This window comes from Drosophila grimshawi, unplaced genomic scaffold (genome assembly GCF_018153295.1).
Source record: "Drosophila grimshawi isolate 15287-2541.00 unplaced genomic scaffold, ASM1815329v1 contig_848, whole genome shotgun sequence".
Taxonomy (NCBI): Eukaryota; Metazoa; Arthropoda; class Insecta; order Diptera; family Drosophilidae; genus Drosophila; species Drosophila grimshawi.
Window position 1 is genome coordinate 10,630,009 of NW_025063692.1, and position 140,597 is coordinate 10,770,605.

The following is a 140,597-nucleotide window of genomic DNA, read 5'->3' on the forward strand; positions in this document are numbered from 1 at the left end:
GCATACTACAATTGAATACAACAAAAGAAGGCACAAATCCGGGCATTATTTAAGTATTACTTAGATATGTAAAGTATTACAGCAGAAATGTAAGCCATTAACAGCTTATAAAAATGTCTCTGAAGCGATGGCAACACAAACCAAGTCAGTCTTAAGCCGCAGTTGAAATAATGAATTAAAGGAATAAGCCATCCCGAGAATATTGTAATTGATATATGTATGTATGTACATAGGTAGGTGTGTATATATGTACTTACATTAAGTTTTCAACATTGGTCGGTACGTCATTGAGCTGGCGGCGAAATGATTAATTTTAAATGTAGCGCACGGTTTTAATGAGTCGCCAAGGAGATTGAAGCGTTACACCCCTTACGGCTTACCATTTTCCTTTGGGGTTTTTCTTTTTCCATGTTCAGCTCACATTACATACATATATATTCTGCGGCGTGCAACAGCTACACACACACACACACACACAGACAGTCAAATGTATGTAGAAGTGCACTCAGAAAAAAATCAACATAAATTTCGAAAGAATATTTCTAAAAAGCAGTTTTCTTTTCTTAATTTACATACATTTTAATATAATACTCCAAAAATTCTGTGTAACTTCCAACTAACAACTAAAAACTGCATTCGCTTTTTGTATGCTTACATTTATGATATTATTATTTAAAGATTTCACATATAAAAACATTTTAAATAACTTGTAAAGTTATATATTTTCCCACTGATTTTTTTCTCCGAGTGTGTGATTAAATAACTAAACATGAAAAGCAAAAATAATTTAATTTAAGTTAACTCAATCTGAGTTGAACTCTTCTACTAAGCTCAGCGTTTTCTCTCTCTCTTGCTGCGGCATTTCACAGAGTTGGCCGGAATAATGCAGTGGACGATGCCATTGGACCGGCAAATGCACGTCATAAAATTGTGGTTATGGGCGCGGCCAAAGTGGGCAAAACCTCAATAATCACACAATTTCTATACAACACATTTACCACCAAATATAAACGGACCATCGAGGAAATGCATCAAGGGAACTTTTCCATTGCGGGCGTGAGCCTAACGCTTGATATACTCGATACAGCCGGTTCCTATGAGGTAAGTTGCCACCCAAAAACCTACCCGACCTGCTCAAACTACCCACCTCAAATCTCACAGTCCGTTGGCTAAGTGAGTTCATTAACTGAATCAAGTTGTTGTGTATGTGTGTGTGTGTGTGTGTAAGGACCATGAGACCCATATCTTTATGTATGTATACCTGGCTCTAATCGGTTTTAGCATAGAGTGCCACAAGCATTTAGTTAGTTTTTAACGTATCCGAGCGACGCTGTGACAACGTCCAGTAAACATAATTTTACCATCTTGCTTCATTCTCCATGCTCCATTTGCCTCCGTCTCCACATCCACATTCACATCCACATCCACATCCTCGTCCTCATTCATCTACAGCAGTCTCGCTTGGCTTTGTGCGCAGCGGAAATTACAGCCTGCGATTCAATTTCGCTGCCACTTCCGCTAAGCGCGAATTGAAATGCTTGTTCATAAAACTGAATGGCAAGTAACAAACGGCAACAGCAGGTGGCAAATGAAAAGAAATATGAATGGGACCACACACACACACACACACATATATATATATAAATATACTCACACACACACAGAGAGACAGGCAGGCATTGAATGCAAAGCAAGTCAACTGTGACTGCGCCAAAAGGATGCTCAACAGCTGGATTTGTCCTTGATACAGCAACTGCCGTAACATGTGTCATCATCAGTTGACGTTATTTCACAGTATTCACATCACTCCAATATCAATAATTTGGCTGTTGCCCGAAGTCATCAATTTGATTTCGCTAAGATAAATTCCATAATAATGCTCGGTTGTCACTTAGTTTGATGCCATCAAGCAAATTAACGCAATGGGTACAGGTCAAGTCTCGTTCAGACACTGATAACCTTATTTATATTATATATTAAAATATATATCAACTCTAATATCAATCATTGGCCGTTGCATGAAATTACAATCTTGATTTCGCTAAGATAAATCCCAAAATAATGCTGGTATTGAATGAGCTGACCAAATCTCCCTCAGACACCGATAACCTTGCACTATTTATACGAGAAAATTCATTTGAATAAAAGTAATCGCTTACTGGTCAGCGGCGTACAATGCAAAGCCATCGTAATGGCTTTGACATTGTGAATAAATATAAAGAAAAATTGGCATTTGTTAAAGCATCTCCGCTTAATGCATACAAATATAGAATAGAAGCCCCCCAACAACATGCAAGTATTTAGATTTCGATTGGGAAACTGTCTTGTTGGCTTACGAGCCAGCACGGTCGCAATTTCCGTGCCGAACAGGCTAACAGCGGGCGGTCGATGCCAAAAGAATATTGCAACTTTCAAAGAAACATGTACTCAGTTGCTTGTTGCTTGTTGCATGTGTGACTTGTATGTGTAACTTGAGTGAGTCGACTTACTGTTGCCAGCGGCAGACGACAGACGCCAGACGTCAGACGATTTTTTCTTGCTCTCACATTTGGGTCGACATCGATGTTGTCTGATGTGTCTACCATATATTGTGCTGCTTCCATTTGGGTAAATCAAACTTAATTTTCAGTAATCATCGTATAAATAAATAACAAGTAAGACAACTCCATCAGAGACAGCTAGCCTAGCAGATACCCTTTCAAGTATATATATTTATCAAAATAGCATTTGATGCTGAATCAGAAAATAAAAAATACCTTATTGGGTCGAAGATGGCTGTTACATAGACTTGCACAAGTTCATAATACCCTCTTTAATCAATGGGTTCAGGCTATAAAAAAAAAAAGTATCCAAGCTTTTTGTATATGCGTTTCAAGAATTCAGTTAACGGAAAAGAAATCAACGCATGATTGAAAATAAAGCATCATTTGATTCGTATGGCACAGATAACAATTTAATGCCACAACAAAATATCGGCTTATAACATGTTGGAATAGCAAAAAGTCAAATCGTTGATCTCTGTTCACCCACATATTGATATGCATGTCTGTATGTGTATGAGTATATATATTTATATCTCTTTCGATGTGTACGTCAGTATCTGTTTAACAAGTTAAGCCCACATGCTCATTTACTTGTCAAACTTTGTGCATGCTGACAACAAAATTACTTTGAATGGATCAATTTTAAAATTGAAATTAACCTGTCATTTACAATTTGACTTCTTTTTTTATAATGTTGTGCGATTTAAATATTTATTACCTTTAGTTTCCTATCAAGCAAAGTGGCAGATGAAAATATCTGTAATTGAACAACAAAGTTGGATCAGTTGCCAAATAAATCGAATTTTAGTAATTATGCCCTGAGCCATGAAAATGTTAACTGACAGAAACTGAAAATGTTTTTTTTTTCGTTCATTTTGGCCTCAAACTATTTTCTCACCGACGCGTCCGTGCATGGATAACACACATTATAGAAACTTCAACGAGCGGCGATTTTCCAGCTCAGGCGAATATGTGGAATATTTGCATCGGACAGTTACTAAACGAAATTAATTTCAAAATTAAAAATCCAAATATTTTATTAAATTCCAAATGCAAAAGCAACAAAACATAATAATAAAAGAAAAGAAATTTAAGCAGTGTCTATCCAATCTATCTGTGAGATAGTCCTGAACGGAACTAAAACTTCGTTTGGATTGGAGCATTTACTAAATCAGAAATTGGAAACTTAAACGAATTCGGTAATTTCATAATAACTAACAATGGCCAATTAATTGCGCAGACTAAAACGATGTGACACATGGCATTTAATTTAGCTCAGCAATGCAAGTAATTTAAATTGAATCGCTTCGGCTTAAATTACCAAATAATTGCAAATTGTTATATACAACAAATGACAAATTTACTGTGCCACAAATCCGAATGCGTAACACTCTGATGCCAGGGCAATTCCAGTTGACGGAGACAACACATAATATCTATACATATATATATATATATATATATATATATATATAAATAAATATATATATATAGTGTTATCTTATAGGTTAACAATCATGCGGTAGCTGAATAGAGCAAAGTTCAATGCATTTACTCATTTCTACGCTCATAAATTCGTATATTTATAGTGTTTGTGTTTTTTTGCGGCCACCAGTACGTATGCGCAATCATTTCCAGTCAAGTAGCCGCAATAAAGTGCATTGTACGGTGGCATATAGTAAACACAATCAAGCGCCAGCACGTACACAAACACACACACACACATACTTACACTCACACTCACACATACACACTCACACACACACTCACACACACACTACACACACACACACACACACACACACACACATTGTTACTCATGCAGCTCATGTTATCAATTGCAGCAATTGAATATGCGCTTATCGTCACGGAAGCTGTGTGTGTGTGTGTGTGTGTGTATGTGTGTGTGTGTATGTGTGTGTGTGTGTATGTGTTTTGTGTGTGTGTGTGTGTGTGTGTGTGTTGTAGGAGGAGGTTGGTGGTTATATATTCCATTGGCTAAGCACAAATGCCACCAACTGTCCAAACAGCGCACATAGATACCGTCGCCACATAGTTTTTGTGCCAGTGCACGTGCTCTATGATTTTATTGTTTTGCTATTAATTGTTTTAGACACAAAAGCGCCGTTAAAGCATAATATTATTATTGTTATTATTATTTTTATTGATATGTACATGAGTTTAAAGTATCTACTAGTCGAAATCACACAATAAATGTTCGAGTACTTAGCACTTTTTCAATTACATACACTCAAAAAAAAATTGATGCAAATTTTAAATAAGTATAACATTTATATTCAAGGCTTTGTAAAAACTTAAATATTATGTGTGTATATAGAATAATTCTTATAATAGCTTTTGAGTTACTTAGATAACTATTCAAGATTAGAATTCATAGACTTAGTTGCTTAGACTTTGTTTATAAAATATATAAAATTCATATTGACAGAATGATTTCACTATTTTTTTGAGATTCGATTCTCGATTTGGGGCAAAAAGATTTTTGTTTTTCTAATATTTTTTTTTTTGTTAGCCTCTCTTTTCTGAGTGTACTAAAAGTGATTGTAAAATGATAATTATTATATTGCTGGCATTATACACACATCATACAATTAATATCATAAATGAAAGAGATACGCTTTATTTACTAGACATTACCGATGACCATTAATTTAATTCGGTTGTTTGCACTGTTAATTACACGCTCTCATTTTGTTATTCATTAAACAAACTACCTTGTTACGAGTTGCTTGTAATATTAACAGTTTTATGGAATGCATAAATGTTGAATATAAAACAACAAACAAAGCTCCTTAAATTCATACTATTGCTTGGTGCATATTTTGATAGTTATAAAACCAAAATGCATACACAATTAAAATAACATTTCTTACGTTGGCAAAGCATACATTTATTGTACATTTTAACGAGGACATGATTTCATTTTAGAAAGTACAAATGCACACACACACTCAGTTTGGGATCTGAATATGACATTAGAAAATTTCTTAGAATCATAACTGAAAGTTCAGTGGTTCACTTGACCCAGATCTATATATAGCATTGCTAGTAGCTACGTGCTATTTTGTGTGTGCGCAGTGTGCAGTTTTGGTTGCGTTTGAATTCGATTGGAATGAATAAAGTACAAGTTTTGAGGGGCCATAAGCCAATTAAACCAATTGCCAACTTATAAACAATAGCATCTAGCAACAGCTGCAGACATGACTTCGATTGCAACATATGTGGTTGTTATTTTTCTTGTCCATAATCCAATTGAATGGCTGTATGCCAAATAAAAAAACACAGGCTGCCAAAAAATAAACCCCCAAAAAAACAAAACAAAAAAAAAAAGAATGAAAAATACACAGCACGACAAGTGGCAATAATTTCGAATCCATTGAGAAATCAAGTGGCAAAACATATGAGTGAAAGTATCAGCTGAACAGCAAGAACCTTGGCAGCGAGAGCAGGACGAGAGTCCTTCGATGCTGCCAAGCTGTCAGTGAATGTGTAACGAACTGAAACCACAGTCATCGTCAACAGAACTGGATATAGCACGGAGTGCCTTCTAGTAGGAGCTTGCCACCTGCCAACTGTCTGTCTTTCTGTCTGTATGCCAATCATACTGGTCTCGGAGTGTGCATAAAAATGGTTCATTCATAGACAGGTTGGCCAAGCGCGTGCCCATAAGTCGTTTAAGCCGCACAGCTCGCCACCCCTCGCTCCTCCTCCCTTCCGATACAATAATATGTAATGATAACAGAGGCAGCTGCCGCACCAGCAAAAATAACAATATTTTTTTTGAAATATGCTCTGCAAGTATTAAATGTATATATATTATATAAATATAAATTCTTACCCAGCATAACTACTCCAGTCGTCCATCTGTCCATCTCAATGCCATTCACTTTTAAAGGTATCCTGAAGAAACTTGAAATATATATTGTAATAAGTAAAATGTTTGAAAATGAATTTAATTGCCTGCCACAAACTTTCAAAGGGAGAAATGTGCGTTTAATTATTTTCATGAAATACAAAAGAAAGATAAGACAGCCCCCTATAGAAATATGACTTGCAAAGTATTCGAATATTAAAAGTTAGCTTTCGGACATATTTGAAATACATCTTCAATGAAATTTCACACGCATCTTTCTTCAGTCTAAATTTCAGTTTTCGATTTGATCAAACATCAAACAGTTACTCAGTTACTCTCCGACTGTCAGTCCGTCAGTCAGTTAATCAATCACTCTTTAATCTGTTTAATTTAAGTATTAAAATTGATTAGCTGAACAAGCTGAAACTTGCTTCGAGGCTAATGACGTTGGCAGGCTTCGACTTCTGAGCTAAAGGCGCTTGTATTCGCTTAAGAGCTTATAATTTTAATATAAATTATGACAATAGCATCAATATATTGAATTGTAAGCCTAAAACTCTATTATCCACCTGATTTGATTAGCTAGTCAACTGATGGATGATTCTTAAGGATTTAGTTGCCTTTCACAAAATTGAAATCTATGAAATACCCACACGGACTGAGAGCTTTGTATTTGACTGGATTCGACTGCATGGTCAGAGGGGTATTATGTTGCATCGTTACCTCGTTGCCATTGTGCAGCATATGGGTCATCTGAACCGTGCCACACGCAGCTCACACACATGCTGAACTGAGCTGTGTGTCTGGCTGTGGCCAGATTTGACCGGCAATGTTATTTGCCATTGTTGGATCCTTTATTCTTTTCATTTGGATTTTCATTTTCAATTTTCAGTGCCGTTCACATTTCGATGGCTGCCTTTTGATTTGCTCGCAGCCACTGCAACATAACACAACCATACAGTATGGAATTAAGCTGCCAACCGTATTGAATAGCTGGCCCAATGCAGATGCTGAGCCTCAGCTCACAGAAGGGAAACTTTACCGAGAACTAGACACACGGTTCTGTTCTTCGAAAAACTGAGGGTTTTATTTCATATTTATAAAAACTTATAGACCACAAATGTTTCCATCCTTCAAAAGGGGGACATATTGTAGGATTACTAAGAACGTCCTCAAAAATTGTATTCAACCACGCAAAAGCCTATATCTACTGCAAGTTTAAAGTTCAACTTGGAGTGTAAATTATTAGCAACCTTAAAAAATCAGTATTTTTTGGCTACATTCACCCTCTTATCAGATGGTATTACTTATTGGTGCCAGAGTATTTCGCAATCGGTTACGCTCGACTGCAACTCTCTCACCTGTTGGCTTTAATAAATGTGTTTCATAAAAGTCGAGAATATTAAAAAAAAAAACACAACTTATTTCTGCTCTTCTGGATGCGGTTGTGGATATGGCTGTGAGCTGTGACTGTGACTGTGCCTGCACCTGGACGAGCACACATTCAATTTCTAAAAACATCTGCAAAGCTTATGACTTTGACAGTCATTATTAGTGGTATATGAAGACCAGAAGCACCAAAAGCCAAATATTGTTGCGGTTGTGGCTCCGAGACAGTCGAAACATCTCCTGTTTCACAGAAGAGGTCCAGCAATGTGGCAGACAGACACCAACCATCATCCAACAGACCCTGCCACAACCACAGAGATTCAGCCCATTGATTTAGCTTTAAAAGTATTATATTTTTAACTCGTTTCATTTGCGGTATTAAAGGTTTTCGAATGTGTCCCATGCAATTATTCACCAGCTTTCACAGATGAAAACAGATTTATTTTAAAGAATTTAAGCATAAATTACTTGTTCTAGCTTATTTTGACTATTTGCCGGATTTTATCTTATTCTTCTCCGTTCATAATCCATGACACTCGCATCAAATCAGAAAGTATGTGTAAATTATTACCATTTTACCGATCTTTTAAAAAATATTGGATTATCTTACATATATGTAAATTACTTTTTTTAAGTACCAAATGATATACATACATAGCTGCTAAAGGAAAAATCAAATATAAAAGCAGATTTTAACCAGATTTTTTTTAAGTTATCTATCAAAGTTTTTACATTTTTGTAGTCCATGCTTAAAAAATAAAATTTTAAATCATAAAAATAAATCATAAATAGACCATAAACAAGGCATATTTTACGGCGTTATTCGAGTTCATTCCGTGTTCATAATGTATGCAGTATTTGTCCGCTTAAAAATGTAAAGCATAAATCACAATTTCATATGTCTAACGAGGCGACATGTGGAGGATTTGGAATTATGGAATTCGTAATTAGGTCATGTGTGTCATCTTCACTCATACAATGAGAACAGCGCTGGTTGATCCTTGCAATCCTGGGCAAGCGACGTGGATTTTAATTATATTATATATAGAATACCAATTATGCATTTAAAATGCAGAATTCATTTCATAAGCATTAACTGATGTAAAACTAAACTTCATAATTCTGGTATAATTATTTATCGTTGGATATTGATTTTTTGATAATTAGCTAATGTTATTTAAATCGAATTGTAACTTGCCTGATATTTGTGAAAGGTAAAACGAACTCGTAAAATTAATGGACTAAACTAAAATTGATAGGTTGGTTATAATTATTAAGACAATTTGCTCTTCCATCAACCTGATTGCCGCACAAATGTGAAAATCTTTGACGGGTTAACAGTTTCTGTGTCTTTCGAGATTAAATCAGGTTTCTCTAGAATACCATATCTTTTCCGGGCTAAGACGACACAATCTCTTCTGATGTGATCTCTTTGTCACAAGCTAGGCTAAGTTCGCTGTTGACCCAGTTTAACTAGGGTCAATGGACTGTCCAGAGACCGAAAAGTATCTAAGTCGGTACCGCTCCAAGGCTCTTACCTGCTCAAATCGTTATTGTCCTGAGACCTGCCTGTTATTCTGTGTCTTCCCTATGCCTTATATAGTACTCATAATCATAGCAAAAAAAGAAAATGAAATGGACAAAAATGAAGTGGGTGAGTGGAAAGTCAACGAGTTGCTGCAAAAGCCCCCCTTTTTTTTTGCGAAATATATATTAATAATTATCTGTCATTATAGAAGGATGTGCATGCATGTGTGTGTGTGTGTGTGTGTGTGTGTGCATATGCAAATACATCAAATAATATGCAAATTTAAATCGGCATTTCATTTTGTAATTTCACTTTTACACTTTGAATCTCCCTCGCACTCCGTCTGTCAGTCGCTCGGTCTGGCAGTCGTTGTCGTTGGTTCGGTCTCTTTACATCTGTTTATTGTAATTTGGTTTGGTAAAATTGTAATGCCCGCATATGTATTTGGCTCTTCACAGTTTCCAGCAATGCGAGCTCTATCCATATCATCGGCAGATGCGTTCATTCTGGTCTACGATGTGACCGATGCGGCGACGTTCGAGGAAGTGCGCGCTATACGAGATCAGATACATGAGACGAAGGCAACCACAGCGGTGCCAATTGTGGTTGTTGGCAATAAAACAGATCTGCTCGCCGAGGATGGTGAACTGCGTGAGGTGAGTAACGCAGTGGCGGAGTTTTTTTTTTTTTCATTACCCGCTCCACAGCCACCAACTCCGCTCCCCCTACTCAAGGTCATTGCGTAATTTTTATTATTTGATTATTTCTGTGCGTGTGTGTTGTGCGTGTGTGTGTGTGTTGTGTGTGTGTGTTGTGTGTGTGTGTGTGTGTGTGTGTGTGTGTGTGTGTGTGTTGTGTGTGTGTGTGTGTGTTTGTTAACATTTAATTTGAAGCTGCGCCTTGTGGCTCAAATGACAACAACGACAACCTCAATTTAACTGATTTAATTGTTGTTGGCAAAAGCACTCAAAGGAGTGTTTATACAATAAGTAAAGCACACACACACAGTCACACACACACACACAGTCACACACACACACACACACTCAGACAAACACCACGTAGAGTAACTCATAACCCGTTTATAAGCTATGCAAATTGCTTTTGTTTCGTCCCAAGCAATTATGTAAAGTTTGTCAAGCGTGACCAGCTGCAACGAGACCGACGGGAACAATGTCGATGAGGATACCAACTCCAGCCTGGTGGCCTAGTCCAAATGCCTGCTCAGCTTTGGCTCGGTGTCTGTGTCTGTGTTTGTGTCTGCCAAATTGCTGCGAAAGTAAAATTATTTTTGCTTAACAAATCGCCAAAAGCAATGGTTGTTTTCTTCTTTTTTTTCTTTTTTTTTTTTTGTCTTCCTCCGACGCACGCAAAGTCAGTTAAACAATTTTCCATCATTCCATTAGGCGGCAGATTTGCTGGTATTTATATTTCACTCAGAGTGAATTCCACTAACTTCTTCCCTGTTATTATTTTAATGAATCACAGTGCCTACGCGAAAGTATGTAACAAATGTCAGAAAGAAGAATTCGACGGAAAAGTTGACTAAGCCGATTCAGGCGAGAGAAATCGAATACAAGCCATAAAAGCCATCCTTTAATCAAACACGGCTGGCGATAAATATTTTATACGATTTTTGAGAGTAGTTTAAAAGTTTTTAAAGTTAAAACCTGATCCTTTTTTTAAATAATATTAATCATTGATTTTTTGTGATTTACGGCTGTGATTTAATACGCCTTTCAAATTTAGCTCGAACATTTTGCTCGGTTTGAAAGTGATGTTTGATTGCTTATAGATAGATATGTAAATGGACAAATAGATATGTTAGCCAGTGTCACATTTAAAATAAGTACTAAAATGTGCTGTCAGATAAATATCATCCAGATAGATGCTTTGGCATTTCAAATGACGTGCAAACTAATAGCGAAAGTCACGCGAAAAGAATTCCATTCAAATATGGAAAACATTTGTGAGCGTGTCGGCATATTTATTTAGCATATTAAGTGGAACTTTCAAAAGTACAGCAAAAGCTTATACATACATATATATATATATATATATATATAGTACATACAAATATATACTTGAAATACATATGTAGTTATGTACTTATTTGCGTTTGTCGCATTTTGTTTTATTTGAGAGGAATGCCAGGAGCGACGCCATAATAAGTGAATTTATATATGCATGTTCAGCACATATATACGAGTATTCACTAATAATACACGGGATTAAAGCGAGGTTCCACAAACGACTTGGGTGTGCTATATCTTAAATGATTATCGTTCGGGTAAATGCCCAAATGGAATTTTGTATTAGTTTATGCAAATTTTTATTTTTGGGGGCGGGCAAGCTGCGCTGTTATGTTAGCCTGCGGCCAGTTTAGATTTTAAACTCAATTTGAAGTACTCAAAGTATACGTTCAACATGATGTGGGGGCCAGTGAGTTTAAGTGACAGACTGACAGATATCCTGTACACCGATCTAAACGTATTCAGACAGAGACGATGTTAGATTAGACAAGATATTAGATCTTTCTCTATAACATATTATTACTAACATATATACGTGATAGATATGCATTCATATCATTTTTTTTTAATGAAAGTTTTAAAGTAATACACACTTCAACCAACTTTCTCTGTGATGCGTTTATAGACTCAACTCCTCCTTCTCTTCAAGATCAGTTGAGATAATTGCCAATTTCAATGAATAAATAGGAATGTCCTCAGTTTTTCTATACATGTCTCGTCTCTTTGGGTGTCTCTGACTCACTTCCCTTCCAAATGCATAATAAACGAAAAATAAATAGATTACACAATCTTAAATAAAATAAAATACTTTTAAATTTTCTCGTGGAGATGCTTTCTCCCATTTATACACCTGTTTTACACTACAGGTTATTGCAAAACATAATTCGTCCAAAACTGAAAGTGAAACGACTTTCGATACAGTTTTCCTTGTTTCGATTGAAATAGTTGCGTTTTTAGTTTCGTTTCAATGAAAAAAGTTTAAAGAAAAAAGTTAAAATTCAAAGAACTTCCTCACTTTGAACTTTCCAATCATATGCATGTGTATAAAAAAAAAAATATATATATATATATTTATGTATATTATACATTGTTTTATATTTCAATAACACAAACAATTTTAAGCATTTGGCTCAAGGAGAAATGAACTCTTTTAGTATTTGTACGAATAAAATAGATAAAATAAAAGTAGATAAATAAATAAAATAAAACATTTGAAATAGAATTTATTAACTAGCTGGCCAAAATCGAAAATATAAAGTCAGGCAAAAATAAATCACTCCCAACTGTCAAATTAAATACAATATCATTTAAAATTACTTGTAAATATAATCGTACAAGACTTGTTTAAGCACAGCCAACCCTTTTTTTAGTTTTCTTTTTGCCCTTTTTTTTGTTTTTTGCTAACCGTCTTAGAAATTTCAATTTTAATTTATCTTCGGCTTTTGTGCGAAGTTGTTGCGTTATTGCTGTTGTTGTTGTTGTTGTTGTTTGGCACCACCAGCGTTTGGACCACTTGATGTATACTTGATATTTCATTATGTGCCCCTTTTTTGTAGCGTGCCTTTTTTTTACCGCACACACACACAAAAAGTGGGTGAATGGATGATTGGGTTGGTGGGTGGGTGGTTGTATGGGACAACTGTGCAAATCCAGCAGTTTATTGTCAATTTCAATAGTCGAGACAATGCTCGCTGGCAAAAGTGTCGTCTTTTGGGTGTATTGACTTTAACCGAGTTCTAATATAATAAAAATGCAAATTGCGCACCGCCAGCAGCGGCGAACTGTCGCGTTTTTTTTTTGTTCTCTCTCTTTTTTTTTACCACCCATCGTCATTGCTCTCTCTCTCGCTCCCTCTCTCTCTCTCTCGCTCCCGCGCTATCTTCAGCGTGTTTCTGTTTTTATTTTTTGTTTAACGAAGTGAACTTAACTTTTTGTTGGCGCTTTAGGTTTTTACTATGTATTTAGGTTATGCCAGGACATACTGAGTTTGTTGGCCATTTTAAAGCCAATGTTTGCCATGTTGGCCAGGCCCAACAAAAATATATAGCTTACCAGCTGGGAAACTGGCCAGATGGGCCGAATTCAACAAATGGTAGGTGCCACGCACGTTTTTGCCTTTTTTTTTGTTTTTTTGTTTTTTTTTTTGTTTTTTTGTCTTCATTTTTGTGATGCTGCTCTTTGGGTTTGTTCATTTGGAAGAATTGGGCTCGAGTTTAGTTCAGTTCTGTTCTGTTCAGTTTAGTTTAGTTTAACTCACATTCTTGTTCTCGTTCGGTCCCCCGTAAGAAATTACAGTCAGCAGTTTCCTTTTCCATTTTGCCTTTACATACACATATATATATATCTATATATATATTTATATACATATATGTATGTATTTCTATGTGCCCTTCTATTGACTATTATTTATTTTCACTTCATTTTTTTCTTCTTCATTTTTTTCATTACCGCCGCAATTTAGACGTCTATGTGCGTTTCGATGCCGATAAGAAATAATATCCAAAAACACATAATGGACTCCGCACAATGTTCAATCACTTTGGGTATGCTTTGGATTGGTTTTACATTTACATTCTATTGAGGTCTTTTTCACGTTTTGCTCAAACCTAATCGATTTAAATAAAAATTGCTCCAAATTTCTGCGCATGCAACAATTTTTTTAATCTCGATATACAAGTCTAGGGCGAAAGATATTTATTGAAGTTGATAAAAAAAAAAATAGTTTGGTATTCGACATATTGTAAAAAGTTATTTATAGCTCGAAATGATGCTGAAGTTTTTTGAGCAAGGCTTTTAATTTTTGGAATATTTCTCAGGTCTGTCATTGATGAAGGTGTTGTATTTTTTATTGTATTGGATCTATGTTCTTCTGGATAATATTCTTCTTCTTTTTGTTTAATATGTGTACATATTTTGATGTATATTTCAAGTTCACCTTCTTCCCCAACTGATTCTAGATTTATATTTTGTTCTTACCAGCATTGTTGCTCTTCTTTTTAATCCAAGTTGAACGGGAATTGCCAGCCAGTGTTATTAAAATGGCCCTGATTATTGTTGATGTTGATTGGAATTGTTGTCAATATCAGGATTATTGTTAAAATTGTTGTAATTTTGCGACTGCAGTAAGTTGTTACGATTGACAGCCATCTCACTTGCCCACGCAGAAAGGGTCATCCGCCTTTGATGGGCTATGTCCCATGCCAAATGCCGATTGCTGACGGAATGCGACAATGCAGGATGCAGCGAATGTGTATAGTCTACGAGTGGTGGTGGTGGTGGTTGCAGTGGTGCTTGCGGTGCTGTTTGTGCCATTTCCTGTTGCTGCTGTTGCTGTTGTTGCTGTGTCTGTTGCAGCTGTTGCTGTTGCTGTTGCAGCTGTTGCTGTTGCTGTTGCTGTTGCTGTTGCAGCTGTTGCTGTGTCTGTTGCTGTTGCTGCTGTTGCTGCTGTTGCTGTTGATGCGGCATAGTGTGGGGATGACATGGCTGTAACCATTGCTGGCCACGATGCGACCATAATTGCTGTGATTGTGTGTAAGCTGTAACTGCTGCTTGTGGTGCTTGTGGCGTGGCTGATGCAGCTAGTTCGATTCCCTGCAATGGCATTGGATGATTTCGTATTGGGGGTGGCAGCTGATGCTTCAATAGCAGGTACAGCTGGCGCAACTGCGTCAGCGACACCTCGAACTGCTGACGATTGGGCAATGCCGGCAGCATCTGTTCGATGTACTGCAGCAGCTTGCGGGACATGTGTTTGGCCGTCATCAACTGCATGGTGAGCTTGTGATTGTCTATGGCTGGCAACTGTGCCGGCGTCTTCTGTTTGTCATTCGTCTGTTCGTCGTGGTTAAGTCGCCACACCTCCGAAGATTGCTGTTGGCGCTCCGCCTCGAATTGGAGCAGACGCTTCCAGTGCAGCCAGGCATTGAATTCGGGACTGATTGCATTCACTTGTCGCTGCCGCTGCGGTTGCTTTGAGAAAAAGAGTGTCCAGTTTTCGCCATGGTCAACGCACTTACCATTTGTGGCTTGTTCGGACTGTTTATGGCAGCCAGCCGTTCGGCTCGCTCCGAGCCAATTGGCGCCAGTTTATAATTTTGATTCATACTTTACACAATTGTAATTTCATAAAATGTTCAGCTTCATTCACAACATTAATTTTAATCTACGGCCTACTCTATTCTGTACTTTACTCACAGCATCAACAATGAGTGAATGGGTTTTCCTTCAAATCTCGAAACAGTTTCCGATTAAGTGCGCCCTTTTCTACACACATACATATATAAATATATATATATATATATGTTTGAATGGATATGGTTTTTCAATTATCCATTATTCCACTATGTGTTTTAACAGTAACAAAAAGTTTCTGTTTAAAATTAAAGAAAACACGGATTAAGTTCTTATTACAAATGGATTAAGAAAATTTCATTTCATTACTCGAATTGCATCAGATTTGTTTTAGTTGTTGTTCAAGCTGATGAATCATAATTTAAATGCTCTTCTCTTTGACAGGTGGAATATGCCACAACCGAGTCGGTGGTAACTGTCGATTGGGAAAATGGCTTTGTGGAGGCATCGGCGGCGAACAACGATAACATTACCCAGGTAAGTACTTCTAAGTGATGCATTAATTAAGTGACAACCACTGATAATTGCCTTCTCTCCCTCTCTCTCTCTCACTCTCCCTTTCTCTTGGTCTATGCTAGGTTTTTAAGGAGCTGCTGGCCCAGGCAAAAATTACGTACAATCTGAGCCCGGCGCTGCGGCGTCGTCGTCAGTCGCTGCCGCAGCAAATTGGCAATAATGGACCGGGCACACCGGTGCACCATCCGCATCACCACCACCATCATCAGCCGCATCAGACGCATGGACAGGGTGCGGCGCATGGCTCCAGTGCCGGCTCGGCCTCAACATCGGCTGGTGCCGCTGGCGGTGGGCACGGCTCAGCCACACCAACGCCGGCACAGCTGCAACATCTGCAGCGCATCCAGGAGCGCAGCCTGGGCTCCAAGCGCAACTCTTGCACAATTTCCTAAGCGAGGCGAAGCCGATGAAAAACATAAAGAAAAACAAAACAAAACAAACAACAAACAACCTATGCAACTGAACAACTGAACAACTAAACAAACGGTCTCCTACAAATGGTTTTCAATGTTTCACAAATAAAACGATTTACACTGATGTATCTACGATCGATTCTATTATAGTCGCGACTCAATTGTACCTTTCACTCATCACTTTAGTACCTATCTCGGGCAACTTTTCGCTCTCTCTTTGTCTCACAATGTCGCTCTCTCTCTCTCTCTCTCCCTATATCTGTCTCTTTCTCTTTCTCTCCCCTCTCTCTCTCTCTGTTTCTCTACCTGTCTCAGCAAGTCTAGTTTTTTTGGAATCCAAGAACATATTGCATGCATAATCTGTAGCTAAAATTCCCATACCAAAATAAATGTTAGATATTTCTACAGATAGACTACACTACTATGTATGTAAAAGATCTACAGATGTGTTAACCATCTATATAAGAATTGAAGCGGCAATCCTAACAAACTCTGCACACACAAATCTGTAAATACGTGACAATATCTGAAGTGAAGCGTTTTCATCGAACGCCAAACTTAAAAACTTGACCAAAACACAAAAGAAACTTACGAAACTTTATTACATTTTACGATTACCTAAAATTATATCGTACTCCTTCAATATTCAAATCGCGATATAAGCATATACAACAGTTACTATCCCATTCTATATAAAAATACTTTACTCAAGAAAAACTGCAAATACAACGCCCAATCGAAGGCAGCTGGTGGATCGCTTCTGTGTCTAATTACAAAACATTTTTGCTGTTTTTTGTTTTTATTTTTTTTTTTACTTGACCGTAATATACACACTTAAGCGGATTATATTAGTATTTTTAGAAATGGCAACTATATCTAAAAACAAAAAAAAAGAAATTAATAAACTGGTTTCAGTCCCGGCTGACAGGTGAAGGACTACGCTAGTTTTGAGCTTTTCCCCGACAGCTTTTGAAAGCTGAACAACAGAAATCGACTAGGAAATACCCTGTACAGTCTTAACCATGAAACCTTTTCATACCACGATAAACTGATTTTCTCATAATTAATATGATATAAGAAGAAAACACCACATTTCCTTCACTTCGTCAGATAATCCACCTAAACAGGTCATATTCATAATACATATAACTTATTCCCATATTCTCCCAATAAATTCTTAGCATTTCTTCTCATTCAAGATGTGGATCAATGTGTAGTTCTTAGATTGCACTATGCAACAATTTATACAAAAAAAAAAAAAACAGAAAAAAAAAATTGAATTCCGAACATGTGACAGTTCATAAGTTAAATCAGATTCTGAATCCAAATAATGAACTTATGCCACACCTCCTAAATAAACCGATAAACGAGGAAAGCCAAAATATAGTTCACAGTTTAGGAGGATTGGCTGCAAAGTCATCGGCATAAGTCTGACCAAATATGTAAACATCTTTAAAATCATCAAATACAATTGCAAGATATTATTCTAGAACAATGCTATTTCAACACATCGGAAAAAATGAACCGGCGAAAAAATGTTCAAGTTCGGAATACACTTTACTATTGTTGCATAGTTTTATGGAGAATATAAACATTTTTTTCTGTTGAAAATCTGAAAATAGTCTTGATTGTGTATGGTCTGTTGAAAATTGAAGCAAATGCGTAGTGAATAAAATTGTTTAGGTAATTTTTATATATATATATTTTTTTTTTTTACATATTATTCAATGTTAGTACGTATCGTATTGTAGTTGGTTAGGTATGTATGTATGTAGGTGTACTAGGCAAGCATAATAAGAAGATAATTTTTGTAACGAAGAAAGTGAAGATGATGAATAAATAAAATGATGATGAAGATGAAGAGGAAGAAGTTTAAGATTGAATATGCAATGAAAACACCAAACAAAATGAAATTAAGGACAACCAAAGTAACAAAAAGCAACTAAACAAGAATGGAAACTGAATGTCGTACTTATATACACTGGTACAATAAACGACTATTATTATATTATGATGATATATGTATTGTATGCAATGGTCTGAGCCGGAGCATCTTAAAGTTATCAAAATATATATATATATATATATATATATATATATATATATATATATGTACTTAGTAAATATACAAGTTCTATTTGGTGTGTCTGTGTTAAATACTTACAATTACTAATAAATCTAACTCTAACGAGCATCATATAAAGAACGTTCAATGGGCATAATTATCATGTGCGCTGTAGCTCTCGTATCAAATCTAATCAATTTATTTTTAAATTGTTCAAAATAAACAACACAAAGAGACAAACACAAAATACAAAAAAAAGAAAAACTCACACAATATTCAATAGTATTAGACCAAAAAAAAAAAAAAACGGAAAAAAAAGAATGATTGAATGGCTATAACTAATCCTTATATGTATACTATATTGAAACTGAGGAATAAAAGTAATATCTGAAAGATAATTGAAATCAATACATTAATATCATTGCAAATATGTTGTCAAAAGACAAGCAAGGCTTAAGTGTTTATTATTTCCAAACAAAATGTTATATTTATTGAGATGAATATAAAAATATTGAAGCCCAAGTAAAACCTTTATTAATAAGTATTAATATCGATATGATAAACGAAAACAAAAAAAAACGTGAATTTATGTAATTACTGAAACCAGCTCGTCAAATACTAATCTAAAGTTATAGATACAGTTCATGTGAAATTTTTTGTGTGTATTTACAATAACAACAATGCAAGTCAGCTCAAACTTCTCCAAGTCGTATTTTTTGCAGGGCCAACCCGATGTTAAAAGACAAAATTCTATACAATTTCATCTTCATAAGTTGAATTTCTATACTCATCGAACATAAATTTGTATTCCATATGCATTATTATTTAACTGGAATGTAGGCATTTCCCATTTTAATATTTATCAAATTTATTGCATTTAAAATTAAGTTTTTCGTACATTTTTTAAAGTTTATTTAGTTTTTCGTTTTTTTTTACAATTTTGCTCTTATTCAATGTGTTTATAAGTCTAATTTTGTTGAGGCAGATATTTGATATAGCTAGAGAAGTTTCACTGAACTTACATACATTATATAAGTACATATATGAATCAATTTAAAACAAAAGACAAATACACAAAAAAAAAAAAACAACTTAACGAAGCCAATGTTCTGTGTATTCAATGTAATTAGTAATGTGCGACTTAATTAAATTATTAATATGATACATAAAACCCAAAATCCAGAAAAAAATACAATTTTATTTTTGTGATTCATGTAGTTATAGATGATTTCCTCTGACTAATGGCTAATTTAAATCAAAATTAGCTATAAGCTTGATCTCATTTCATAAAATACTAAGGAGCAGCCAATGCGCTATATTTTTCGTTCCACCAGATCGTGGCAAGTCAGTTTAATGTGTGACTGAAAACAAAAAATGGGATGGAATTTGTTAAAAAAAAAACCCATTTTGGAAATTTAAGGAAGTTGACATATATTGGCGGCAAAAGAAGGGCATGTTTGAAATTCAATTTTTTCTATTGATCCTTTAGTTACTTGCAATATTGTACTATCAATCTGTTGGTTCTCTAATTACTTGCAACATTGTACTCGATGATACACACATACACTTATATATAGAAAAACATATATATATATTCTTGTGCATATACATCTATATGCGTGGATATACATATGAATACCGAAATTTGTAGTTTAATCTGGAGCTTAAGGTTGTGTTCGTTGTATACGCCGCTGCAATACCAAAATTACATTTTATTGATGTGAATTTAAGAAACAGGTAAAAACCAAAAATACCAACAACAAAAATATATATATATATCTTATCAGACAAGTCATGTTGGAACATACATACTAATCGTTTAGCCTATCCCTTTCTCATCTGCGGTTTCTCCATTTCCCTTAGATCCAAAGTTAACAATTTTTATATATGTATGTATGTGTGTGCGAGTAGTTACCATATGATGTGGCTGAGCCCAGTAAAAATGAAAAATAAAAAACTAAGAATGCAGATGGAAAAATATCTTAAATAATTATATATTATAAATACATATGTATACATACATATACATAAATAAATAACTACGGCAAATGCATACACAAATATATATTAATAAATACATGTATATTTATAAATGTAATACATAAAAGGAAAAAAAATCATGCAAAAAAATTAATAAATGAAAAGAAAAATTGGAAAGTTTTGTGCTTGTGTAGATTTTAATAACAAACTAAATGAGTTTTTTAATTATTAAAATTCATTCAAATTGTTAATCTACAGTTATTCAGACCGCCATGTTTGCGCCAGTGCGTGGCTGAAAGCTGAATGCCACAGGTCTCGAATGAAGCGTCGCTTGACACAGGCTAATTGATATTATTGTGCGCCTACATTCAAATTCTTTTGTTCTGTGACTTAAAGTACAGACATGTATCTGTATATGTGGATAAATACAAATTACCGGCGTATCACCATTTAAGCGTATTTCATAAGCTAACTCCCATGATGATAAATTAAAATATTCCCTACAGTTCATTTGATGAATCGTGAGACGATAACAAAGTGCCTGCGGACGAGCTGTGCGCATGCTTTGAGATGCTGTATCATCTGTTATATTAATGCAATTGAATCCAAATACAGTCCAACATCTATAATGAGAACCCCAATATGATGACACAAGCAAATAGCACATATATATGCATATAGACTTCGAATTATATTTTTAACAATCCCAACGATTAACGACACTTATTAACGTGAAATTGTTAATAAAAAAGCAAAACTCAATCAATAATGGTTTCCGGAAAATGTACTGGTCAATCAAAACTAAAAACAATACCAACATTTTTAAGAATTTCAGCTGAAATTTTCTTTTGCAGATAATGTTGTAAGGAATTGTATCTATTGATCTATTGAATTTCGTTCACGCTAATTAAGTTTGACTGTATTCGCATCAGATTAATTGTTCAACGCAGTTCCTGCACAGCTGACTTGCACGTGCCTAAAGCTGAATGCCACACAAACTGGGCATCTGATGAAAGCTGCCTGTTACAAAACTCCGCTATATTTCATATTTTACTTCATCTTGAGCTCAAACTGAGTTGTTGTGAGTTGTATATAAATATATGTACATATATGAAAATATACTTTGTATGCAACACTATCAACAACTATCTTGCTTCGACTGCTAACCAAAAAGGGGTGTGGCAAACCAAAATAAAATCAATAGTGTCACAATAACAGTAAAGGGGTTATGCAGGGATATGCATCTGTGTGGACGTGTGTGTGTGTGTGTGTGTGTGTGTGTGTTGTGTGTATTTGAGTAGCAGCGACCATAACAAACATCTGCACAAGGCCAAACAAATAAGCGTAAAGTGTGCAGTTGGACCTAACTCAAGGTTACAGCAGATGACGCATGGGCATAGGCGAAATTGCAATATCCTCCAATTACAGCAGTGTTGCCAAATACGTGAAAATAGAAAATAATAAAAGAATATATGATTTTATGCTTCTTGATCATATTCAACAATAGACACCATGTTAGTCTGTCTGCTTGTGTGATAAACTTCTTTCAGGGAGCTCAAATTTAGAATATATGTTCTCGTATACCAAGCTTGAACACGACTATAACAATATTTCGCAATGATGTTTTGGTCCTTTTCGGTACACATAATATCATAATAAAGAATTTCAATCGGTAGACTGTACTAAATTAGAAATTATTATACACTTTCCATCTTTCTTGCTTTGCCCCATCTTTTTAAGCCCTTTCATATGTCCCAGGGGTAATACATGCGACCCATAAATATAGACATATAAGTACATACATAATCTAACCATATTGTTAATTATAACATTATAATGTTCATGGTTTCCTTTTGTCAAGGCAGATGCATGATAAGACTTATGCTGCATACTAAATACACAAATGTTGTTTGTTATACATGTATAAATATCTATATATATATATATATATATATACATATATGTTATACATAATGCGAGTCTTGCAAATGAATACGCCATAGTTTTTAGTGAGTACAGCCAGCAAGTCAGGCAGGACTACGCTTTTCAAAATAGACGCAGGCGCAGATCGGCCCACGTTGCGTATAAGCCATATAAGTTGTGTGTGTATGTGTGTGTGTGTGTGTGTGTGTGGTAGTAGTAGTAGTAGTAGTAGTAGCGATAGTACTCACGTTTAAGCATTCGCGCTACAACTGGTTAACACACACATACAGCAATGCGGTGTTTCGGTTATTGGGTCGCTGGGTCGCTCGACTGCCCGACTAACATGTGAGTCACGTGTGTGTGTGTGTGTGTGTGTGTGTGTGTATGTGCTGGTGTGTGTCGTCGTGGGGCCATGGCCATTTGTCAGGAACCGAATTCGAAACCGATATCCCAAAGTTGTAAGCAGATTCACGGCGCCCGGCTGCCTGACCGTCATTCTAAACTCTGACCAGCAAGCGGCTCGCTGCTCGACGCTCATCGCTCATCGCTCGTAGTTCTGTTATTGTTTGTTTTTGTTTTTGTTTCTATTCGAATTGAATAAAAAGTGATATACTATAAAGGATGCTGCCCGCCACGCCCACTTAAAGCAATGCAACGCATAAATGGCGCGTCATTATCGAAATTCGCAATGCAAATCAAACCGGCCGGTTTTCACATGTGTATATTGTGATTGTGTTTGTTGTTCTTTTGTTTTCTGATTATGTCCACAAGGAGTGTGTGCCGCATGCCACATGCCACATGGTCTTACGCTGCAAGTTGAAAATCATTCGGGACTGAAACGTGAATCTCTTGATGGCTTTTAAAGCACAGGTGTCTTTCTGGCATTCGGTAACCATTCCTCCACAACCAACCACCCATCCACTAGGTAATCCCCCACTGAGTTAAACCCCACTGGGGGGTACCTTAGAGTGTTTGTGTCTGACTTAACAGGTAACCATGTCTGCACAACCACAGGCGACCTGGCAAATGGGTAAACAGCCAGCAGACGTAGTTCAACTTATCAATTTATTATTTATTTAGGCACATCATATATTTTATTCTTTTACGATTTCTGTGTGGCATATCGAATTTGTTATTAGTTGGATTTAATAATATATTGAATACATAATATTTGTTTAGTTTGTCCGAAACAAATAACACACAAATGCAATAAATTATAAAATATAAATGTGCATAAATTAAATATGCATTAGTTGGAAAGTATAGAAGAGAGACTGAAACTGTGACGATAAAAGCTTGCAATGTATATATAAATATATATAATTACTCCTAACCTTTTCCAAAGATCGGGTCAACCCAAAAAAAAGGTTCGCCTGTTAATACTGTAGTTTGAATCAGCGACCAATGTGATAGTTCAGGAAATCGTCGCATCTCCGATCCCATGAAGTATATATATTCTCGATCAGTATCGATAGCCGACTCGATACAGCCATGCACGACTGTGTGTCAGTTTATGTGCAAACTGGTCCCTCAGTTTTGGAGCTATCTATTCATATTTTGCTACAGGCAGTACATATGTCTGAACACGATCGGATCACTATAACTTTACGGATCACACTAACTTTATTTCCACACATTCAAATGTTGAATGTATATCAATCGCTGTTTTATTTTCTTTGCTTTTTGATAGCACACTGCATTGCTAAATATATTTATTTTTATTATTATTATTATTATTTATGTCAAATGTGTAAGTCGAGATTAGTTTCCGTTAAAAGATAAATTATAGAATTAAATAAAACATTGATAAAATATGTTTTGATTTGTAGATATTTTGGAATATAAATCGTTGTTTTTGAATTGTGTTAAGTATTACTAATATATAAAAATAATAATAATACCAATAATATATATATATATTTACAAGGGCCTGGGAAGGCAAGCATTTCACCTTTACAAAGACGCAACGTACTTTAGATTTATTCCTTATCTATGACATTTCCGAAGCGATCTTCAACGTTAACATGCATCTACATATAAATAAATAAATAAATACAATCTAAGAATAAAAAAAAAAGATATATTAAAATGCGAGTGCCTCATCAGAAGCCGGAAACATAAAATCATATTCATCGTGTGGAGTTTTTCCATAAATATGTTCATGTATAAATCGTGTTGCTAATTGTGATATCAGTGTGAATATCTTGACATTTTACAGTGCAGAAATACATATATATGTGTGTATGTATGTATGTATGTATGTATGTACCAACATAAGCATGTTGCTTTTGTGGTCGAGTTTGCGGCTATTGCTTGTGCTAAATATATGCATTATAGGGGACCATCTTGTGGAACCCCTATGAGCCGTCGACATGCAAGCAACATGAAATACATATTTTATAACGGTCGCACACACACACACACATGTGATGTCGATAAGCATGATGGAAGCACGAGAAGGAAGCTGTGACGTCTGTGACGCCAGACCCTGATAACAGTAACAGTGACCAGAGAGATGCAAAGATGTTAGCTGCTAACAATGCCTACATCCACACACATACACACATACATACATACATGCAAATGTGCTTGAAATCAAAAGTGCAAAATGATAAATGCAACGGATAACGCAAATTCAACAGCCGGCACTAGCACCAGAACCGTTAGCCTATGTTGAATTTATCCATCTATATGTATGTATATACATATGTATGTGGCTATTGTCATTAACTATGGAATAAATATTTTTTGTGCCAATTTTCAATCAGCAGCAATAATTCCCACACACACATGCATGCAAACATAAAAGAAACAGCCTTGGCAGTGAAATGTTAATTAAACAAAAGTAACACTGTTAAGTTAACAGATATTGCATTTAAGGCAAAAGATTCGCTTGCGAAAAATAATATTTTTTGATTTGATTTTTTTTCGAAAATTCTAATAGTCGTTTAATTTCAGAAAGCATTTTTTTGTAGAAAACCAAGAGCCAAATCGTACTTTATCTTAAGCTAATAAGTTGTGCCACATCAAGTGCCTAATATCCCACAATGGATTGGTGACGCTGGCAACCTTGTTGTGTGTGGGTGACTTCTAAGCGATAAGCAATATATATATATTTAAATGCTCATATTCATATATATATATAATATAATATAAATTTATGTACACTTTTTTCTGCGGGCTGCGGTCCAGCGACACGCTGGGATTCCGTAGAAACCCTCGGCTGGGTCGACTTGCGTTGCGTTTTGCGTTTATCAGCCTGTATCCTAATCGTTATATAAAAATATATGAAAATATACCACATAACGGGGCAAGTCGCCGCTTGCCTGCGCCGATTTTATAAGGCCACCGTCTGCCTCAGCCGGCATCAGTTAGCATCGGATTGTCGCCACAGTCACTGGACGGGGGAAATCAGGCGACAACTTTAAATTTGTCATTTTTTTTAAATTCTTGTTATAGTGTTTTTTTTTATTTAATTCTGATTATGAGAGCGCATTACATGTGAGTCCCTCATTTGGCGGACTTAGCTGCTTTTCAATTTGATATTGCTAGCTGCCTTGTGAAGGGCTTACGTGTGATTGTAAATCAACTGAGGAAAAATAAAATAAGTGTACAAATCACTGGATGGATATCTGGAGTGCATAAGGAAATCATGGAAAGCGTTTTTTTTTTCTTTTTTTTTTTTTACTTTTGTGAAGCGAAACTTTTGTAATTGCGCGCCAAGCGCATTGTTAGTTCTAACGCTGTTATGTAACAGAGAAATGCTCCTTGTTTCAACAGAATTACTCCACATTTAACATAATTGCTCCGCAATGCTCAGAACTATCTGACATTTTATAACAGAATCATCGATAATTGCGGCAGTATGGCATCGATAGTTGTGCAGCACTGGCTCCTACAGCTAGAACTAACAAAAAAAAAACTAATAGCAAAAAAAAATCAAAAGAATACGAAAAAACGAAGCAACAGTAGTGCGCAAATGTAAAATGCGGCTGTGATAATAAAACTGGACGACGCAGCGGCAGCTGCCCATAAGCAAAATCAGCAACAACGTTGGCGGCGGCGTCGACAACGCGACTCCCAACGCGCGTGTGTGTATTATTTTGTTGTCAGTTGCCAATCTCTGAATGTATGTGAGTGGCAGTGAGTGTGTGTGTGTTTAGAAATATAATACATATGTACGTATGTAAATGTGTGCGTTATCAATAGAAAAACTCAGCGTTTGATGTTGCGGAACAGCAGCGAATTAAGAACATTTACACCATTTGCACATTTACACGCAGGTGCGTATCAGCTTTGCACATTTCCAATATTTGTTTGTATGTGTGTGCGCGACGCAGACGTGAAGAATTTTCGATTTTCCATTGCAATTTTGCACTGGGCCTGCTCCGCGCCAGCCAAATGCATACATACACGCAACACTGTAATTGTATGTGTTTGCATGTATATGTGTATGTGTGTGTGTGCACGCGCAGGGCATCAAGAAAAGTTGTTGAAAACAGACAGCCGCAGTAAGCAAAAAGTTGTTCACGCAAAATCCAATTGATGCAAAATGCCACAATAATTTTGCATGCGCTTCAAGTTAATTTCTACATTTTTTTATTCATATCCACAAAATTAAATTTTTACTGGGACCAAAATGGCGTCTATATATAAATGCATGCATGTGTGTGTGTGTGTGTGTGTATGTGCATACATTCTTGTTAGATAATCCGTTAGAGCCTTTGCGTTGCCTAACGGTACTAGCGTATGTATGCATACACACATTTGTATATACATATGTACACAAATATATACAGACAGACAGACATATGTGTTAGTATGTGGCTGCTGTTGTTGTTGCCTTTGGGTACCATTGGCAGCGGCGCTTTAGCCATCAACATCAACATGAACATCATCTACTGCGAGTGTCCGCAATTCAAACATGCGCCGTTCCCTGCGCAACGTTTTTTTCTTTTTGTCTATTTCTGGTACGTTTTTATATAAATTCGTGAAAATGCACATTAAAAGTGGGAGGGTGAGGTAAAGGGTAAGCAAAAACATGGCGTATGCGTAATGTCTGCCAATCTTTTTTCTGTTTTCATCTGCTGCTCTTATTTCTGTTTGTTTTTTTTTCTTCTCTTTTCTATTCCAATTCCAAGAACGAATTCCAATTCGAATTTTTCCTGTGCTGGGCCTGCAAGTGCACATATATGTATATGTATGTGTGTGTGTGAGTGCGTATGCATGGGGGTTGCTGAGCACAGCCCACCCTTGAATTAAGGGCAGCAGATACACACAGCAGCCGTGAGAACAGAGCAGAGAAATCCATGCCGTACACTCTGAACGGGACACCACTGTTTTCAGCTGTGTACAAATTTGTTTATTTGTCTGATAGGGGTGTGGAGGAAGGTGGTGCGGTATATTCTTAGCAGAACAAGTCAGAGCAAGTACAGTTCCAATTGGAAGTGCGTTGATGTGTGTGTTTCTATTATTATGCGGTTTTTTTTTTTGTATTTACGTTCTCTGTTCTACAACAACAAGCAAGAAGAAAAAAAATTAAACAGGGCATGCGTTGGCCATTTCATATTCTCATTGCTTGTTGGGTTTTTTGTAGGTGTTAGTGTTTGCGCCGTCGCCGTTGCCACTGCCACTGCCACGACCGCCGCATGCGTAGCTTTTTTTCCGTTCGTTCTTTACTTTGTTTTTTTGTTGTCATTTTTCATTTTTGTCATCTACTTTATCGCCTATTGTAGACGTTGCGTCAAGTACATATATGTGTCTGTGTGTGTAAACTACGAGGGAGAGAGCGGAAAAGAGAGAGCGAGCGGCAGAAACTCGCTTGTGAGAGCACATGAAAAACAATAGCTATCGATTATTTATAATGTGTAGCGCACATAAGCATGTATGTATGTAAATGTATATGTATGTGTATGTGTCTGTGTAAATGTGTCTATGTATGTAATCATTTTTGTTGGCGATGAGCGCGCTGACGCAGTGGGAGATATGCATACACTCACACAGACACTCACGCATACATATGAATACTTATGTACGTATTTAGAATAATAGGCGGCGAGCGCATGCACTTACACACGTACACACTCAAGCAAAAAAGCAGCGCAACTCACTGGAAATCAGCAACAGAAACAAATGCTTTTTTTGTGTATAAATAATGAAAATAAAATTCAGTCTATTTCTCATACACTTCATGCATGTATTTCGATATGTATATATTTATATTGGGCGAGTGGCGATTCATTCGAAAATACCAAAAGTGTGACCATAGCGCAGGCGCCAGGTGTGACCCTTCTAGTAACGGTTGTGTTGTTTTTTTTTTCTTTGCGCGTTGGTTTTCTGCTTCCAATTATAAGAAAGAAGAAAATATTACACACAACAAATAAATATTTCTAATTATGTGTGTTTGCCACACGTATTGATATCTTGGCGCTGGCGCATAATCCGGTTGCCTTCACGCACTACTAGTCACATATACATACACACACGCATACATATTCGTGTGCGTGTATTTTTAACGTTTTTCAAACGTTGTAGCATGCTTATCAGCGCACCTAACCAAACTTTGCGCACACGCGCCCACCTACGTATGTATATATGTGTGGGTGTTTATGTACATGCTTACAAATCGGTAAAAAAAAAAGCGAAGAATAATGTAAAGCCATGTGAACATTGCGCACGCACCAACCAACAACAGTAAAATCAAACGAACATACAGTGGCGGCTATAAAAATATGTGCAGCTATAATAATTGAGAACATTCTATTAAACTATCTACGCATAGCATAAACACGAGAAACTTTAAATAAATTGAATTAAATTTTCTTTTTGCATAAGTATGTTCTTTTTTCTTAGTGAATTTATCATCAAAGCTGTTATTATTTTGTTGTTGATTGAGCAATCTGTGGACTATTTTTCTGTGTGGCACACTTTCAATGCCCAGCAGTGTTAAAGAAGCGTGTGGCAAACTGTCTGCTGCCTGCTGCCTGGCCACGCGCAAGTGAAACGAGCTTACAACATCAACAACCCCCTGGTAGGGGTGCTTCTAAGGTTGGTGGTGGTGGTTCTGCTGGCGCTGATGGTGCTGTTGCTGATGGTGATGATGGCGGTGGTGGTGGTGGGTGGTGCGAGCAGTGCATGCGTAACCATATGGCAAAGGAAAGGTACCGCTACAATATGCACAATATTGCCCAGGCGCAATGCGTTTGCGTGCACTAGAATTAATATTGTTGTTTTCGTTGTTGTTGCTGATTTAGCTGCTGCTGCTGCTGACAGTGCTTGGGGGATGTTTCTGATTCGCTTTTGGGGGTAGCTGCGCAGCCCTTTTTGCTAACTTCTCAAAGCACACACACACATAGACGTGCACACATATAGCTGTCTCTGTTTAATTGAGAGCAAGTGTGGGTGGCTTGGCACGCATGCAAGTGACAGCTTGCTCTGCAAAGCTTTTCAATGCGCAGCCCAACAACAAAAATAAGGAGAAGAATAATAATACACAACGGCAAAACACAACACAACAGAACTGAGCAGAACGTAACACATACACACACACACACAGACACAGACTTGCATTTGGAAGCAGCGCTCACAGCAGCAACAGTATGACCATCTCAGTCGCACTTGCTCTCTCTCTCCCTGACTGTGCTGTGCTGTGCTGGCTGTCGACTCACACGCGTCGCGCAAAGCGACAACGTCGACGCATGGGCGCAGTATTGATTTTTAACTGCGTCGACGCCGCCGTTTGCGTCGACGCTGCCGCCGTCACCGTCACCGAAAATGAAAATGAAAATGCATGCACACGGCGGCGTCGTCAATCCGTGGGGTGGTTTGGCGCAGTGTGGTCGCTCATTGCTCATAGCTCGAATCGCTCATCGCTCATAGCTCGAATCGCTCATCGCTCGTCGCTCGTATCGCATTTGCTTTGCTCTTCTTTTTGCTGTTTCTGCTTTTACATACATTGTATTGTTGTTATTATTGTCAGTGTGTCGTCGTCGTTGTCGTCGCCGTTAACTGAGCAATCGCAAATAGAACTTCAGCCGGACAGGCGGAAAAGACAACGCAGAGCACGAGTAACGGCAACATTGACAGCAGCAACAACCGCGGCAGCAGCAGCGGCGCAGCAGCAGCAGCACCAGTCCAACTGCAAACAACAACAATAAACTTGAACTGCAATCATATTCTTTTAACACGTTGTGCGGTGCGTTTACCATTTCTTCCCCAAATCGGTTTCGATTTCAATTTCAATTTCGCTTTCAATTATATGACAATCTGTTACAAACACAAATCAGCAACAATTAAAAAACAAAACAAAAACCCGAAAAAGTTAAGAAAATAAAAACGGTGTTCCTATTTTTTTAATCGAATTTTTTCTTCTATATTGTGAAGTGTGTTAAAAACGAAAATCAGCAAAAGGCAAGCATTAAGTATTTGATATATTATATATATATATATATAATATATATGTAAATTATTATTATTTGCAAAAAAGTGCAAACTGTGTCAAAAGTATAAGCAATATTCAATGCGCACGTGCAGCGGTCGCCGAAAATATTGAATTAATGTTGGTCGAAAGGGGAAGGGAGAATTGCAATTGGAATTGGAATTGGAATGGGTTGCATTTAACTGTATAACGAAGTGTGTATGAGAAACCAGTTGGGAATTGGAATAGAACCATGCTGAGTATGCGCATTGTGGCAACTTACATAAATTGATTCCTTATCACAGTTTTTCAGTGCATTCTATTATTATTTCTCTCAAATCTGTCGATCCCCAGACAAAATTTTTATATTAGCTTGCCGATCTTTCATTTTAATATAATATATGAAACTTGAAAAATAAAAGAATTTGCAATAATTTTCCATTTTTTCTATACACCTTTGAGTTCACTCAAAAATAAACAAAAATATACCGAAATTTTAGAAAGTCGAACTAAAAACTATATAATTTTCTTTGCTTTTAAAAGTTATTTTCTAACTATACGAAAAAAATGAAAATGAACTTGAAATTATGAAAGTTTTTTGTCTACACACATTTAAAATCACCCTGAAAATTATGCATAATTTTTTTTAAATTTTATAAAATTGTTCCCTAGATTTAAGAGAAGAAAAACCCTTTAGTGAAACACAATAATTCGTTTTAGAAATATACTTTCTGAATATGTTGAATTATCCCTATATATATATATATTTTTTTTTTTTGTTACTCAAATCAGTAAGCAGATCGGAGCACTTTATCATATAGCTGCCATCGGTAACAAGCGATTAAGTTCCAAGGTATCGAAATAGGCGTCAAAATCCATGGCACCATTTCTGGTGGAAAAAAAAGTGGAATATTCAGTTGACAGCTAGTCGTGAAACAGGAAGCATATATTAAACAAATCAAATTTAAAATAAGCATATACATATTTTAAACTCTGGACTATAATATTTCAATGTCGGCCGATAAACTCTCCAGTCCTCCAGTCGATAAGTGTAGTTAATTTTGTTCCGTTTTTGATTGATAATCAAATATAGAAATACACATGTTCCATGTTTCGTTTCGTATATATTGCCCAGATCATTGACAGATTACTCGTACTTATATAGTAAATATATAGTACACAATGATGTTGGCGTCGCTAATCAGTTGAGCGCTGTTCAAATTAGTTACTGTGCCACAGCACACACACACGCACAGAAACTATGACAGTTTGTACTAATTCATTATACATGCACACATGTATATGTCTGACTATGTACATACATTTATAGAGTGTATATATATATATATAGATCATTGTGTTCTTGTTCTTGTTCCTGTTTTTGTTGTTGTTTGGCTTACAATGTTGCGCATGCGCGCTTTTGACCTGATTCATTCATTGCTTATCAGTAAATGGTTATTTCTCTATTTTTTTTTTTAGTTCTGTTTTTGTTTTTGTTTTTTGTCGTCGCTGTCGTCATGTATACTTGCACAGCACTCGTCATTAGGTTAGAAACGGGGTCATCAATTTGCATATCTTAGGAATGAATGCAGCAAAACGAATTCCATTGCGGCCTTCCATCGCACACACTAAAACTAAAATCAAATTCTTAGCATTTATTCTTGAGTACACTCGGAAAAACAAAATCGCCCTTTGACAAATATTGATTACAAGTTTCAAATTCTAGCAAATTGCTAAGCGCAACACAACTTCTTAATCAAAAAGTATATTCCCAAAAAAAAAGGGGGAAACATTTAGATAGTTTAGTGCCAACATTTTAGATACTTTATTCCAACAAATAATTTAATTTGAAAGAACCCACAGTTTTATGGGAATTCTCAGTGGGAATCATTCGTTTGCGATTTGAGCGACTTCCAAATGAGCTTCAAACGATTATTATTATATTCTTAGTTTCAGAAAGTATTTGTTTTCCTTTTAGAAACATTAAGAAATATATTTCTGAAAAATAGAAAAGAAGCTTTTCTAAATTTAAACAAATTTTATATTATATATCTAAAAACAGCAAAAAGTGATTTGGGTTCCATTGTTCCATACAAATATATGCTGATCAACATTGTTTATATGTAGCCGTATAAGCCCTATATAGTTTATTTCTTAGTCCATAGTTATGGCAATTAGTTGGATATGTAGCTAGTAAAAGTGGTTGGATGAAAGACTTTCCAGTATTGCAGCAGCTAAGGGGTGTTTCGTGGCATCATCTGTATCAAATGCTCTTCTCAATCAATCCAAAAACATCTATCACAGTTTTAGACTAACTCTCGCTCTCCTCTCACCCGCAGATCTCTCACATTGCGCATGAGATTGAAGTCACCAGGCAGCGTAGGAGCCGGGGCCACAGTGTGAGTCCGAGTTGGACAAGAGGAGCAGCAACAGCAACTGCAACAGCCCGTTAATAAACCGAACCCGACCGACTAATAGTAACAGCAGCAGCAGGCAGGCACCAAGCTGGCCACCACAAGCTATCGGGTGGTTATGGCGGCGGCTGGCAGCCAAAGAAGCGGTGGCAATGTTGTCCTCACCAATGCAACGATTAGCGCTGGCGGCGGCAGCAACAGCTCCGGCAGCGGTGGCGGCGGCATCAATGTAACGACAATAACAACGACCAGCAGTGGCTCGCAGGCGCAATCGTCGGGTGGTCAGAGCAATGGCACCACCTACAAGATCGAGATGCTCGACGATGATATGCAGAGTCTGGGCACCGATGACGAGGACGATGATTTGATTAGTAGCGAGGGCAGTCTGTACGATGGTGATCTTGCCACCATTGTTAACGATGATGTTGCCCATCAGCTGGCTGCCGCTGGGCCAGTGGGCGTGGCAGCCGCAGCTGCCATTGCCAGCTCAAAGAAACGCAAGCGTCCGCATTGCTTCGAAACGAATCCATCGGTCCGCAAACGTCAACAGAATCGTTTGCTGCGCAAATTGCGTGGCATCATCTACGAGTTCACCGGCCGTGTTGGCAAACAGGCTGTGGTGCTGGTGGCGACGCCGGGCAAACCGAATACCAGCTATAAGGTGTTTGGCGCTAAGCCGCTGGAGGATGTGCTGCGCAATCTGAAGAACATTGTGATGGATGAGCTGGACAATGCGCTGGCGCAACAGGCGCCGCCGCCGCCCCAGGAGGATCCATCGCTGTTCGAGCTGCCCGGCCTGGTCATCGATGGCATACCGACGCCCGTCGAGAAGATGACACAGGCCCAGCTGCGCGCCTTCATACCGCTCATGCTGAAGTATTCGACGGGTCGGGGCAAGCCCGGCTGGGGCAGGGAGTCGACACGTCCGCCGTGGTGGCCCAAAGAGTTGCCGTGGGCAAATGTGCGCATGGATGCCCGCTCCGAGGATGACAAGCAGAAGGTGGGTGGGGTGGGTGTTCAACAGCCGCCCTAAAGCATCGAATCGTGTCTTATTAATCGCCACCCTTTCTTCTTCCTTCCCAACAACCATCAACCAACTAAAAACACAACCAAACAGATCAGCTGGACGCATGCGCTGCGCAAGATCGTGATCAATTGCTACAAATATCATGGACGCGAGGATCTGTTGCCCACATTCGCTGACGATGAGGACAAGGTGAATGCGCTGATCTCACAGTCGGGCGACGAGGACGAGGACATGGAGCAGCTATCGAATACGCCCACCATACAAACGGTGCAAACAGTCGCACCGGCAGTAACCACAACCACCAGCCAAGTAAGTACACACCAATCCCCAGCAGCATTGACGCAAACAAACTCCTCCGTTAGACTATCGACTTTGTATTTGAACTGGTCTCACACACCGCCCATCCATCCATCCATCCTGTCACATTCCCATTTCATGCTCAACTTTTACTAATAAAAAAAAAATAAATAAAAAACAATACATTAATTAACACAATCAACAACCAACCAACTGCAAACAATTGGAACTGCCACAGCCACAGCAGGTGAACGTGGTGAAGATTAACAGTGCCGGCACGGTGATCACAACGCACACGGCTCAATCGAATACGCCGGCGCCAACGATTATCCAGAGCACAAACAATCAGCATGTGACAACAACGGCCACGCTGCCAGCATCCACTAAGATTGAGATATGCCAGGCACCGGCGCCACAACAACAACACCAGCAGCAGCAGCAGCATCAACAGCAGCAGCAGCAGCAGCACCATCACCACCACCAACAACAACAGCAGCAGCAGCAGCAACAACAGCAGCAGCAGCAACACCACCAACATCAGCAGCAACAGCAGCATCATCATCATCATCATCATACAACAAGTGGCAATAATACGGTGCACATTCAAGCGATAGGCCAAGCACAGCCGCAGACCATACAGCTGACAACGGCGAGCGGCACGGCAACGGCAACCGCAGTGCCAACAACAGCGGCAGCTGTAAGTGCATCATCAGCAGCAGCGGCGGCGGCCGCTCAACAAGCGGCACAGCAATCAAATGCTGCACAAACCGTCACCGCCCAACAGATTGCCAATGCCCAAGTTTGCATCGAGCCCATAACGCTGAGCGACGTTGATGTTCGTACTAATCTGTCTGAACTTGTAACTAAACTAGTGAAACTCTTCACTCTTCCTACTCTGCTCCTCTGAATATTATGCACACTTCGATCTCCTCATTGGATGAGTGTTTTTTGTTTTGTTTTGTTTTGTTTTTCTGTTGTCTTAAAACGATATGATTTTCCTTAAAATTAAATGTTTCACTTGCCATGGTTCGAAAACAATTCGATCTGCTTAATGAATGGATTTATGTCCTAAAATTGATTTATCTAATTAACACTCAAGTTTAATTTATTCATGAAACATAATGTTTATCAAATCATCAAGTTTAATTCAGTTTAAATATAAAAAACACCTTTAGAATTTGATTGATGTGGTGCATAATATTCAAATCCTGCTGATTGCGCTTATGTATTTCTTTCCTATTAATTTGAATTTGAATTTGTTACTCTTTCGATTGATATTGTTATTTATTATGATATTTCATCTGCATTTTATTTATATTTATTATATGAATTAATAATTTTTACTTTAATTTTTGATGTATTTGTTTTTCTTATATACTATTTGTTTTTATGCCCTGGCAGAGGGATTTTTAATTTTGTCGTAAAGCTTGTAACACATTGAAGGAGACTATATATATATATAGTGATGTCCGTCTGTCTGCCCGCTTTAAAAGTTATCTTGTTGAAACTTGGAAAATCTTCGTCCTTTTTTGTATTAACTAAGCATATGTTTGGAGTCGGTATATATATATATATATATATCTTGCTTTGCTTCTTACATTTCTTCAACAAATTATCCATATCGCACAACTATATCAGATAGCTTCCATTAACCGTTTCGATAAATTTTGTTTTTTTTGTTAGCAGCTGGACTCCATTCTGCAAGGGTATTTAATCTTCGGCATGCCTAAGATTTGTTTATCATTTTTTCTCCACCTTATCTCGTTTTATTTTCTCGTTTACAGCAGCTTTTAAATGTGGTTTTCATTTCAAGCGCCCACAACAAAATCCAAACTAAGCACACTCACATGTAAATAAACCGCATTCGTTAACTCAACACACACACACTAACAGCAACAACAACAAACACACACATACACACACATCGACTGTTTTATTGACAAAGAAAAACAAAAACAAAAAAACAAACCAATTTTTTCCATTTATTTTGCATTGCATTTGTTTTTATTGTTTAACCTTTTGTTTGAAAGGTTTTATTTTTTGAAAATATATATATATATTTTTATTGTTTGTTCTTCTCGTTGTTTTCTGTTGTGCTGCAGCATATACACTGAACGAAACGCAGAAGATATATAACTAAAATGCGCTTCACATTTTATCCAACAGTACACGACACAAACGGTGTTGTCGCAGAATGCCGATGGTACCGTCTCTCTCATCCAGGTGGATCCCAACAATCCGATCATAACGCTGCCCGATGGCACAACGGCCCAGGTGCAGGGTGTGGCAACGGTAAGCAGCGGTTGCAACAACCAAACATCAAACAATCAATGAACAAATGTTGAACTTTATTGTGCGTTTTATTTTGCAGCTGCATCAGGGCGAGGGTGGCGCCACCATACAAACGGTACAAAGCTTAACCGATGTGAATGGTCATGAGAACATGACCGTGGATCTAACCGAGGCGCAGGATGGTCAAATCTTTATCACCACCGAGGATGGCCAAGGTAAATGCGGCGAATGTGAAATCTTGATCGATAACGATAATGTGTCAACATCTTTAATAAACCACCCACACAGGCTATCCGGTGTCCGTGAGCAATGTCATATCGGTGCCCGTCTCCATGTACCAGTCGGTGATGGCCAACATACAGCAGCTGCAGACGAACAGCGATGGCACCGTCTGCTTGGCCCCCATGCAGGTAGATAACAGCAATAGCCCCAACTCTTCCAATAGTGCCACGCGCACCACCAACAACAGCAACAACAACAACAACAACACCAACAACAATAATAATAATAGTAGTAGTAGTGGCTCAGCTGCTGCGCCAACTTCGCTGCTTGGCATCTCGGTGATCAACACTGGCTGCGCTGCCAAGCTGGGCCGGCGCAGCGCAGCTGGCTTAGTCACAGCAACAGCTGGAGCTGGTGCTGCAGTGCCAAATGCCGGACAACAGCCGGCGGCGCTCACATTGCAAGCGCCGCCAGGCACTCGCTTGTATTGGGCAGCGACGGGTCCGACATGCGGTGGCAGCGCCAGCAGCAGCGGCAATAGCAGCAATTTAAATGCTGGCTTTAATCTTGCCAACAACAATAACAATAACAACATGCTAACTAACAACAATAACAACAGCAGCAACAATAATAATATCAATAACAATAACAATACAATTACAATGTCGCTGCCCATTGTTTTGACAGCGCCAGCAAACCGCAGCAGCGGCGGCGTCGTCGTCGTCGTCGTCGTCGTCGCAGCGACGCCACGAAACGCACGCATCGTGACGCTCAATAACAGGGCAAAAGCGACGCAAGCTGAACCACGGCAATAACAGTAGCAGCAGCAGCAGCAACAACAGCAGCAGTAACAGCAAGCAAAATGTTAGCAAAGGTGTTAGAAATGCTACTGCTGCTGCTGCAGCTGCTGCGAGGACGGCGGCTGCACCGAGCAGCGCTGCTGCTGCGGAAATACGCTGTGTGAACAGCGCCAGACTGACAAATTTGGGCAGTGCGCAGCTGCAGCTGCCCGCAAAAACCATTAAATTAGAGGATTTGGAATAGGCTTCCTCAAGCAGCTACTGTAGCCACCATACCCCTCCCCCTCGCACCCATGCACAAACTTGCCAGCATCCCCCCTCCCCCCTCCCCGCCTTGAGGTAGCTACCAATTGCCAATATCTAATCTAGTCAAAGCGGCGCTGCAAACACAAACACACACACACACGCATAGAATATTAGCACAGAAACTTGCCATTTTTACTTACATAACTACATACATAGCTGTATATACACACAGACACACATACATATATACAAACAAACAAACAAACGCAAACAATTGTGAATGCCGACAAAGAATACCAAAAACTAAACAAAGCAAAAAAGCGAAAAGCAAATAAGGAAAGAAAAAAGAACGTGAACAATTAACAGCATAAAGAGAATGCAATGAATTGCCCAAGTAATCGATACCATACATAGCATAATCTATAAATAATATTTAAATTAAATACCATACTAACAACTCCCCCGCCCCCTCACACATACACACACACACATTGAATTTAACGTGAGCTAAAAACGAACACGCAAAGCAAATTTGTTGATAATTGAAACACTGAAACCAAAAAGATAATGAAAACCACAAATCATATAAAATCAAATTTGTCAAGTTCCTAAAACAAAACAAATAATAATGGAATTTTTTTTTTCATATAGAAATTTTCTTATTATTTTGTTTGTTTTTGTATTTTATAGTTGAGTTCGTGCATGATTCCGAATTGTATCATATTGTAATCGAAACACAAGCCAAATATTAACATATTTAGTTCAACAATTATTTTATATTATTATTGTTCTTATTTTATTTAATTTTTTTTTTTTGTTCAATATATGGAAAATGTTATGCAAATATTTGTTTAAGCTTTAAGTTGTAAGTAGTTGGTTTAGCATACAGGGAATATGAATGCTATTGATTTTGTTATAGAAATTGTGTGACGCAATCAAAAGAAACAAAAAATATATTAAATTAAAGAAAAAAAAAAGAAGAAAGGATTAAAACATACACCAAAAACATCATAGTCATATTGTTAAACTCGTCCAACGTAGCCAATTTGCATTCAAAATGTAGCATTAGCTAAGCATAAAGAAAATCTACTAATTGAACCGCCCACATGCCATTTCTGAGCTAGTTACAAAAAAGAAAAACAAAAAAAGGAAAACATACCATTAAACAAAGAATAAAAAAGATATATGAATTGTGGATGGAGGAATCATGTGGCCAGGAATTTAAGCGCATATTAATATTTTATGTTTATTACAATTATTATTATTATTATTATTGTGTTTAATATCTTTATTACTGATTATGTTTATTATTACAGTTGTTTTAGTGCAAATTTTAATTATATGTAAACAATGCAAAGCAAAAAAAAAAAAAGAAAAAAAAGTGGAATAAATCTTTTGTTGTTGTGATTTTATAATTTTTTGATTTATTTCTTTGAACTTATCTATTTAATTTGTTAACTATTTCTTTTCTTTTTTAGCAGCTCATCTATTTCCTTAAAGGTCTTCTAATTTCTTTCATAATTTTCTTATGTATGCCTAAGTAAGTATGCTTTTATCATTTATCGCATTATCAATTCCATACGATGCAGGAAATCATCTAGTTATTTGTAGAATCAAATTTGTTTAAATATTGTGATTTATCTCTGATATTTATACACATATATCTCATGTGGATTTCGATATTTTCTGTTTGGCAGGTGGAAAATGGGGATCAACTGGAAACCATTACAATGTCACCTGGAATGCATCAAATGATGATCCAGGGCGGACCCGGCCAGGAACCGCAGCTTGTCCAAGTGGTCAGTCTAAAGGATGCTACCCTGCTTACCAAGGCAATGGAGGCCATTAACTCCGGCAATGTCAAGGCCGAGGACACAATCATAATGGAGCAATAGACACCAGACAGCAGCAGGAATTATAATTGAAATCGAACCGAACCGAACCGATACTGTAACATGATCTCCATTACCATAACAAAACTACAATATTATCGGTCGATCACGCATGTAAATGCTTGATAACACGCTCATTGAATTAATGCATTTTATTATATGATTCTATTATATGGTTACCCAAATGATTACACATATATATAGTACATTATCCACGACGCATTATCGAAAATATTTTATAAGTACCTGAAAGGTGTTGCTAAAACAAAAACAATGCAAAAAAAAAAAAACCAAATAAATAAAAAGTCTATTTTCATTTGATTATTTGTTACATTCCTTCAAGTTATTTGTATCGATCTAGTCTATACAAAAAAATAATCAACTCTAGTCGACAAATATCCAGTCGTATATAGTCAACATACAAATATGTATATTTTTTTTTTCTGTTTTTACTTATGTACAAACAATTAAAATGGAGTCTTCGCATAGTATAATAATAAGATAGAGAAGATAGAAAAACAAAGCGTTAATTTTTGTGTACCATTTTTCTTTTGTTTCTTTTTTTGTTTACATTTTTAAATTGATAAATCAAATTTTGTCAGCTTTACAAATAGTTAAATTAATATTAACGGTAAACTCTTAATTCAAATAACAGTTTCTGGGTACCGTACTTAACGTTTCGGAACATACTAATATATACTTTTAAAAATAACTCATCACTTGCATATATATATACATATATAGATATATACAAATATAATAATTATGCAACTACTTGTATGCATGTTTTGAGCATTACCACATAAAACACACTCACTACAATAACGTTTGCTTATAGTCATAAAGTTAAATTATATATATATATATAAATCAATAAATAATTCATCTTAGGCCAAAAAAAAAGAAAGCAAACAAAATAAATAAATAAATAAAACAACAAGAAACAAATACAAAACAAAAAACAAAACCAATGCAATGTAAACAAAAACATCACTTTAAATTTAACTATTAAAATTAATAAATAAATAAACTGTAAACCAAATTTACTTTTGACAATGAGAATGATTTAAAGCCGCAAAAGGTTCTGATGGCCTCGATCCTAATTTAGATACATGTAGCAAGTAAAAACGATGAGGCCAAGAACTCATGACTGCTAGATACTCTGTCCATATTGTAATATCAGATTGAATACAACAAAGCATTCCCATCGGTAAAATCGCTATATATCCGAACGAATAATAGAGTTCAGGCTGACTGGCAAAGAAAGTTAAAATATTCACACAAATATTGGAAAACATTGGGCTCTCCTGTCACGATAGGAAATGCCTTTTATAAGTATATAAAAGCTCAGGGAAAGGTCGCATGGACTGAGTCCTTAAAGCAAAGTGAATATCTCTATAACAAGTGGGAGAATAGCAAAAGCCATTCAAAATTGTCATTATCTGAAACCGGAACATATTTCCGATATCTTACATAGCATATTTCACACACTTAGTCGGACATTTTGCCAATTTTACAAACTTTAATATTTCATAAATAATATATATAAAGAATAGTAATAGAATATACTTATGTAGACATATATTCTTTTCACATACTTACATAGATGTTTGGGGTTGATTGATCAATATTAAAACAAAATTGAGACGGGTTTTTAAACAGAGGATTTCTTCTTTTTTAATTGTTTCTTAATTGAAAAACAAATATGCGGTTGTTTACTTTATTCACGTTATTATTATTGTTTATTTATCAATAGATTACTGGCTAAATTTTTAATTGCTAACATTTGTAACGCATTATTATCGTTATTATTGGTTTTTATAAATTAAATTTTACAAAAAATCTACACAACAGCGCAAGAAGCACACATATATATATATATATATATGTATGTATATATATATATATATATATATATATAGATATTACCACTAAGCAGACAAAACATAGAGGCGTCAAATCGATGGCAGGCAACATTGCTAGCGGATCGCCCAGACCCTTGGCTGTGTGTGAAGATAGCAGCAAACACTCTCTCTCTCTCGCTCTCACTCTCTCTCTGTCCTTGTCTTGCGTGTGCAAGCTGACAGCTCGATTTTGCCATCTTTTTAGTTTCTGGATAAAGATACATCATCTTTTTGCAGAGGCAGATTAGTTCAACTTTTGATCAGTTCTTGTAACTTCTTAGTAACACTTTTCTTTTTTTTAGGAATTAATGGGCAGCAATCTAATTTCAAATTTGTTTGGCTAAAATTGGCATTATTACTGAAATAAGTTCTCCAGAAACGAGATTGTGTAATGCAATTTTAGGAAAGGTATCATTGTCTAGCCTCTTAGTGGGTTGCCTGCTTAGTGATAATACACATTTTAGATGTGCATGTATTAGTATATGTACATATATCAATTTATTATGTATGTAAGTATTTGTAGCATATGCATGTATAAACCAAAAGTGTTTTAAGAGCACAACTCGTTAAATAAAATATATAAAAATCAAACAAAATATTACAAATGTGCTTAAATTAATTATTAAAATTATATTACACACTAGACAATCGGAACGGGCAAAAAGGAAATGCAAAACAAGAGTTACGCTACATACACATACAAACAAACAAAAAAAAAAAAAAAGAAGAGTCAGAAATCTATCAAATAAAATAATAATAATATTTGTCGTTAATAATAGCTACACAAAAAATTTTGCTATTAAACAAAAGGTGCTAACTGATAAGGCAAACGGAAACATGGACATGACCGTATCGAGTCGAGCACAAAACAATTTTCGCCCGAGCAACTGTGCTGTGGGTGCCTGGGAAGGGGTGGAGAGGGAAGGGGACGGCGGATGACGGATGGAGGGAGGGTGGGCTGGGGAAGGACAGCTCAAGCTTAAAGCCAAAAATTAAACCAGATTGAACAAACATGGTGGAGATATAAAATAAAGGCAATGATTTCCACAAAAAAAATATAAAAAAAAAATACATCTAAAAAAATCAAACATATATCTCAATATATAGAGATAAAAAGTTAACTGTTTATCCTATAGCTCAGTGCTCAGCAAAACAAACACTCTAGTTCCTCCTGGCTGGGATGGTGGATGGTGGGAGTTGTTTTTTTGTTTTTTTGGGAGGTTAAGTTCATTTACTGATATTCTGTATTAGATAATTGAGTATTAAATGTGTGGCATAATCATTGCATTATCGCTACAACAGATCCGGCTATTGATTATTGTTCAGTCGAGCGTTTTATAAGTTTTGACAAGTTTTCCAGGGTTGTACAACAGTGTTGCAGAACGACGCATACAGCTGTGTGTGTGTGTGTGTGTTGTATTATAATACATTAAAGTTAAGGATCTCTCTTCTCTCTCTATCTCTCTATTTCCGTTTTCAGTTTCGTTGTTGCTCTATCATTTCTATCGTTTCGCAGTAATTTTGCAAAATGTTAAAACCTGTTAAAATTTAATGAGTAGATTTACTTAAAACAATATATGATTTTGTACTCTGATCGCACTGGGTCTTACGGTGTTTTCAACTTTGTTTTTCTTTCTGTTTTTTTTTTTTTTTTGAGGGGGGGAGGGTGGTGTTATTGGTGATGGGGGAGCCAAAGCTTCAGCCGTGCACTGAATACTGAGCTATTTAGACTAAATAAATAAACATTGCAGCTAATTCGACTTCTAAGCTAATGTTGACTTCATTCGCGCATTTTACAACACGAGCATTGAATGCCCACTATTTACTGCTGCTTCTGCTGCTGCTACTGGTGCTGCTGCTACTGTTGCTGCTGCTGCAGTTGCTGCTGCTGCTGTTCGTGATGCTGGTGCTCCTCTCACTGGATGTTTTCGTCTGTTTGGTTATCACTGAAACCGTCTGATGTGGTACTGGCATTTCCGTTCTCGTTCTCTTTACCGTTACCGTTTCCGTTTCAATTTCCGTTGCTGCGGCCGCATCGTACTCGCTCTTAATGTTGACCAACAGCTGCTTCTGCATTTTATGCTCCAACATTATGGCATCCATTTGCCGCCCAAACTTGGGCAACAGTGCGTTGCGCTGCTGTTGCTGCTGCTCGTACAGCGTCTGCGCCTCCTCGCCCATTGTCACCAGCTGGGTGCCCAGGCTGCGCAGCGTATTCGACAGTGCTGCCTGCAGCTGGGTCGGTGGCTCAACTGTGTCCGCTTTTGCTGATGCTGCTGCTGCCGCAGCTGCTGATGCTGCTGCTGCTGCCGCTGCTCGTGATGCTGCTACCTTTCGCGGCGTCGATGTCATTAGCCTCTGAAGAACACTGGTACGTGATATTGCCGGCGCAGGCGCAAGCGCTGCCGGTGGCGGTGATGTATTGCTATTGGCATCGTCCGGCAGCTCCGAGCTGCTCGCACTCGCCGGCGACAATGTGGAGCTCTCGCTTAGACAGCAACTCAACTGGCGTATAACGCCACCATTGGGCACGTTCCCGCTGCGTTCGCGCTGCTCCAGCTCTCGCTGCTTCTGCTGTTGCTGCTGCTGTTGTTGCTGCTGTTGCTGCTGGTATTGAAGATTACGCGCTGAGGTCACATTTACCACATTGACCGACTTGGATATTGAGTGCTTGACGTGACCTGGTGCCGGTGGCACCAGTGCCAACGGGGCGGGCGATGGCGCCTGCTCGTCCAGTGTCGGTGTGTTGCTGCTCGATGCCGGCGAACTGCAGCAGGCATCATCAATAGCTTCCATGTTGGCATCGCCACCATTTGTCGCAGCATCCCCGCCGCCGCCGCCGCCACCGCCGTTGCCGTTTGCCCTCTTTTGCAGATTTTCAATCAGATAGAGCACAATGCGCTCCAGCTGCTGTGGCGCCCTGGATGCGGGCAGATCGGGACTGGTATGCGTGGGTATGTCGGCCTTGATTATTGTGGAGAACTTGTTCTTCATCTCCTGCACCTTGCGCTTGCCAGCCTGCTCGTCCAGCAGCGTATTGACGCACAGAAACGAGTGCACCTTGTTGCTGCTCTTGTCAATCTCCAGAAATCCCTTCGATTGCAGGTATATAAAGTGGCCATTGCGCGATAGCAAACGATAGCAGCTCTCGCCATAGTCACTGTTGCAGTCATACATCTGCCTCAGGGCGACAATTACCCAGCGCACATCATCCAAATGCATAAAACTGAACGGACTCAAGTTGCGCACCTATAAAGGAAACACACAGATCAATATATATGTCTATATATATATGGTATATCTGAATATTAGGAGCTTAATCGTTACAGCTAAAACTATAATTAAGACTATGACTACAACTATTTCGATACTGGAAACTCTCCTATCTTAACTGCTTGCATCAATATCTAATTGATCCAACCAAAAAATATTTAATTGGTTTAAAATCTTAATCGTTTTGCAAAGTATTGATAAACATGTTATCGTTATTCCATAAAATGAACTCTTTATATAATAAATAAACTGTTAAACATCGATTAGCGTTATTAAACAATAAAAGTCAATGCAAAAGTTGTGACTGGTCCGAGTATTTTGTTCCACAGTTGAGAATGATATCAATTTTGCAAGATTGCTTTTTATTACAATTACTAGATGAGCTCGTTTCAGATTGCAATGTCAACTTTAGAGTTATCTATCACAAGGTTCCTTTCTATTAAAAGCTTGCTAATTGTCTTACTCCGTAATAGTTTATTTAATTTATTTTTTATTTCAATTTATTTAATTTATTTGACTGCTCACAACCCAAAGCTAATTCTCTCAAGCGCCTTTGTTTATGTTTAAATAAAGTTTGTTTATTATGCATTATATTTTTTGTATATTTTTCTATCTTTTCTGTCTAGACTGTAACTGAGGATTCAACTCTGGGGGGTTAGAACCCACTCACCTCATCCTTCATGTAGCCGGCGACGATGCCGATGCGCTGATCACAGTCAATGATGCTGCCGTCGATGAGATGCCGCGTTTGGTATTCCAGTTGATACGGCTCCGGTTGGCGGCACATTAGGCTCAGGCAGGTGGAATCTTCGCGGATGATGCGTGCCATTGCCACGAGGACGATATCATTGCCACTGATGCCATGCAGTGCCGCCTGTGCGATCGCATCGTGTTGCGGTATGCAGGCAGGCGATGTTAATGTTGTTGTTGTTGTTGCTGTTGTTTCTGTCGTTGCTGTTGCTGTTGCTGCGGCAGCTGCTGCAGCTGCTGCGGCAGCGAACATGTTGTTGTTGCGCGATCGCCTTATCAGCTGGGATACGATTGGAAAATTGGCGGCCGCACCACCCGTCACCGACGAGTCACTGCGCCGAAAGCATCCATCAATTTTGACCATCTCAAAGTGACGGGTTGCCTCGGCACGCGTTGAGGCACGCGCCAAGCGCACAGTGAAACAGCGTCGATCGCTGCGTAGACGCTCATCGATGTCCGCCAAATGGGCGATCGTACGCGGACTGGGCGTGCGTATGCGCGCCCGTTCCACATCCTCATCATCGTGATCTTGATCGTGCTCATGATCCTGAATCTGATCCTGTTCCGGTTCCTGTTCCGGTTCGAGCATATCCGATTCATCGTCATCATCCTCGCTGGCCGACGTTGAATGCGATTTCGAATGCGAATGCGAGTGGGAGTGGGAATGCGAGTGTTGTTGTTGGCGTCGCTGATGATAGAAGAGCGTCTCGATGTCACGTGGTATTAGCTGTTGGCGCAATAGCGCCTGATCATCGGGATGGGTTATCTGGAGCAGATTCTGTCCATACAAGTCCGATTGGCAGTGGCCCAGTAGCTGTTCGACGCTGCCCGAGATGAGCACTATCTGCCCATTGCAGGTGAGCGTGATGAAGAAGCTGTCGAGTAACTGCATCAACGTTTCCGTCAATTGCGGCGTATCGCCAGCGATGCCACCGTTGTTGTTGTTATTATTATTATTATTATGACTACCAACACCATCAGCGATGCTGGGGCCAATGGCAACGTTGCCAGCGCTGCCACCGCCAACGGTTTTCACATTCAGCCTGCGGCGATGTCGCGTCGCCGACTTGCCAAAGACGTACTGCAGCCGCAGGCCGTGCGTTGCAAAGCGTAGCACGGCTGTTTTGTCCAATCGTCGCGTTGACTCCGCCGCATGCGGCACCATTGTGGCCAGCTCCTGTATGCTGGCATTCAGCTTGTCCCGTCGCTGCTTCTCGGCAAGATTGCGCGCCTCGCGTCCGTTCGATGCGCAGCTGGCGTCTCCGTTCTCCGCATCGACTGCTGTCATAATTGCGACGCAGCCGTTGCCGCTGCCGCCGTTTGCTTTTGCCGCAACTACCGCTGCCATTGTGCTGCTGCTTGTGTATGTGTATGTGTGTGTGTGTCTCAGTGTGTGTGTGTGTCTGTGTGCGTGAAGGGTGGGGTGGGGTGCTGGACGGGTTTCCGGCGGCACTGCTGATGTTATTGTTGGTTATTGGTATAAAGCGTTAGCTTTTGTTTTGGTTCTTATTCTTACGTTTACTTGTTTTCACAACTTCCGAGTTCTCCTTTCTCCATGCATTTGTTTTTGTTATTATTTCTTTTTTTTTTTCGTATTTTTTGGTTTTTGGTTTATTAATATTATTATTAATTGGCGCGCTGCGGGAAATTGTCACTCTCCATAACTTGGCGGCCGATGTGGTTGCCTGCCTCTCTGCGCTCAGCTCTGTTTGCGTTTTTTGTTAATATTTTTTCGAGCTTTTTTGTTGCTATTTCTTTAAAGTTCTCAAGGTCTCGATAGTCGTGTTATTGTTGTTGTTGTTGCTGCTGCGTTGTTGTTGCTGTTGTTGTTTTCTGCTGCTGCTGCTGTTAACCACCTTTGGGCTATGCGCGCGGCCCCCTTCCCTTGACAAGTCCCTCTCTTTCACGCAGCGTATGTTATTTTCCGTTGTATGGAATTTTTTTTTTTGATTGCGTTGCGAATCTCAATCTCCTTGGGGTTGTGGCTCTAGCTTTGTTGTTAATATTGTTTTCGTTGTTGTTTTTGTTTGTCTGTTTGTCTTCTTCCCGTGAAGCGGACAACGGTTGTAAATGAATCAATGTACGGTATTTGATATTACTTCGAATATCACACGCACTATTTGCACTACTTTGTTTATATTAGTGATTAATTGTTTATTAAACAATTATGTAGCTCGGCGACATTTATGGCAAAAAAAAATAAAAAAATGTATCGATACATCGATAAGCTTGAGCTCTTATCGGACGGCATGGCTATGATTCTGCCTGATTTCAGCAGGCTACACGTAATTGATGAAAAATTAACAAATAACATTTAAGTTGTGTGTCGGTGTACATAATTCTAAATCTATATCTATTCAATTTAAGCGAAAGAGTCTCAAGGCTCAGATCGATTTCATCTGTGAACTAGCTCCAAGCGATGACATCACGATTCCGATAGTAATTTCATTACACACATACACACACACGCACGCACAAAGACTGGTCACACTCACACATAGCCAAACATCATTTGTGATTCTTCTTCTTCCTCTAGCTAGCTCCACACTTGGCACATTTGCCAGCTGTGCACGTGAAAGCCGTCGACGACAACACAAACGTAAGCTTTCCACAAACTTCGCCAGCGAATTATTTTGTATTTTGGTTTTGATTGTTTGATTGTCAACAGCAGTCACATCGACATCGAAATCGACATGTCCAAGGTTAAGGGTAAGAATAAGGAGCGCTTCGATGACGATAAGGAGCAGCCAGAGAAAGTGATTGTCAACGAGAAGAAGCATGCGAACAAGAAGGGCAAAAAGGGAAAGCGTGCTGCCGGCGGCGGTGGCGATTCCAGTGATAATGAATCCGTAGGCAACATCAAATTGAACAACAACGCTGACGGCGATGATCTTGAAAGCGTAAAGTCCACGCAAAGCAAGCAGCAGCAGCAGAAGAAGGCAGCGAAGAAGGGTAAAAAGGGCAAGCGAAACGATGATTGGAGTGATGATGAGCAGCCGGCAAAGCCGACATCAAAAGTCACAAGCGATGGTTCCGATGAGGAGACAGCAGCCGTCGCCAAATCACAGTCACCTGCCAAGAAACAGCAGCAGGCAAAGAAAAGTAAGAAGAACAACAAGAAGAAAGCGAATGCTGGCTTTAGCGATGATGACGACGATGATGTGATGGATGTGAATCTGAATGATGACGATGTTGTGCATGATGACTATGATGAGGACGATGAGGAAGTGGTTGCCATTGCCAAGCCTGCAGCCAAGAAATCTAAAAAGAAGCAACAGTATATATCTAATAAATTTGCCTTGAGTGACGATGATGATGTGAGTGTGGACGTGGACGAAGATGATGATGATGAGGATCATGATGAGGAGCCGGAGCTCGAAGAAGTTGTGCCGGTCAAGCCAGCAGCGAAACAATCTAAGAAGAAGCAGCAGCAAGAACAAAAGGATCAATCAAGCGATAATAATGATGAAAATGTGAAAGAGCTAATTAAAGAGGAGGTGCCGCCAGCGCCAATAGAGGAATCTTTAAGCGCAAAAGTTGCCACCGTAACGCTAAACGAAGTCGAACCAGTACCTGAGCCAACGGCAGTGGAAGAGTTGGCGACCACGCCCATATCCGAAGAGTCATCGGAAGCGTTTGCCGAGTCCAAGGAAAAGAAAATGTCGCATAAGGAGAAGAAGAAGCAAAAGAAAGAACAGGAATACGAACGACAAATAGAGCTAATGACGAAAAAGGGCGGCACTGGTCAATCAGATCTCGACAACAATTTCACCATGTCCCAGGTGCAGAAGAGCGCTGGCCAACAGGCGGCCCTCGAGCATGCTGTTGACATCAAAATTGAGAATTTCACGATATCGGCCAAAGGTGGGTTCATTCATCTTCTCAAATATTTAATTAGTTGGATAATAATTGAAAGTTCTTTGTTTTTCCTAAACCCCAATTTTGACAGGCAATGATTTGTTTGTGAATGCCAATCTGCTGATTGCCAATGGTCGTCGCTATGGTTTGGTGGGTCCGAACGGTCACGGCAAGACGACGCTGCTCCGTCATATAGCCACGCACGCATTCGCCATACCGCCCAACATTGATGTGCTGCTCTGCGAACAGGAGGTGGTTGCCACAGACAAGACGTCCATTGAGTCCATACTGGAGGCAGATGTGAAGCGTACCCAGATGCTGAAGAAGAGCGAGGAGCTGGAAAAGCAATTCGCCAATGGCGATATGAGTGTTCAGGAGGAGCTCAACGATACATTTGCTGAGCTAAAAGCGATTGGTGCATATTCGGCGGAGGCGCGAGCCCGTCGCATTCTGGCCGGTCTTGGCTTTAGCAAGGAGATGCAGGATCGACCAACAAACAAATTTTCTGGCGGTTGGCGGATGCGTGTCTCGCTCGCCCGCGCCCTTTATTTGGAGCCAACGTTGCTCATGCTGGACGAACCGACAAATCATTTGGATCTGAATGCAGTCATTTGGCTAGATAACTATTTACAGGGCTGGAAGAAAACACTATTAATTGTCTCTCACGACCAAAGCTTTTTGGATAATGTATGCAACGAGATTATACATCTGGATCAGAAGAAATTGCACTACTACAAGGGCAACTACTCGATGTTCAAGAAGATGTACGTGCAGAAGCGACGCGAGATGATCAAGGAGTATGAGAAGCAGGAGAAGCGAATCCGTGAACTTAAGGCCCACGGCCAGTCGAAGAAGGCAGCTGAGAAGAAGCAGAAGGAAACGCTGACACGCAAGCAGGAGAAGAATAAATCGAAACAGCAGAAACAGGACGAGGACGATGGCCCCCAAGAGCTGCTCGCCCGTCCAAAGGAGTACATTGTGAAATTCCGATTTCCCGAGCCCTCCCAGCTGCAACCCCCCATTCTGGGTGTGCACAATGTCACGTTTGCCTTTGATGGCCAGAAGCCACTGTTTATCAAGACCGATTTTGGCATTGATCTGACTAGTCGCGTTGCTATTGTGGGTCCCAACGGTGTCGGCAAATCAACGTTCCTCAAGTTGCTGCTCGGTGAATTGCAGCCGCAGCAGGGCGAGCAGCGTAAAAATCATCGACTGCATGTGGGACGCTTCGATCAGCATTCGGGCGAGCATTTGACTGCCGAAGAGTCGGCGGCTGAATATCTCCAACGTCTATTTAACTTGCCGCACGAGAAGGCACGCAAAGCGCTGGGCTCCTTTGGGCTGGTCAGCCATGCGCATACCATTAAAATGAAGGATCTGTCTGGTGGCCAGAAGGCGCGCGTTGCTCTTGCCGAGCTGTGCCTCAGCGCACCAGATGTGCTCATTCTCGATGAGCCGACCAATAATCTGGACATTGAATCAATCGATGCATTGGCCGAGGCCATCAACGAGTATGAGGGCGGTGTCATTATAGTCTCTCACGATGAACGCCTGATACGCGAAACTGGTTGTATGCTTTACGTTATCGAGGACCAAACAATCAACGAGATTGATGGTGAATTCGATGATTACCGCAAGGAGGTGCTCGACTCTCTCGGTGAGGTGGTCAACAATCCCAGCGTTGTAGCCAATGCAGCTGTGCTGCAATAGCCCGCCATTGAATTTCTCTCCTGTTTTTTTTCAACTGTTGAATAGTCCTTCACCAGATAGCCTTTCAATATATGGGCACCAAATCCCAATAAAACAAATACATATGTTGAATTAATTGAAATATTAATTAAATAACTTGCGTGTTTATTACGATTACAATACAGAGCAAAAAAATATGAGTGCATGCCAACAATAAGTTGGCCATGGTACAGGACTGCAGCAAGGGCTGCCTTTCACTTAGCCATATTGATAGAACTGCTTCACGTTGGTCAGCAACTGGGTCATTGTGTTGTAGCCATCTGTGTCGAAATCAATGTTCTCGCCACCAAATTCGATGACCTGCGAATAAATTGCAGATTAGCGTCAATTTCGTCACGGCATGTAAATAATGAACTTACCTCTTTGGCACGTATGGCATCAGCGGAATTTGGATTACCAATCACCTCCACCCAGGCGCCTTCAGCCGCTCCTAGCTCACTGGGCAGACTGATGCGCAACTTGTGGTTATCCGTGCTGTTGGCCAACAGCGTTGTGCCCGCAACACTTTCCACTCGCACCATGATGCTGACGGTTTGGCCGGCAAACTGCTTCAGCATGCCGCCATTGATAAGGGTCCGGGGCTCAAAATGTGTATTCATTTCCCTCAACTCAGTTTCACTCTGGCGAAATGTTGAATTTTGCAAATTATTTGTACCAAGCGAGATTGCAGTAAACACAAACAAAAAAAAACGCGCGTATGCAAAACTATAGTTGCTTTGACATATATCGATAATATTTCGATAACTAATAGCGTACGATCTAAATTGGACACAAAATTCCAGAAATTTCACCAATTACAGCGATCAATATTTGAAACTTCAATTATTCAAATAAGAATTGCAGTTTAAAAACTCACTATAAAAGTTGTAATTATTTATTATCCATGACCAAGTTAAAAAAAAGTCTAAAATGTTATTAATGTTAATACATTTAATTAAGTTTATATCTATTTTTTAATATTATATCAATTATTTTATGTTAAGTGTTAATATGCAAAATGGACGAAATCCCAAGTGATTTAAATATTTACTGCTTTTTATTTATACTGCTACGTACTATATAGTTTGAGGATAGTCACAAAAAAAAAACATAATACTCCTAAAATCTTAGCTAAGGCCGCCTTCCAATGATTTCATCTAAAACGCTTTTTTAGTTTGTGGTAGGACGGAGGAGCGAGCAGCCGGTTCAATGGACTTCTCAAATGAATCGTAGGTGGCATCGGACTCATCGCTAGCCGAGGTCTGTACCCGAAATCCGTGCACTGGCAGCCTTGCTCGCACCTTCTTGGAAGGTGCGCCATGACTGCGCCTGCCCAGCCCTGAGCTGCGACGAAGTGTGTTTTCCAGCAGATGCACCTTCTTAATTTGAGGCTTGATCACCTTCTGTTGAATGACTACTGGACTCCGGTATGACTTTCGCAATTCTTGTGACGCCTTAAAAGTTTTCATCAGACTTCGCTTTGCGTTTGGTGTAAGCGCCTTAGCGCTACTACTTGAATCCGGAAACTTCCTCTTATGCAGATTGCCAGTGGTTTTGGCCGCCGAGCCTGTCAAAGAAGCCAGCTTCCAATTGGAAGGAGTTTTGCGCAACGACATTGTCGATGAAGACATTGTGGACATCTTCTTCAGCGACATGGGCGTCCGTGCAGTCGTCGATCCTGGTGCAGCTGGTGGCAGCATTTTTCCGCGGGTTGATGGAGTCGTAACTGTGTTTTTGCGGGCAGAACTCTGCTCCTTCACCAGTCGAAGGCGCTCCCAATCGTTGGCCATGCGCTCCAATATGTCCTCACCATGAACCAGAAAGGGTGTCTGAGTGCGCAACTCATAGGCTTTCACCAATTCGGTAATCTGCTGTTCTATTTTTGGCAGCTTGCTGCTTATAGCCTTGCGCTCCCGCTCCTCCTTCAGCAGCTGCCCGCCGCGATTGTTATAACGATTGGGATCGTTGGTCTTGGCCTCCAGAGCCTCCATACGTGCCCAAATCTCGGCGCGACTAGAAAAGAGCTCAAAAATCTCTCTGTTACTATTGTAGAAGCTCTTCAGATCATCGAGCTCGAGCTCATGCAGCTCCAACAAATCCTCGTTGTAACAATCGTTGTAAAAGTTGGCAAAGCGTTTTCGCTCCTGATGTGATTTCAGAGTCAGCTCCCACCACTTCTGGATTTCCTCACGCAACTGATCAATTAAACATTTCATGTTCTTACGGCGTAGCTCCTGGCAGCGATGTAGCTCCTCACGCAGCACATCATAGGTCCGTTGCGTATACTCTTTGGCCTCGCACACTCTGCGCATGGCAAACTCGTCCGATTCCGGCAGTCGCTCCCACAACACGTGGATCTTTTCACGCGTATTGTCAATGGCTTCGCGTAGCTCCGCCATCTGCTCAGCAAATAGTTTTTGCATGGAACGCAGCTTCGCGAAGACATCTGGCGTCAGGCTCTGGTTTGCCTGGCTGAGCAAATGCTCCTCGGCTGCTGTGTGCACCCGTATCTCAAGCAGCTTCATGTCTTCCTTGATCTTACTGCGCAGCTGGAACAGCTCCTCCATGCGGCGTGTCCGCAAAGCACGCAGATGATCGAGGTGCTTACAAAATGCAGCCTTTTCCTCCGGCTTGGGCAGTGGATCGGCCAATAATGGCAGTGGCAGCTCACCCAACTCCTCGCATAGCATTTCTTGTTGCAAAAGCAGCTCGCAGATTTCAGCGCGATGCACACGCAGCTCTTCACGCAGATGCTCAATGCTGTGGTCCAACTTTTGGTCCCAAACCACTAGCGGCATTCCCATAGGCATTTCACCAATATCCACATTCTTGTGTAACAGTCGCATCAAGTCTGAGGCCTCAGCCTGCAGTGCACTGATATCATCTTTGATAACCTGCTCTTTCTCTTTCGATTCAGTCAGCAGGTCGACGTAGAAGGACTGGACGCGTTCCTCCAATTTACTCATTAGCTCGTGGCAATAGTCCTTATCGAACATGTGAGACCAATGGTGTAATAACAAATCGACATGTTCACTTGTGATGACCAGAATGGCTGATTTAGTTTGTTCCTCCATGTTTATGTATTCATTAAATATTACTATTTAGAACGTCAAATCTGTTGTCAAAAAAGGACGCCAAACAGCTACGAATTTATCCAGTAAGTTTGAAACTGAAATAAATGTTGCCACCTTTTCGAAATATTCTGTAATGAGCAGTTGTGAAAATAACATGAGCGCCACCTATTGTAATAAAATAATTCTTAATAAATTTGCATTTATCTATTATTTTTTTTTAAATGAAAGGAAATTGTACTGAAGGTATTGAACATCAAGCTGAGTTAAATAAAATTGAAGCAAATAAAATAACTTAGCTACCATATGAAAATAATTTGAGGAACATTCAAACAATAATTACCATTCTCAATTAAGTATTTACCAGTTATGGTTTTATATTAGTATATTTGACAATTTATTTGCCGTCAATACGTAATTTTAGAATTTTTGAACTTTTTTATATTACTTTCCATCAATGTGAATAAAGCCACCCAAGAATCAAAATAAGTTCATTTCAGGGTTGAAAAATCTGAGTATCGCTTCCAAGCAGCATTTTTAAAAGGTGGCAACGGTAAAAAGAGCGCCTAAATTATACAAAAGCATCCTGTTCTGATTTTAGTTTTTGGGAAAATAGTTAAAATTTGAAAAAATGGAAAAAGAAACAAAATTAAAACTTTTAAATATTACCAGCGAACATGTCGATTTGCTATTACACCATTGGTCTCACATGTTCGATAAGGACTATTGCCACAAGCTAATGAGTAAATTGGAGGAACGCGTTCAGTCCTTCTACGTCGACCTGCTGACTGAATCAAAAGAGAAAGAACAGGCTATCAAAGATGGTATCAGTGCACTGCAGGCTGAGGCCTCAGACTTGATGCGACTGTTACACAAGAATGTGGATATTGTTGAAATGCCTATGGGAATGCCGCTAGTGGTTTGGGACCAAAAGTTGGACCACAGCATTGAGCATCTGCGTGAAGAGCTGCGTGTGCATCGTGCTGAAATCTGCGAGCTGCTTTTGCAACAAGAAATGCTATGCGAGGAGTTGGGTGAGCTGCCACTGCCATTATTGGCCGATCCACTGCCCAAGCCGGAGGAAAGGGCTGCATTTTGTAAGCACCTCGATCATCTGCGTGCTTTGCGGACACGCCGCATGGAGGAGCTGTTCCAGCTGCGCAGTACGATCAAGGAAGACATGAAGCTGCTTGAGATACGGGTGCACACAGCAGCCGAGGAGCATTTGCTCAGCCAGGCAAACCAGAGCCTGACGCCAGATGTCTTCGCGAAGCTGCGTTCCATGCAAAAACTATTTGCTGAGCAGATGGCGGAGCTACGCGAAGCCATTGACAATACGCGTGAAAAGATCCACGTGTTGTGGGAGCGTCTGCCGGAATCGGACGAGTTTGCCACGCGCAGAGTGTGCGAGGCCAAAGAGTATACGCAACGGACCTATGATGTGCTGCGTGAGGAGCTACATCGCTGCCAGGAGCTACGCCGTAAGAACATGAAATGTTTAATTGATCAGTTGCGTGAGGAAATCCAGAAGTGGTGGGAGCTGACTCTGAAATCACATCAGGAGCGAAAACGCTTTGCCAACTTTTACAACGATTGTTACAACGAGGATTTGTTGGAGCTGCATGAGCTCGAGCTCGATGATCTGAAGAGCTTCTACAATAGTAACAGAGAGATTTTTGAGCTCTTTTCTAGTCGCGCCGAGATTTGGGCACGTATGGAGGCTCTGGAGGCCAAGACCAACGATCCCAATCGTTATAACAATCGCGGCGGGCAGCTGCTGAAGGAGGAGCGGGAGCGCAAGGCCATAAGCAGCAAGCTGCCAAAAATAGAACAGCAGATTACCGAATTGGTGAAAGCCTATGAGTTGCGCACTCAGTCACCCTTTCTGGTTCATGGTGAGGACATATTGGAGCGCATGGCCAACGATTGGGAGCGCCTTCGACAGGTGAAGGAGCAGCAGAGCTCTACCCGCAAAAACACAGTTACGACTTCATCAATCCACAGAAAAATGCTCCCGCCAGCTGCACCAGGATCGACGGTTTCCCGGACGCCGCTGAAGGATATGTCAGCAATGTCTTCATCGACAATGTCGTTGCGCACAACTCCTTCCAATTGGAAGCTGGCTTCCATGAAAGGCCCGACGGCCAAGACCACTGGCAACCTGCACAAGCGGAAAATATCGAATTCCGATAATTTCGATAGGGAAGAGACGGCAAATGCGAAGCGAAGTCTAATTAGAACGTTGAATTCTGTGAAGGCGTCACCGAAATTGCGAAAACCCATCCAACGCCTAGCGGTTGGTCAACAGACAGCAAGGTCACAAAAGAAGGTGCACATTCTAGAGAACACAATGCGTCGTAGCGCCGGCGTAGGCCGGCGCAGTCTGTCCAGCAAACATCGGCGCCATAAGTTGGTACCGCCGGTTATCCAAGTGCAGGAGGCAAGCTCCAGCGAGGACGAAGATGAGGTGCAGAAGTACAAACATTTCGAGCCTCCGGCACGATCATCCGAGTTGCCCAAGGAGTTGAGCGTTCGTCACAAAAACAAATTCAAGGAGCCTGTGCAGATTTATTCGAGCGACGAAATAAACCCAGATCTGCTCAAGAAATGACATTATTTAATAATGGATTTTTTTATTTTTTATTATTATTTTGATCAACCAATGCACCTTTGTCCCTTGCCAGTGCTATTGTGTTAACGTTGATGTGTCTTTGATTTGCTTTAACTATTATTAAGTTATATGTAAGCATCTAATCTTAAAGTTAATCTGTTCAAAAATAAGAACCCCAAGCAATCAGATGCGCAAGCAAGGAAAACCTAAACGTGTACTTTCGAAAAGAACCAATCCTTAAAAATTATACATACATTTAAACATATTAATTAATAATACGACCTTATACATAGTCTTGTCGACTTAGTTTACATTTGTGTCTAGAATATAAAAAGCACGACTTGTAGTATTCATGTACTTGTAAGATAGCTCTTAACCAGACTATTTTAGCCCTCAAAACAAATCTCAACCGTCAAAATATGTATTAATTTGTAATTCTTATAAAACAAGAACAAAACAAACATCAAATTATATTAATTAAGTTTCCAAACAAGAGAAACACAACTGAAATTGACTATTAATATTAGAAACCGAGAGTAGACGAAGAAGTCTTCCATCGACCGATAGTTTGCGATCAATCGCACATATAAAAATATATCTTTATATAAATATCGGTTTTCGTGGGTGAATAAAGCAACTATTCCAAATCACAAACGTTGCTCGTCCACCTGGGAATCCTGCATCGACCCGCGGGGTTCCGGGATCAGAAGATGGGCAACTGAGGTCGACACCGATATGGATTCATTTGCAAAGCCAGCGATGTAAATTTATATATTATAAATGGATTATCTTTAACCCAAACAAAGTGATGTCTCTTGCATAAATATCACTGTTGATCCCCATCAATCCCCAATATATATTAAGTAGACAATCTTGTACATTTTTGAAGTCTCTATTTATTAGATTTCTTGAAAATAGCATTTTGGGTTTTGCAAAAAAAAAAAACTTTAGGATATCTGTATTAAATAATAACTTATAATTTAAGAAAAATTTTCGTATGTGTTTGCATCAATTTGATTAAAGTCAAAAATGCGGCTAGTTGTATATTTTAGGCATATTTTGGTAAAAGTTATTAATCATTTATTTTGGGGTTTTTCTTTTATGTTTTTTGTTTTCAATTATTTATAAGCTTAAGAAATGTTTGTAGGACTTGTGTTCTTGATTTTTGCCTTGCCTTAAAATTGATTTTATTGTTTCATTATTTAGATTAGATTAGTTGCAACTTCGGTTTTTTTTTAATTTTATTTCATATATTTTTTGAATGCTAAATGCATTTACAAAAATTTTGTTGAATATCTATTTAAATTAATTGTTTTCACATATTGTTTGTAAACTGCGTTTAGCTTAATAAGTACCGCACTTAAAATTAATTAATCATTGAAAACAGAAAAAAAAAGAATTTGGCTTATTAAAATTGGAAACGGTCTATTTTAATCAAAACTATACCGTGAGATGTGCTAAACTGAAGAAACCTTAAAAGAAAATACACTACAATTGAAAGTCAAAGATAATTGAATTGATCAAATTTGTTGTTTTTTTTTTACGGTTGTTGTTTGGAGCCGATGCTGCTGTTGTTGCAATGTAATATTATTGGGGGAAGAGAAAAGTGTTAGTCAGCGCCATATTTGTATCGATCATGTGCATTTAATTTAAGATTTGTGTTTTATTGTAACGAATGGATAATATATATAGGATAATGCAATGTGATTACAATCGAAATGTCGTAAAGCCGTGTGTTCTTGCGTCTCATCATCAAAGTGTTTAAAGTGTTTGTGTTGGCAATTGTTGTTAGATTTGCCCGCCAAATGAGTTGTTCGGTAATTGGCTTGTAACTTGCTACTCGCTATTCGCTACTCGTTACTCTTTGCTCGTCACTCGCTTCTCGTAACTGATTGCTTCTTAATCGTTAGTTGTAACTTGTTGCTTACGCTCGTCGCTTGTAACTCGCTACTCGCCACTTGTCACTTGATACTGCCTTTTGCTATTCAAACCATTAGCTTTTATAATTTTGGTTAACCATATCCACAAAATGAAAAGAAAAAAAAACTATGATGCCGATGTTCTGTTGTTAATTAGATCTCGTCAATGTCGATCTCATCGCCATCCTCATCATCGTGGGCGTTCTTCTTGTTAACAGCAGCAACGGCAGCGCTGACTGCGACCACCTTCAACGGTTCGACGCGAGCACGATCATCGTATTCGATTTCGACATCCGAATCACCGCCAGCATCATCATCGTCTTCGGATGAGGAATCCTCCTCCTCGGCATTTTTGAGCCATTTGACAAACGGTTCGACCTTCTCGTGTATTTCGGTAGCAATCTTCTTGGATACATGGCGCTTGCTCACCTTCTGGGCCCACTCGAGTATCTCCTTCTCATCGAGTATGTCCAAATCGTAGAAGATCTTAAAGATGCCAGCAACCTTGCTCATTAGCGAATTCGCATGCAGCTCGACGGTCTGCTCGATGCCACCAATCAGATAGCGTTGACCCTTCGGATTGTTGTGGGTGAAGCGCAGCAATAGGATGCGATTCTTGCGCACATCGTTAATGATGTTCTCGGTGAAGAGCAGCTCGGCCAGCACAAGCGGCGCCTTGTTGACAATATCCAGACGCTCGGCCTCAATCATTAGCTCCTTGTGCGTGGGCACATCATTCAGCTGCTTATTGTCACGCTTGCTCTTCACCAGCTCGTAAAAGATGTCAATGCGCTCCTTTTCTGTCTTATCGTAATCATCCGAAATGGTCATACCCTTGGCTCCATCAGTCAAATCCTGCAAACGCGCTCTTATTGCCTCCTGCAAAATATAAATTAAATATAACACATACATACATATATAAATATCTATCCATTTAGAATTCATAAAGGGATTGTGCTTTTACTACTGTCACATTATTATGCAGAGTATTTAGCTAACCTTGGAAACATCGACACTCCAGCCGCCATCGTCGTCATCCTCGTTAATGTTCTTCTCCGGTATGGCGGCACTGATTTCGGCTTCGGTTTGGCTGGCATGATTGGTGCCATTGCCGCCATCGGATTCGCCGCCCGAATTATTAGCCATGGAGTTGTTGGAAATGGAACCATCAGAGTTCTCATGCTTTTGCTTCTGCGTACGCTTCGAGCGCTTGCCCTCGGTTAGTGAGGGTGCCTTGTCGGCCGGATTCAACGATGGTGGATTCTTCACAATGTACGTGTTGACCTTGTGGTTCACCTTGAGCAGGCCATGGAAACCGCATGCCTTGCACGACTGCGAGATCGTTTGATTCTTGGCCGAGACGCTCAGATTCGTTTCCGGATTATCGCATTCGGGGCATAGTACGAATTTGCGTATGAAGCCATCCAGCAGATCCTGCAGCTTGTTCACATCATGCGATCCATTCACAATGAAACGCTCGTTCTGTGGATAATTCAGTTGAAATATATCGGGTATATATATATATATATATAAAGAGAATTCCTACCTTATGATCAAATTGCGTCTGGGCGCCCAGTTCGCAGCCAAAGTACTTGGTCGGATACGTTGCGGGACGTCCGATGGCGCGTGCCACTTCGGCCATGTTAACCAACACGGTCTTGATGCCATTGCCCTTGCCCTCGACTTTGGCTTGGAGGCGTGGCATCTTGTAGCGATAGAAGATGTCCGTCACACTGCGATTCACATTAACGGTCGCCATTTTGCAGCTGTTCTTTTTATTTGACTCCTCTCTTTGTTGTTTATAGCTTAGCTTGTTGCAAGTTGTTGGGGTTTATTGTATCTAGAATCTTGGGTTGACGGTTGACGTTTGTTGATGTTGTTGTTGATGTTGAGATATTGATGTTGGATGCTGGCGGCAATTTGGGGTTTAGTAGAGCGGTGATCAGCGATCGAGGATCGACTAATTTCAATTGTCTATGGAGTTTTGTGCGGCTGGCAGCGCCAATGTTTTGACTTTAGCGGCTATTTTACAGTTGCTTTGCGCTTCGTTCCCGTTCATTAAATTTGCTTTTGACTGAACGACTTTGATTTTGATGGTCTGCTCTAGATCTTATTAATTGGGATGAATTCCGACTGCGATTCGGACTCCGACTTCGATTTCGATTTCGACTCCGACACCAAAACCGACACCGACACCGACGACTTTGATTCACTGCGCATCGACAACGACTCGTGCATTAAAAATGTGGCTAACAAATTTGATTGGATTTTGAATTTGGTTATAGTTTATATCCGCCTTCTTCTTCTTCTTCTCCGTCTTCTCTCGCGGATTGGGTCCTGTTGTGTTGTGTGTGTGGCTCTCTTTCTCTCTATCGGGTGCTTCCTTTTATCTTTTTCTATTCGCATGTAGTGCGTGGGTAAATATTATTTTATATGTATGCCTTTTCTATATCCGGCATAGTCTTATCTATTGGTGTTTTTTTTTTTTTTTAGTTTTTTGGTTTTTAATTTTTTTTTTTTATTTTTGTATTTTTTTTTATTTTATTTTTTTTATATGTTGTAAAAATCTATTGGAACGGTACAAGGGTTGGCTCACGTGTACCTGAACGGCTGTAACTTCCGATGTCTGTTACTTGAAGTCCTGTAGTGAAGAGAGAAAAACAATCATAAAATAATTCAAGTTCAACAGCAATTATTGTTTATAACTAGTGAAAAGCTTGACTATCAACACATATGCAAAAATAGATGGACAACATCCATCAACTGTAAAGTTAGCAAATAACAAGCAAGTTTTGTCATTTAATATAAATAGAAAAAGTATCTGCTTGATTTAGTCCATTACTAAACATTTAATGCAACACACACACACACACACACACACATGCAAGCAATAAATAATCGATAGCAGCTGTGCTCCTGTGTATCCGTGTGACCCAATTCAGGCGAAACTCTACCCTCAGGCAGCTGGCGGCATGTAGATATTTGTGTATGTATATGTGTATATGCGTATGCGTGTTGCAACCTGGTATTTACATATAGTATATGTTATGCATATATAATGCTCACCGATGACTTATAGTTCGCCTCTTTGAATTCATGCACAGTTCGAAGCTTTTACTCCGTTTTTGTGGAATTGGAGGTGCGCCTTTTTTTGCTGGTGTTTCTGCAATAGAAAAATATACAAAAACAATCAGAATTTTATGCGAAAATGGCATTTATCTGGAAAATAATATTATTAATAGGTGTACATGTAGTTTGTGATGCATATATACGTAGATGGGAGTAATGAACACATCCCTAAATTTCAATATAACAGAAATTCTTCTTTCTTATCTTTACTTTAACAATTTTGATTTTGGAGCTATGGAGAATTCTTCGGAATTGGGTGCCTGAAAACAATAACTTTAAAATATGGTTATTAATTCGTAAATGTATAATGGAAGGTGTTTTCTTTATCTAATATCGAGATTGTTTATGTAAAAGTATGTAATAAACACATGTTAACAAAAAAAAAAACAGAAAAACCATATAAAATCCATAATTCGCTCGAAACTTAGAAATTGATATTTACTAAAATACTGCATACGAATTGGTATTTCTCTAATAACTACGATTTTCTAATGTCGATCAGCTTCCACTGTTTTGCTTTACAATTGCAATTCGAATTTGTCTTTCAATTGGTGGGTAGAAATTATTTACTTTATATGTTGTACATTTTGTGTATTATACTCAAAATGATCACCTGTGGAACCGAAGCTTTACAATTGGTAAGCGTTTAGTGTCATTTGAAAAGTGCCCCCCGTTTTAGCTTACCCACATAGGCATACAAATAGGCCAGCAAGTAAACATTGGAAAAGCCCACTTTAAAACACACACAAAGAGGACACACTGAACGGTTTCGATTTGATCTGATTTTTGGTTGTTGTTGAAGTTTGTTTGGGGCTAGAACGATGGATAGCTCTCTCGCTCTTAAGCCTGACTTTTAGTGCCGCCTCATCGGCTCTCTTCTTTTGATACGCAGTAATTTCGAAACAAAGCTCAGCCAGAAGTGCGACCACATCAAAAATGCTGGTAATGTTTCAATATGTAACCGAGAATTTAATAGATATATATATATCTATATATATATATATATTTTTTTTTTTTTGTTTTTTCAAATACTTTTGCTTGTACGCTTAATTTGAATTGCACATTTGATTAAACGTAGATGAAACTCACTGAAAATTTGATTTGAGATTTATTCTGTGGAATAATTTCGCTAAGTTTGTAAATTTTCAAGTCGAATATGGGGACTGATTTTTGAGTTGTTTTCTGCTCTGATTGACAGTTAAATCAATGCCCTTGAATTTTCGAGAATTATCCTTAGTGACGCTGAGACATTAGAGTAAATCGATTAATCGATAAATATGTCCAGTTACACTGACAGATAGAAAGAGCGAGCGAGACAGAATGAGTGAGAGGGGGATCTGCATTTAACAGACGAGTAGCCTAACTAACAGCAACAGAAGAGTCGTGCTCTGTTAAAATAATGTCACTTTACAGCCGAGTACAGGATAAAATTCCAATAGGAACTGACTGGTGGCTGTGTGTCTGAGTGGTTGTGTCTCTGTGTGTGTGTGTGTGTGTCTGTGAGTGTGGGGTCTGTCTATTGTGTGGTGTGTCTATTGTGTGCGGTGTCTTGTGTGGAAAACTGTTAACTCACCGCTGAGGTCATAGGTAATGGCCACAGTATGTCGCTGGATGGTTAAATCGCACAGCATATGATGCAGCTCGCTTTTGTAGTTCGTTGTCACGAGCAGGAGCTGAACGAGCGCGGCCAGAAATTTGAATGGCAACGTCGACGTCAACGTCAACGACAACTTCAATTGCTTGGGCGGCGTCAGGTTGATGTCGTTTTCTCAGGCAGTTGGCACACACACCACAGTGTTTAACGGGATCTTGCTTAACAGTAAATGTTGCACTCAATGCAAACCTATTAATGTTATTATTAATGTTAATGTTGGCAGCTTCAACGGTTTCCTTTTCGCTCTGTTTTTTTTTTTTTTTCATCGAGCCGATTATTATTTTCGATTTTGTTATCGTAATGTTGAAAGCAAATATTATGCAGCCGACAAAGCGACAACAAATTAAGAAATACCAAAGACAAAGCGTAAAGAGCATTAAAAAACGTTCAATACAGTGTCAATTTGTGAGTGTGACGGATAATATTACGAAAAATGACAAAATATCAAAAACGAAAACAACAACAAAAACAAAAGACTCCCCCCTCCCCCTCCCCTCCTAGCAATTTGTATATGGCAAGTCCAGACAACAACAATTTAACAACTTAACGATCGGATGTGTTTGTGTTGCCTCTGTTTCTACTGCTCCTTAATGGGCTGCAATGTTGACGTTGATGTTATTGTTATTGTTATTGCTGCTACTGTTTCGATTTCCAATAAATTGATTTATCGGTAGGTGGTTCATCGATGATTTGTTGGTCTTTTTCGTCTCTTTGTTGTGTAAATTTTTGCTCCGTGGCTGATTTTTGCACGATTTGGATGCTTATATTGAAATATTTGTATAATAATAATGCCATGCATTTTAATTGATTGCAAAATATAGAAAAACTTAAAGCAAATAAAAAATATGTATATGTATATGCATATATATATATATATATGTATACATTGACAAGTTTTTTCGGATTTCGGATTTCGAATTTTAATTCAATTGCAGCAATAAGTACAGAAAGAAAAAAAACGAACAGCACCAACAACAATAACAAGGCAACTACTACTTGACATGGACACAGTCACACACACACACACAAACACACACAGCACAGGCAACTCAGAAAAAAATTCAATAATTACAATGCCAAATGGCATGGGGCAAGGCAACGTTTCTCAGTTTTCCCAATAAGTTTTCAGAGTTTATTTTCTCGCAACATTTTGGCACACGTGCACATCAGGTGCGACGGAGAGGGGAACGAGTAAAACAGAATAAATAAATAAATAAAACTGCTGTTAAATACTTTGTTTCCTAATTTTGTGCGTGTGGAAAATTTATTGTCACGGGAAAGGAAAGTCGGGAAAACTTGCGATATGTTTAACGCTGACGAATAAACTAACTGCTGAGCGATGCTGAGTAGCAGCAGGCCCAATACATCGTCCTGGCGGGGATGGAATCAAAGGCACGAGCGAAACAGCAGTTCGTCTTCGTCGTCGTCCTCGTCGTCATCGCCCTCGCACTGCGCATGTGCCGTGGCCCTTGCAGCACCAAACAGATGTTTCCGACAACCGCTCCCCCAATACAACCCCACCCCACCGCACCCATCACTGACGTCGCTCGCTTCACATGTAATGCAATTGTGTGGTCATTTTTTCCCCACACACTGTTAACATACATATTGGTTAAGCTGTATGTTGCGTGCATGCTATTAACATTTGCATTGCATTTGCCTTATGCAGCAAATTACCGTTTTTGAAGGCATCCTCAAAAGTAGGCAGCGGCAAAAGGAGCGATTGAAACATCAATCAAAAAATGACCCAAACAACTACAGCAAAACTTCTACTTCAGAGCGAATTTCAATATGTATATGTGTGCGTGTAACTGTAAACTGTGTGTGTGTGTGCGAGCGAAAGCTGCTGCACTGCAAACAGCTGAGAGAGAGAGAGATAAAGAGAGCGCACAAGAACAACAAATATTCTATATGAATGCATGAATACCCTGTTGGACATGGATAACACACATCTATATTTATCTACACACATGTTTATATATTTTTTAACTGCCCCATTAAACTGCAACACTAAAAAGATTTTTTTACAATTCTATTTTTAATAATTTAAGTTAAAAGAATTTGATAAGTAGAGTTCATGTTTTTTTTTTAGAAAACCATACGTTAAAAAGTTGGCTAGTTATAATTAGAATTACATAACTTGATCACTGGGTATCTACCAAGAGGTGCAAACCTGTCGCATTTCCCATTTATTTTTGTATACTTAGCAGCACTTGAACAATTATGGTGAGCAGCTCTTTTTCTAGAATCGCATGACTAATGCAATTAAACGATGGCATTCATATATATTACACATTTTCTTTATGTACGATATATCTATATATATACATATAAACGTGCACAGCTGTTGTATACAAGATTTCTCGTTAATTACAACGTTGTATACATTCTCTCTCTCTCTCTCTCTTCATCCGAGGCATTGAAAAAGAAAAACGCGACTTTCATTTCAAATTCACAAAGATTTGTGTCTGGCACCTAGAAATACGTATTTCAACGAAATTAAATAGTTAAAGCGACACTAATCAAAATTCAGCCTTTCAATATATTTTCAACAAAGGAAAGAGAAATGCATAAGAGAGATAGAGAGAGAGAGACGGAGAGGTGCTCACTTAGGGGTGGTGCAGTGGGGTGAGTTGAGTGAGCGGAAACTGTTTCTGTTTTTGCGTTGTCCCCTTGTTGAAATGACCAACAGAGGCACGACCAAAAGTGCGTAAACGCAACGTGCAATATCTGTTGCATGGGCTGGCAGCAGGCTCAAGCAACCACAAGTGACCAGTGACAAGCTGTTAACTGTAGTCAACAGTGGTAGATGAACCAAGTAATGCGAAAATAAGAAGTAGAATCCAATGTGAATCAGATAAACAATTTGATTGCCACAAACAGATGTGCATAAGATAAGCCTTTTACAAGTTTTTCATCGTGTGATGAATTTTCCACTCAAGCTTCAAAAAGGGGCCATAAAACACTTGCTTTAAGCAATAAAAACAAATCATTTTAATTTTTATTTTCGATAATTTTAATTCTGATCTAATTGTTTATATGGTCGATAACACTCAGTTACTCAACTTAAGACTTATGGACGTTACTTCGAGTTACTTTAAGAAGGGGATTGTATTGCAAGACACGCAGCTAAATGTGGATAGATCGCAACCAGATGTGACCCCAGGCGAGGCATTTGCAGCTGAAACTAGCAAGAGGCATGTGATGATACCGACCCAGTAATACAATGATGCGGGGCAGTATTCGGCAATCGACCAATGTCATAAACTGGTTTTTCACTCTCTTTTTTTATTTATTTTTTTTTAATTTTGATCAGTGTGTTGTTATTGTTTTGGGCGCGCGCTTGCAAAATGTCAAACAAGAAAATTTAAACAGAAACCTACTGCTGCGTTCAAATGCAAATGAAACTGGTAACTAAACTAGGTGTTTGGTGGGCAGGAGATATATATCCACTGACCGAGGCCATAAAATTGAGATTGATTACGTATTGTCTTTGGGCCTAAAATGAACAATTACTTGGTGGTTTAGTGTAAATAAAACTGGCCTGCTAAACAGTGGCTGCACACTAACAGAGCACTGTTAAATAACAGTTCCACATAATAGTAGTTCCGTGTGCGAAATGTAAACGTGTCCATGTGTGTGTGTATGTACGTGTGTAAGTATGTCGATCGGTTACGCCATGAGCAGAGCACACAGCACATACTTGAAACTTAACAGACAACAATAACAATAAAAGTGCACAGCAGACAAACCTGTATGGGGAGAGTACGTAGTACAGGGCAAGAAAGGCAGCAGAGAAAAACAAAAAAAATATACGTCAAATGTGTAATGATATTTACGACATGATGTTCGTGATCTTCAATTGCGTAGGTGAAAAGCAGAAAAGAGAAAAACAATAAATTTAAACATATTGTTGTTAGATCTGCGAAACCGACTACAAAATTTCGCTTCAGCTCATTAGATTAACATGAAATAATTTGGATGGTTAATTAAACGAATTGCATCGCAAAGCACCCACACACACGCATGCACACGCTTGCAAATATAGATACAGATGACTTACATACATTTAAAAATAATTCCAGCAAACAATTTGCTAAGCAAAGAACCTTGCAAATGTAAATAGAGATAAATAAACAGCCTGAAGAGTTCAGATCGCAGTTTCTACATACACATACACACACACACACATATATATATATATATATATATATATATATATATATATATATATATATATATGTTTATATTGTGTATTTCATTTTACATACTCACTGCAAGTATATATGTAAATATATATATGTGTATATAGTAGCAGGTGTTCTCTGCCTTAAAAGAAAAGGGCAATGGGGAGGGGGGATAACATTTATTCAGTATTCATGTTAAGCCACTGTTTGTTCGTCTGTTTATACAATGAACTCTCGATAATTAGAAACAGAGTATTTGTTATTGTTTGCTTATAACATAAAACAGATCGCCGATTCACACCTCAAATAGTGCAAATACAATGCTATCCATAAATAAAGAATTCAAATTCCTCTTGATAAAAAGAAGACTGTTACGTGTGCTTAGTGGATAGACTACCTGATCTAATCTATCGCTGAACTGAACTCGCAGTTATTTGCATAATAATAATAATAATAATAGTAATAATAATAGATAAATAGATATGAGCGTGAATCAGATATGTGTAAGTGTAGTAAGAATATGCATCTCGTGTTCTCGATTCTCAATTGGCTTTACTTACCACTTAATCTTTCAAAAGTCATATAAGATATTATGTTTCCCCTGCTTGGGGTGCGCAATGCAATCTCTCGAATTAGATAAGTAAGTGAATGAATAAAACTGTCTCCTCTCCTCCTCCTATCAACACGACGACGGGACGGTTCACCAAAAATTGTCAGATTTGATTTGATTTCTGCGTTCGTCGGTTCGTCGTTCTTCGATGGATGATGTATTCCTTTTGTTTTGCCTGCTTGCCTTGTTGATTTATTTATTTATATATATATATCTATATGTATGTAGTAAATATATATATATATATAATGTGGGTAACCGTAACTGATGCTCTTATAATGGGTTTTTTATGCCTTTGTTACTTTTCGTTTCGTTTGCTTTATTTTATTTTTTTGTCGCCACGTGAGAATATCGGGCAACTGTAAAAAAATAGATTCGCTCTTTGCGATGGCCGCTAGGAGCGCTAACCACGCGAATAGCTTTTGGATTTGTTGTTGTTTGTGGTTGCTTTTCGCTTGTGTAGCTGCTGTTGCAAAAACTCTGCAATGAAATAAAAATACATACATATGAAACAATTTTGTTTACTGCATTGTAACAACTGCAACAACAAATGATTTGCCTATATTGATCGAATGATGCAAAATGATTTACAATATGCAAATGTTAATTGCGCATGTTGCCCAACAGCAACCGCAACAGCAACAGTGGCCCCTCAGCTGTTAACTTGCTGTTGACTATCCGTGTGCGTATATATGTCGTGTGTGTGTTTATGTGTATGTATGTATGTGTACAGTGTGATTGCTTGTGTCTCATTTGTTGTTGGTCTACAAAATACGAAATGAAACGAAACGAAACGTGCGCAGTACACTAAAAATACAGCAACGATTTTCGTATTCCTTTCCAAATAAATAGCTTATGGGCTGTGGGAAATTGCACACAAGCACAGGGTCAAACATATATATATGAATGTATTTCGCAACATGAACAATTGTTATTGAATGCTTATCTCGTAAATGTTAGCTGGCAAAATTCGTCTGTTAAAATATCGCACAGATATTTAACGTCAACACTGCACGTAATTTTTTTAATTTTACTGCACACACACACACACACACAAACACAAATCTATATATATATGTACACATGCACAGACACAATGGAAGAGGCCACGCCATTTAACCTTTTTGAGGTTGTGTATGCTACTTAAATATTTTTTATTACCTTTGTCTTGTAACTCAAATCAATATGGATCTTGAATTCACCAATTACATAGATCGTTTACGTGATATGGAAATATAAAATTTCAAACGGCTCTGATTTTCGCTTCGTTGATACGACGACAAACTGCTGTGCACTAATAGTGATGCAAGGAAATTTGCAATATATCGATAGTTCGATGTTGATGGTATTAAGTAGTCATCGCATACCTTTAACTATATCGAAATATCGCAACTTAATATTCATCGTACTTTTATATTTATTATTTATGTTAACTATACCTTTATCTATTTGTTTTAAATAAATTATGAAACGCTGACTGTATGCATCAAATGAATTTTTATTTTCACATCGAGAATATCAAAATAACATGTTAATTTGTTGCTGTTGTTCATGCATTAAGAAAATTGAATAAGCAAATTGACCAAATATTAGCTCTTTGTCATCGATATCTGATATTTATAGCACTTTTAATCGACAGTAGTCATTATGGATAGGTGGCATCGCTGCAGCCTGTTTACAATCATCGATACTTTGAGTACCGTGCCGGCAGCGTGTTGTCATATGGTTTGAAAAGTGGGTTTTACTGCTCGATTGTGGAGCTAATTGTGGGTATTCGATTGGAACAGACGCTATGCCCAAAGAGCAGTTTCGCGCCTCGGCGCTTAACAAGAAAATGTGAGCAGAGCTACTAAATGTTTACCGTGGCCGATATATTATTATTATTTTGATTTCAGCTCACATGTGCAGTTTGGCATCAGCGGTTCGGATGAGATTCAGCAGGAGTCGCTGGTGCGGATTATATCGAAGAATCTGTATCAGGCACAGCGCCAGCCGGTGCCTTATGGCGTTCTCGATCGCCGCATGGGCATCAGCACTAAGGATGCGTTGTGCGAGACATGCGGCCAGGGCTTGAACGAGTGCATCGGGCATTTTGGCTATTTGGATTTGGCGCTGCCTGTCTTCCACATTGGGCACTTTCGTTCCACGATCAGCATACTACAGATGATCTGTAAGACGTGCGCGCACGTCATGCTCAAGCCAGAGGATCGCATTGTCTTCGAGAAGAAACTGCATAATCCGAATTTCTCGTATCTGGGCAAAAAGGCGCTGCACTCCCAGATGCTTGCCAAGGCGAAGAAGGTGACCAAGTGTCCATACTGTATGGCCTCCAATGGTGGTGTGAAGAAGGGCCCTGGCCTCCTCAAGATTCAGCACGATCCGTATAAGGGGCGCAAGAAGGATGCGCACTTCAACAATCACATGGACGAAATGCTGCGGTCCACGGAACTGAATCGTGATCTCAACCAAACGCTGAGCAACTATAGCGCCGCCGAGGAGTTAACGCCCCTCATGGTGCTCGATCTGTTCGAGCAGATACCGCAGAGCGATGTGGCGCTGCTGGGCATGTGCTCTCGCGGCGCTCATCCCAAACACTTGATAGTCACTCGCGTCTTTGTGCCGCCGGCCTGTATACGTCCGTCGGTGCTGTCCGAGGTGAAGGCCGGCACCACCGAGGACGACTTGACAATGAAACAAAGCGAGATTCTGTTAATTAACGATGTTATCCAGCGACACATGGCCACCGGTGGTAAGATTGAGCTAATACACGAGGATTGGGACTTTCTGCAGCTGCATGTGGCACTGTATTTCCACAGTGAGATCAGTGGCATACCACTCAATATGGCACCGAAGAAGACGACGCGTGGCATTGTGCAGCGCTTGAAGGGCAAACAGGGACGATTCCGTGGCAATCTGTCTGGAAAGCGTGTGGACTTCAGTGGTCGCACCGTCATCTCACCCGATCCCAATCTGATGATCAATCAGGTCGGCGTACCGGTGCGTGTCGCCAAAATTCTCACCTATCCGGAACGTGTGAATCCGGCGAATATTCGCATAATGAAACAACTGGTTCGCAATGGTCCCAGCGTCCATCCGGGCGCCAATTATGTGCAGCAGCGTGGCTCCAGTTTCAAGAAATATTTAGCCTACGGCAATCGCGAGAAGGTCGCCCAGGAGCTCAAGTGCGGCGATATTGTGGAGCGGCATCTACGTGACGATGACATTGTGCTCTTCAATCGCCAGCCGTCGCTGCACAAGATGTCGATCATGTGCCATCGGGCCAAGGTGCAGCCACAGCGGACGTTTCGCTTTAACGAGTGCGCCTGTACGCCGTACAATGCGGATTTCGATGGCGATGAGATGAATCTTCATTTGCCGCAAACGGAGGAGGCACGGGCCGAGGCCCTCATCCTTATGGGTAATCAATCGAATCTGGTGACGCCAAAGAACGGTGAGATATTGATTGCGGCAACGCAGGATTTCATCACTGGCGGCTATCTGCTCACCCAGAAGGAGGTATTTCTCACCAAGGAGGATGCCATGCAGCTGGCCGCCTGTTTTCTGGCTAGCGAGGATTCAACGCTGCGCATTCAAATGCCGCCGCCAGCCATTTGGAAGCCGCGTCGCCTGTGGACGGGCAAACAGATGTTCAGCCTGCTGATGCGACCCAACGATGACAGCAAAGTGCTCTTCAACATGGTCAACAAAGGTCGCAACTATGCCGGCAACATGGATCTCTGCGTCAACGATTCCTGTGCGTATGTTGCAACTTGTATGCCTCTCTAATCCAACTAACCTTACTCTCTCTCTCTGTCTCTGTCTATGCCAGGGATTCATATACGAAACTCGGAGCTGATGTGCGGCACCATGGATAAGGCGACAATGGGCTCCGGCACCAAGCAGTGCATCTTCTATCTGCTGCTACGCGACTTTGGCGAAGCATTCGCCACCAAGGCCATGTGGCGATTGTCTAGGGTGCGTATTATCTAGTTCCTATCTCTCTCTCTCTCTCTCTCTTCTCTTTCTCTCTCTCTCTCTTCTCTCTCTCTTTCTCTCTCTGCTCTCTTCTCTCTCTCTCTCAATTATGCTCGATTAACATTTAACTGATCCATTTAATAAGCATTGTCTTCATTTATAAAGTGATTATTGTGCTGCATGTTCAGCTTAAACTTCAAGCTTCAAATCTGAATAATTCCCATAAGATATTTCTATATATATATATACTCGTATATATATATTAATTGGTTCTCATCACCTTAGTGCTTGCAAGTGTTGATTTTTATAAGTTTCTCTGACCTTAGATAGCCGTAATTGCAATTGTGTCAACACTGACCAGGTGAAGTATTTTATTATCAAGGAATGTGGATGAATTGTTGTATCTGATAACAGCGAGAGTGATTCATGTGCCAGCTTTCGACTCGATAACGATAACGATAACTCAATGTCAAGATTATAATTGGAGCGATGGATTGCTTGCTGTACAAAACTGACCACCGGAACTGACCACCGCAGAGCCATTTATTTCAGCTGTCGAATCGATAACGTTATCGATAACGGCGATTGATAATAAGCAGCGCTGCACTTGAATATTTTCGCCGTTATTCCCATATGATCAGGAGACGGGAAGGGGGGGGGGGAGCGAGTGATCGGGGACAGTGGTGAAGACATGTCTTATCTTATCTGTTAATTCTTGGGGATTTCCAAGTGGCATATAATTGTGAAATATTGGGAAGTCGATTTGAGAGGTGCGCTTTTTGTTGTTGTTGTATTTATTATGTTTTTTAAGGCAGGCTCAAACCTGTTGTCTCCGATATATAGTCGAGGAATGAGGTTAGACGCACATAACCCGAGGGGAGGCCGGCAGTGCACTGATCCTCGGCGACAAACGAATTGATACCAATCTGTATCCAGCGTCCAGCGTTGCTGTTGTAAGCGATTAGCGGACCGCCAGAGTCGCCACTGCAGGTGGACATATTGCTGCCCACAGCGCCCTCGGCACACATTGTCGAGGCGAGCACAACACTCGATCCGAAAATGGACGCACACCTGTCGTTCGCTATGATCTGCACGTGGGCAAAGAGCAGCTGCTGCGAGTAATCCAAATACTCGTCATCGATCAGACCAAAGCCCGCAATGGTTGCCTGTGTGCCCACATATGTGTTGCTCGATTGGCTACTAGATACCAGCTGGATTGGCTGCACCGTGTTGGAGAAGCTTAGCTGCTCGGGCAGCTGGATGAGTGCCACATCATTGTTCATCTTATCATTGTAGTTGGGATGCACAAATAGCTGCGTTGATGTCATATTTAATGCCTGCTCGTCGTTCAGCTCGACGGTGCCAAAGACCAGGAACAACGACTGATGGCCATAGGCACAGTGGCCAGCGGTTAGCACCCAACTATTTGAGATAATGGAGCCACCGCAGAGCAAATCATCCCATTCATCACGCTTCAATATCACCTGCCACGGAAATTGGCCAGGCGATGCCTGCTGTCCGGATATAATGCGACCCTTCTGCAAATCACCCCAAAACAAATCAAGATTATCATTTCGATTTCGATTTCGATTTGGATTTAGTTCAAGTTTTATATTTTTGTCTTACTGGGTCGAGTTCCAATTGTTGTTGTTGTTGTTGTGGCGCCGCATCTGCCAACAGCAGGAGCACTGTTAGCCACAATATGCCGGCGAACAATCCTTTCTCACATATTGTTGCTGTTGTTGTTGTTGGAGCTCTTCTCATGATTTTGTGGTTTCTGCGCTCGTTTATTGCTCGGTTTCGTCTGCGCCGCTTTTGCTCGATTTTCGCAATTATATGCGGGGCCCCCAAATGCAGGCCACTGTCAAAACCACACCACAACCACTCCGTCTCTCTCTCTCTCTCTCTCTCTCTCTCTGTCGCGCTCTGCCAACCCATTTGCCAGTCTTTTGCTTTGTACTTTAGTACAATACTTTTTTGTATTTTTTTTTTATTAAATCAAGCAGTCGTGTTCTTGTTATTTGGCCAGCTCGGCAGCGCTGCTCTTTCGATAAGATTAATTACTCACACGCCAATACTGCCTGCCCTCGCAGCTGCCTCTCTGCTGCTGCTGCTGCGGCTGCTTAACGCTTTTTCCCTATTATTATTTTTATTTGTTCTTGTCTCCACTGTCAATTCCTTTTGTCCAACCAAACGAACCAAGTTTGTAGCTCTTATCACTGATAATGTGACGCGCTTCGTGCCTCAACACCAGACAACAGAATTCAGCCTTAAGTGGATCTTGTCTTTTACTATATATACTCGATTCTAGCTCTATATATATATATACACACATATATATATTCTCTCCCGCATTTGTCTAGTTACTTAACTTTAGGACTGCAATTCGCATTTTCTACTTTGAGTATAAAATAAATGAATAAACATTGTCGGTATTTAAAAACGATCAATTGCAGATCAGCCAGTAAAACGTTAACGAATGTCACACAAAGCAGAATAAAAAACTCTAAAGAGACTGAGAGAGAAAGAGAGCAAATGTACACCATTTTCACAAACTTATTTCATTATTATATAAATAGACAAATCGATCAAATAAATTAACAAACATCAGCCAGTAAAACGTTTACGAATGCCACACAAAGCATTAAAGAGATCTCGAGAGAGAGCATAAGGTTTTAATAGCCACTCCAACACTGTACACCATTTATTCAAACTTATTTCAGACTTACTTATAGAAATCGAGACAAATCGATAAATTCTTTAATATTCCCCCATTTGGGTGTCGAGTGTAATTTAATTAGCTCCCCCCTGACAATGTTGCTTGTTTCAACAAGCGAATTTAACCAATTAAAAGACATGCAATGAATTATTTACGTGCTTAGCACTTGTTACCCTTAACCTTGCTCCCCATGCGGCTCTTCCTCATTTTTGACGTGTTAGGCGACTTATCAAAATCTCGAGACGACTTTCGCTAGAATTATTTTTGGTATTAGGGCTGACAAGATTTGGTGGCCTCGGCTTGACGGCTTTATTTTTAAACGAGTACTGAGAAATCGTCACAATAAACTTTAAATATCTAAGAAGTAAACAGTAAATGAGTTTCAATTATAAATAACTTTGTGTGTCATATTGCAGATTGCATCGTATTTCATACAGAATCGGGGATTCTCGTTTGGCATCAGTGATGTGACGCCGAGCGCAAAGCTGCTGCAGCACAAGCAGGTCCTGCTGGAACGGGGCTATGCCAAGTGCAACGAGTACATCGAGAAGCTCAAATCGGGAACTCTCCAATGCCAGCCCGGCTGTACGCCCGAGGAGACTCTCGAGGCCGTAATGCTGCGCGAACTGTCCGGCATCCGTGAGCAGGCGGCGAAGACCTGTTTTGCCGAACTGCATCCCACAAATAGTGCCTTAATCATGGCCCTCAGTGGCTCCAAAGGATCGAACATCAATATCTCGCAGATGATCGCCTGTGTCGGCCAGCAGGCTGTCAGTGGCAAGCGAGTGCCAAACGGTTTTGAGAATCGAGCACTGCCCCACTTTGAGAGGCACTGTAAGTATGTTGTATGTTGTTGGAATTCTTTTCTATTCGTTACTTGTTGCCTGCCTGCTACACATACCACTCGTTACTCTACTCGCTGTATGTTGCTCGTTACTCATTTCTTGTAAGTTTTCATTAAATGTAGTGCATGTCGTTGAATGTCACTCGTTACTGTTTACTCGTTACATCTGTTACTCGCAAATTATCACTTCTTAATTGCTCGTTAATGTCGGGCCACTCGTTATGAATTAAATCTCATTTGTTGCTCGTCACTAGTGACTTGTCCATTCCTTCTCATAGTTATTCGTTATTCGATCGTTACACACCAATTGCTGTTCGTTACTTATCGTCACTCGCTACCCAAATTTGACTCGTTACAGCTGCGATTCCCGCCGCTCGTGGTTTCGTTGGGAACAGCTTCTACTCCGGCCTGACGCCCACCGAGTTCTTCTTCCACACGATGGCTGGTCGCGAGGGTCTCGTCGATACGGCTGTCAAGACGGCCGAGACGGGCTATCTGCAGCGTCGTCTGGTCAAGTGCTTGGAGGATCTGGTTGTCCATTACGATGGCACCGTGCGCAATGCCATCAACGAAATGGTCGATACCATCTACGGCGGCGACGGCCTCGATCCCGTCTCAATGGAGACGCGCAACAAGCCCGTCGATCTCCATCACCAATACGACAATCTGCGCGCCCAGCAGCCAATTGGCGATCAGCTTCCGCTGCAGTACGACGAGATACTCAGTGTGGCCGACTGGATGCTCAAGCAGAAGGAGTTCAAGGAAGCGCGCGCTGACTTTAAGCTGGATGTGACGTGAGTGTACTCTTAAAAAAAACTAATCGAATCCATTATCAATTGATGAAGTAAAGTAAAACCAACAATATAAAACATAAATATATATTTATTTTATTGGTTAGCAATCATCTGAAAATGGTATCCAAGCGGATTGGTCAGCTGCAGCAACGGTATGGTGAGCAACATCAGGTGCTGTGCAACCAGATCGAGTCCATCAGCCAGGAGCAATTGCTGGAGTTTCTGCGTCGCATCAACGATCGCTACAATCGGGCTGTCACCGAACCGGGCACCGCTGTGGGTGCTATTGCGGCACAGAGTATTGGTGAGCCGGGCACACAGATGACACTGAAGACGTTCCATTTCGCTGGTGTCGCCTCCATGAACATAACACAGGGTGTGCCGCGCATTGTCGAAATTATCAATGCAACGAAATCGATATCGACACCAATTATCACCGCCGAGTTGCGTAATAATAAGAGCATGGAATTCGCCCGCCAGGTGAAGGCGCGCATTGAGAAGACAACGCTCGGTGAGCTCTCCTCGTATGTGGAGCTTGTCTGCGGTCCATATAGCTGTCATCTCGTTATTAACATCGATGCGGCGCGCATTAAAGTCCTGGGACTATACATCGATCTGGATACGATAATAGCCAGCATTTTGAAGTCCCGTCTAAGGATTAAGCCCGGCCAGGTGCATGCCATACCCAAAAAGTCACGGATCATTATCCGTGTCGAGTCGACAAAGAATGCGACAATTAATGCGGAACTCGCACGACTGGCGATCACCATACAGAATGTCGTCGTTGGCGGCTTACCGAATATAGCACGCGCTGTCATCGCCGTCGACGATGCCCAACAGCCGCCGACATATAAGCTGTGCATCGAGGGTTATGGTCTGCGGGATGTGATTGCCACGTATGGCGTTATTGGCGAGAAAACACGCAGCAATAACATTTGCGAGATTTATCAGACACTCGGCATCGAGGCGGCGCGCACCGTTATTATGAGCGAGATTACGGACGTGATGGAGGGCCATGGCATGAGTGTCGACTGGCGTCACATTATGCTGCTGGCCAGCCAGATGACGGCACGCGGTGAGGTGCTCGGCATCACCCGGCATGGCTTGGCCAAAATGCGTGAAAGCGTCTTCAATTTGGCATCGGTAAGTATTCGATCTATTATCGAGTTTGAATATATCAATCCCCATTGCTGACACTCATCGACATCATGATCTTTCGACAGTTCGAGAAGACAGCGGATCATCTGTTTGATGCCGCTTACTATGGCCAAATGGATGCAATTAATGGCGTCTCGGAACGCATTATATTGGGAATGCCGGCGGGCATTGGCACTGGGATATTTAAGCTGTTGCAGCATCACGAGGACAAACAGGTGCCACCCATCCAGACGACCATATTCAATGAGCTGAAATTGACGCCGCTTACATAGCACCATCCCAATAGCATCCCAATTAGGAGAGCAAAGCATCCGCCCGCCACTCACTCAGTTCCTGTGAAATGCCGTAGCAGATAATAGTCGCTTTATTATTAGTTAATCAGCTTAGTTAGACAACGCCATGTTTTCCAAATCAAACGTCACAAATCCCAAACGCCTGTAAATCAATTCGGCTTATCGATACAAATCGATTTTCTGCTTCATCGATTTCTAATGGAGAATGGATATGCCGTCTACGACTTATGCTGAGAACTTGGTTTCAAGGTATCTCCTAGCCGAGCTCACCCGACTGCAGCATTCTCTTATGTCGAAATAAACAAACTGTTGGTAATTCAGCTGATGTTTGTGGATCGAGTTAAATTGTAAGTAATCACTGTTGTTCACAATTTGGCTACTGATATGATCTCTGCACTATGTGGATAGACATGCTGAAATAGTTGGAACAAATTGACCAATACATCATAGCTAGTGATTACTGTGGCACGCCTAAGTGTTTTTAGCTAACACAGATAGATTGTGAAAGCGAATTAATAAACAATAAACTTGACAACGAACTTTTAAGTAATATTTAAAATGTATTGCATACTTTTAAGATTAAATAAAAATATAAGAACTGAAATTTACAGAGAGCTGAAACGTTAAAAACCTACTTCTGTATAAATCTGTATATATCTTGAGTTAATCGGCTCAAAAAAAACAATAAATATCAAAATAACAAAGTAACTGACAAATCTTAATCAGTAATTAGACTCACGGATTTTATACCATAAATTATACTAATCAAGTTGGCAGCTAGAACAATAAGCCAGATTAAAAGTCTGTTTGTTTTCTGTATTGTTCATTAGTATAACACTAAAAGAAAACTCAGCTATTCGTTCGTTAAATACCCTACATCATCTCCCTAGGTCATCTCGAACACTTACTTACCTACATAGTTTGCAACAAGTGCCTCTTCCATTATAATACCCAATTAATAAAAAAGTTGTAGTTCCACTTAGATATTTATTATGCAAATATATAAAGATATATAGCGCATATATAGTTCATGTAGTTGTCTATATTTATGGGATATTTGCTTTGCATGAATGTAATTAACATTTAGAATTTTATAATTACGATATTTGCAGTTCTTGATTTATTTATCATGTTTCAACATGCAAACTAAAAATAAAGAAATTCGTCCGATATCCAAATACAAATTAATTAGATATATGTATTAAATGTTTCTAATCGATATAATTTTGGGAACTTAGAATAGCAAAAAAAATATATGTATATTAAAAAATAAAAAAAAACAACTTAAATATGCATATCACAGGATTAATTTATAATAATTTGAAATAGTAATTTTGTTGTTGCACATTTTAATTTATGTATGAACAAAGAAAGAAAAAAACCATTAGAAAAAATCATACATAATGAGGTTTACTTGGCCTAGTTAGTTATGATGTTCACATAATCACTTTCATTTATATTTCAATTATTTCATGAAACCTAAAAACAAAGAGTTTTCGCATACTATTTTATCCTTTGGGAGCAAAAGCAGGTATAGATTATACATACATTTATACTACACTCATATCATATCCCCTATGGGCAAATAGTTATACATTTAAATTGATTACAATTCAATTTACGACTTGATGCATATTTAATTAAGCTTAAGTCTATTATAAAAAAAATAATAATAATAATTCACGACGCCTTCAAGTGTGAAATCGTTTTCAGTTATTTATGATCTCATTTATAATTATGATGATTATTAATGCGAATAGATATCTAGATAGATGGTATATGGACTATATGACTATATGAAATTGTTTACTTTGGGCTTTTTGCTTTCTTTCAATTGCATTTTGTTTTTCCGATTTTCTGATCCGACTTAAGCTTAAGTTAAGTAAAAAAAAGGAGAGAGAGATAGTGTGATGGGTAGCAGGGGGTTTAATAAAAATCTAAATCAGTCACTAGCATCGCTGGCGAAAACCGCATCCTTGGGCATTGAGTTCATATCTGGCAGAGACTCGGCGTAACCAGTACTCCTGTCATGGATCAGCATCGAGAGCGTCTCCAAACTGCGACGCACCTGTTTCGTATAAGATAAGAGCGAAAGAAAGGAAATGAATGGTTTAGTAATTATTTTTATTATTTTTCTTTCAATGTATTTTCGATTGTTATCGATAGTATCTCATTTTTATGGGCTGTTTATGGTTCTTCAAATGTGCTATAAACCAAAACAAATATACGATTACCGCCAGCCAGCTGGCAGGAAAGTCTACCCGGCCAACACTTGATAAGATTATGCAAAACGTTTAACGCACTGATAAAATTATAGCCTATTCATTGGCCAGTCTGATTATCTAATTGATTGCTCCAAGCAGCTGTGCCAGCAAAACTCAAAACAATATTTTTAAAGCAATAGCAAAAACTGCCGCGACAATGGGAAAGAAAACTTATCATTTCATTTTTTGACTCTCTTCACTCTCTTTGTCTTGATGGCCATAACTTTCCCATCCGTTAGTTAGCCGGCTCAACTATTCAAGTGTGTCTAACAACTTAATATTGAGCTCTCTCCACTCTGTCTGATTGATCCTCTTTAGTAGTTAATACTCTCCACACTCTACTCACTCACTCTCACAGCATATTTATGGAAGAGCCTTCTCTCACCTTGGATATTTGTTCCAGATTCTTGGCTAAAATATATTGAGCTTCAGCTGTGGTTTTCTCCTGCAGCTTCTTCTGCCAGTGCAGCGCCTCCGCAAAGATGTCGTCATCGACACCTCCTCGCTAAACAAATGAGATATATATATATATATAGTGAGAACATGGAAATGCTTGCTGAGAGAGAGATCCTTACCGAGTTGAAATCGACTGGCATATTGTAGAGGCTGGACTTGGCCTCAATGTCGAGGACGCGATAGAGCAAGAAGACAGAGAATAGGGCCAGCATAACGGCCAATGTGATGCCCAAATAGAGTACCTGCAGCTCCGTCAGCGCCGGTCCACCCATGGGTAGATGTGTGCGGGCCGATGCTGCGATTATCCTCCAACGGGAGCGCGGTGGATTCTCAGCATTATTTTCATTAGCAGCAGCAGCAGCGGCAGCATCTAATCCTGCAGCGTTGCCAGTGTTAATTGGAGTAGTTGGCACAGCCACAGAAACACCCGTGCCCAAAACAGTAATGGGCGATGACGAACTGGATGCGCCCGAGCTGCCCATCACGGAAGGCAATGCGGATGTGAAGATTTGCCTGCTGCCAGCGCCGGGTGAACTAAGCTGATATAAATGGTGTGGCATTGAGTCCTTGTAGTGGACAACGGGTGGCGCAGAGCTGCGTATATTTATCGGACCATCAATATCATCATTCAGCAAACTCTTTGACTGCATTTCTACAATGGAAGAGAAAGATTGGTTAGTTTAATTGGCCCTGGAATAACTTTGGAGTAGCAAAAAGACAGCCAAGGCGAGAGCCACAATTGGAATATGCCCATGAGTTAATTAAAATAGGGTATATCTAGTCGGTCATTGCCAGAGAGAGTGATCACTTACCGGGATGCCTGTCGCTGCCTGCACGCTGTCGCAGCAATGCCTGCTGCTCATGGACTGCTGCTGCTGCTGCTGGATCATGGAGCTGGGGCGGACTCTCGTTGCCGCTGATGGAGCAGCTGCTCTCGTCATCGATCAGATACTCCTCAGCCAGCGGCTTGGGCAGCAGTATCTCTGCACCATGATTCAAATGGGGGCAAACTGCGCACATCAAGCGGAACGCCGCCTCTCGACTGATGAAGCTGCCAAAGACATGACGCTCATCGGCTGTGGCCACGCCCACCGCATTCGGTATTATTTTGGCCGTTTTCTCCTTCGAGATCCTTGTCACCGACGACGTGGGAAGGACAACCTATTTGTAATTACCATATTGTCAGACTTTATATGCGATTATCGTGCAACAAACTCACCTTGGTCACATAGCCAAAGACATTGGAATAGAAAGCAAAATGCTGATCCGTTATATAGAGATGACCCTGCAGCGGAATGTCGCCAACCAATGCGCACGAGAAGTCTGCAAAGAGTTCAAACCAAATGTAAATGCAACGCATACTTGCAACTTATCTAAATAAAATTATATTTAATTTATCAAATATAATGCAATAGATAATTATATATAATAGAACAAGAAGATTGTTCACAGTGGAGTGGAGTGCTAGTGCTTACAATTGATGAGGTGCTCATCGTTGGAGACCTGCGAGAAGTGGCGACGGAATTTCTTCACGCGCGAACTGGACACCTCCTTGCGTTTCTTCTCCTTCTCGGGCGGCGTTGCGACAACTGAACCGACGCCGTTCGCTATTGAATATATTGCTGCTCCGGTGACAGCAGCGGTAGCCGATGTTAATGTTGACGTTGAGATCCCTGCCACCGACGAGGCCTGCTGCAGCTCGTGTTGCTTTGCCGTGTTGTTGCCGCCTTTGACCTGACCCTGGCTTTGGCTGCTCTTCGGACTGGAACTGGGACTGCTGGCGAGGTCCTGAGCGCTGCCGCTCGACTGCAGCGGACCAATGTAGCTGATGTAGCTCTGCGGCAAGGAACTGCAAGTGATATAGTCGTCGAAGAAGACGAAGTCATTGATTAAAGACATGAATGGACAAATAAGTCGGAACGGCAAAGCTTCAAGATTATATAACCTTGCAGATCAGATCTGAATTTCATAATAATAATAATAGTTTATAATAATTTATATAATTGAGAAAACGACGAACGATTGTTATGAGTTATGAGCCGAGTATATCTGTATCACAATATAACGACTCGACTATTTATGCTGATCAAGAATGTATATCATCTACTTTGTAAGGGTATTCAACACAAAAACTCTATTTTATATTTAAATAAATTATGATTTTCTGGCTCTTTGCAAGGAATGGCAAAATGCATAAATAATTCGTATATCAAAAGAACATCAGTGATATATATATATATATATATATATATATATGTGACTGAATGCGAATTGCATCGCAATGTTTAGTTCACAGTTGAATTTATCTCAGGCAGACACCTTAAAATGTGATAGCTTTATCATCTTAAAGATTACAATTCAGACCATGGCCACAGACTTATCGAAATGAACTCAACTAAGTTGAACGGGAAGTTGAGATATTTATAATAATATTGATAACAATAATAATAATAATAATAGGAATAGTAATAATAAATGCAGAGCATACAGTTTGGTTAATAGGCCACTTGTGCGTGTGGCCATAAAAACGAATGCGATACGAACAGTTTGTCAGGTGCCAGGTGTTAGCCACCGCCTGACTAAAAAAAAAAAAACATCATGGCTAATAAACAAATTTGTACATTTACCGATAAGATTTGTATTCCCAGCGCATTATGATAATGATAATCGAAACAAGTTCCGATATCTATGCTTGTATACAAAACTGGAACATGAGCCAAACTAAACCATGTATTTTTATGGGTTCGGCTTTAAGTTGGACTATTCCGTTCACAGTCAGTAACAGACTTGAAACAAAAGAATAAAAATAATAATGCGAAAGACGGATTAATAGAACAATTAGAAGTCAGTCAGTCAGTCAGAAGTTGCGGGTCTGCCAAAGATAGCGGATCTTTCTTGTTATACCCTGAACCCATTGAAAATGGGTAAAAAGTGTACAATGAATTTGTAGTCTTATCCGATCTTGATGAAATTTGGGCAGTTGTCAATGCACGTTATATATCAATTAGAAGCCTCTGTCTTTAAGATTGTGGCTTTCGTTGCTATCAGAAAATAATATGTATCGATATTCGCGAAACGGAGGCAGTTATCAATGAAATGAAATATTCTAAAATAAATAAAAGATAGCTTATATTTGAAATCTCAAGGCCTTATAGTCTCTGAGATACACGTATTCATACAAACGGACAGACGGACATGGCTATATCGATTCGTCTATTGAGTTAGAATATACATCTTTGAGGTAGGAGAGGAGTGGCATCCTTCATCGACGTCTGGCGCAAGCCGATGATTTCTGTTTGGGCTTGTTTTTGTCTTTTTGTCTTTAAGAAATCTGAGCACTTTCACTTCTGCTTACATTTGGGTGTGCAAATTTTTGTAAGTTGTAAGGGAAACTTGGCAATAAGAGTGGAATATATTTAACAGCTGCTGCGTGGATGGGTTCAGGGTATATCGTAATCGATCTCATTCGACTCACACGACCGTTCTTACATGTTTATATATATATATAGAGTGTTATTAAACTGATAAACTTAAATACATTGATATATTGACAGTGCGTATCGGGACACATCGGATCGATTTATGATTGAAGCTTACATGGGGCATTGTAAAGATTTACGTTGGAATCTATATCTCCCTCACTCCCTCCAACCACGCTGTCTCGTATCGGAGTGATCTAATGTTATATTATCTTCCACATTCATAGAATTTTTAATGATAAGCATTCGTGTGCCGAGTTTATATTTGCTCTTCTTGTTGTAATTTTCTTCTTTTTTTTATCTATACCACGAACCGAGGTGTGAATCAACCAAAGCCTCAACGCAGCAGCCTAGCTCATTAAGGTGAGCAACCTACGTGTTTCCATTTATGTATCTGCAGATGTAATGAGTGTCAGGTAAAACTCGAAGCCATCTGTTTGTTTCATATCTTATCGATGCTTAAGCCAACGAGGGGTCACCTCACAGTTCTTTGGCTTGGTTGGTCTATGGAGTCTTTCAGCAACTGTTAAACTGTTTTTAACTTTAACTAACCGTTGCGTCATCTTCCAGCCAAAGTTGTGTTGTCACTGTTTAACTATCTACGTGTCTATTTATTTTTTTTTGTAGCCAGTCAAAAGTTCGCCAGGTGACAATGGGTTGTCGGGAGGGGTGATGTCAAAAGTGCTGCTTAAAAGCGCTTGTGAAATATGCTCGTACTCTTGAGAAATAATCACAAAAGCTATAAAATATAGCGTTTATAGAAGTATACGTGTACTATTCATGAACCGATCTCAAAGTACAACTTTCTGATATTGGAACTTTTACGATATGCAGTGTACTAATTATAAATTGTATATTTGATTACAATATTTTAAGAGATATTTCTCCAGTCTATCGTTTTTTATGTTTATGGATCTCTGTTATAATTTCTATGCAGAAATTTAGTTTGTGACGGGCATAATAAGGGATAAATACTTCAGTAGCTTTTGTTATGCAAAATTGAAAATGTTAACATATTTATCACTTAGCTTAAGGCAGTTGGGATGAACGATTAAATGGTCCAGTTTTGCCAAACGCTTTAAAAACGAGTTTTAGCAATAACAACAAGTCTCCCACATTTGTGCATTAGAAACTTTCTAACTCTGCCAGTTCTTAGTTTTTATACGAGAACACTTAGTTATATATGATGTATGAAATGGTAAGAAAGCCTTTCTTTCTACTTTTACCAAAGTTCAATTTTGCAGGCTTTTCACTGAGGATGTAGTTGAGTAGATATTGAGCAAAGAGTGCCGCGAATTCGCTTCAGTTTCGGTTTATTGTTTGTAGACTTACGGCGTGGAATTGTAGTGTTCTTTACGCTTGGCATTCGCCTTGAGACGATCGACGCCATCTTGCGTGCGACTCTTCTTCAGAGTGCGCTCTCGCATGCTGCTGCTTGCAGAGCTGTTATTGTTGTTGTTATTGCTGCTGCTGCTCGATTCGATGAGCGACATGCGCTTGATGGTGCGCGCCACACTGCGTGCTCCGCCGACGACAGCATCGCCGGCCGCATGGACAAAACTGCGATCGCGTGTGCCATTTGGTGTCTGACGTGTGCTGGTGTTCTTGCGGCGTCTGACGACCGGTGGATGTGTGGTGTTAATAAAATCTTGGCTCTCATTAAAAGGATTCTCATTGTTGCTGCTATTATTATTATTGTTGCTGTTGTTGTTGTCATCAACCGTGGGAGTTTCGGGTGATTCACTTGACACTTTGCTGCGTATTGGAATTTCAGTCGATGTCTCAGCATCGATGGGCAGCACATCTTGCTCAAAGGTGACGCTGAGACGGTCACAGCTGCCCGGCGTATTATCCGAGCTTTGCATTTCTTGTTAGTTTGTTAGGCACAATAAAAATATTTTTAAAAAAAACTGCTAACTGTTGCACACGCAATGCAAAATACACAAACTAAAACTAAATGCTGCACCAATGATGGAAAAAAGTGCTTGCAAATGGCAGCTTTTCAACACTGAAACTGGATAACCGGTAACGGTGCTTATTTCATCATCAATTGCCGTTCGCCGGTGGTCGTGTGCGTGCGTCACCAGCGTCTCACGTTTACTGAAGCGCGCCAACTGTTATTGGTCTCTTTATTGTCAATACCGAAGCGTCGACGCAGACGTTAGCAGCGGCAGTATCAGCGATGTTCACCGATTGCTTACACTACGCTGCTGCATTCTACGGGAGAGCAACAAAAGCGACGAAGATAAGCAGAAAGCAGCTGATTAACTGACTTTATACCCTCGCCTTATTGTAACTTTATTAGATTAACATTTATAGGCAATAGTATAAATAGTAGTAATGAGTATAAAAGTAATACCCTATTATACAATAGCATATTTTACAGGGTATTCCATGTACATGTCACTGTGATTTGTTTTGCTTTTTATTTTCAGTCTATTCTTCGTTGTTGTTTTGTTTTTCGTTACTTTTACGATTGCAGACGCCTTAAGATAGCACTTAGTTCTAACGCAATTAGTTAATTGTTAATTTTTGTATTTTGTTCGCAGTTTGTGGTTTCCACTTTATGCTTTGTTTTTTTGTTTTTTGTTTTTGTTTCATATACGCGAAAGAAGTGTCAATTAATTATTTAATTAACTGATATCATTCACTGTGGGCAGATAATGCATATTATGCATACATAGCAAAGCAGTGTGTGAGAAATTAATGCGAGAGAGAGAGAGAGCGAGGAAGAGAGAACGATAGGGAGAGAGAGAGAGAGAGAGCTGAAGCATTTTGTCTTTTTGCATTATCAATGGAATTTGTTATTTCAAACATTGTAGATAGCAAAATAAATAATACTGTCTGTGTCTGTGTCTGTGTCACAACCTCGGCAGGGTGTTAGATATATTTGAAATGGCAATAGTTTTTGGCTGGGGTTGCTTGTGCGTCGCATGATTCATCAATGCGTCCAGTGAGTCCTCAGTAAAATATCGTAAATAGATTAAACCATCATGTGTATGACATTTAATTGTTTATACAACTCGCAGCCTGCTCAAGTGGCCCTGAGTCATCCCAGACATAATCTGGGCGGGTGCAGGGGTGGGCACAGCAGTGTGTGGCACGAGCAACCCTGTTCAATTTTTATTGCACTGTATTGGAGGCCTTCATAACCTCTCCCCCCGGGGTGAAAGCATGTGAGCCATGAATCATGTGGCTTTATCAAAAGTCGAGCGAAGAACAACAGGAATGCAATTGAGCTCGAGTGGAATTCAAACATAAATAATACACACTTGGAGGAAAAATCAACATGAATTTAACATATTTACCATACTCTTCGGTAACACATCTTATTATTCAGAAAGTATATTTTTTAAGAAGCCAGCGACATTCTTTCCTTAATTTCAAGCAAGTCACATTTCTCTAAGATTTGGAAATTTTCCGGGTTTTTTTTTTGTTGCTTATATTATTAATAATTCTATTTTAAAGCGTATAAATTCATTTAATTTAAGAAATACAAATTTCATTACTTGTTTCTAAACTTGAGAAAGGAATTTTCCTTGATTTTTTCAAATGCATTTCTTAATAATAGAAATTATTTCTAGGAAAATTAACACCTTTGGGATGCTTGACTTAGGGCAAGGCAAGCCAGTCTAATTTTTAGAAATTATTTCTATAAAAAAAAAACGCAAATTTTCTAAGTCAGGTCGTTTTTTGCTGAGTGTACGATTATATAAACATTAGCCGACTTGTGTGTTTGCCACACGTGCCATTTCATGTTGTTGCTGCTCGATAAAAGCATTTTTGAGCTGTGAGAAACTAGCGATTGAATGAGTGAGTTTCCATTCGAATGTGTCATTTGACGGTTCAATCAACTATCTGATCTGAGTGATAAGCAAGCTGTTAACACTCAGCTAAACCAAATAACATAGTAATGAGTAACCAACTCCGACTTGGACAGTCACAAATGATTCATAATGCCGACGAGAGTTGGCACAGTTTTTATACTATCAACTACTTATCAATTAATAGTAGCATATTCATGATGAGTTCAACCAATTCATTGTATTAACTAACGAGTAAGTCGTAGTAGTGAATGCTCTAATGGAAATTAGCAACTGAGAGTAATAATTTAGTGCGTGTTGAGGGTTAAACAATTTTTTAATTTCAAGTGTATCTTTGCTGTCTATTAAAAGAATGCAATCCAATGCAAAGCGACGTTACGCGTTGAAGTACTTTCGGTGAAATGTACTCTTCAAGAAAGCAATTGACTGGTTTGCCTGTGTGCGTTTTGATAACGCTGCTGCTGCAGCTGCCAGTGATAGTGCCAGGTAATCTATGTTGTTCAATAAAATCGATCTATTGATGTATTCTGCGAAACAATTCGTCTTTATCATTTATAATACCGCATGACTACACAGTCACGCCCCCTAATACAAACCCTATGACTGCCTACCTGCCAGACAGCCAGCCTGTTTGAGTAGCAGCAGACAAGCAAAAAAAAAAAAAGAAAAGAAAATAGAAATAGTAACACGCGAATGGCTTATTGATAAGCTGCTCGAGCAACAGGTGGCCAACACAGGCAGTGGCCAGCTGCCGCTAACTGCACCTCAGCCTGTTGCCTATCTTATCGATACCAATTGTTGGGGCAATTACACCAACACACACCAACACACACGAACACACACCAATACACCAACACACACAGCGCAATTGGCCTGACTATTGCTACTCACCTGTGTTGTGGGCCAAATGTCTCTGGCAGGGATAACTGTATTATGCTATATTGCTGACGTCTCAATTGTAGCTCTTGTTGTTGTTGCAGCTGCCGTTGCTGTTGTTCGTTTAGTGCTGTTGTTGTTGTTGTTGTTGCTGTTGTTGCTGGAGCTGGAGTTGGAGTTGGAGATGTTGCCGACAATTGTGGTGGTGCCATGGAAGTTGTTGCACGCTCATCGGCGCCAATATTGCTATTGTTGTTGCAAAGCACACTGCTTGTCGATCTGCAGAAACAAACCACAGCCAAAAACAGTCGGCGAACGGGGCGCATGAGTAATTTTGTGCGGTTTAAAGCAGCGAACAAAAAAAAACTGTTGCATGCATTTAGGCGGTACGCAAAAAATAAGAATCGCTCACAACTCAACTATTCAGCGACAAGAAATATACGGCATACCTATGTGTATATAAATCTATATATATATATATATATATATGTGTGAGTGTGTGTCTGTGTGTGTATATTTGTGTGCGTGTGTGTAAGTTGGTCGTAGAGTTAAATACATATCTATGTGTACAACTTACAGCTAAGTAAATAAATCTATTGGAGGTGAAAAACAAAAATTCAATTCAAGAATTTATATATTTAAAATGGAAAATCTTAAGCTGGCATCATTCTAAAAGATAGATTGATTGCAAAGAAGAACAAAACTACAAACTTTATTTAAATTTGTGTGTTCTATAAAAGGATTAAAAGCCGTTTATAAAAACTGTTCTTGGTATTTTTGATAATCTGTTAAGTTTTTTCTACTTGAATCAAGTAGAGTATGTATGTATGTATAGGGTATAGCTTGCTTTCTATTTTACTCTATTTAGATATACCATGTGCAGTTCACAGTAGTTTCATGACAGTTTATTTACATTTCAATTACTCGTTCGGTTCAAAGATATGATTGCCGGATATCGGATTACTTAAGCGACAATAATTGAGACGACCTTCTATCTAATATATATTTACTCTATATTTATGTATGACAACTTTGTGCATTTTCATCTAGATTATTACCGGAATTCGACGTATTAATATTTCAAACCGCACGCAAACTAATTAAGGCAGCGCTAGTTTATTAATTGACCAATTTCTAACATACATGTAAATATATATAGAATATATAGTATAGAATGGAATATCGAATATATAATGTGTGTATGTTTTTGGTAAACAGACAGAACTTGTCTTTGGCATTGCTCAACTGTCTTTAAGATCTCAGCTATTGCAGCTATATTTGACACACTTTAAATACTATTTTGGTATATGACTAGCCTCTGTAAAAGTTCATTATTTTTAGACAGAAAAATAATGCTTAGCTATTTGGCATTCAGATTTATTTCAGAAAAAGAGAAAATAAAACCTTGTTTTCTTTTGACCTTCCAAAATAAGTTCAACTGGAGGTTAAGAAAAACATCTTGAGTTGTTATTCAAAATTTGGCAATCCTCAGTAAGTTGTAAGTTTTGGTAACCCTTAAAGTGATTTGAAATTAAAGACAAAACAACTCTGACAACTGAACTAGATAAAAGAATAAAAAGTCTTTGGATTTTGCGTCAAACTGTTGAGCTTTATTTCGATAGCAGTTGCTTCTAAGATAAATTGGAATTCATTTTAAAATTTCATTTTGAAAACGTGCTTTTTTTTGTGTATTTTGCAACAAGACGAAACTAACGATCTAAATTATTAATTGAAAAGTGGGAAACTAAACATCGAAATTGTTAATTGAAATTGAGAGAACTGAAGTGAAACAGTCAAAGAAATGCCGAAACATTCTGGTAGCTTGAAGAAGACATCGCTCAGCTCGATTGAGCAATACGAGCTGAGCCAATGGCTAAAGGATAATCGCATCAATGCATCCAATCTGAGGCGTTCTTTTACGGACGTCCATCCGCTGGCACGCCTAATGCTGCGTCACTTTCCGAGACTGATCGATCTCAACTACTATCCGCCGCGGAACAGTGTGCAGAACAAGTTGTGCAATTGGGAGTCCTTCAACAAGCGGGTGCTGGCCCGTCTCAATCTGCATCTGACACGCGAACAGATGGTACGGGTGGCACGCAGTGTGCCCGGATCCGTCGATTTGCTGCTGTACAGCGTGATGCGTATCCAAAAGATGGCGGAGCGGCGAGCGCAGGCTGCGCAAGACTCTAGCGCCGAGCAGGACGACGACGACGAAGCGTCCAAGCCGGGATCCGAGTCGCAACCGGTGAGCAAGACTCCGGCTAAGGCAATGGATTCCGTTGTAGGCAATAGCGTCGCCAGACCAAAGGACAAAACACTAAAGATGAAACGCACAGAGGCTGCAGGCCACAACAAGAGGCAGCGAGGTAGCAAGGATCTACAATTGACCTGGCAAAGAGGTGAACAACAATAGCCCAATAACAAAAAGAGAAAACAAAAAAGAAAACAAAGGAAAGGAAAACTTCCTTGTGCAGCATTGAAAAGACGCTAAAAGCTGTATGCAACAGCAGGTGGCAGTCGATCAAATATCTTGCCACTGCTAACTGGTTGCCCTCAATTGAATAAAATAAAAATCATGTTGTATCTGTAGGACTGCTCTGACTTCCACAACTCTGCTGCGTTTTCCACTGAGTTGTGCATAAATTTTTGTTGAAAAACTACATTATTGAAAAGCTTAATAAAATTGATCTAGTTTATTAAATTGTCGTTTATAATTCGAGAACAGCTTAGGCCCAAATCAAATGCATGTAAACTATTGAGAAAGCTCAGCTTTAGCTTGGCCTGCTGGGGAAATAATCAAAAATAAGATTCTGAGGATTAAAGATTTAACTAGATAGATTCCCGAGACATTTTCGAGTGTCGTACGTAATACTATCATTAACAAGAATGCTTTTCGAGAAAATGCTGACTGTTTTTCGAATAGAAACTGTTTCTGGCAATATGAAATTGACACATTAATGATCAGAGCAGAGCAGACTCTGAGACTGACTTCAGTTGCTGACAAACATTCCGAGCACCAATATAAGCACCCAGCTCGAGAGTGTGTCTATACACCACATATATATATATGTATATATATATCATTTGTCATATATATATACATGTACAGCAGTACCGATATCGAGTGCCCGATTGATATGGTAGTGCGCAGAAATAGAATGCACACCATAAGCAGCAAGAGTCTGAGCAACGAGGAGATTGCCGAGGTGCACAAGTGGCTGCAACAGAATGAGTTTAATGCATCGCGAATTCGACGCGAATTCTCCGATGTGCTGCCGTTGGCGGAGATGATGAAGCGGGATTATCCGCGTCTCGTCGATCTCAACAACTTTCCGAAGCGCAGCAGTGTACAGCGTAAGGTGGCCAATTGGGAGGCCTTCAACTACAAGGTGCTCTCCAAGTTCAATCTACAAATGAATCCCGAGTTCATATTGCTGCTCGCGACGGGTGCACATGGCGCCGCCGAGGTCTTACTTAGCGAGATAATGCGCGTGAAGAAGCGTCAACGTGTGGTGGAGTCACGCAATGCGATCCTTGCCCAGGAACAGATCTGGGAGGAGAACGATGAGGTCAAGACGGTGATCGTTAACAAACAGGTGGGCGACGGCATCGTTCAGGTGCCACAGAAAATGATACTCTATTCGCTCTACGAGAATATGGCCCGTGACAATCAAGCCAAGGATTTGATAATTGAAACGAACCGCAAGCGACTCGCCCACATGGAGAACATCATCAAGGTGAAGACCGAGCGCATCGACGAGCTTCTCATCCAAGTGGGCAAGTCACCCACCAATAAGCCACAAGTCAGTCCTCGGTCCAGCTTCACTTCACGTCTCGCCTCCACATCACTGCTCAGCTACGAGGCTCTGGGATGCACACGTAAACGCCATCCGAATACGCCCGTCTCCTCCGACTAGCCAGCCGGATGGAGGAGACAAAAGGCAGGGAAAGAGAGAGAGAGAAGCACACTAACAGAGTGAAAAAGAAAGAGGAGGGAAATGGTACTGCGTTTGGATTTGGAGTTTATCTATTATATATTTTTTTAATTATAGCAGATACAGATACAGAGAGAGAGAGAGAGATAGAGAGTGAGAGAGTGAGAGAGAGAGAGAGAGAGAGAGAGAGAGAGAGAGAGAGAGGGAAATCAAAACAATTCACATTCAAGTTGCATTCCCGTAGGTAAGCACTTCCATTGCATTGCAATTACAATTCCAAATAGTCGTAAAACGTAATTTGCATTTATTAAATGTTAGTCAGAAACCAAATTGTACCTGAATCAAATAAATTGCTAGTTTCAGTTGTAATTGTTTTCCTATAATTTGTTATAAGACTTTACTAGCAATAAATATATAATATGGCTCTAAAAATTGTTTTATATCTCTCACTCATTTCGCTAATGGATATTAATACTACAAAATATAGTTGTGGGTTTCATATTATAAAGTTATAATTCCATTATTTTGGGAAACCCATTGTTATCTATTCTTATACTAGATTATCTGTTGTTTCTATAGGACATCTCTTCGATCAATCAACCAATCAGTCAAAAGATTTTTTCTTATATTGAAAAAAAAAATCGATTTTCCTACCAAGAATTTCTGACCAAACTCATTTTCTTGAAATCTCAAATTTCAAGTTCAAGCGTTCCATTTCTCATTCGTTTAAGAAACTTTGTGCATTGTAACATTAACTAAAGGACAATGATTCGTACCTGGCCTTGAGTAAAATCACCTTTTTCGCCCGATTTCGTCTCTACTTCCGACGAATCCTGGCTGCTGAGATGGCTAACGTTGCTCGGATGAGTTGCAGAGTCGAGCATTAAATAAAACAACAAAATAATCCGTGCAATTGGTGGTTGCCTGCGAGTATCTTGCAGATACAAAACAACAACAATAAGCAGCCAAGTTGGATGTGCGTCAAATTCGCTGCTTGATAGCTTAATTAAATTAAGTTTTATGGACTTGTTTGTGGATGTGTTTGTCTGTTTGTTTGTGCGAACAGGCACGACTAACTAAGTACTGTATATATATATATATATATATATATATATATGTATATGCGCAAATGAGCGTTAAACGCTTTGATAAGCATTAAAATACACACAAACACAAACACACGAGAAATATATATGTATTTATGGGCGATAAAAAACACAATTCAGCGTGTCAGGTCAGTCGCATGCCTCCGCCTTATACCATGAGTCTTATAGTATTACATGTGCGAATTTGATACAGTCGACAACGAATGGATTCACATGCGATTCGTGTGTATTCGAATCGAATATTCGCCATTTACTTGGCTAAGCTGGCAATTGACTTTTGCTTACCATGGCACAAGAACAAGAACACGACGCTAACTGTTTGCCTGAAAACGTCGACGCATCAAGTTTATACACCTATATATAAATATATACATATATATATATACACATATATATGTATGTTTGCTCAGCCCAATGCCAGAGTTGAAGGAGGCACACACACACTTGGCCTACACAGTTCAGTTCAGCACCTTTTAAATGCTATGCATATTAAATTTCAGCATTGTGTTTCAAATAGTAACAGAAATGTGCCACTGAAACCACATTTGAACCGGTTCACAAAATATGAAGTATGCTTATTCCACTTTCGGCAAGAATAGAAGCCTAATGTATGATGTATATACACATTCCTGCAGGAATTTCCAAATCAAATCCAAGTACTTGACATAGGTAGCTTAAGAAGCGTCCTGAACCAGTTTTGAACCGGTTCAAAAAATATTAAATATGTTTGATCTATATGTAAGAAACTAAATAAGAGATATATGAATATATATATGATGAAATGAAAATTAGATTTTTATAATTATTTGCTCTGAATCGGTTCAAAAAATATTAAATATGTACGCGTTCTCTATCTAAATGTTTTTAGATGGTGATTAAAAACTGTTAAGTGATGCGGTAATTTTAGATTGGCCTCGCATATCAAATTTCAGCAGGATTGCTCAAATAGCTACAAAGATATGACGCTAAACCGCTCGTGAACCGCTTCATAAAACCAACAAATATGATTATCTAAAAGTTCCGAGTGCTAAGAAGTTTTCTGAACCGCAAGGAACCACAGCAAGAACAGTGCAAACTTAATACGTTTTTTTTTCTTTTTTATTGTTTTTTTTTTTTTTTTTTTTTGGAGTAACCACGCCCAACCACGTTGGGCAGCCACAGCTGTGGTTCTCATGGTTTCCCGTGGCCCTGTCCCTGAATTTGTTTGGCGAATTGCATTCTCGCTTAACTGGGGAGGGCGACAGAGAGAGAGAGAACAGAGAGGAGCAGGGCAGAGGGTAGTGCGGTATCGATTTCTAGAGACTGGCTTTGGCCACTGAGTGGCTTATGCAACACGAATTGGCCATTTCAGTATCATTTATCAGACGACCACTTGTGCACATAAGGGTACGTACACTCGAAAGACATTAAAGAGTGCAACCCACACACATTAAGTGGATAGTGTATAGTATATAGAATAGAAGATATAGTTGATAGCTTGTGGAAAATGCATATAGGATATTTTATCATTGATGACAATGCGTTATTTGTTGAGCCAAGGCTAAATGGTTTCTTTCAGTGTCATGCCTATCAGAAACAGAAACAGAAATTGAATTGCATTGCTTGAGCTGCGCGCAAGGTCAAAGTTTATTAACCCATTGTTTGTGTGTGGCAAGCGGCATGTGGCATGAGCAATCGCCTGTGTGTGTGCGTGTGTGTGTGCGGGGGCATGCAACGCAAAATGCAAAAAGCATTTCAGGCGACGTCTGCCACTGCTTCCGTCTCCCCCACTCCACCGCCCTTAAAGGCACAGGCGACAGGTCAGCATAAAAATTGCATGCCTCTCGGCAATAAGCGTGGAACGCAGCTGGAGTGGGGGGGAATTGTCGACACGCAACTAATTAAATGGCGACAACATTGTCTCAGGCAGACACCCCCTCCTCCTCCTCCAACCCCCTTCCTCTTCCCCTCTGCCACTCACTCGCCCCATGATTCACCCCCTGCCGAGCGAGAAGAGAGCAAAAGAAAGAAAATAACACTTGGCAATCGCGCGATTTGTATTCCAACGGAAATTGTGCTACTAAATTATTGTAACCACAGTGGACCCCCAACCACCGCACCCTTCTCACCTTCCCCCTAGCACCCCCCATGCTCATTTATTAATTATGCAATTTACACATGAAATAAACAGTTTAGTAGTCAAATGCTTTTGCCGTTTTTAATTGACAAAACAGTTTTCGGAATTTTGCACAGTTTACAAATAGAAAACATCAAATGCTGTGCCAAAAAAAAAAAAAAACGAAAAAAACAAAAACAAAACAACAAAAAAAGCAAACACACACAAAATAGAAAAATAGAAAATTCTCGAGCAAATGGAAATGTACGCCAAAAAAAAAGTATTCATTTGACGTCGCTCGTAAATATTACGGAAAAAATCTGTTGAGAAATTCTATGAACACTAACCCCCGCAAAGCTACAGCAAAAAAATAGAACAGCGTCTAAATTTCAGAAGAATTACAACTTGAATTTATGGACGCCCAGAAAGGAATACGAAACGAGAAGTTCTGCGATCATTCACAATTTATAAAGTTGACTAAAATATCAGCATATTGCGTATGAAAATTTTTAACAAACAATTTTGGTTTTTCCCAAACAGTATTTGTGATTCATATTAATGTATCTATATATATATCAGATATATATACCGTACACGTGTATCAATGACAATGCAATAATATAATGGTTATTCCCTAACAGGTTAGCGGTTGTACATATGGCAAAGTCATATAACAAGAAGCTAGTTTTCGGGTTCTATTTGAGTGTGCCTGGTCAACGGATACCCTATGCCAAAGTGTCTGGTTGGGTCTTTTGTTAATCTATCAACAGTTGATTATCTTCAATTAATTTGGTGTCTGGCCGTAAAGTGATTTTAAATATAGAATGACAGGCCTGATTAGGATTATATACATGCAACTGATAAGCTTGCGATAAAAAACATTTGGTCACAAGCATGTTAGCCCCTAGCACACAGTCACAACCTTTCTGACGTAGGGTATCAAATTGCTTGTACATATTTAATATGGCAAAGTCATTAAATTGGTATTAAAAAAGAAGCTTATCAATCATAAAACACTCTGATTATCCAGTTGGATACAGCTGATCGAACTTGTGACAGGGAAAATAAAATTTGCAAAACAAACAAAAATATATATTTATATACATATAAACCATATTTTGAACTTTACACAGCTATTAAAATGTCAAAACTGAACCGATTTGCATAAGCACTGCATTTAAATGGGGAAACACGATTTTTGCTTGGAATCCATTTGGAAATTGTGTCTGGCCAAATACAATGTTGGTAATAGCAATGCTTTATTGCTGACAATCAGGCTGTTTTGGCTGGTTTGGAAATACAGTTTATTTTCGAATCGATCGAATTTGATATTTCTACCGATGACTTGCAAATTTCTATCCCTAAGTAAATAAATAAATAATTAAATGTACATGTGGGGAATACATTTTTCTATGTTTAATAATTCATCATATATCTTTCAAACACAACGAATAGCAAACAAAACAAGAATGATGGGCTTTGTTGGACACACCGATGATTGCATACCCTTCCAGAACCAAATTCAAATCGTCCCGTCTAAGAAATATTTGTATTTTCAGAAAAAGCTATTGTTTCAAATGAATAACTTAAAAAAATGTTCATTTGATGAACACTATACCAAGTATCATCAAGATAGATTAACTATTCAAGGCAGATGGTCGACTCGACTAGTGATGATGATCAAGAATTTATGTACTTTATGGGATGGGAGGTGTCTTCTTTAAAGCGTTTCACAAAACTTATAATAATACCTTTTACAAGCGTATAAAAAAGATACAAGTTAAAGGCAAAATTATTAGCCATTTTTGTTGTTGTTGTTGTTGTTTCTTGCGTCAGCTTTGAAGTTCACATTCGCTATATCATAAATAATTGCCTGCCCCCCAAAACTGAACTGTATACATTATAGGCACACACACACACACACACACACACACACAGATATATATATATATATATATATATATATATATATATATATATATATATATATATATATATATATATATATATATATACTATCATATACACACAGGCAACGATTTATAGCTATTGTTTGCCTATGTTACACAGATATTAAATGTTTAGTTCTAAGCACGTTCTCTCTCTCTCTCTGTCTCTCCATCTCTGTGTCTGTATCTCTTTCTCTTTCTATCTCTATATATCTGTATATATTACGTGTCATCTTTGCATTTAAGCAATCCATTGATTTTGGCATTCCTAATGATTTGACGCAAATGTTTCCATAATCGTTGTGCCTTATTACTATACAGATATATATAGGTTTTATATAGGTATATACTATATAAGGTTTAGCACAAAGTTCAAAATGATTTGTGGCAATATTTTGCAGCGTTCTTTCTTTCATAATTTTGATGATATAATTACCGACAATTTAGTTGCCTTAACTTTGTCCGTCTGTCCGTCTGTTCGTCTGTGTGTTTATATTTGTTTATTTGTTTGTTTGTCACTTGCTGATAATTTTGTTGTTGTTTTTGCTACATTGTTTTGTATACAGTCGCTGTGAACCGGTTCACACTTCAATTATATAATAGAAGGCATTAAATCAGGGTTTACACATATATGTACATATATATATGCTATTTATAAAAAAGATACTTGACTCGGCGTGCGTTTTACACTCGTTTAGTTCTTATCAAAAATTTGAATGCATACCTGCAACGAGAAGAGCAAGAAAGATGGGATTTAGTAAGATTTAAATAGATTAGACTATATCTACATACATATATACAAAATATACTACAAAAGCAAGTTTATTAATTGTATTTTGAATGTTACAAGTTTGTTTCTTATACAGCGCCAAAGAGCACTGATCTTTTGATCTTTTGATCTTTGTATCATTGTTTGCATCTTAAAGTTTATTCAAAAATCAAATTTAAATCTTGTTCAACAAGTTTTAAGTGTTTTAACTTGTAACACACACAGATCACAGCTCCATAAGTCATTCATTTAATTAACTCGACTTAAAGCTTGCCTTTTTAATCGTTTTTACTTATATATATATATATATATACATTTATATTATATTATGTATTGTATATATATGTTGCTTGAAACTTATTTCGTTCAGTTTGAAAATATTGTATCGAAAAAACACTTTCACTTACGACCAAAAAATCAATTTTGACAATTCAGCATGCCCAAAAAAATAATGATCAAAAAACCAATGTACGTTTTTGGGACGCTTTTTGCTTTTGGCAACTCTTGTAAATAGTGCAAGTATTTAAATATTTCGATTTTACAATGTATATATGTTTCTTAGTTGCGGTCAAAAGATTCGACGGGCCGCCCGACGTCGACTGACAAACTGAAATATGTGAAATTATTAAAATCCATTCAATGGCATTTGCACTCACACAGACAGAACGAGAGCGAGTGAGAGAGACAGAGAGAGAGAGAGTGGGGTAGAGGGAGAGGGAGAGCGGAAGAGAGATGCTGAGAGAAGGAGACAGACAGACACAGCGGTTTACGGTCAATTGGATGTGAAGTGTGTTTCTCAACTGATGCCCGCGGCTGCCTGGGGTAAGATTAGCAACAAGGTAAGGGAAGAGGGTTGGGCATGGGGCATGGGGTATGGGGTGATATGTGCTCTGTGGCATTATCAAGCACAATAAATGTGTGTGCGTCTGTGTGTGTGCCACTGTGTGTGTGTGTTTGTGTGTGTGTGTTTACATCAAGTGTAACACTCGCTGATGGGTGTTTTCGAGTGCGAGTGCGAGTGCGAATGCATTAAATGCGAAATTAACGCGATTATCTTTAGACGCAACAGCTAATCTTAACCAAACGTAGCAGAGGAGTGCTGCTCGCGGCGAGGTGTTGGCGGGCCTACACTCAAAGAAAATATCAAAACACACATAAATTAGGAAAATCGATCAACTTATTGCCTTTATTGTCACACGTATTTATCTTTTCTTAAGTCCAGAGTGGATTTTTGTAAAATTTTCAAAAATATGTCTCATTTCCAAGTTTTGTTTTTTTTTTTTTGTGTTTCATAAACTTTGTTTATCAGCTCCTTTATTGCTTGTATTATTATTAAACATTAGTATTTTGATGGCGATTGAAATTCGAAACTTTTCGTTCCCGATTTGTAGGTTTTTTCACTAGACTTTAGTGGTAAATCAGCCGAAAGAGCAACTTTCATTACTTTTTTTTCTGATTACAATTGTACTTTTTAGAAATATTCCTTTTATGATAATATGCCATAAATGGAGGGTAATGTTTTTTTTGCTCAGTGTACCGCTTGCCGATTGTTGTTTGTCGTTTGTTTGTTACGCTTGTTCTTCTATATATACATTGTAATATTTTTCCTAGAAACTTATAACTGGAGCACTGCGTTCAATAGATCAAAGCTTTCTCCTTGATTCTTTGTTTTCTTACTTCTTTGTTATATTGCTGTGCTGATTTAACAGCAAAAACCAATTCTGCTTACTCAAATATCAAAGCAGAAGCGAAAAAGACGCTTTAATCACAACTGTCTAGTGAAAAGTATCTTTTTTTACGCCTAATAAAAGAGACTTCATTCGAATTGCAAAGCTGATGCTGGCTGAGATGTAAGCTTAATCGATATTTAAATGATCTTTAAGGATCTCTTAAATGTTATAGCTGACGTGATTTCTCTCTTGCAGCTTATTTGAATTTGACTTTGCTCGTCTCTGTCCAATGTCAGATCACAAGTTAAGGCTAGTTAATGAGATCTTACAGATTAGTTGGAATCATTATTATGCTTATGCTTACGCATAGTTTGTATAGTATACAATATTTATAATGTTAATTTTATACAATGAATGCATTTAATTGATTCCGGCTGTCAACTCAACAAATTTACAACGAACATTTGTCGTTGTTTAACAAATTGCAAATGAAACTCGAAACCTATAACGAACAATTGACCCATTTGAGTGAAAATATTATCATCGCTGTCATTTGCGGAAGGGGAAGGTGTGTGAGTCTGTGTGTGTGTGTGTTGGAGGGGGATTGGAGAGCGGGTGTATCCACTTGGGCTACCCACTTGTTCGTTCATTGCACGACGCCTCTGATAACAACAAAATGCACTGGAAATTCAATCAACGTGAATGCACTCGAAATAAATATTCACTATTTTTGTCATGTGAAGTGAATCGCCCACAAACTACACTCACACACTTACACACTCACACACACACACTGGCAACATTAACAACAACAATGTCGTCAGTTACAACAACAACAAATTGCACGCATCTCAAAATTCAATTGCACAGATTGCATTTGCGTCTGGTGGGTGTTGGTGTATCCCCTAGGGTATATATATATATATGTTATATATATATATATATATATATATATGTATACTACAATGCCTATCTCTAGCTGAACGTTCACACTATCAGCTCAGCACACAGATTTCATTTATATTTACGGGTATTAATGGACTTTTATAATAAAACGAAGCAGCTGCCATCCAGTCCCTCTTCCCCCTCCGACAAGCAGACCCCCAAGCCAGACTCTCTCTCTCTCTCCATACTTCAATGGACACATGGACACACACTTAGTAGACTATCTGAAAGTCCATTGTAAATTTCCATCTTAAAATGTCGTCAGATGTAACTTGATCAAAGCTGAACTGAATCGAGTCGGTTAAGTATATAAAAGTTATATAATTTATTTTTGCATAATCGCAGAATGATTTGAGATTGAACAGATTTGTTGCATTACATAAAAGTTACATATTTTATTTGTATTACAATCGTAGATGGATTGTTCATTGATCATCTACCTAAAACGGAATCAGCTAATCTATATACTTAATTTTTACTATAATCGGAATCACATCAAGTTGAATCGGTTAGTAAAAAGGGGTCATTAAGAATAATAAATCATTTAAATTATTTTCGAAACGTGTTTATTGTTTTTTTTTGCTGTAGTACCTTTATCTTCAGTCAAAAGAGTTAAATTGTTTATTGTGACGTCATGGGAAATTCCATTGTTTCAACTTTGGCAACGGGGCAATTGCAGCAAGACAGATGCCAAATATGCTCAGTGACACCAAATATGTCTGTGGCATAATGTCTTTGTATCTATACACATCTAAATATGTATATGTATATATAACTGTCAATTGATCAATGCCGCATTTGGTCAATCGCTCATGCGGACATTGGCTGCATGCAAATCGGAACTCGCAGCGCTCTCTCAATTGCCCATCGATGGACGGCGATTGGGAAGTAGTTGTCATTGCTGTTGTTACTGTTGCTGTTGCTGTTGCTGTTGCTATTACTGTTGCTGTTGCTGTCATTATCGAAATGTCGTTTTGCTCATCCGATCTGGCAAAGTAAAAGTGTCCAACAACAAATGCAAATCTATGCCTGACATTGGCTATCAATTCTCAAAATGAGCTCAGCTGTGTTTCAGCTATTTTATTGTTGCAGGAGAAGGGGGCAGGTGAGGCGGACGGGGTCAGGAGACATCCGGTTGATTTGCTGCTGTTCAAATAATTGAAAAGCTTCTCCTCTGCATATGTGTCAAAATCAATGCCAATTGGAAAAGGAAGAGTTAAGCGAGAGAGCTTTAAGCTTGCATACAGCTTCAGCTGCCAATGGAGCTTGATTCAAAATGGCGACAATTTCAGGGATCAACTCAAAAAGAAAAGCTTTGCAAGCTTGCAATGCAAGGGAAAGGGAAATGAAGAATGATTTCTATTTGTTGATGGTTGATTGTTGAGCTGAGGCAGTGGAGCTTACCTCTTTGCCACGTAGACGGCATCGCTGACATCGGAATGGTGGGCGGGATCATCGTTGAGCAGCAGGACAACTGGTGTTGGCAGGAACTCGTCGAGGATGTGATTGTGCGCCTGAGCCCTGCTCAGCAAATTGATCGCCGTCGAGGAGGAGCACGACGAGGTCGTCGAAGACGTTGTCGACGTCGATGATGACGATGAGGATGACGACGCGTTCGATGAGCCCGCCGGCGATGGTAACGTTGGCCTCAATGTGCCACCAGCATCAACACCACTGGCTATCGACAGCTTCGACGAGTGCTTGTGGGAGCCAAAGCTGCGCCGGATCGACTGTAAGCTCTGCCGCAGAAAGGATTCGCGTTTGATGTGCTGTGTGTTGCCGCCGTGACGTATCGTGGGCAATGGGTGTGGTTGATCCAAGGTTGCCCCCACGGCGGCAGCATCGAACTGCACCTTGCCAGGCAGCGATTGGGGGCGTGGCAACGAGGCGTGTGAAGCGTGTGGTAAATGCTCGAGCAATTCCTCGTATTCGTGGGCATTGCAACGCAACAGTTGCACCTCCTGTTCACTGAGTTCCAGCTCCCGATCTTTATCCAGCTGCTGCTCCTGCTCCTGTTGCTCCTTTTCAGCTTTGACTCGCTTTGATTTCGTTTTGGGCAACTTTTTCAGCTGCAGCTTAAAGCGAGCTTTTTGCTTTTTCGTGGACTCATCGGCGAGGATCAGGGAGGAAATGTCCGGAAATGGTTCCATGTCCGGTGAACTAAGCAATTTCGTTGGATTTTCATTATTATTCTTATTTTTATTATTAATTTTATTATTATTATTATTAATATTGCTATTGTTGTTGTTGTTGTTGTTGTTGCTTTTGTTTCTGCTGCGGCTGGTCTTCTCAATGCAACTGTAGGATTTGATGAGAAACAGATTGGATTTGTTCTTTGTGGCCTTTAGCTGCTGCAGCGCCGACTCCGCTTCCGTCCACGAGGTCTCCGCGTCGACCTTCCCGCTAATCGCAGCCATTGTGCAATATAGCTTACTATATATATAAATATATATATATATATAATATTCTTATTTTATGCCTTTTCCTTTTGTTTTTATTTTTTGTTTGTTTTTGTTTGTATTTCACTTTCTGTCTTTCTGTGTTGTTCTGTGTTTTGTTTATTGTTCTAGTTGGCAGACAGCCTTAGCTTTCTGTTTTCACTATCAACGGCAGCATCACGATCACCTTTGATCACCTTTCTTTCACTGAGCAGAAAGAGGAGAAGCCAAGTTATTTTTATACCGCTCGCCGGCACCGCAACGCAAACGTTGACATTGCGCTGACAGAGTCAAGGAGCGCTGAGGTGTGGTGAGGTGAGGTGAGAAGCGCGAAGTGAGAGCGACAGTTCACTCAACTAACACACACACACACACAAAGATTGGTGGTGTGCATTGGTATTGGTGAGCTTTTGACGGCTCTCATCAAGTGCAGTTTAACAAAATGCAGCTGCTGTCCTTGTGTGTGTACATGTTTGTGCTTGTGTGTGAGAGAGAAAAAGGATATGAAGAGAACATCCCCCAGTCGCATTTAATGTTTTTTTTCTCAATTCAATATTGTTAAAAAATCTAGATTTATTTATGCAGATGAGCAATTACCAGCTTTATGATGTCTTTTTTTTTGGTAATTACTCAATTGCATGTCAATTTGTACATATTTTGACTGCTAACTGTAAAATATACGATTCTAAATTGCCTTAACTGTAACCGCTAATTTGTTGTTAGCAACTCGTGTATGGGTTATGTGTATGTATGTGTGTATACACGATATGCCGGCCGAAGAGTACCAACTGATAATTTAGCGTATTTCAATCATAATTATCATAGATTAAGATAGTAAATTCTATTCTACAGTGATAATTAATGTTTTTTTTATTTTTTTTTGCTGTAGTATTTGCGTAATGGAACTCGCTCTCTCTATCTTTTTCTTTCTGTCTCTGTCAGCCTCTCTTTTACATCAGCTGTGAATTTGCAGAATGTAAACTTCTTTCTGTGAACTACAATAGGTGGCGCCACACAGCAGCCGCCCGGTATTTTACGACGTTCGCACGCAGATAGGCTAGCTCTCACTTCGCTCTGTCAGCTTGTCATGTTGTTGTTGTTGTTTTGGTTTGGCCAACAGCAGTTTTCTGGCTGCTTGCTGTGTGCTTGTTTCTGATTTTACCGCTTGCTGTTGTTGTTGTTGTTGTTCTTGTCGTTATTTTTGTTATGCTGTGGAGTACAATTCGTTGTTTCTTTTCTTATTTTATTTGAATGTTGATTTTTTTGTACGTCTTTTTTCTGTTTTTTTTTTTGCATTTATTTTTGGCCACGACACAGAGCCAACAATTTCCGTCACTTGTGCTTTATGATGTCACTTGGCCGCACTCCCGATTATTTCGACATTTACATTTGTATATTTCTACTGGCCGGCAAATTGTTGTGCGAAAAATATGTGTGTGTTTTAATAACGAAGACAGTTATTGTTGTTGTTAACGCCGAAATTAATAAATACTAACACTCAAATTAGCCAGTTTATTTGATGATAAAAATTTATTGTTTGTTGTTTTTACTCGAGATAGCAGGCAAAATACAACCACACACACATACACAATGAAAAAAAAAATTGGAAAGAATAAAAAACAACAAAAAAAAAGACGAAGTGTGGAAAAGCGACCACAAGCTGCGCTGCTTTAAAAGCTCAATCTCTCACTCGCTCCCGGCGGATGCCCGTCTGCGTTGTCGTTCGCTTTCGCACTGAATTTGAAATTGAAGCGCCGTTGCGGCCAGACCCAACGTCCAGCCAACAAGCAGCAGCCAGCGAACAGCAGCAGCAGCGACCCTACATCAACAATACAGCAACAGCAACAACAACGTCTGAGACGAGGTGTCGACGAAGCGACGCGACGCGGCTACGAAGGCGAATCGTGGATACATGCATATGTGTGTATGTGTGCATACATATGCATTAGTGCGTGTGTGTGTGTGTATAAAACTTCTTCTTCGGAGCGCTTATCATGCTGCGGTGCGGTGCGTTGGCGTCGGCGTTAGCGTCAACGTTGACGTCGTTGCTTGCTGTTATGTTATGTTATTGTTGTTAAGAAATTTAACAATGAAATGAGAGAAGAAGCAACGCAGCAACAGCAGCAGCAGCAGACTGACTACAAAATTTCTGCTGCTACTCTCGCTCTCTCGCTCTCTATATCTCTCTCTCTCTCTCTCTCTGTCTCTCTGCCTAACAGGTGCTTAGTTTATTCAAGGAGCATCAGCAGCAGCAGCAAGAACAGCAGCTCAATGCGCCGACAGAGATCATCGGCAGCTGAGATTTTTCGGCACACGAGCTTTAACTATTCAGTTTAACTGTTTGCTGTTCTGCGCACCTTTCGCTTTGTAAATTATTTTTGGTTGTGCCGCAACAGCGTTAAATTCAATTTTTTTTTCGGCTGACCCTAAAACCATTGGCCAATACACACACACACACACACATAAACGACACACTTTTTTCTTTCCCTTTAGCGCTCCACATGATGATTTGTCCGTTTTGCTTTGTGCCATTGTGCAAAAAATAAAAAAAATGACAGCAAAAAAAAAAAAAACAGACTGAACAACATTAAAATAAACGAACTGACAAAAGAGAAATATAATAATACAAGCAGCACATTTCCCCAAAGCTCCTGCATACCCCGTCCATGCCTACAAACCTAAAATAACACGCTTTTGCTATCGTACACACGAAATAAATGGCAGTTGCCCCTCCTCTCCACACCCGCCCCACAAAGAGTACTTGTAGCCTTAATTGAACTTTTACCGTATTAATTTTGATAAAAATCGAAAGATAAGCGAAGCAAACGTTTATCGATATGGCAACGCTGCTGCTGCATGCTAAATTGAATTCGCCGTCGAGCTGAACCCGCTCAGCCTTCGCCGTCGAGCACAAAGCGCATCTCTCAAGTTCGACGCGTCGTAAACCCCAGCAGCGCTGCCAGCAGTCATGGCCATCCATCCCTCAGATGAGCAGCGCCACAACCGCAAGCGACAACAACAACAACAACAAGAAGTACAACAACAAGTACAACAATCACAAGCAAGAGCAAGACCAAGAGCAACCTTGTTTTTTTCTTTCTAACTTTTGATCCGATGGGGTTTTTAAAGATACCCTACAACCGCACGAGAATGCATAAAAAGGGTATCATAGCGCGCAGAGGGGTGTATCCCTGACCCCATCAAGTATAAGTCATTTATACTGAAATTATAATCCTATTAAATTCTCATTTTTTAATTACAATAATATCATAATTATAATAACTATTTCGTTTTCAGATTTCACACAGTGCAAATGTATGGCTCCCTGCTTACAGGGTATCTGTTAGTTGCGCATAAGTACTTTTACTTTTCGTTTTTTATTAGTTTATTTTAATGTGGGGCGTCACTTTTTTTAGGGCGTTTTGTTTGTTTAATGGTCAGATATGATAGTGTATCTATAAGTAGGTCTGAGGTTCGAGGAGAACTTCAATGGGATCAAGACAAAATGAAATAAAAAAAAGCAGAAAACTCAAAGAGAAATCGACATTAGTAATGCACTACTAGGCTCGCATGTTATCCATAATATAATATAGCGCCACATATAGCGCCACATTGATAGAACCTTGCGCAAAAAAAAAGTCAATTAAAAAAGTTACAAAAATAACAATTATAACACAAATAATCTTTGCACCCCGAAAATCATATGACTAATGCCTTCCAGGTGTTCAACATTTGGATAGATATGACAACAAAATATTCTGCACACCTGGCTAATAAACCAGACAAGCTATGACATGGACACACAAGGTATACCCCCCAAAAAAACAAAATAAATTTCAAAAAAAAAATAGAGCACACTCCTATCTATCGATATTATTTTGAACAGGTGGCATGACATCTATTTAATTTGTAATACAAATGAGTTGCCAATCGAAACCCGGAAAAGCGCCAGTAAGGCTTCCCATGACTAATAGGCGTCTGTCCATAAATTAAATTTCGCTGGAAACTCATTGTAATCCCTTATCATGTGCAAAATATATATATGAATACATATATATATATATCATACATACACATAGAGTACAAACTTATGCATAATTCTTACGTATGTAGATAAGTTGAAGTCTGTATTCAGTTTTTCCATTTAAATGGTAAATATAAGAGTGGCAGATATAAGGAAATAGCTCATATAGTACATATATTCTTGATCAGCAGTCCGTCGGAGTCTGTACTCGACTGAGCCCGACTACGATATACTCTGAATCCAGCTGTTAAACAAATTCTAGTTTTATTTAGTAATGACTACCACTTGGATGTTTCTTGATAGAATTCTTCGAGTTGATGTATATTTTACATCAATTTGAAGCCACTCCCTTAAAATTGTGGCAACTGCGTGATATACGATATCTCTGAGATCTACTAACAAAGCTATATCAACTCGACTGTTGATCCTGATTCAAACATACTTTTGCCCAATATCATTATACCCTTTTACCGATTTTTGGTGATGCCGAAGAACCTGGTTTCAGGGTCAAGCTCTCTCGACTGAGACATTCTTATGACATAAATAAGATACAAATATTAACATTATACACTGTTTTTTTTTTGTTATTATAGAAAATACAAACTGATTGTGTTTATGAAGACGAACAAAATACTAAAGACAGATCCATTTAAATGCGCAACCAAATATTTTGACACAATTCGTGCAAATTTATGACAAAAACACACACAGATCTACACACGAATATATACACAAATATATATAATTTATATGTATATATAAATATAGTGAGAAATGCGATCGTGCTATCAGTCACGACTATGCGAATAGATGTCGGTTGGTTAGAGAGATGACAAAAGAGTTTTAATCAAATGATGTCGTTCTTTGGCCCTGGAATTGACGCAGGCATAGTATATAGTATATAGCACGTCTATATATAGAAACGATACGGTGACACTAATAAATCAGCACTCGACATCTATTTAAACAATGCTGGCACGTGCAATTCCAAATTCGCTGGATTATCAAGTGGAACTTGTCAGCAACGATCTTTTATACCAAAGTTATAAATTATCCCGTACGCTTATATATTATGTATGTATATATATATATATATATATGTGATTTTCCAAAAGGTTGTTCAACTTGATGGCCCAGTTTCCAATCTTTACTCACCTGTGTCGTCTTACTTCGTAATCAGCTTCAAAATGGAGATCGGATCAAGCCTTTAATCTTACTGATTACCAAAACGGTCCCCTATCTATTATCAAGTAGGTAAACAAAAAAATTCCACTCAATTGTATTAATCTGTGCAAAATGTTTGTTTACATTTTATACGAACCAAAATTATTTAAAAATAGAACCGAATTGTATAAATTGATAAGAGATTATTCATTTAGAAAGTTGAAAAGAAAAGAGTTCAGGTACTCTTTGAAGTTGTTATTGGAAGCAACTACCTGGTTTTGATTGAATGATCTGTCAATGGACGAATTAAATTCTACTCAATGGCCCTGAAAATCGGTGATATTTTTGTCAAAATGAGTTGAAATCAGATTAAAAAAGAAACCGTTCTCGCAGAAGACGGGAATTTGTAAATGTGATCTTGGTTTATTTCTTGTCTTTCTCTTGTAATTTATATATATATTATTTCTGTAATATTGTCAAAAAAAAAAGGTGATTTCCCATTCAGTATCAGATAGCAGCTGGTTTAACTGTTGTTAAAGCTCATTAGCGTTAATTGTCGATCGTTTATTTTGCTTGAGGTGATTGTTGGTTGGATTGTATCTATTTAATTCACTCACCTGGAATGCTTCCGTTTCGCATTGTCGCCTAGCGAACCAGTTGTGGCAAATTGCGTTAATCTATCGGTGAAAGAAATAAATAACGGCTTAGAAGCAGTTGAAAACCACTCAAAAAAAGATCAACATATTCTTAAAACTTAAATACCTTCCTAATTATATATTTATAACATTAATTATACAATAGCAACCTTTAAAACTTGGTCAGTTTATCGCTTAACTTTACTCAACAAACTCAAACAAGCAATTTAATCAAATATTTAAAGCTATTTGCTATTATTTTAGTAAACAATTTTATAGTTTTTAGTGTGTTAACAGTTTGTTAGTTTTGCACATAAAGTTGGTCATTGGACATTATAGTTTAGTGTGTGTACACACCTATAAGTATATATATATATATATATATATATTTATCTAGTTCAATGCCAATGCCTCAAAGCCACTTTTCTGAATTTCAAATATTTTCCGACACAAAACCATTAAATATTAAGTTACAATCAGCATTTTTGTTGTGCGCTTTTCTTCTTGCAAACTGTCAAAAGTTGGATAGCTTTGCGCTTAACTTGAACGGCAAATAACGGGCAGGCGTCTATTTGCACACCTTTCTTTGTATAAGCCCCTCCTCCTCCTCCTGATCCTCCTCCTTTCCGGTTATTTGCGCAAACCTTGACATCGGTGCACAAAGGTTATGTTTTCCGCTTTCATAATTCACAATTACACAATCAAAAGGAAGCCCCAAAATGCGCGCGTGTGTGTGTATGTCTCTTTCGCTCTCTCTTTCGGTCTCTCTCTATGTATACATGTATGCATGTGAGTGTTGTGTTGCAACAGCAGCAACAGCAGCAGCAGCCACACATAGAAATAAACAAACATGAAAAAAAAACACGCGCAAAAGAGTGAGAGAGCAAACATTTCTGTTTGCCTGAGCGAAAATCCAGAGGTCGCTCGCAGTCCACTACCCACCCCACCACCCCCCAGCTATTCAGTCAACGCACAGTGTGCTTCTTCTCGCTACAGCTAGAAGCCGAAAGTTCCACACACACACACGCATATACACATCGCTGCCGATAGGGGGCGCTCACTTACATACATACCTTGATTTTGCATTTGCACAGAGATTTTTGCCAAATTTTCGCAAGAGTTTTACATGCTGTTGCGTATGGTAAAAGTTTTCCAAACACTTTTTGCACTTTTTGTGAATTGTTCTTGTTGTTGCTTTGACGGCGTGCGCTTTAACTTTTCCTCACGTTTACGCACAGGATTTAGCCAATTGCGAATTTCGGTTGCGTGTTGCGCTGACTTTCAAATGTAAAAATGTCGCACGAAACAAAAAACATATAATTACTTTACGGCTGGTATGCTGCTCTTTATTATTATTATTATTTATTTTTTTTTTTTTTAGTATACCGGAGAGATTCCGTTAACGATACGACGCGCTCAACTCTCCAAAGAATATGGCAACAAGGGCCGCTGCTGGTTCTGCTGCTGCTACAACTGTTTCTGCTATTCTGTCGCTGCGGCATTATGGCATTCACAGGCTCAGCAGCAGCAGTACCGTTAGCGGCCCGGTTGCGTTGGTGGTGGGTTTAAGCTTTCAAGCCACCACCAAATGGAGGCGGCGCACACAGTGGAACATATTGGCAATGCAGTGGTCGCTCGCTAATGTGAAACACACACAAAACTTATTTCATTAAAATTAATGTCTGATATACATTTTGAATAAATTGTGAATAACTCGAATTAAGTCGAACTTCTCTAGAGAAAACTTAATTTCCATTTGAAGCTTTAGAAATTCTCTTTCTTTTATTTATAATTTAATAATATATATATATTTGAAAAGTCTTATCTTTGAATGTATTCTCGAATCTATTCGAAAGCGCGGTGAATTACGAATTTGGGTGCTGTATGCATGCGTGCCTGTGTGTGTGTGTGTATCCTGTGAGCTTTACATATCGCAACGACAAATTCAATTAGAGCGCATTGCGTTGCCCGAGGAGCGATTAGTGAGCGAGCGAGCAAACAGATTGAATGATAGAAAGAAGAGTGCGTCACTGAATGCACACCGTTGTAGAGCAAGAGGAAAGTGCGCACAGCCTATGAAGTGGAAGAAGCATTGTGTAACTGCATGCACACATACACACATGCAACACCTACCTTGTGTAAGGAGCACAACTCAGATGCTGCTTCTGTTGCAGCCAATAACATTTATCCCACTCACGCTTTACTGCGAGCGGGTATGCGCATGTACACACACACACATGTATATATATAAATATAATATACATATGTATATATGTATGCACTTTTGTACATATTATGCATGTATGTATGTAGTCAATAACCCCTGATTTGTGTCACTGTGTAACAGTACTGCTCACCTTTGACGTGAAAATAGCTAGCTTAAAGTGCTTGAATATATTTATCAGATTTTCATAATAAACACGCGTTATTGAAAAATCTAAAATTGTCGCAGCGGAATTTATGCAATTATTGCTTACAATAAAATAATAGCTAAATTGATAACACTGTTATGCTAGCTTGTGTGAGTTTGCGTGCTCAATTGTTATTCATATCGCAGCTGTTGCATTTGCTTATCGAATAAATAAATAAGATTGTGTTTTTGATAAAGGTACTTTTCTTACATAAATAAATAAATATTTGTTTCACGTGTGAGTGAAAAGAGCTCAGCACGCGCGCATCTCTATTGCGAAAGACGTCAGCAGAAAGTAGAATCAGTGACAAAAGCAACGGTTAACGCAGAAGCGAAAGGTCGAGCTCATTAGTGGGCGCTGATGTAAGTTACGCAGCGCCACCTAACGACTCTCAAGCGCAACCCATCGCATATTTTGAGTCGTGTGCGTCTGTGTGTGTGTGTGCATTTGCTTATTGAGCAAACAAAAACATAACGAAAAGTTCATGCAATAAATTAATTGGCAACAAAACAGGCAGCCGTCACGCTTAGCCAACGAGCGCCAAAAATTATGCCCAGCTGATAGATAAACAAGCAACAAAACAAAAACACACACCCATTATTTCTAAATCTTAAACAAATAGCACATTTCAAACGAGCAATGAGCAATAATAACAACAACAAAAACAATTACATGCAAAATTTAAGATCGCTGACCTTGCAAAAAACATAGCGAATTGGAGCGAAGTGAACGAAATGTGTACGTTCAACTCTATTTCGCCGCAAACATTTACATTGAGAGCTTTTGCTGTAACTTTATTGCTGTAACTTTAACAGCTGCTTACCGCTCCTCGCTGGCACTGAAGCCGACCGATGCCGATGTCACCTTCAGCGTCTGTCGCAACAGAGAGCCGAGGACGCTGCGCGTCGCCGTCGACTTCTTAATGTTAGTGCTGCTGTTACTGTTGCTGGGATCAGTGTTGCAGCGCGGCCGGCAAATGTCATTGAGTTGAGAGGTGGAGGAGCATGGCGGACGCCTGCGTAGCGGCTGTGGCGATGACGGCGACGATGAATCCTGCTGTGTGGGAGTCAACGAATTCGCCCGACTGCGGTAGCGACACGGCGAAACTGAGCGACTGGTCAGCCGCGGCGAATTGCCACTGCGACGGCTGCTGTTCTTGTTGCTCGCATTGTGGGGGGCGGGCGGTGCAAGATAGTTCATATTTATGTTATCTATTGATAAAACACTGCGTTTACTTATTGTTAATTGTTCTTCTTCTTTTTTTTTGTATTAAATAAGTAAATAATGGCACGCTTTGCTGTAAGCACGGCTATTTTGCAACTGTTTGGGTTCCTGCTCGAGTCGCGAGGGTCTCAACAAATTTTGCATGCCAAAATGCGCAAAACAACCATGCGGCGCCACCCCCATCTACACCTGTGACATTATCGAGTTGTCGATGAATTGGCAGTAAAAAAAGAATATAGACTAAATGTTGAGTGTGAATGTGGCAAGCAAAGCATACACACAGATAAACGCGAAGAGGCAGCAACACGGCAATTGGCGACGACATCGACGACAGTTTTATTGATACGACACAACTACGCAGGAGGCATTGAATAATTGTCTGGCAGTTGGCAAACTAAATTAGATAGAATCGGTTCGTCTTTTTGAGCATATTTAAAATTCATATTGTTAAAAAGACTACCCAAATTGAGGCATGATTCGGCTCTTTGTGTGTTGCCGCACGGCAATTTATATTCCCTTCTGTTGCATCTCTCATATGGTTCTTCAACTTTATGTTAAAAAAAAAAACACTTCACAAATGGACTAAAATTCGCTTTAAGCAAGAGAACAAATAATAATAATTTTGTTGTTAAAACTTGGCAACATTATTGGAAACTCATCTGCAAAGCTTATATCTTAGATGGTTCCAGAATGAATCATTCGAATATATTCAATAAAATAAAAGAACACAAAATTATTTGATTTTTTTTTTTTTAATTTTATTTATTGGTTTTATTTTTGCTGTTCTTGACTAGTTCTTGTTAAATTTCGTGCTAATTATTTGGTTTCAATTTTGTTTGGAATTTATTTATCTTTATTGGAATCTTTTTGTATATTTCACAATATTTCATAACATACACGGTTCACTTATCTTAAGCAAATTCGCTAAACGGATATTAGCTGATAAAATTGTCTTTTCAGTTCAGCCGAGTTTTTTGTTGTTGTTATTGTTGTCAGACTGCTTATAAGGATGCTCGCATATCATATAATATCCATGCATAATAGATCAATATATAATCATTTACTTCACATAGTTAATTAATAAACATTTCTCATAGTTTCATTTTCATGAAATTGTTAAATCTTTTTGATTTCAATTTTTTAGTAGGCCCAAAAAACGTTTGTACTCGACCGATCGAAAAACCCCAAAATAACAATTTTCCAATTTTCTAATTTCTCAATATCATCAAATATTTCATCTGCTGTATATATATTTCTATATATATATATATATATGTATGTATGTATGTGTGTATGTATGTCCGTAGATATTATGTAAGATTCCTATGAATAATCTCTGTTCCGTCCCTAAATGTTTTAATTGTGCTTTGTGCGTTGCTTTCAATTGATATTGCTAATGAAATTTCGGTTAAGTACTGTACGATTATACACATATATATATATATATATATATCGTACATATATATATATAGATGTACACACACATATATATGCATTTGTATTCTATATAAGGTTTCTGTGAAATGTATCTGAATGAAAGCGAGAAGTGCTCTTCATAATTCTTTTTTCTGTATAGTGAAAAACATAAAAGTACTTCTTGAATATTCAATTTATAATATATATATATATATATATATAGATGATATACAAATGCATGCATGTAAAATCATTATTTTTTGTGGGTAATACTTAACTAGCAAAATGATCAGATTCAAGAAAAAATTGTAGTAGCTATCACATGAATATCCATATATATAAATATATATATATACATATATATATATATATGAATCTGGGAAAACCAATTGACGGGGGAGAGGAGGATGTACAACATAGGGGACGGCTTGAATAGAAACTAAATGGTGCAATCTCACTATCTCACTATCTCTCTTCCCCTCTCTCTCGCTCACTCTCTCTCGCTCACTCTCTCTCTCTGTCTCAATCTCGTGCGGAGTGTACGTGTATAGAATAGATTCATAACTTAACTGAGGTCTTATATCGCTAGAGTCAAATATCACAACATCACATATACATAAGTACATATATCATATTCGGTAATCGGTAATCGTTAATCGATAATAATCGTAGGCATCGTATTATGCAAGTACGAGTATACACACATATATGTCTTTATATATATATATATGTGTGTGGCATATATGGAAACGCAACGCTCTGATTTTTATCTCTCTCTTTTTCTCTTCTGATTTTATCTCTCTCTCTCTCTCTTTCTCTCTGTTTCCATATTTTTCATCTTAAGTAATCCGTTCACTACTGTTTGGGGAGCACAACTTTTCGGTTTTTTATTTTTTCAGACTTAACCTTCTACATTAAGTTTCTATGTGTGTGTGTGTGTGTGTGTGTGAATGTGTGTGTGTGTGTGTGTGTGAATGTGTGTGTGTGTGTGTGTGAATGTGTGTATGTGAGTGTGTCTGTGTGAGTGCTCAAGGAACTGAAAGTGACAAGTTTTTCATTTTCTTTTCCATATACGTAATACTCTAGAAATGCTATAGAAAATAGTAGAAAACGTATTTTTATCGTACTCGTAACTGTAATCGTCTTGTTTGCTTTTGTTTTTCAAATCGGATCTGTATTTGTATAATGTAAAAAATATTAGATTGGCTAAGTATTTTTTGGAATATTGTTGGGTAAGTATTACTTTGGATAGGTTCATCAATTGCGAGAGTCCACTTCGCTCCGAGTTTGTTGTTCGTCTAATTGTTTTTAGATTATTCTTTGGCTATATTGATTAGATATAGTATGTCTAGTATATTATATTATAATGTACCTGCTTCTGTCTTTTGCCAACTTGCCAACGTTTGCCATTTGCTAATAAACCATGACTAGAAGTTAAACAACCTTCAACAATGTTTGATTTGCCTGCATTCCCATAAATTGTGCTTGAAGTTTACCCTCTCTCTCTCTCTCTCTCTTCCTCTTTCATACAACAACATGTATTATATGCCTCTTCTCTCTCTCTCTCTCTATGTTCATCTTTATCTTTTATATTTATAAGATAAAACATTCAAACATTCAATAATTTATTCTTTAACTTTATATCGTCGGGTAAACTGCTCAAGACAAACAAACTTGACCAGATCTTACAGTGGAAAACATTCTGCTGATATGTAATAATATACAAAAACAATAAATAAATAAAGATTAAAAAAAAAACACAAACAGTAATGCAAAGTGGGATTCTAAATAAATTCAATCAGAGTTGGAGATCTGCTCAGTTTGTTTGCCGTAAGCAGGGTTTCATTACGTATAGATAATATTTACCTAATAATTGTATAAAGTATTTCAAGTGGTTCAAATTCAAATTCAAATTCATTTTGACTTCTTTAAGGTATATATAGGTATATAGATTCTAAAAAGTTGTTGTCAAAAAGAGAGATCCTGTCCTTTGTTGTTGTTGATGTTATATACATATATATCTATATATATATATGTTCATATCATATACATTCATATATAAGTTTCGCCTTTGCTTACGTATATGGTTAGTTAATCATGAAATATCTTTCGTTTCGTTTTAACACATTGGCTTCTTTATAGCTCGATACCACTAACTTCTTAAACATAAAGCACATACTCGTACATACACAGATGTACGTAAGTAATTAGTTGTTGTGCATTTGAGTACGGAGTCACATTCAGAAATGATAGCATCATATTATCATCATTATTATTCATATCAAATATAAGAAATCGTAACACTTTGATTATTTGTATGGTTCGTTCGGTCTTTAATCTATTTGGTTTGCACTCCTCCGACGATACCAGAGCATTATTACATTTGGTTTTTGATTGAGTTCACTGAATTTGGAATTTTAGCATTTTATTACCCAAATGCAAATTGGTTGACTAAACATTTGCTCGCCTCAAACATTTGCAACAACAATCAAGAAGTTAGGCGCTAATTAACTATGACAGTCCGATTAACTTGCAGTTAATTCACTTAGTTAAAAAAAAAAAAACAAAATCATATTTGTTAATTTATATAATATTTGTTAATATTTCTTATACGGATTGTTTTCATTATTTTGATTCAATTACGTTTTCCTTGAATATGCTTTTCATTATTTGGTTTTCAACTAACGGCTAATTTTACTTGTCTTTGAGTGAGGCACGCTCCGCCAACTGTGAGTGCGCGCTTAACCTATTTGCAGCAAATTATAGGGTATATCATATAGCATAATAGACTAGCGGACTAGCGTTGAACAAGTTAACAACTCTTAAGCGCTAAAACAGAAAATAACTCGAACAAGTAGGCTGCTCGACTAATGGATACCCTGTGGTTGTCGCAATTTAGCCAGCTCTGTTGTATATATGCATACATATATACTATGTACATTGTAGTGATTTTTACAGGGTATGCGCAGCAGTTGCAACTTAGTTAAACTTGAACTTGAACAAACCAAAAACAAGCGAAAACACATTGCTAGGCTCAGTAAAAAGGCAGACGAAAGGCAGACTACTACTAACAATAATAATAATAGTAATAATAATAATAATAATAGTAATAATAATAATAATAATGATAATAATAATAATAATTATAATCATAATTATAGGCAATCTAAATGCTTATATACAGCTTCTTATTATGCTTCTGTTTCTTCTGGTTTCTTTCTAGGCATCTTTAAGTACAATAATATTTGACTAGTTATCGAAGGGGGCGTGGTGACGGGGAAGGTGTGCCTCTTGTGGCTTGTGATTGCAACTGTGGCCTTACAAATTAGTTTGTGCCGCTGCCGCTGCAGCAGCAGCACCTGTCGGTGTTAAGCCACCCGCTGCTGCAATGCCGGGCGTAGTTGCCACCATGCCACCACCAGCAGCGCCATTGGCAGTCAAATGTGCACCAATGCCACCACCCACAGCCCCCACAGCGCCCAAGGCAAGACCCTGCTGCACACCCATGCCGGTGAGCAGTTCGTGCTCCGTCTTCGCCTGACGCAACCAGTTGCGCAGATCCCTGGTGCGCTCCACCAGGCTGGTTGTATAGTTGACCGCACGCGGACTCTGCGAGACGATCGTATTTGCCGCCAGTATGGCGCCACCCATCGAGCTGTGCATGCGTCCGGCTGCCAGCTGGCGATACGTCTCCAATCGATCGGCCAGTGTGGGTATCGATTGTGGTGCATGCACCGCACTGCCGCTCATGCTGTGGCCCGAGCTGCTTGTCTGTAGTGCTGCACCAGCAGCAACACCACCACAACCACCACCCGGCGACGACTGCTGGCTGAGCATGTGCGACCAGCTCAGCTCATTCGGTGATATCATCGGCATGGCCATTGGCATTGGCATGGCCAAGGCAGCCGCTGCCGGATGTGGATGAGGAAGTGGATGCAACTGCTGCAATTGCTGTGACTGTTGTTGCTGCTGCTGCTGTTGCTGTAGATGCTGCTTCTGGCCGAGTATATCGAGAATTTCACGTATCTCCGCATTGAGTATCTCCAGATTCTGAATGCACTCGTTCGACTCCTGCTGGAAGTACTCCTTGCGTTTGTGCAAATCGGCACCGCTTGCGAAATCAGTGCTGCTAAAACCGGAACTGGAATGGGAGGAGAGATCACTCAGTGTGGTTGCATCATCCTTGGCATCCAGCTCCAAGCTGGGCTTCTCCTTCTCGTAGATGCGCAACAGACTCTGCTCCAAGTGCCGCAAACGAATCACCTTCTCGCCGAGCAGAGCACGTGTCCGGTGCAGATTCACCTCCATTTCGGTGAGATCCTTCTCCTCCTGGATCAACTGATCCAGCGAGTGCCTGGGCGCAGCCAGTGCGATGCTCTTGTGCCGCTGCTTAATCTCACGCTGACGTGCCCGAAAATTGGTGCGCTGTGTGCGCAACGATTCCTTGGCCCGTCGCACCGAGTCACGCTCCAAATGGATGCGATGCTTGAAGAACTCCAGTTCGGAACCAACCACAGAGCCAACGACGGCTGCATGCTCATTGGAGATGTCCGTGAAAGGGTAACGCAGATGATATGTCGTATCTAGCGTATGCTCCGGAAACTGATCCTCGAGATCCTCCAGCTTCTGCAGCTGGTGTCGCAAATTCTCGACGGGAGTGCACGGACGCTCCAGCTGCTGCTTGTAATTGTCCGAGTTGAGGCGCGATGTCGACGCCGACTTGGTGCGCGAGAAGAGTTTCTTGCGCGGCAACGCGACCAAAGATTTATTATTATTATTATTGTTGTTGTTGTTCTCCTGCTGATTGCAGTGTTGGGCCACAGCTTCCGAATCGGAGTTACCATTATCGCTGAGCAGCACGCCACTGGATACCACTTGTCCTCCTCCTCCTGCTCCTCCTGTCGCTCCCGTCTGTGCCGAGTGTTGGCTTGTGGCTTTTGGCGCCGCCAAATAGCGACCCTTGCTATAATTATTGGAGATGGTCGTGTCCGACTGGCTCAACGAGGTGTTTGTATCATCCTGCAGCTGCAGCTGCTTCAGATACTTGCTGGCAATGCCCGGTTTGCTCAGATGTGTCTTTGGTGGCACGGGTGGCTTCAGCTTAACAACAGCACCGCCACCGGCTGTGCCAGTTGTGCCGGCCGTTGCCGTACCAGCTGTTGCCGTGCCACTCTGACTGACACCGGCCGTTGCCTGCTCGGAGTAGCTGAGCGAACGATTCTCGCTGTTGCCAATCGACGGCTTCTGCGAGATGGATCGCTCCGTTTCGGAACCGGTTGTTGTGTTCGTATTGGTGTGGTGCACATTGTGCTGGCCATGCTGCTGCTGTTGCAGTGCCTGCGTCTCGCGACGGCGACTGCGTCGCTCCAGCGACAATTTTACATCGGTCTTGAGACGCACATACTTCTCCTTGAGGCAGTGATACTTGTCCTCGAGCAGTCGCTTCTCGCAGCGCACCTTCTCGTAGAGGCGCTCCTCGCCGTTGTCGCGCAGACGCTGCTTCTCCAGCTCCAGTTCGTGGGCGAGCTTATCCCTCAGCTGGGCCAGTTGAGCGGCATGCTCACGTCGCAAGATCTCCTGCTCGGAGCGCAGATCACGTTCCAGTTCGTGCAGCAGCTCGGAATGATTCGATTGGAGCGTGGACATCCGTTGCTTGTGCTCGCTAACGACTTGGGCACGCTTCGATTGGAGCTGATGCTCCAACTGCTGGCGATACTCCTCCAGCTGCAGCTCGAATGCCTCCTCCAGCTGATGCTGATGCGAGGTCAGACGCAAATCGTACTCGTGCCGCAAACTCTTCAGACGCGTCTCGTGCTCCCGCTTCACGCACTCCATGTCCTGCTGCAGCTGCTGCAAGGCGGCCGCCTCGCTCAGCATCTCGCTGGCACCCGGCTCCTGTTTCTGCTTGAGCAGACCCACCAGTTTGCTGGCCATTTTCAGTGAGCGCAGCCCGAGCTTCTCGTGTGCGGCCTGTGCCGATTTGCGCTGCAGTTGCTCCAGCTCGTGACTGTGCTTGCGTCCCAGCTCGTCAAGGTCGAAGGGATTGTTGTCCTGCTCGGACTTATTGATGATGAAACTGCGCACCGAGCTGCCCTTCGAATCGGAGTCCGTGTCCTCATACAGCGGCTTCACCGATGCACTCTCCTTCAGCTTGTCCAGATAGCTGCTCGCTGCACTCGTGCCCAGTATGGAGCCCGATTGCGATTCCGCATTTAGTTCGGACGACGAGTTCTTTAGCATCTGTATGGTTTGGGCTTTGGGCAAATTTATGATGCGTATGGATTTGTTGGCATCGCTGATGAATGGATTTAGGCTGCACATGCCGACCATGGCATCTGGGTCGTCCACATCCTCATCCCAGACATCGTCATCATCATCCTCATCATCGTCGTCGTCGTCCACATTCTCATCCACATCCTCTTCGGCATCCGCATCCTCTTCCACATCCGCATCATCGTCGTGTGACGCCGCCAGAGCCTTCGCCTCGTTATCCTCCACTTCGGCGACATCGTCGTCTTCGTCATCGGTGTTGATGGAGAGCTCGGGACTTTGCGTCAACTTGCGTGGCGTGCTTGCGTCCTCCTCGACAGGTGACGAGCTGCTCATGGTGTGCGTTTCGACCAGATTGAAGCGTACGCTCTTCTTATCCTCGACCGGCGCAGATGTCTCCTCATCCCGCTCGAAACGCCGTCGCATATCGGTCAGGCTGGAATCACGTAGTATGCCCTTGACACCGGTGGCTGACATGCCTGCCTCCGCCGATGCAGCCAATGCCGCCGCTGTTGGCTCCATTTGTCGGCGCGATTTAAGGAACATTGCTCCAGTGCCGGACAATTGAAATGCCCCCTTGCGCTGCTCCAGCGTTGGCTCCATATTGCCCGTTACACCACCACCTAACGCCGACTGTCCGAATTTCATGGCCAGACTGATTTGTGCGGTGGTTTTGGCCACCTCGAAACGTGTGTTCTTCACCGGCTGAAAGATGGGCCCAAAACTCTTGCCACGAGACTCGAGAAAGCGACTGACGCCACCACTGAAACCGTTTGGACCCGGAAAGCTGCTTGCCGTTGGCAACGTGCCCAAACTCAATTTGTTTCCAGCTCCCACTACCGCGCCGGCTCCAGCTGCTGCTCCTGCTCCCCCGGCTGCACCCACTCCGGTGGCGAGATGAGTGCTGCCATTGTTCAGGGGTGAGCTCATGTCGTCGAGCAGGTCATCGGTGCCTTGCATGCTCCGTATACCCGAGTCCAGCTGCGACACATCATCCGAATTATCAATAATGGGCGTGGCAACGCCCGCCGTTGCCGTCAACAGCTTCTGGCGCGTCTGCTCGACGAGATCGCGATAGACGGCGTCCAACGGATGATCCCACTGCGACTGCTTCGTTCGCGTATTGTGATAATAATGTCCGCTCTTCTCCTCCGAATAACTGCAAGTGTGTCAACAATTAAAATCACATCTACTATATATTTAAGAGATAACTTACCAAATCTTCCACTCTGGTGGCAATGCAGCCATAAGCCCCTCCTTGGCCAGGTATAGTAAATGCGGCTCCTTGATCGCCTCGATGCCAATTAGTGTCGCATAATCATTAATCTCTGTGGCAATGAAAAGAAAACAAACAGTTACAAATTAATTAATTATATTGCGATTGTGATTATGATTTGTTAAATGACAGCTCAGTATTAAGTTGGCTCTGAGATTTGTTTCACAATTTGTCAAAATCTCAATTTGTGTGTGCAATTCGAGATTACTTAATCAATTCAAAGTTACCGATCCTAATACTTAGACTAAAAATTAAACTGAATTTCTTTGGTGAATCGATTCAGTTGCAGTTTCAGTTGCAGTCTCACAGCAAGGACCTGAAATGTGATGACAATTTGAGAGTTCAGAAATCTTTGTTCTGCTTATCGCAAGTAAGCTGTTCCAAAACCAATTCAGAAATGTTCAAGCGGTGAGTAATCCTCAAAGCTCTACTAGATTGCTATCATTTTATGATCGACTATGTCAGCTATAGTTAATATATCATATGTGTGTCATCGCCATTGTTTTGTTAACGCTTTAGTGTCCTTGTTGCCCCAAGAGCTATTAGCCTAAGTATTTTACTATATATACACATATAGATATATAAATGTACATGTATATGGTACATACTTGGCTTGGAAGCACAATAACTTTTATAACGGCAATTAAGAGTAATGAAAACATTACAAACTGTGTCGCACCCACATCAATTGAGCAGCTCTCCTCCCTGCTTGGCCTCCTTCTGTGTGTGACGTCAATGGGGATTGAATGAATGAATGAATGAAAAATCTTTTCGCAAAATATGAGAATTTTCCTTTCATCGAGAAAAAGCCCTCGAGCGTTATCTCGAATCTCGTCGTGGAAACTGAAACTTGCCTTCACTAAGCGCTTAAAAATTCCATTTAGCCTGAACAAACAGAACACAAAAAAGATTTGAAAGCCCGTCGAAACAACTGCCAACTGGCAACTGCCAACTGTATACTGTAAACTGAAAACTGAATTCGCAATGACGACGTGGCCTGCATTTTGCATATTGCATATTCCATATTCCGCTCCCCCATATTGATTACAGCTGACAGTCTGTCTGGCTGTCTGTCAACAGCAACCATTATTCGACCAACCAACTGCGACAAAAGTATCTTCAGCGGTCAACGTTGGTTTCCTGGCAACGTCGTCAATTGCCAGCCAAAATACATGGGTTTTGGCCAACTTGTGCGCAATACTTTGGGGTAGTTGCTGTCGTCATAGCGAGCAATCCACGCACACACACACACACATATATATATATATATATAAACACCAGACCCTAATCAGCTGGCACACAGCTTGACTGCGACAACTTCAAATCAAGTACTAAAGCCAACTCGGGCACAGTTTTAAAGTTTGCGTGGTTCCAGTTCCTTCAAACAGCTGGCTTGAACTAATAAAAAATAAGAGAAAAAACCAACCACTAAATCATACACACATATATACATATATATATATATTGCATGTATTGTATATATTAAGTTGACCCATTAAAGGGACCCACTGAAGGACAACGAATTACAGCGGAAACCCTATAGAGGACACCTGCATGCCCCAGCCTTACCCTCATTCATATTCCCACACAGTACACTTAGATATACATTTATACATATATATATAATATATATTCATTATTCATAGTGGCTGACCACATCCGGACGAGCGGAAGAACGGACGGACGGACAGCAAGCAACAAATGATTTAAATGAGTCAAGGGCCAATTTCATTCATTTTAAACAAAACTAACTTTAGCAATGCACTCAGAAAAAAATCGCCATACATTTTAGAAATTTGCCATGTAAGGATTACTATCCTTATTTTTAAAAATTTCTAAAAATTAAAAGTTGTGGCTTTCCAAAAAAAAACCCTGGTTTTTCTTAATTTCAGGGCGAGCAAAACTATGTCTAATTTCTCTAAGTGTACACATAAAAGAATTCTTATATTAAACATTAGTATTTAAAGATTTCGTATAAATTAATCACTACTATTTTCCATATCTATTTAAAACCAGCCTGTTTACCGTCTGAAGAAATATAAAAATAGGATTTCAATTTATAAATTTTTGACATGTGATTCTGGAAAATAGGAATAATGCAGATCCTTATGGGATGGTTAAGTGTTTCTTGTTATAAGAAATTTACTGTAATTTCTTATAGATTTATATAAAATAAGTCTGTTGCAAGAGTGGTTGATTATTGAGGAATGAAAGGATTCGGTTAGTGGAAAGAGAGTGATTGAGTCATTGTAAAAGTAGGCTTCCAGCTTCCATTTTATCTACTCACCGTCGGATGATGGCAGACAGGCCTCATCGAAGACCTCCTCGCAGATCACCGATGATGTTGAGGATGGCGAGGATGTATTGTAGCCTAATCTTTTCGCTGTTGTCATCGCGGTTGGCGTTGTTGCCGGCGTTGTGGCCAGCGAAGTGTTTGCCGACGAGTTGCTGTTGGTTGCCATTTTTTAAAAATATTTTTTTAATTTCTTTTTTTCTTGTTTCTTTTTGTGGAACGAAACTTTTTGCGAGTGCAGCGTTTGTTTAGAGTTGTCTTAATGTGCCGTCAGATGTCGCTTGCGTTGCGTAAGTGTTGAGCAGCATCCTACATACATATTGTATATATGTATGCAATATATGTATGTGTGTGTGTGTGTGTCTTAGTTTAATTTTCACCGGCAGCAATTCGAAGCGAAAAGTCGGAGGAGCCAAAGGCGAAAATCGAATCTCGACGCTGCTCACTCGCTGGCTGCTGACCTAAAAATAAGAAGAGCAGAGCAGAGCAAAAAAAAAAATAGGGATAACCGTTAGAAATCGTTGCACGAGTTGCATTCCGTTCTTGTTGTTGTTGGAGCACTCGTTCGGGTGTTGCGTTCGCCAAATGCGTTGTTGTTGTTGTGTTTTTGCAGTTGCTGCTGCCGCCCTGCCTGGCAACAGGAAACATGCACAAAGTACACACACACACATATATAATAATATAGAAAATTCTCTCTATAGCAATCTTTAAAATTATATTAACAATTTGCATAGTACTTTTTTATTCACATCTAATACAACAAAATTAACTTCAAAAAGAAAAAATAAAAAACAAATTTAGCTTTCGGACACATTAAGATTTCAACTGTTGACTCAACAAAGAGTTTGCAATTATTGAGGTACCACTGTACACACACATATATATATATATATATATTTAGCAGCACACACATATATATATTTATATATATGTACTGCTAAAGTCTAGTTTTGTTGCGCAGATTTTCTGCACTTTTTAAGTTTTCGTGCATTGTTTTTAAATTCCCAATTTCGATTCTCAGCACAACACACACACTTAGGCACACGCACACGAATTAAGTGCGCAATGCACAACAACAACAAAGCGCTAACGGTACAACGGTATTGATTTTTCACTTGTATTTAATTATTGTGCTGGCTTCACCCCACCCACTCCTAAGCAGCCCAACATACACACATAACACATTGGCAAACATATTGCAAAAAGAAGTGAAAGAAAAAAATTTAAATTCAATTGAAAAGTTCACTTCTAAATACGTATATATGTCACTCGCAGCAGCAATAACAACAAAAACAAATAACACAAATATACATATATATGTATATATATATATATATATATATATATATATATATATATATATATATATATTGTCACAATGTGAGCAATTGGAATTGCAATTTTAAATTCAACCGACCGATTTCAGCTGCCGTCTTCTTTCTTCGGCTTTTCAGAGGGAATGTTGTCAACTCCTGCCAGTGTTGCCAATGCAGTGCAGAATGTTGCTAGGAGATGTTTTTTTGTTGTTATCCAAGCAGCAGGAGCAGGCAGTGTTGATTTTGGTATGTAAATCAGCATCAAGACATGCGCATTGTGCAAGATGTATCGATAACCGATAATTACCGTAATATAAATAAAAATGTGATATGTCCATATCTAGTCACATTTTTGAATATACAAAAATAAAATATAATAGTGGAAAAGGCTATCTAAAAGAAGTACAAGATGTCGAAGTAACTTCGTAAAAATGTTGTAACTTAATAAGTCCACGTTATATTTGTTATCAACTGCGAAATTTTAATTTTCCCGCACAGCTGCTCATTTTGGCATTATTAACAGCAAATACACAAGAACTGTTAAAAACTATCGAAAGCTGTCTGGTGGTGTCGAACTCTGTTATGCGAGGAATAATTGTCATACGCTTTTCGCTAAGCGAAATGTCTGCCTTCGTTCAGTGTTGCGTTGGGTTTGTGTTTCGACTAAAATGAGTCGGTCTCTGCTCAGCGAGAAATCTGCCTTCGTTGAGTTTCGTACTGGGTGTGTGTTTTCGCTAACACCTTCGTTAAATTTCTCATGTGGTGGACTTTTAGGCGCTCTTCAAAAATAGTTTCAAATGTATACAAAAAATAAATGGATTGGCTGGCTTTGTTATATATATATATTGATTTTAAGATGGTAAACCAACAAGGAACTGACTGTAATGCAATTATATATTATATGTATATATTCCATGTATGCACACGGATAGATGAGTGTTTGCATTTGTTGTGTTTGTCTTTCCAGTTAACTAATGACTGATGCAAATGTGTTGTGTTTATTATACACGTGTAATGTATGGATGTTATATTTCGTGTAAGTTACAAATAACACTATAAATTTTTGCATATTTCTCGCACATTTCAACGGCAGTTTTGCATTTAACATTACTGCGTTGCCATTAGGTAAATGCCATCATAAATTTTGTGCCCATTTCCACGCCCCCGCTTCCCACAAAGCCAATAAATGCATTATCGATTGGATCGATCATTCAGAACACTCGCCATTTGTGATGGGTGCCTTAAGCTTCGCATTGTTGCACGTGACACGACACGCACGACTTTGTTTTAAGTTTTGGAAAATAATTAAGATATGAAGTAATTACGAATATAAATGAATAAATTATTTTATATTTGATTTACATTTCTTAGAAGATGAACTCACTCTTCTTAGCTTTTTCATATTATTCTGTGTAATTAAATATTTTTGTATTTTCCGATTTCGATTTGTTTTTTGATATTTGTCAACTTGTATAAAGGCATTGACTTTTCTGCTTCTATAATTATGCTTATACTCAACATGAATATGCGTGTCACACATCGTGACACGGTATCATCTCTAGTTCGACGCAATCGTTGCGATCTGGTTGGTAGCTAGTAATTGAGGCTGGAAATGCGGCTCATTGAATTTCAAAGAGAGAATAAAAGACAAAAAAAAAAAAAACAAATAAAAAGAAGCCAGAATAAGCAGAAATAACCATCAACTAAAAATTGACGCTTAAGTGAGAAAAGCTTTCAATAGAATGTTATGCGAAATGTTGATATGCAAATCAGGCTTAGTTTAAGTTTAGCGCATTCTGCGATCTCTGCTGCTGCTGCTGTTGTGGTTGTTGTTGTTGTTTTGTTTACTTTATTTATTATTTATTTATTATCTATTTTGCTGTCGAGTCGAATGCTTCACTCTTGATGTACTTTTGCCTATAATGTAATGTTGTGTACAAGTACAGTAGTCTCCCGTATGCTGATAATTCCCATTTCTGTTTTAATATTTTGCTTGCTTTTTAATTCATTTTACATTTATAGTTTTCTCATGATCCCATCTAAATTACGAATACTTAACTTAAATTAAGATCTAAGAAGTAATGAATAATTGTTCTTGTTTTTGATACAAGAGCTTCTTTAACTCTTGGACATATTCATGTATTCATTTTACTTTACTACTTGCATCAAGCATATGCTCATTTTGAAGTTTGACTTTGCGAGCGTTTACTGTGTTAGACACACATTTGAATCTCGAATGCGAATTAATGGAAACATTTAGTGGCCCACAGCTGCCGCCTACAACAAATATCTCAAATCTACAGCTACTGCTACTGCTACTGTTGTTGTTCCACAACACACTCACACCTCGCCCCTCCCTCACTGACTGCCCCCGATGGTTACCCTGCGAACTGGCAGCCCACAATTAAATGCACATTCATCATACGCCCGGTGTTACACGCAAAGGAGCTGATTCCATTTGTAATCACCATAGACAATCACCCAACCATCCAGCCCCCTTCTATCCCCATACCACCCCCCGCTCCCCACCCGTTCTATTACCCCTCTTGGTTCGATGGGGGGTGCCTGACATGTGTTTGCTCATTGGCATTTGTAAGAAACTCGCTCGCTGACATGTTTCACTTGTTATCGATAAATATGCAAGCACACAACACACACACACACAAATCGACTTGATCGCTTAAGGGTCTTTATATTAACAGAGTCACTTTCTGACTCCGATAAGACACACACACACACACACACACAGACACTTCATTGAACGGTAAAAGGCTATTAATCACGCGATTGGTATTTTAATGTGACCAGCTTATTGGCATCAATCGGCAAGCAATCGCATGTGAACCAGTTCTTTGTGTGGCAGCAGTTGGCAGCCGTGTTTGTTCGGCAAACTCAATTAATAATATATACAATATCAATTAATCACAAATTGTTTTGTGCATTGTGTGCGTGTGTGTGCGAACCAGTTCAGTTTTGATTCATTCAATCAGCTCATCAATCAAAATTTGAAATTGCTGCTGATTTGCTGAGTTGCGAAAGAGTTTTTATTGATCTTAAAATCATTAATGAACCAGTGTTATTTGTTTTATTTGTTAATTATCAACTGGGTCATATGAACAAATCTATATATATATATATTTTTTAGATTCATTTATCAGAATTTACTTTGTTAAGAAATCAGCTTTGGTCATCTGAATTGCCTGTGGCAGGCGATCTGGTTGAAATGTATTTCAAAAGCCCTTAAGCCGCGAACTGGATATATTTGTGAATTTAAGTCTTTTGAACTACTTATGAATATATCACTTTGATATATTTATAACAAAGTCAAGTAGAGTTTTTTGTTTTCATTTATTTCTTATTATTTGAAGTCTTATTCTGCTGCTCCGACTAGAACCAGAACCAGATCCAGAATATGAAATTCAATATGCGAATATGTTTTCCTGGCTGTTTCTTATCCGATCTTCATGAAATTTGTGCCATTCATTAAAAGTATGCATTAACCGGAAAGCTACAATTTAAAAGTGCAATCGAAAATCGATTTGTATCGATATTCGCAAAACGAAGGAACTTATCGATCAAATGGAATGAACTGGATAAACGTGTGGCATACGAGAAGTTGACATGCGTAAATCGACTCGATTGTTGATGCTGATCAAGATATATATAAACATATATGTATATGCTTTATAAGGGCAGAGATGCGTACTTCTGACTGTTAGCTACTTTTGAGGATCTTCGTTATATCCTATTTATGTATATATATGTTTATATATCGTTAACTGCTTTTCATTCGAACAGTTCATTAAGCTTTCTCTTCACTTCTATTTGTCATCCTTAATTTGTGCTTTTTTCTGCATTTTTTCTTAGCAACATTTTGTTGTTGGCCTTTCTTGTTACCTGCCCCATTGTGCAAATGTGCAACTCAGCATTCAGCATTCAGTATGTGCATTTCAGTTCATTTGCCACCGTTGTTTGCTTTTTGTTGCTTGTCGTTGTTGTTGTTCCAGTTGTTGTTGTTGTTTTTGCTGCTGTTTGTGGATTAAATTGTTTCAATTGCGCACGTTGCCCACAATTTGTCAACGAGTCGCAAGAGTGGCGCTTGAGTTGCCGCTTGTCGCTTGCTGATTGTTGCTGTTGTCCATGGCGCGTGGCAGCAGCAGCACCAACAATCATTTGGAAACTGGCAATTTCGATGCATTTGTTGCTAATTTTTCTGTTTGTACCCTATAAGTATTACAAATGGCAAATTAAAAACATAAATGAGCTCAAAGTCTATCTTTGATAAGCGCGTGTTCTTTAACGATATCGATAAATATCGTAATCGGACATCAATTTATTCTAAGCATGACAATTGCAATAGCAGCTAAATGCCTCAGTTCGTTCAGTATTTGCTTTAATTTGTTAGCTTACAAATGAATGAATGAATTCTTAACGCATTTACAATTGAATATTTCATTTTTGATTTATTAAGCTCCTTTTTTTCTGGATTAAAGTAGGAGAAGGAGGGGAGTAGCTGTGATATGAGCGAGCTGAGCTGGGATAACTGTTGCTTGGGCTTTCTTTTTATATAAAGAAAATAATAATTATTAGTTATAATTATTATATTATTATAAATATCGTTGTTTGCTTGCCGGCTTTGAAGCATAGCTGGAAGATTACAAGAGCTACAAACAGGTAAATGGATTACAATTATAAATTTGTGTCTAATTCAACTTTCTGAGATGGCAGTTTGTAAATATTCCCATAGTTAACACGTCAGGCAGTCTAACTGGACAAAACTCTTTGTTTTGTTTTGTTTTGTCTTCTTTTCTTTTCGTTTATTTTTTCAATTTGGGCTTTGGCTTTGTGTGTTGGCTTTTTAAAACTAATCACGACTAATGAAAGACAACGAAACAGCAAAAAGAAAAACCAAGCTCAGATTGGCATTTGGGGTCGAACACGCCCCATAAGTGGCCACAACCCACCCTCACCTCTGCCCCCGCCCCCCTCCCTCCGCAAAGCTGCCTCTGTTGCAGCAGCTGCTGCTGTTGCAGTTGATTGACAAAGCGCCATGTGGCTTTGGCTGTGCTGCTGTTGGGCACGGCCAAAACAAATGGCTAAACAATTGGAGAGAGAGGGAGTTGAAGATTAGGAGGCACCAGAGACACAGAGAGGAACTCTGTGTGTGTCTGTGTGCAGAGGGGTTGGGTGGGGTTGGTGAGTTGAAGTCAACGTCAGCGTCACAGAATCAGATTGAACGAACCAAACAACTGTCCTCGTTTGGTCACCCAACTCAGTTCAGTTCAGTTCAGCTCAGCTCAGCTCAGCTCAGATCAGCTAGGCAGGCCAAAGCGGAGCCGACTCGAGTGAAGCCAGGCCAAGCCATAATTTAGCCAAATGTCGTGCCAACGTTGCCAGTCAACTGATCTTGGCTCTATTTCTGGCCATAGAAACACTGAGACGCAAGCATTGACTCTAACACATATATACCCTAGGTCTTTAGACTATATTGACTGGCATTAGTATGCAGCCTCCAAAGCTCTTTTCTATTTTAGCAGAACAAATGGACTGAATTATTCATATCTGCTGAGATTATATTGCTTTGCAAGTATGTTATCGAATTTTCAATTCTCATTCGAGGGTATCTGTTAGCCGTTCAGTTGCTAGCTAACAGAAATGTTGTTTACTTTACTTAATGCTGCGCCCCAATTCTCCAAGTTGAACTCCACATCCACATCCACGTCCACATCCACTTCCATTTCACACTTCCCAGTTGAGCCTTGTCCTGCTCCGTTCTATTCCCATTACCGTTCCCATTCCAGTTCTCATTGCCATTCCTAATTCAGCTCCTTCCTTTTCCGCTCATTTAGTTGATTGGCACGCGTCGTAATAAAGCCCCTCCATGCCGCAATCCGCTCGGTTGCCGCCCACATTGCTAATTGGAACATTTGTTAAACGACTTTTCGAGTTTTGATTGCATTTACCAAGTGCCACTGGCTTTCGGACCATTAGCAGCCGATCAGCGGATTGACCGACTGATCAACTGATCGACTGATCGACCAACTGGAAGTGGGACCCGTTCTTGTCACGATAAATTTGATGGCAATTTTAACAAGCAACGGGTTGTGATTAAGGCTCTGTTTATTGATAGGCAGGGGAAGTGTTGAATGCAGATTAGAAAGCAGTCGTTCTATCACTTGCCAGAACACTCAAAAAGATACACTGTTACGGGTTGAAGTGCAATCGGGAAGTTTGGTTCTTTAGGCAATTATTTTTGTATAGTTTTGTATTAGTATAAATCATTCAATACAGGAAACAAATTAAGTATTTTCACTCGCAAAGCTTTTTGGTCCTTTCGCTGCGAGTAATTCAGTTCAAAGTTTTCCTTTAGAACTTCGACAGAGATGCCTTCCTTCTGACAATTTCCCCCAGTAATTGCCTTTCTTTTCATCTGTCTGTCTCTCTCTCTCTCTCTCTCTCTCTCTCTCTCTCTCTCTCTCTCTCTCTCTCTCTCTCTGTCTCACTGTGTGTCTGTCTGCCTGTCACATTGCGAACATTTTGAGCATTGTCGATTTAATTAATGACTCAGTGAGGTAATCAATTTGTAATTTAATTTGCAATTTTATTTACATAGCAATTGATTTTGATTGTTGCGTTACAATTACACAGCCCGGCGGCAATTCGAGGCGTTTCAACCAGTCCCCAGACAGAGGCTCACTTGCAGATACAAATACCGATACAGATACAGATACAGATACAGATACAGATACACACAGACATAGATACAAATACTAAACTCAAGCAGACCTGGCTAAAACAGCGACAACAACAACAACAGCGTCGACAACAAGTACAACACGACATGATACGATACGATACGATAAAATACGGTTCCATTCCCGTTCCGTGTCTTGGAGGCCGCTGGGAGCCGATCCATAAGTTAGCCGAAGCACACATGAAAAAGGCACACCATTTTCCTTATACCAATTTTCGAGTCTTGACCTTCGAATTTTGTTGCCAAAATGTTGGGGTAAGAAGTTGCTGACTATGTTTTGGCAGACAAGACAAGAAGGCCGAGAACTTATCAGTCCGCCCTCGCGTAAGTTGTTGTCTTGAGAGCTCGAGATTTGATTTGATTTGGTTTTGTTTTAGCGCTACGGTTGCATACGATTTGCATGCGATTAACGGTGGGTGGGAAGGTCGGGTTGGGTTGGGTGTGGGGGTTGGGGGCAACATGTTTTGTTCAGCATGTATGGATCATAAATAAAAATAGATGAAATTCCATAGTGGAAGGTGTTAAATGCAAGCGAGCGCAATTTACATCATCGATTTTATTAGCTCGAACATTTATAATTCAATTAAAGCCACAAACACAAACACAAACACAACGCAAAGACACTATTCATGAATGCACTCATGAATGCACTCACTCTCTTCACAATTTTCACAACGGTCTTGACTTGAGTTCGATTAGAACAGAGTTTTAAGTTTAAGAGCCTTACGAGTTACCTGAACTATGGGATGACGGCATAAATATAGACTTTTGAGTCGAGTTTCCCCGACAAGTTTTAACGGAGTTTTCTTCTCTCAACGATCTGAGAAATAACACATTTTTGCCAGAGAATACATTATTTTTCAACAGCTTTAAGTTCTGAAAGTGTTTTCTTTTTAAAAAACTTATCGCCTGTGATAAGTTTGCCTTCGCTCTTTCTGTTTATTGTTATTTGTTGTTGTTTTTCTGCTTGTTGCCGAATCGGTGGCCGTTAATTGTCGCATTTTGTTAATGTTTATCGAATATTGAATATTATTATGATGTTTATGGCCTTTTCGGCGGTTATTGTTATTGTCATGCTGACAAATTAGTTTCACACTTTGCAAATCGCCAAAACGTCCACATCGACTTCCACTTTGAGTTTTGTTGAAATGTGGTTTTGCGGTTGTTATTGTTGTTGTTGTTGTCGTCGCCCACAACTGCCACAAAAACTCAATTCAACTCTTGGCTTTCATTCATGATTGCCACCATCCGCTTACTCCCCTCCCCTCCCCACCCACACCCTCCCCTCTCCGCACAAACACAGCATTTGGCAGTACGCCCACCCATTTGGTTGAGACCCGGCGGAGTCACTTTTGATGCTGCCTGCATTTATAATTAGCTCCAAATTTGTCTCTCAGCCAGTTTTTATGGCCGTGTCCAGTCTCTGTGCTCTCCGCTAGCCCGCCTCCATGCTTCGTTGGCTTTGGCTCTGGTCAATGAACATGTTCTGGCCAAATTGGCGTACAATTCATGAACAAAAAAAAACCAAACAAAAACAAAAACAAATTAAAATTTCATTGGCTTTTTTTGTATGCCCTGTAACCATAAAATGTTCAACGAGGGTATTATTAGCATGTCTACTTGTTTTGTAACGGCGACGTTAAAGGGCAGCTTAGAACTTAACTTGTCCAGATTTGAGGGCAATATTTCATCTACAACAATAAGCAAAAACGAAGGTATTTTAGCCCTGCTATCCAGGGTATTTGCATAGTCGTGCACTCCCCATATCAACTTTTTGACTTCTTGTGTATTGCTTATTAATATTTTTTCGTGGCTTTTGTGTTGTTTTGCTGTTGATTATTTTGATTTGTACACTTTTTATAAACATGCTCAAAACGCGTGGTCAACAAATTGGCCAAAAACAAAACTAATTTCTTACCAAAATTGGATCAAGTGCCAAGTTGAACAAAGACATTCTCCATTTCAAATAGCTCGACTATTAAAAATATAAATAAACATATAAAGTTGTAGATCTCGTTAATTTTCTGTGAGATCTTGCAAAAGTCTCAAGTCTTTTACATAAAAACTGTGCAGGAAAAAAAAAAGAATTTTTTGTTTGATTTATTAAGAATTGCTCAAGTAAAGCTATAACTATGAATTAATAGAAAATGATGGTGATAAGCAAAGAGCAGCTGAAAGTTGGGCATTTGTAAAGGGGAATTTCACGAAACTCACGAAAAATCTCAGGGATCGTTGGGATCACCAAGATCACCGAGATGATTGTGTGTGCTAAAGTCTTGTTGAAGTTGTTGTTGTTGGTTGGTTGGTTGGTTGGTTGGTTCTCTCAGCTGATGACTTGTTGTTGGCTTGTTGCAGCAATTAGCCAACGACAGTCGAGTCGAGTCGCGTCCAGTGTCAACGTGATTTGACCCAATGCATTTGCATTCGCTTGCAATCAGCCAACAACTGAAAAACAGGCAACTGGGGACCAACCAGAAACTTGGCTCAAATGCACCTCAAATTCCATTTCAATTCAATGTTGAATGCCAAATGGCTAAATGACGAGTGGGCGGCAAAAAAAATAAAATATTTTTTGATGCTTTGCTTTTGCATTTCAATCAGAACCGAAAATTAAAACGAGCTTTGCATGAGAATCGCCATCGATACGTCGATATTGGGCATTAGAAACACAAAACAAATAGAAAATATTTGAAAAAATAAACAAAAATAAATAAAAAATAAGAATCACAATCGCTTGACACAGTATTTGAGTTTAATTTTCAATTTCGATGCCAATGCTGAATGTTTGTCGACTGTCAATTGGCTAAAATGCGTTCGTCTGGGTAAACATTTGGCACCTTGTGTTTTCAAGATTCGCATTGCATTTCAATCGGTGATCATCGATCAATTCAATAATTGGTCATGGAAATGGAATTGTTGACGCATAGCAAACAATTGTATTTTTTACAAGACAAATTGGGATCATCGATAACTGGCCCTCGACAGACTTCATTTGAATTAAAAAATTTAATGATTAAAATTTGGTTGTATGCTGCCGTCAATCATTCAATCAAATTGCATTCAAATTGATGTATATGTATTCGGATATGAAAAATAAATGATCAAACGTATTTAAAAAGTCGTTTGTTAAATGAACGTTGACTGCCAATCGGCCAAGAGATGTGCCAGTGTGGGCGTCATAATATTTAACACTTGGCACACGATTTGCATTCCATTACACAAAAATAACAGTCAGCGAAGCCAGCCAAGTCGTTCAAGTCGTTCAATCAGACAACCATCATGAATGACAGTTGCAGTCAAAACAGAATTGCAATCAGAATTGAAAACGACGTTTAAGATTAGCAGCTAAACGGATTGGCGAGTATTTCTGATATTAATCCAATACAACTATTCAGTAGAATACAATAAAATGTGGAAATGCTTAGCATAGTTTGCATTTTGCATTGCATTTTGCATTTTACATATCGCAATTGCAATTTGCAATAGCATTTTCAATTTCAATTTCAATTCCCATTTCAATTTCGATTGCCAGAGTCGACAGCTCAGATAATTGATGATTATGAGTGTCGGGCTCAAAATGTCGTGAGCGTGTTATTGCAATACATATATTAGCATACATCTATGTATATACATATATTTGGTGTACCTATGCACATACATTGTTCGATTATTACACAGAAAGAAACGAAGGCAGTCGAAACAAAAAATGTTGCCCATCTCGAGTCGAGCATTCTTCATGCCAGATTCAACAATTTTCAATGAAGTATGATCTATTCGAGTAAGCTCGACTAGCACATACCTTAGCCGAAGTTTATTGAATTAGCTAAATATTAATGTATGATTTTCTAACCGATCTTTTTTGAAGTTCTTACAATAGATCAATGTGAGAACAAAGTTTATGACCGAATTTGAAATATGATATAAATGTATAATATTGCTATGAGTAATCGATGCTTATCGATTGAAGTTATCGATCAAATGAAATAAGCTTGATCTGAGCAATAACTTTTATTCGAAATATCTAGTTTTTATTTTCTCTGAGATCTAGACGGCTGTTGATGTTGATCCAGAATATATATACTCAATGGGGTCGAAGATACATCCATCTGTTTGTTATATTTCTTTTGCACAACTTCATTCAATAAATCAGCCTGCATTTTTTATTATGGTTGAATATCTATTTTAAGTTCGAAGAATATATTCAATGAGTATTCATTTTTCATTTAATTCTCTCAGTGTATGGACAGTGTTAGATTGGTTGGCTCGTAAATCAAATGAGCCAATGTTAGTAGCCGTTGAGAGCAGTGAGGATGGAGATATCATCTCTCTGTTGTCGATTCGTGCCGCTGTCCAAATGTGGGCGCTTTGCTAAGGTTTGGCCACATATCCAAATGCAATGCAATATGCTTGAGCTTGATAGTAATGCAAATGACAAATTCCCCGTCCTCACACCTCACCCGTCCTCAACTCCTGCCCCCCCTTTGCCTACCCCTTGACGCTGACGCTACAATGTGTAAAAGATCCATTCCATATAAAGCGCTTAAAGATGCCATCTCCAATCTTTAATCGCTGCACGACAGACGCCAACGCCAAGCGCCACTTGGTGCCAAGTTTGGATTGGATTCGTTTGTTGGATTGCAATGCAATTGAATTGAATTGAATTGGGGTTGGGGTTTGGGTTTTGGGTCGGGCTGGGGGTCTGGGGTCTGGGTTGGGGTCTGGGGCTTAAGTTTATAGATACGATCGCTTTTGGCCCTTGCGTGCTTACGGTAGCTGGTTGGCCTAGAACTGTGGGCCACACCCACCACAGAGCAATGACAGCCGCACCACCACCATTACCACAATACCCCCGTCCTCTATCTCCCCCCTCTCGCTCTCCATCACCCTCTCTCTCTCCTGCTCTGTGGGGCAAATGGCGACGTATTCATTTGTTTGCTGTTTGCCAATCAGCCTGTCAATAATTGTCAACAAGGTGTGACTATGCCAATATTTAATTATTCGATTTCATTTGCTTTTCATTGGCGTCAACTGCGCGGCAACCAAAGCAAAAATGTTAACAAAGGGAGGAGGGGTAGGCAGGGGTTTCTCTAACCAACTAAAAGTATGTGCCCCTTGGTTCTATGTAGTGCTGAGATACCCTGCAACAACAAAGCACTGCTCTTAAATGATAAATGCAAAAGCATCATATGCTAACCAGGCACATTAGATTCCATTTAATGTGATCTATTCCAGGCATTGCAGTTAATCGGGGTCACCCAGGACATATTTTATTCACTATTGGATAAGAGAAGATATTGCAAAACGTATTAGAAATTTTTAAGGGTTATCAGAATATGTAATATGCTGTAAATAGTACGAGGTATCAAGCAATTGCTCTGTCTCTCTCTCTCTCTCTCTCTACCTCTCTCTAGCTTTCTCTCTACTTCTCGCACTCGCAGTAGTGTTTGTCTTTGTTTTTGTTGCTTAAAATTTGTTAAACATTTGCGCAAAAACATTTGACTTGAAGAGTTGACTTGACGCTTGCCCATAAATACATGGGTGCAAAGTACTTAAGTACTCAAGACACTCGAAAGTACTCGATAGACAGACAAAGACTCGTACTTATGTTTTATGTGACTGTCGCTTAGAATTCTGATCAATTTGACTATGTCTTGAGTCGAATCCATTTTAAGGCACATTTGCAAGACCTTAACCTAAACCTTAACCTTAACTTTAATCTCAAGTTGATTTTCTATTTCAACTGGAAACGCAATTCCATTTTTGAAAGTTACAATCTTGTACTAATTCCAATTAGTTATTGTTATTAAAATTTGATTTAATTTATCAAATCTGACATTGCCAATTTTGCTTCCGGCGGATATAAAGATCATGGCTGTATTTCACTTGCCTCCAAATGGCGAATCTCGTTTGAAGAAATGGTTCTACATTTGGTGCCCTATTATGAATGAATGCGAAATGAGTTTCGAATGAATCATATTTGCTTTGAGGTTAGTATTCAGTGACTGAGCTGATGAAACCCAAACAAGTTTATATTCCGCACACGATTTCGAGTAGTTCCATCATTTTATCTGGAATTTCCTGTAATTTCCTAGTATAGTAAAAAACAGTTGCAAATTGTTATTAAAAATTATTTAATTTATATATATATATATAAATTCTTTTTATAAATTTTAAATTAACATTTTGTAGACTGCAAGAAAATCTATAAAAAAAAATAAAAATAAAAAACAAAGTTGAAAGCCTTGAAATTTCTTGAAAAATGGTTTATGTTTTTTTTTTTTTTTTGTTTATTGTGTTTTTGGGAGGGGAGTTTGTTTTGTTGCTGTTGCTTTTTTTTTTTAAATTTATAAACATTAAATTAAAATTATTAGTACAATTTATGGTTGCTTTTGCATAATTTGTTGTTTTTAGTATTTCGCAATTCAATTTTATAATCGATATATATCATATCATATCATATATATATGTTTTATGTATATGTATTGGTATATATCATATATGTATAAGCTACAAAAAAATAAACATAAAAATAATAATAATAAGAATAATTTAATAGAATAAAGTTTAATAAAAATTAATACAATTTCATTTCATTTTCATTTGTTTTTTTCCTTTTTGTTTGTTGTTGTTTTTCATGTATGATTTGTATGTGGTGTGTGTGGGTTTTGTATAAATATGTGTACATGGCATTTTCTTTTTTCTTTTCATTAAAAAAAATTTTTTTTCATTAAAACAAATTTTGTACATAATTTTTCGAAATATATTTTTTCGTTTTTTTTTTTTATACCTTTGCAAGGGTATTATAATTTTGTTACGCATTAAAAGTATATATATGGAATATATATATAAATATAGATTTTTTTTTCTTGAAATATGTGTGTGTATGTATGTGTGTGTGTGTTTGTGTTTATGTGAGTAAGTAACAATTAGTACAAAATAATTTCACATTGAAAATCTCCATTTTCAATTTCTTCTTCGACGCGTTTCTTTCTCTTTGCACAAAAAAAAATTGTTTGCTTAAATACTAAATATTTGTTATATATATTTTTGCCATTCAGTCAATCAGTCGAAACTTTTGGTTGGCCGCCGCTACGCATTGGGGCGCGGCAAAACATATCGATATCATCGATAACATTCCACATACAAATATTAATCGATCGCAGCTAAAATCGCGCCAAAAGCGTTTCCCACTGCATTTTGTTTCTCATTAATTAAAAAAAAAACACATAATTCTACATATATATTTATAAATAAATATATATATATGTGTGTGTGTGTACAATATATGTAAGTCGTCAAAGATTTGATAATCAGGGCGCTTTTTCGCTCGGTGTATGTATTTTTGTATTCTGTTTTTTTCGCTTTCAAATTGCAATTTAAATGTGAATTTAAATTAATTGAAATGAACAAGTAGTAGTTGAAGAAGAAGAAGAGCATGAAATTTTGATGAAATTGATGATGATTGAAATTGATGCAAATGAAGATGAAGATGAAGGAGAAGAACAAGAAAATGAAGGAGATGCAGAA

The 140,597-nt window shown here is 39.2% G+C and overlaps 14 protein-coding genes across 24 annotated transcripts in view; 6 read left to right on the forward strand and 8 right to left on the reverse strand.

Moving 5' to 3' along the window:
* LOC6566170 (ras-related protein Rap-2b) overlaps positions 1-16,675 on the forward strand; it is an 18,702-nt gene extending 2,027 nt beyond the window's left edge. Inside the window, exons 2-5 of the mRNA XM_043216084.1 lie at positions 870-1,101; positions 9,793-9,990; positions 15,883-15,975; positions 16,077-16,675. Coding sequence (XP_043072019.1) covers positions 870-1,101; positions 9,793-9,990; positions 15,883-15,975; positions 16,077-16,406 — 853 coding nt within the window. The 3' untranslated portion in view covers positions 16,407-16,675. The remainder of the gene's footprint in view (positions 1-869; positions 1,102-9,792; positions 9,991-15,882; positions 15,976-16,076) is intronic.
* Positions 16,676-26,312: 9,637 nt separating this feature from the next.
* Positions 26,313-40,291, forward strand: LOC6566172 (DNA-binding protein Ewg). 6 transcript variants are annotated; one of them, XM_032738736.1, is made up of 8 exons: positions 26,313-26,678; positions 33,151-34,234; positions 34,343-34,561; positions 34,788-35,384; positions 36,716-36,841; positions 36,921-37,056; positions 37,130-37,251; positions 39,807-40,291. In XM_032738736.1, exons 2-8 carry the CDS (start codon positions 33,344-33,346, stop codon positions 40,002-40,004), a joined length of 2,289 nt encoding a protein of 762 aa, XP_032594627.1. In that variant the 5' UTR covers positions 26,313-26,678; positions 33,151-33,343; the 3' UTR covers positions 40,005-40,291. The 6 variants fall into 6 exon arrangements, with proteins under 6 accessions (XP_032594627.1, XP_032594631.1, XP_032594630.1 ...); XM_032738741.2 differs by lacking the exon at positions 26,313-26,678 and having other exon boundaries at positions 33,301-34,225; positions 34,788-34,958; positions 35,094-35,384; positions 39,807-40,226; XM_032738738.2 differs by lacking the exon at positions 34,788-35,384 and having other exon boundaries at positions 26,317-26,678; positions 33,151-34,225; positions 39,807-40,226.
* A 2,349-nt stretch (positions 40,292-42,640) lies between these two features.
* On the reverse strand, positions 42,641-48,068 carry LOC6566173. The gene is made up of 3 exons (XM_001992424.2): positions 47,445-48,068; positions 45,849-47,380; positions 42,641-45,154 (listed from the first exon to the last, which is right to left on the reverse strand). The coding sequence occupies exons 2-3, from the start codon at positions 47,274-47,276 to the stop codon at positions 43,724-43,726; spliced, it is 2,859 nt and encodes a 952-aa protein (XP_001992460.1). The 5' UTR covers positions 47,277-47,380; positions 47,445-48,068; the 3' UTR covers positions 42,641-43,723.
* Positions 48,069-48,445: 377 nt separating this feature from the next.
* On the forward strand, positions 48,446-51,623 carry LOC6565852 (ATP-binding cassette sub-family F member 1). Of its 2 annotated transcripts, none has more exons than XM_032739048.1 (3): positions 48,446-48,527; positions 48,597-49,792; positions 49,878-51,623. In XM_032739048.1, exons 2-3 carry the CDS (start codon positions 48,622-48,624, stop codon positions 51,494-51,496), a joined length of 2,790 nt encoding a protein of 929 aa, XP_032594939.1. In that variant the 5' UTR covers positions 48,446-48,527; positions 48,597-48,621; the 3' UTR covers positions 51,497-51,623. The 2 variants fall into 2 exon arrangements, with proteins under 2 accessions (XP_032594939.1, XP_001992461.1); XM_001992425.2 differs by having other exon boundaries at positions 48,447-48,527; positions 48,600-49,792.
* On the reverse strand, positions 51,608-52,197 carry LOC6565853 (replication protein A 14 kDa subunit A). Its single transcript, XM_001992426.3, has 2 exons — positions 51,895-52,197; positions 51,608-51,835 (listed from the first exon to the last, which is right to left on the reverse strand). Exons 1-2 carry the CDS (start codon positions 52,132-52,134, stop codon positions 51,734-51,736), a joined length of 342 nt encoding a protein of 113 aa, XP_001992462.1. The 5' UTR covers positions 52,135-52,197; the 3' UTR covers positions 51,608-51,733.
* A 326-nt stretch (positions 52,198-52,523) lies between these two features.
* Positions 52,524-54,627, reverse strand: LOC6565854 (protein regulator of cytokinesis 1). The gene has a single exon (XM_001992427.2). The coding sequence runs from the start codon at positions 54,586-54,588 to the stop codon at positions 52,672-52,674; it is 1,917 nt and encodes a 638-aa protein (XP_001992463.1). The 5' UTR covers positions 54,589-54,627; the 3' UTR covers positions 52,524-52,671.
* Positions 54,628-55,201: 574 nt separating this feature from the next.
* LOC6565855 (protein regulator of cytokinesis 1) lies at positions 55,202-57,675 on the forward strand. Its single transcript, XM_001992428.2, has one exon. The coding sequence runs from the start codon at positions 55,217-55,219 to the stop codon at positions 57,194-57,196; it is 1,980 nt and encodes a 659-aa protein (XP_001992464.2). The 5' UTR covers positions 55,202-55,216; the 3' UTR covers positions 57,197-57,675.
* A 1,164-nt stretch (positions 57,676-58,839) lies between these two features.
* LOC6565856 (eukaryotic translation initiation factor 5) lies at positions 58,840-61,554 on the reverse strand. The gene is made up of 3 exons (XM_001992429.3): positions 60,662-61,554; positions 60,115-60,597; positions 58,840-59,994 (listed from the first exon to the last, which is right to left on the reverse strand). The coding sequence occupies exons 1-3, from the start codon at positions 60,872-60,874 to the stop codon at positions 59,269-59,271; spliced, it is 1,422 nt and encodes a 473-aa protein (XP_001992465.1). The 5' UTR covers positions 60,875-61,554; the 3' UTR covers positions 58,840-59,268.
* Positions 61,555-61,636: 82 nt separating this feature from the next.
* On the reverse strand, positions 61,637-69,928 carry LOC116805662. Of its 2 annotated transcripts, XM_032739015.1 has the most exons (4): positions 69,857-69,928; positions 68,646-69,175; positions 62,182-62,278; positions 61,639-61,756 (listed from the first exon to the last, which is right to left on the reverse strand). In XM_032739015.1, exons 2-4 carry the CDS (start codon positions 68,665-68,667, stop codon positions 61,708-61,710), a joined length of 168 nt encoding a protein of 55 aa, XP_032594906.1. In that variant the 5' UTR covers positions 68,668-69,175; positions 69,857-69,928; the 3' UTR covers positions 61,639-61,707. The 2 variants fall into 2 exon arrangements, with proteins under 2 accessions (XP_032594905.1, XP_032594906.1); XM_032739014.1 differs by lacking the exons at positions 68,646-69,175; positions 69,857-69,928 and adding an exon at positions 63,818-64,087 and having other exon boundaries at positions 61,637-61,756.
* A 497-nt stretch (positions 69,929-70,425) lies between these two features.
* On the forward strand, positions 70,426-79,017 carry LOC6565857 (DNA-directed RNA polymerase III subunit RPC1). Its single transcript, XM_032738962.1, has 7 exons — positions 70,426-70,531; positions 70,591-72,449; positions 72,525-72,670; positions 75,806-76,223; positions 76,592-77,027; positions 77,132-78,170; positions 78,251-79,017. The coding sequence occupies exons 1-7, from the start codon at positions 70,488-70,490 to the stop codon at positions 78,455-78,457; spliced, it is 4,149 nt and encodes a 1,382-aa protein (XP_032594853.1). The 5' UTR covers positions 70,426-70,487; the 3' UTR covers positions 78,458-79,017.
* On the reverse strand, positions 73,442-74,552 carry LOC6565858 (brachyurin). The gene is made up of 2 exons (XM_001992431.3): positions 74,297-74,552; positions 73,442-74,208 (listed from the first exon to the last, which is right to left on the reverse strand). Exons 1-2 carry the CDS (start codon positions 74,432-74,434, stop codon positions 73,477-73,479), a joined length of 870 nt encoding a protein of 289 aa, XP_001992467.1. The 5' UTR covers positions 74,435-74,552; the 3' UTR covers positions 73,442-73,476.
* A 449-nt stretch (positions 79,018-79,466) lies between the features above and the next one.
* On the reverse strand, positions 79,467-104,045 carry LOC6565859 (uncharacterized protein YMR317W). Of its 4 annotated transcripts, none has more exons than XM_032738963.2 (8): positions 103,254-104,045; positions 89,393-89,656; positions 82,674-83,047; positions 82,418-82,521; positions 82,011-82,359; positions 81,318-81,850; positions 81,128-81,247; positions 80,140-80,546 (listed from the first exon to the last, which is right to left on the reverse strand). In XM_032738963.2, exons 1-8 carry the CDS (start codon positions 103,997-103,999, stop codon positions 80,421-80,423), a joined length of 2,616 nt encoding a protein of 871 aa, XP_032594854.1. In that variant the 5' UTR covers positions 104,000-104,045; the 3' UTR covers positions 80,140-80,420. The 4 variants fall into 4 exon arrangements, with proteins under 4 accessions (XP_001992468.1, XP_032594854.1, XP_043072172.1 ...); XM_043216237.1 differs by lacking the exons at positions 89,393-89,656; positions 103,254-104,045 and adding exons at positions 86,010-86,544; positions 99,777-99,793; XM_001992432.2 differs by lacking the exons at positions 89,393-89,656; positions 103,254-104,045 and adding an exon at positions 86,010-86,790 and having other exon boundaries at positions 79,467-80,546.
* On the forward strand, positions 91,179-93,456 carry LOC6565860. The gene is made up of 2 exons (XM_001992433.2): positions 91,179-91,784; positions 92,476-93,456. The coding sequence occupies exons 1-2, from the start codon at positions 91,179-91,181 to the stop codon at positions 93,295-93,297; spliced, it is 1,428 nt and encodes a 475-aa protein (XP_001992469.2). The 3' UTR covers positions 93,298-93,456.
* Positions 104,046-118,326: 14,281 nt separating the features above from the next.
* LOC6565557 (kinesin-related protein 4) lies at positions 118,327-125,461 on the reverse strand. Its single transcript, XM_032738993.2, has 3 exons — positions 124,995-125,461; positions 122,648-122,759; positions 118,327-122,590 (listed from the first exon to the last, which is right to left on the reverse strand). The coding sequence occupies exons 1-3, from the start codon at positions 125,167-125,169 to the stop codon at positions 118,480-118,482; spliced, it is 4,398 nt and encodes a 1,465-aa protein (XP_032594884.1). The 5' UTR covers positions 125,170-125,461; the 3' UTR covers positions 118,327-118,479.
* Between the last annotated feature and the right edge of the window lie 15,136 nt (positions 125,462-140,597).

Excerpts from the sequence above, each read along its gene's own strand:
- LOC6565855 (XM_001992428.2), top strand. The coding sequence starts at position 55,217 with ATGGAAAAAGAAACAAAATTAAAACTTTTAAATATTACCAGCGAACAT.
- LOC6565854 (XM_001992427.2), bottom strand. The coding sequence starts at position 54,588 with ATGGAGGAACAAACTAAATCAGCCATTCTGGTCATCACAAGTGAACAT.
- LOC6565860 (XM_001992433.2), top strand. The coding sequence starts at position 91,179 with ATGCCGAAACATTCTGGTAGCTTGAAGAAGACATCGCTCAGCTCGATT. Across the intron at positions 91,785-92,475 it reads TGACCTGGCAAAGAGGTGAA|ATATACATGTACAGCAGTAC; the intron begins CAACAATAGCCC and ends TTTGTCATATAT.
- LOC6565857 (XM_032738962.1), top strand. The coding sequence starts at position 70,488 with ATGCCCAAAGAGCAGTTTCGCGCCTCGGCGCTTAACAAGAAAAT. Across the intron at positions 70,532-70,590 it reads TCGGCGCTTAACAAGAAAAT|CTCACATGTGCAGTTTGGCA; the intron begins GTGAGCAGAGCT and ends TTTTGATTTCAG. Across the intron at positions 72,450-72,524 it reads TCTCTGCGTCAACGATTCCT|GGATTCATATACGAAACTCG; the intron begins GTGCGTATGTTG and ends TGTCTATGCCAG.
- LOC6565852 (XM_032739048.1), top strand. The coding sequence starts at position 48,622 with ATGTCCAAGGTTAAGGGTAAGAATAAGGAGCGCTTCGATGACGATAAG. Across the intron at positions 49,793-49,877 it reads TTTCACGATATCGGCCAAAG|GCAATGATTTGTTTGTGAAT; the intron begins GTGGGTTCATTC and ends CAATTTTGACAG.
- LOC6565858 (XM_001992431.3), bottom strand. The coding sequence starts at position 74,434 with ATGAGAAGAGCTCCAACAACAACAACAGCAACAATATGTGAGAAAGGA. Across the intron at positions 74,209-74,296 it reads AACAATTGGAACTCGACCCA|AAGGGTCGCATTATATCCGG; the intron begins GTAAGACAAAAA and ends GGTGATTTGCAG.
- LOC6565856 (XM_001992429.3), bottom strand. The coding sequence starts at position 60,874 with ATGGCGACCGTTAATGTGAATCGCAGTGTGACGGACATCTTCTATCGC. Across the intron at positions 60,598-60,661 it reads AGACGCAATTTGATCATAAG|AACGAGCGTTTCATTGTGAA; the intron begins GTAGGAATTCTC and ends AATTATCCACAG. Across the intron at positions 59,995-60,114 it reads GGAGTGTCGATGTTTCCAAG|GAGGCAATAAGAGCGCGTTT; the intron begins GTTAGCTAAATA and ends TATATTTTGCAG.
- LOC6565557 (XM_032738993.2), bottom strand. The coding sequence starts at position 125,169 with ATGGCAACCAACAGCAACTCGTCGGCAAACACTTCGCTGGCCACAACG. Across the intron at positions 122,760-124,994 it reads CTGTCTGCCATCATCCGACG|AGATTAATGATTATGCGACA; the intron begins GTGAGTAGATAA and ends TCATTGCCACAG. Across the intron at positions 122,591-122,647 it reads CCACCAGAGTGGAAGATTTG|TTATTCGGAGGAGAAGAGCG; the intron begins GTAAGTTATCTC and ends ACACACTTGCAG.
- LOC6565853 (XM_001992426.3), bottom strand. The coding sequence starts at position 52,134 with ATGAATACACATTTTGAGCCCCGGACCCTTATCAATGGCGGCATGCTG. Across the intron at positions 51,836-51,894 it reads ATGCCATACGTGCCAAAGAG|GTCATCGAATTTGGTGGCGA; the intron begins GTAAGTTCATTA and ends ATTTATTCGCAG.
- LOC6566172 (XM_032738736.1), top strand. The coding sequence starts at position 33,344 with ATGGCGGCGGCTGGCAGCCAAAGAAGCGGTGGCAATGTTGTCCTCACC. Across the intron at positions 34,562-34,787 it reads TAACCACAACCACCAGCCAA|CCACAGCAGGTGAACGTGGT; the intron begins GTAAGTACACAC and ends GAACTGCCACAG. Across the intron at positions 37,057-37,129 it reads CACCACCGAGGATGGCCAAG|GCTATCCGGTGTCCGTGAGC; the intron begins GTAAATGCGGCG and ends CCACCCACACAG.
- LOC6566173 (XM_001992424.2), bottom strand. The coding sequence starts at position 47,276 with ATGGCAGCGGTAGTTGCGGCAAAAGCAAACGGCGGCAGCGGCAACGGC. Across the intron at positions 45,155-45,848 it reads CCGGCTACATGAAGGATGAG|GTGCGCAACTTGAGTCCGTT; the intron begins GTGAGTGGGTTC and ends TTTCCTTTATAG.
- LOC116805662 (XM_032739014.1), bottom strand. The coding sequence starts at position 63,875 with ATGCTGTGCGATTTAACCATCCAGCGACATACTGTGGCCATTACCTAT. Across the intron at positions 62,279-63,817 it reads CATTACCTATGACCTCAGCG|AAACACCAGCAAAAAAAGGC; the intron begins GTGAGTTAACAG and ends TTTCTATTGCAG. Across the intron at positions 61,757-62,181 it reads AGGCGAACTATAAGTCATCG|GACTTCAAGTAACAGACATC; the intron begins GTGAGCATTATA and ends TCTTCACTACAG.
- LOC6565859 (XM_032738963.2), bottom strand. The coding sequence starts at position 103,999 with ATGGAACCATTTCCGGACATTTCCTCCCTGATCCTCGCCGATGAGTCC. Across the intron at positions 83,048-89,392 it reads ACATTTGGCCCACAACACAG|TTCCTTGCCGCAGAGCTACA; the intron begins GTGAGTAGCAAT and ends TATCACTTGCAG. Across the intron at positions 82,360-82,417 it reads TCTTTGGCTATGTGACCAAG|GTTGTCCTTCCCACGTCGTC; the intron begins GTGAGTTTGTTG and ends AATTACAAATAG.